This window comes from Ornithorhynchus anatinus, chromosome 5 (assembly GCF_004115215.2).
Source record: "Ornithorhynchus anatinus isolate Pmale09 chromosome 5, mOrnAna1.pri.v4, whole genome shotgun sequence".
Taxonomy (NCBI): Eukaryota; Metazoa; Chordata; class Mammalia; order Monotremata; family Ornithorhynchidae; genus Ornithorhynchus; species Ornithorhynchus anatinus.
This window is the reverse complement of record NC_041732.1, coordinates 31,268,237-31,393,521: the sequence shown is the minus strand read 5'-3', so window position 1 is coordinate 31,393,521 and position 125,285 is coordinate 31,268,237. Positions and strand designations below refer to the sequence as shown.

The following is a 125,285-nucleotide window of genomic DNA, read 5'->3' as shown; positions in this document are numbered from 1 at the left end:
GTAAGTGCTTAGAACAATGCTTCACCTACTGTAAGTGTTCAATAAATAACATTGATTGATGGATCCTGCCATAATCTAGCTATCAACATTTGTAGCTTTGGTCTTTCACCTATCTCCATTATTTGTAAATCATTTATCTCCCCCATATTAGACTGTAAACATCTGAAGAGAAGGGTCCTTTGTTTGCTTTCTTTGTACTTTTCCAAATACTTTAGTATAGCATCCTGGGCACATTAGACACTAAGTAAATACCACTGATTAGTAATAATAATGATAATGATAATAGTGGTATTTGTTAAGCACTTACTGTTTGCCAGGCCCTGTACTAAGCACTCAGGTGGATACAAGCAAATCAGGGTGGACACAGTGGCTGTCCCACACGGGGTTCACAATCTCAATCCTCATTTTTACAGATGGAGTAACTGAGGGACAGAGAAGTGATGTGATTTACCCAAGGCCAGACAGCAGACAAGTGGCAGATCTGGGACTAGAATTCAAGATCTTCTGACTCGCAGGCCCGTGCTCTATCTACGAGGCCATGCTGCTTCTCAGCCATGATTAAAAAGAAATCCATAAAAGAAACCACTCAAAACAAAGCGATGCAGTACATTACTTTGCAATGAAGTTTTCAGGCTTCTTAACCCTAAGACAGGGTGGAGAAGCAGCATGGCCTAGTGGATAGAGCATGGGTGTGGGAGTCAGAAGAAACTGGTTTCTAATCCTGGCTCCTCCACTTGTCTGCTGTGTGAACTTGGGCAAGTTACTTCACTTCTCTGTGCCTCAGTTCTCTCAACTATAAAATGGGATTAAGACTGTGAGCCCCATATGGGAAAGGGACTGTGTCCAACCTGATTAGCTTGCATCTACCCTGGCCCTTAGAATAGTGCTTGAACCATAGTAAGCATTTAACAAATACCACCATCATCATCATCCTCACCCTAGTCCAGGTGTCACAGCCTCTGCAATGTTTCAGCAGCTGGGACACCTAACTGCAGCTGCATCTCCTGATTTCACCCGCCCAATGGCACAGAGCCTCACTTCAACCTGGTGATGGAGGGCAGGAGAGAGCAGGGAAGGGTGTCTGCTTGGGCCTGCTCTTTCAGTGTACCCAACTGATTTTCTCAATACCTTTTCAAAGAGACCAGTAGCAGGACACTAGTAAGGAGAATAACTTGTATCAGCTCATAAATGATAAGTGGAACCCTTAAAACCCTTCAAGGCCAGGTAACTTGCAACAGAAATCAAAGGTCAGAAGCATTTTTAAATTGCCTCTGTGGGCTAGGCCCAGTAAACCGTGTGGATGTCTCCACTATTTAACAGGTAAGGTTAGGGATTGTGGGCTTCTTTTCCCACTGGATTGTTAGGTCCTCCACTGTATTGTAAACTCCTATAGGTGATCTTGTCTGTGGATTGTAATATACTCTTCCAAGTCTTGCATTGTCTTATCCTGTCGAGTTGTCTCCGACCCTTAGCGCTATCATGAACACAACTATACCAGAACGCCCCTCCTCCACCTGCACTTGTGCTGGTAGTGTATCCATAAAGTTTTCTTGGTGAAAATACAGAAATGGTTTACCATTGCCTTCTTCGGCACAGTAAACCTGAGTCTCCGCCCTAGGCTCTCTCCCATGCCACTGCTGCCCAGACACAGGTGAGTTTTGACTTGTAGTAGATTGCCTTCCCCTCGCTAGCCACTGCCTAAGCTAGGCATGCAGTGGATATGCCTCGTCTTGACTGTCCCTCCCATAGTCGAGATTGGTAGAGTACTGGAAACTCTCTAGGTGCAGCCCTGAAAGGGAGAGAGCTTAGTACAGTACAGTAAGTGCTCAGTACAAGCCACTGATGGATTGCAGGTTTTTTAATCATCACTTAATTGAAAACCAAAAGCATGCATAAGGGATTCAAGTTACCGGGGGAGGTAAGATGACATGTGTGGTCTGATGAGTTGATGCTAAATTCAGAAAAATGTTGTGCAGAGCTATACTGACTAATTTTTTTCTTTAATGGTCTTTGTTAAGTGCTTAAGTGCTTAAAGCATTCCACTAAGAGCTGAGGTAGACACAAGCTAATCAGGTTGGCCCCACTCCATGTCACACATGGGGCTCACTGTCTTAATTTTAAGATGGGGAAACTGAGACACAGAGAAGTGACTTGCCTGAGGTCACCCAGAAGACAAGTGGCAGAGATGGGATTAGACCCCAGGTCCTCGTTATTCATTAGGCCATGTTGCTTCTCGGAAAGACTAATGAATCTGCATCTACAAAGAATTCTACTTAATGTCGTCAGATAAACTGAACTAGGTGGGAGGAGGTGTTGGTAGGGTGACAAATATAAATAAGTAGTTAGAATGGTCAGGAGGAGGAAGATACTGCTACAAATCAATCCATCTATACCTGTGTGACTGTGAACCAGACACTGGACATGGACTGTATCCAACCTGATTATCTTGTATCTATCCCAATGCTTAGGATAGTAACGATTACATAGTAAATGCTTAATAGATACCATTAAAAACAAACAAGACTGGGTAAATCATGGATAGAGATTAAATATGAGACAATGAAGACTGTTGCTCATGGGAATGTAAATACCAGGCCATAATTGAGTTCATTCAATAGTATTTCAATAGTATTTATTGAGCGCTTACTATGTGCAGAGCACTGTACTAAGCGCTTGGAATGAACAAGTCGGCAACAGAGACAGTCCCTGCCGTTTGACGGGCTTACAGTCTAATCGACGGGCTTACAGTCTATTGAGGGACACTCTCCTTGGACACTGATTACATCTGATTTTACATACTGTTCTCTCAAGTATTCATATTAATGAGAAGATTGAAAAGACCAATACATGAGATCTGAAGACAATTCCCAAATCTAATTTTAACTTACCCTTTTTACCATGGTCAGAGCAAGCCACCACATAGCAATGTTGGACTGTTTTGTGTTTCACTCCCTTTTCCTCTGGCTTCTCCTATCTGTTGGGTGTGTAAAAAAGGAGAAATGAGGACTGAATGATAATCATAACAGTGGTGATAATAATTCTGGCACTTGCTAATTGCTATGTGTCAAGCACTGTATTAAGCACTGGGGTACATATAAAATAATTAGTTTCCACAAGGGACACACAGTCTAAGTAGGAGGGAGAACAGATATTGAATCCCCATTTTGCCGATGAGGGAACTGAGGCACAGAGAAGTAAATAGCATGCCCACTGTCACACATTCTGTGGCGCTGTGATTAGAAACCAGGTCCTCTGTCACCTAGCTCTTTCCATTAGGCCATGCTGCTTCTCTAACAATCAACAAAAGGAATGATCAGAACCTGAATAATACAGTTTAACAAGCATTACTCTGCATTCAAGACTGTTGCACTATGCCTCTTGACTGTAAGCTCAATTTGGGCAGGGAATGTGTCATTATAATATTGTGTTATACTCTCTCAAGTATTTAGTACAGTGCTCTGCCCACAGTAAGTGCTTAATAAATATGATTGTGCCCTATTATTTCAGATCTACTTTTAAAATGCTAACAGATCAGATAGCCTCCACACTGCATTCCTTTCAGAATATCTCTGGTTGCATCTTTATAAAGAATGAGAACACATTCATCTATCTCATTAGGAAAAAATGATGATGACTCCAATTAATGTCTGTGATAACTTGGGCAAGTTCTTAACTCCTCAGTGCCTCAGTTTCCTCAGATTCTCCTACCTGTAATGTATTTAAATGTCTGCCTTTGCTGCTAGATAGTAAGCTGCTTGAAGTCTATTGTACTCTCCCAAACACTTAGTAGAGTGCTATGCTGGATGGATAAGCTTTGTCTAACCTGTTGGAAAAAACAATAGCAAAATAAGATGGGATATTGTCTACGTCAAGCATTGAAGTCGTGGTTGTCTGTCTAAACACAGAGATATTAGAGTAAACATAAGCCAGAATATGCTTAGGATCATTCAGCAGAGGGATAAACATACATGCTAATTTGTAGGTAAGGAAGAAAAGCAATTAAATGATAAGTCTGAACAAGTTCCTTGTTAAGTTTGATATAACCTCAAATGAAGGAAGGAGCTGCATAAAAGAACTAAGATAATAAATCTGTGATTGCCTTGTCCATTTATTTTGGGCAGATTGACTGCCTCTTCTAAGAACTCTGAAAGTCGTCACTGATGAAAGATCATGGACAGAATGAAGGGCCAGATTGGAATTCCCAGCTGTAGGTATCATGTAATGTGGAAATACATCCGGACTCTTATAAAACTGATTCCTTCTTTTTATTTCTAAAGCACTCACATAAAAATACCCTCTTGGGATTTTTTTTTCATTAATGATATTTGTTAAGCACTTACTATGTGCCAGGCACTGTGTTAACCTCTGGGGAACATATAAGATAATCAGGTTGGACACTGTCCATGTCTCACAGTCCTAACCCCCATTTTACAGATGAGGTAACTGAGGCACAGAGAAGTTAAATGACTTGTCCAAGGTCACACAGCAGACAAATGGGAGAGCCTGACTTAGAACTGAGGTCCTTCTGACACCCAGGAACCATGCTTTTTCCACTAGACCATGCTACTTCTTAAAAGACTTGTGAGTCTTTAGTGTTAAAATGCAGATCATTCAGATGTGAACCCAGAGATGCACAGGCTGGTGCTGGACAAGGACTAGGATAAATATTTAAAGCCTTGTAGAACACCACTGGCAAAGCAATTTATTTCTTTCTAGATTAGGTGAAAGAGTTTCCTTTGGCCCTTGGAATGTCCATCTACTTATTTCCTCAGGCTTTCAACTAATGCTCTTCTTAAAAGACCAACTTGGAAAACTAAAAGCTGAGCTCTCTAGGGGAAGAATCTTCTGGAAGCTTGAAATAAAAATCTCTGCAAGGCAATGGTTCCTACTCTGTAAGATACTCTCCACAAAATAAGATAGTGAATGGTTGCCTTCATTTATGTTATAAATTGATTCCCATACTAATAGAGTTTCTGGTCAAGGAGAATGAGCCACAGAATGTTTTCTAGGCCATAAAAACCAAATGAGGCGGTCCAGACATTCCTTTTGCAGTTTAATCTGCTCAGCACCATTTTGCATCTCTACAGACCAAACATTTTCCATGAGAAAAATGGGGAGAATGTATGCTGTGATAGAAACTAGCCATGATCAACCACCAAGGAGAAAACTAAATTGGATACATGAATCTAGTCAGGATCTAGGGGTTCTGGGTGAGCTGGGCAGATAACTTCGCAACATCATCACACTACTCTAACTGAAGATGAGTTTTGGTGCCCTATCCAAAAAGGAAAGGAGGAAAAATGCTGAACAAGCTGAAAGAGAAGGTGAAAGGGGAGATGTTGGGAAGAGGCACCCATAGACAAATAGCAAAGCCAATAGCAACCATAAATAAATCAGTAAAATATAAAATGGTGTGCCCTTTAAACTGTTTGGATGTTCAATACATTGAATGGATTAACTCTAGAGAGATCATTGTTAAGAAAAGGAAGGGCGCTCTGAAATATGTCTGCAGACATAACATACCTAGAATTGTTTATGCTTCACTTCCTTAACTCCTCTGTCCTTGATCTTGCAAGTTTATGATTAACTGCTCACTACCCTGGTTAGATCATGGAGAGAGAGATGGGGACACGTCCTCTTCTTCTACTCTCCCTGACTCCCAATCCCTGTTTCCCTCTCCCTCTTTCCCTGCCCCCTCAAGCCCTCCTCCCCTCTCAATCAATCAACCAATGGTATTTATAGAGCACTTACTATGTGCACAGCACTGTACTAAGCACTTGGGAGAGTATGATTCAATAGAATTAGTAGACAAGTTCCCTGCCCAAAACTAGCTCACATTCTAGAGGGTGAAACAGGCATTAAAATAATTAAATAAGTAATTTATAATATATAATTAAAGATATATACTTGAGTGCCGTGGGGATTGGAGTGGGGTAATTATCAAATCTCCACATCATCCAACACCTCCTCTTCAGTTCCTTGCCTCTCCATCAATCTTTCTTCCCCACCCCCAACCCCATACAGGGTTTGGACACAGTCCCTGCCCGACACGGGGCTCACAATCTATGTAGAAGACCCCAAGGCAGATGTCTCCCAAATCTACCTCTCTAGCCTTTTCTTCGCATCTGGCCTACCATTCCACAACACCTCTAGCTTCTAGGATATCTCCATTTGGATGTTCTGTCCGTACCTCAAATTCGACATCCTAAAGTAGAACTCCTCATCTTTCCCCTAACCAATTCCTCCTCCTACCTTTCCCTCCTCACTCGACAACGCCACTATTCACCCTATCCCAGAAGCTCTTAAACTCAGTGTTGTCCTTGACTTTTCACTATCATTCCTTTTTTCACTTTCAGTCTACTTCCAACTCCTGCATTCTCTTCCTCCATGTCATCTTCTGGATTCATTCCTTCCTATTCACACAAACTGCTTCTTCCAGGGTGCAAGTTCAATCCATACTCACGCTACAGCACAGATCATGTTCCTGAAGCTTCAGTTGGCCCACATTTCTCCTCTCCTAAAAATGTCCCTCTGGTTTCCTTCGCATCTGCATCAAGCTCTTCATAATTGCCTTCAAAGCTGTCCGTCATCTGCCCCCACCTAAACTTTCTGCATTCTTCCCCCACTATTCCTCAATTCACTGTCTTTGCTCCTCCCAAGCCAACCTTGGAGCTGTATCTTGCTTTCAACTCTCCCATCTTCATCCCTCACCCTTTTCCCCAGCTTGTAACCCCATTTACTATGATCAGATTTACCATAGATTGCCCCATGCACAAAGGCATCCTAAAATCCCCACTCCTCCAACAAGCTTTTCTCCAAGTGATTTCTCATCACCCTGAGCCATATCATCACTTCATCCAACTGTAAGACTCACGAACTAATTTACACCCTCTTTAGCACTTGTGTATATATGGAAATTCAATTATTTATTTTGATCATCCTAGTTGTAAATATTTTTATGTTGGTTTCTCCCATTAGAGTATGAGCCCAAAGCTCTCCATCACCTTGCCCCCTCCTACCTCACCTCCCTTCTCTCCTCCTACAGCTCAGCCTGCACACTCCGCTCCTCTGCCACTAACCTCCTCACTGTGCCTCGTTCTCACCTGTTCCTCCATCAACCCTTGGCCCACGTCCTACCTCTGACCTGGAATGCCCTCCCTCCTCACATCCACCAAACTAACTCTCTTCTCCTCTTCAAAACCCTACTGCGAGCTCACCTCCTCCAGGAGGCCTTCCCAGATTGAACCTCCCTTTTCCTCTGCGCCTCCTCCCCTTCCCCTTGCCCCTATTCCCTCCCTCTGCTCTACCCTCTTCCCCTCCCCAGTACTTGTATATATTTGTACACATTTGGAGAAGCAGCGTGGCTCAGTGGAAAGAGCACGGGCTTTGGAGTCAGGGCTCATGAGTTCAAATCCCAGCTCTGCCACTTGTCAGCTGTGTGACTGTGGGCAAGTCACTTAACTTCTCTGTGCCTCAGTTCCCTCATCTGTAAAATGGGGATTAAGACTGTGAGCCCCACGTGGGACAACCTGATTCCCCTTTGTCTACCCCAGCGCTTAGAACAGTGCTCGGCACATAGTAAGCGCTTAACAAATACCAACATTATTATTATTATTATTTGCTCTATTTATTTTATTAATGATGTGCATTTATCTATGGTTCTATTTATCTATTTTGATGGTAGTGATGCCTACTTGTTTTGTTGTCTGTCTCCCCCTTGGAGACTGTGCGCCCACTGTTGGGTAGAGAATGTCTCTATCTGTTGCCAAATTGTACTTCCCAAGTGCTTAGTATAGTGCTCTGCACACAGTAAGCACTCAATAAATACGATTGAATGAATAAATGAATGGAAAATGTAATTTTTTGTGTGAGCTTTTTACATGGCTAGTCTAGTGCTCTGAATCAAGTAGGATCTCAATAATTGCTGTTACTACTACTTCCTGAATCTTTGTGTGGTCTACATCTACATAGTGCTAAATTATAGCATTTATGTACATGTCCGTAATTTATTTAAAAGTCTGTATCTCCCTGTAGACTGCAAGCTGTCTTTGGGCACCAAACATTTATACCAACTTTGTTATATTTTTGCCTCGCAAATGCTTACTAGAGCATAACACACACAATAAGCTTGTTTGCAGTGGGACCTTGGGCAAGTATCTTAACTTCTCTGGGCTTCAATTACCTCATCTGTAAAAAGGGGGATTAAGACTGTAAGCCCCATGTGGGGCTTGGGCTGTCCAATATGGTAAGCTTCTATATACCACAGTGCTTAGTACAATGCCTGGCACATTGTAGGCACTTAATAAATACAAAAAAACTCAATAAATACCATGATTGATCAATTTTTTAAATTCAAATTTGCTACTGCATTCATCATTAACTTTGTCCTTTATGAATATAGTAAAGAGGAAGGAACATTATGCTCAGGACATTGGTCCTCCCTCAGACTCACTGGAATAGGGAGTTCTCAGAGAGCACTTTAATCTATCCAGCTACCTAGAAATGAGCAGGATAGAGCACATCTTGTCAATCAGCTGATTTTTTAATTATCAAACTTTAATCTCATAGTTCATCTCTGCAAGTGTATATTGAAATCTACTTCATAGTCCTTCTTGTAAAAGTGATCTCATTGTTGTTCATTCAAATATAGAGCTGCAGCTAATGTCATCCATTTATACAGGTAAAGGATTTAAAATTATAAATCTTTACTGGCACTGAATTTGAAACATGTATTATGAGTTACCAATTTTAAGACACCTGAAAACTGGGCTTCTTGAAATTACAAAGGTTTACGGAAGGGTGAATTTGCACCCAGGTTCTTGAAACAGTCAACTAATCTTTTAGTTCCCCCTTAGGATTAATTCACATTAACTTCCATCATCCATTCCTAAAGGATACGCTTCACTAATAGTCATCACAATTGGTTTGTAATTTTTATAGCTTTGTTTTTAATATGTATTGTCTTGTCTTATGCTGTTGAGACGTCTCTGACCCATAGCAATGCCATGGACACATCTCTCCCAGACCACACCACCTCCATCTGCATTTGTTCTAGTAGTGTATCCATAGAGTTTTTTTGGTAAAAATACCAAGGTGGTTAACCATTGCCTTCTTCCATGCAGTAAACTACAGTCTCCACCCTCGACCCTCTTCCATGCTGCTGCTGCCCAGCACAGGTGAGTTTGTAGCACATTGCATTCCACTCGCTAGCTACTGCCCAAGCTAGGAATGGAATGAATATGTCTCTGCTTGACTGTCCCTCCTGTAGTCGAGACTGGTAGAGCACTGGAAACTCTCCAGGTGTGACCCTGAGAGGGGTTAAATATGTATAGCTCACTTAAAAGATAAGTGTTTTAAGTACTTTTAATTTACTATTGATCCTATTCAGAGAGTTAAGCAATTGAATCTTTGGTCAATGATCTTTAATGAGGGCAAACATAATGAAATTTAAATGAAGAGTTAAATTTTATGTTAATCTGAATGCTTAAAGCTTTGTATTTGAGCTAATGTCTAGATAGGTTAATATTTCTAGATAGACTAATATTTCCAGTAACTACATTCCTAACATTGAAACTGAGAGTTTTATAAATTCACAGTTACTTCTACTGATTTTAAGCTTAGTTACAGGTTGAAGGGAAAATTGAATTTGGTGGGTTGAGAAAGGGAACCATATAATTACTCAGGATTAATCTGATATGCAAAGATGAAATTAGCAGTTTCTTTCCTAGATATTATCACAGAGACAAATGAGATGCAAGTTTTTCTTGCCTGGGATACTTGAAATCCTGGTTCTTAATAAATATTAATTATTATGGAAAATAGTTTTTTAGTTCTCATAAGAATTTTGGACTATTTCAACCTATTAACCCATAAACAATAGTCAATCCGCTAGCATACCAATATCCCAATTGTTGCCTCAAACCAACCAGTCGTATTTACTGAGCACTTACTATGTGCAGAACACTCTACTAAGCCCTTGAGAGAGTAGAGTATAACAGAGTTGATAAACATGTTCCCTGCCCACAACAAGCTTTCAATCTAGAGGGAGAGACAGACATTAATATAAATTAAATTACAGATATGTACACAAATGTTATGAGGCTTAGGGAGGGGTGAATAAAGGGGGTATAAATCCTAGTGCAGGGGTGATGAAGAAGGGAGTGGGAGAAGAGGAAAGGAGGGCTTAGTCAGGGAAGACCTCTTGGAGGAGATGTGCTTTTAATAAGGCATTCAAGTTGGGGAAAATGAATGTCTGTCAGATATGCAGAGGGAAGGGGTTCCAGGCCAGAGGCAGGATGTGGGCAAGGGGTCGGTGGCGAGATAGATGAAATCGAGGTACAAGTAAGTAGATTGTCATTAGATGAGCGAAGTGTGCACTTTGGGTTAAGTTGAAAATCAGAGAGGTAAGGTAGGAGAGAGCCAGTTGATTGAATCAATCAATCATATTTATTAAGGGTGTGTAGGTTGTGTAGGGTGCTTTACTAAGCACTTGGGTAACAGTATAACAGACACATCCTCTGCCTATATCAAGCTTACCGTTTAGAGTGAATTCTTTAAAAGCTACGGTAAGGAATTTCTCTTTCTAATTATAATGCATTTTTTTATTTTTTGAACAAATGCTTTTCACTTCTTCCCTTCATTACTGCTACATGAGCATAACAGAAATGTCTGTTTCCTAAGACTACCCAAGCTGTTTTCTCTCCTAATTCAATGTATCATGTTCGTGGGGGCAAAAAGACAAGTGATTAAGGGAGGATGAAGGAGATTTTAAAAAGAGAAGCCTCACTCCTAAAGTTCTTCCAACATCTTTATGGGTACCCTTAAGTTGAAGGGCCAAACGTAGTGATTGATTTCTGACCTTCTGTCTGGCTTCCAATAATATGTAATCGTGTGGCTGTTCATGTTTCTAACTAAACAGCTACCACCCTGGTCCCAGGTCTTGACACAGTACAACTAAACGACTCAATCAGCTTCCTTGTTGGTTTCCCTACCTCCAGCCTCTCCTTCCCCTATACTGCCACCTGAAAGATGCTCAGCATGGGTTTCTCCACTGCTCAGAAACCTCCAATACCTTCAAATTTACCTCCACACCAAGAAAAAACTCCTCACAATCATCTTCTGTGCTTTCCACTACCTTACATACTTGCTGTCTTCATCTCAGACTCCTTAGTTCACTCGCTCCATTTCTCCAACTGTACTATGCTATCCACTTGCCAACCTCCAGGCTCGTGCTCGATCCACCAGGCAATGCTCTTCTCTAATAATAATAATAATTGTGGTATTTGTTAAGCACTTACTATGTGCCAGGAACTATACTAGGTGCTGGGGTGGATACAAGCAAATAAGGTTGGACACAATCCTTGTCCCACGTGGGGCTCACTATCTTAATCTCTATTTTACAGATGAGATAACTGAGGCACAGAAGTGCTTACTATATGCCAGGCACTTTAATAATAATAATGTTGGTATTTGTTAAGCGCTTACTATGTGCCGAGCACTGTTCTAAGCGCTGGGTAGACATAGGGGAAGCAGGTTGTCCCACGTGGGGCTCACAGTCTTAATCCCCATTTTACAGATGAGGGAACTGAGGCACAGAGAAGTTAAGTGACTTGCCCACAGTCACACAGCCGACAAGTGGCAGAGCTGGGATTCGAACTCATGAGCCCTGACTCCAAAGCCCATGCTCTTTCCACTGCGCCACACTGCTTCTCTGTACTAAGTGCTAGGGTAGATACAAGATAAGATAGACACAGTCCATGTCCCACATGGAGCACAGTATTGCATCAACCTCCTTGCTGGTCTCCCTACTTCCAGATTTTCCCTGCTTCCAATGTATACTACGTGCTGCTTCAAAGATCTTTTTCCTGAAGTGTCACTACAGAAGTGTCATACCTCTCCTTTCTATAAAATCCTCCACTGGCTCCCCATGTCCTCCTTCCCCATCAGGTAAAATCTCCTTTCAGCCGGCTTCAAGGCTTTCCACCCATTTATCCCTCTTCCCCACCTCACTGTTCCCTAACCTGCTCTCTGTGTTGCCCCGAAGATAGCCTTCTAACTCTTCTAACCTCACTCTTGACTTTGCCACCTCCAACCCCTTACTCATGCTGCTCTCTAGCATGGTAATCCCTCTCCCATCAAATTCGTCAGATCTCAGCCCTCCCTATACTCAAAGCCTTTCTGAAAGCCAACCTCCTCCAACATGTTTGTTTGGAAGGTGGAGCGGTGTTGCTGATTTTATGGTATTTATTAAGTGTTTACTATGTGTCAAGCACTGTTCTAAGTGCTGAGGTAGATACAATCCATCAGATTGAACTGAATCCCTGTCCCAAATGGGACTCATAGTCTAAGTAGGAAAGAGAATAAGTACTAAATCCCCATTTTACAGTTGATGAAACTGAGGCAAAGGTCACACAGCAAGCAAGTGGAAGACCTGAGATTAGAACCCAGGTCCTCTGACTTCCGAGCTAGATAGGCCATGCTACTTCCTCAATTAATTCAATCAATTGTATTTAGTAGTGCTTATTTTGTGCAGACAACTATACTAAGCACTTGGGGGAGTACAGTAAAGTTAGATTCCTGCCCTTAAGGAGCTTACAATCTAACAGAAGGTAGAGACACTAAATAAATTGCATTCCAACTCATGTGAACCTCTTAGCCAAGTCCAACAATAATATACCTGATTTAGCTCTGCCACCTGTCAGCTGTGTGACTGTGGGCAAGTCACTTAACTTCTCTGTGCCTCAGTTACCTCATCTGTAAAATGAGGATGAAGACTGTGAGCCCCACGTGGGACAACCTGATTCCCCTGTGTCTACCCCAGCGCTTAGAACAGTGCTCTGCACATAGTAAGTGCTTAACAAATACCAACATTATTATTATTATTAGTTATCTTTAGCCCTTAAGTATATATGTAAATTCAATTGTACATTCAATTATTTCATTTACTCTCTAAATACTTTTATGCCTGCTTATCCCTTTAGAGCACAAGCTCTTTTTTAAATCTAGTTGTTAAATGCTTACTCTATGCCAGGCATAGTACTCAGCGCTGGGGTAAATACAAGCTACTCAGATTGAATATAGTCCATGTCCCCTATGGCGTTCACAGACATTTTACAGATGAGATAACTGAGCTACAGAGAAGTAAAGTGGCAGACCCAAGGTCCAACAGCAGACAAATGTCAGATCCAGGACTGGAACCCACATCCTTCCGATTCCCAGGGCTATGCTCTATCCACTAGACCACACAGCTCCTTGTGGGCTGGGAATGTGCCACCTGTTTATTTTGTACTTCCTAAGTACTGCATTGCATCCAGTGAGCTTTCAGTGTATGTTACTATCACTATTACTTTGAGACTTTTCCTGAACTAGCTAAATTCTCATATAATCTTTGAGAAGCAGCAACTGAAGGGTAAGAAAATACCTAGTTCAGTATATGGCAGTTCAAGGATCACTAAATCCCAATCAAGAATTCATATTTTCTGGCTCTCTCTTGTCACTAGAACACTGTGTAATTTCTCAGAAAGTACTTCCTGGTGCAGAAGCAAGAAAAAAGGTTTTTTTGTATCATTCTTTCTGGCTCACAGCAGAGCCAGGAGCTGACTAAGGCTGAGACAAACTAACCATTAGATATAAAGAACATGGACCTCACTCTTCTGCTGAAATCATCCAGCATGTTTCTGAAGTTCCTTCTGTCTACACTCATGCTCACTTCTCAGGCTAAAGGTAGGACTGAAACTCCTCAAGAGGGAGATGCTGAAATTACTGGAAAATATTTACTGCTGGTTTTGAAGCTTTTAAGTGTTTACTAGAAAGATGTCTAAGGAATAGGATGGTTTTCAGGTTATTCTATGCTGCAAATGGGCCATGTCTGAAATCCTTGGAAGCTGCTGTTTACCCCTTGTTCCTGGTGGTCAGGGCTACAGTCACTGTTAGCTTAAAAACTGTGAAAATGAGAGTCACAAAAATACCGAAAACTATCACATGTAATCATGCATAAATTAAATCTATCTTGAATTTATTGCCAGGGCTGGAATAAATCCTGCTAAAATGCATGATGGAGATTATATTTTCATAAGAAAGTTTAGTATTATGGAGGAAAAAGAGTTGAATATAGCATTCATAGTAAGTGCAGAGATATATTGGGGAAAGAAATTGTCTGGCACAAAGGACTTTATCTGGTTGCCTCTTCACCCATGAAACCTCCCACTCAAAATTGTTCTGAACGTTTTGAAGTGATTAGACAAAGCTGAGGGGAGAGCAAAGCAGTCATCTGGATGGAACACATTTCTGCCATGCATTAAAGTCCTGTTTAGTGGTATCATCTCTGTTTCACCTCTGTTGACTGTGGGGTTTCACAATGTGTAGTTGTTCAGCCTAGTTATTTCTTCATTGGTTCAAAAAAACTATTTTGGCAAGGTAAAGAGGGGAGGGAAAAGTGTCCTTCTGGACATTTGGGCAAAGAAAACTTCTACACATCTCCAAAAAGGGCTTCTAGTTGACTAAAAGGTGACTCCCATACACCAGCACCATCCAACAGAGGGTTTGTCTACCCCCAAAATATAATGCTATTTGTCCTAGAGGCAGCTACATTCCATTTAGAAGCAGAGTAGATGAGTCATGCTGTCTATAATCTGGATAATTCAATCAATAGTATTAATTGATTAGCATGTGCAGAGTATTGTACTAAGTGCTTGGGATATAGGAGGCATAGGAGCATTGAACCAAACTAGTGGCTATTTTTGTCCTTTCCAAAAATCACTCATAGATTCATTCAATTGTATTTATTAAGCAATTACTGTGTTCAGAGCACTGTAAAATTAGCAGATATGTTCCTTGCCCATTTACGAGAGCTACTCTTCACGCATGGAGCAGTTATATTAATGCCAGACCTTTTATCCTTTCTTCTTAGAAAAGACTTTAAAGGAAATGCTTGGAGAATGGGATTATGAAGTGGTTTATCCTCAAAAACTTCATGTCCTTCATAAAAGACATGCAAAGGAAGATCAGGATCCTGGAAAACGGGTATTTGCTTCTTACATTCCCACAAATTACTCCTAGAGGAAGCATTGTTAGGTGTACAGCAGTCCTTGATTCAAATCAATCAAATCAATCAATGGTATTTATTGAGCACTTACTGTGTGCAGAGTAAGCAGCTCTTTGCTGAACTGGCATTTGAGAGAGTACATTACAACCGAGTTGGTGGATATGTTCCCAGCCACAAAGAGCTTACAGTCTAGAAGGTTCAAAGGTAAACACTGGCCCTGTTGTGGATGTCAAAAAGCCTCAACCCAAATCTTTAAGAAATTGTATAATCCTCCCTCTCCCTTAATCAGTTCAGCCCTTTAGACCAGCAGAAATGGTCATTTTTGCTACATAAGGCAGCCCATGGACAAACAAGAGTTAAGGGACTGGAAGATTAGTTGGTGTACAAACCTAGTTCTCTCACCAATTACCATCAACAATATCAATAGTATTTGTTTGAGCACCTACTAAGTGCAAAGCACTGTACCAATCACTGTTGTTTTCTCCTAAGATTTTAATTCAGTACTCTGCTCAAAGTACACATGCAATTAATTCCATTGATTCACTGTCTAGAAGAACAGTGAGATACATATTTCCAGCCCTCAAAGAGAAGGCAATCTAAATCACATCAAGGATCCCCCCACCTTTAGATTGTGAGCTCGTTGTGGGCAGGGAATGTCACTGTTTATTGTTATATTGTACTTTCCCAAGCGCTTAGTACAGTGCTCTGAACACAGTAAGTGCTTAAAAAATGTGATTGAATGAATGAATCAGTGATTTCTGAAAAGGACAAAAATAGCCAGTAGTTTGGTTCAATGGTCCTATGCCTCTTACATCCCACCAGTGTTAAAAACTGAGTTCTTGGTTACAGGGGCATGTTGACTAAATGGAAACTATAGAATCAAACTGTTGAACAGTTGATATATCTCTCTAGTCTCTGTAGATCCAACGGTGAATGTTTTAGGGCCGGGAGAGTCATGCTGTCTGGCCTATTCTTTGGGATTATCAACATTAACAGTTTCCCTCAGCACCTTATTTTTAGCTAAACTTATCCACAAAGCACCTTCACTTTGATTTGCTCTGCTTCAGTTTCACTTTATATTGAGGACATGAGAATGATTTGCTGCAGCATCTAAAATGGGGTTTGCTTAGCTGTACATGTAAATGCATATGTCCATCATTTCCAAAAATGGCTCTACTCATGGAGAGAGCGACCCACACAGGCTACCATGACAACTAAGATTGATGCTTAAATGGGGCTACCTCCCCCATTGTTCTCACGTAGATCTTTTCTTCCACTAGAGATTGGGCCCCATACAGGACCTGTCTCTGTTTTCTAGCCTGCCTCTTGGCAGCCCAACGAATACGCTAACCACGATTCCAGAAAAGGTGCCACATAAAACTTTAAAGGATGATGAGAAATCTGGTACAAGAAAATCTTCTGTGCTCTTCTTTGATGTCACAAATAACCTGGGGTCAATGCTGCAAAGCTAAAGTGTTGCCTTAATTAAGCCTGAAGCTAGGACCAGGTTTTCCAGTCTGAACAAGAGGGAAGCTTCCTCTCATCATCTCTAACCATCTGTCCTGACTTCAGAACTAGATTGCTACTCTTTTTACCCACTCCTCTTCTCTGAAGAAATACAAGAACAATGTCATTTTCTTAGACATTGTGAACCCACACATCCATAAAGGAATCCTGGTTTAAAGGACAGGGCACTAAACCCAACACTTCAGCTAAACATGTCCAGAACAGACTTCCTCATATTCCCACCCAAACCACGTTCTCTCATTGACTTTCCTGTCACTGTAGGCAGCACAACCATCCTCCCTATCTCACGGGCCCATAATCTTGGAATTTTCCTTGACTCATCTCTCTCATTCCACTCACATATTCAATCTGCCACCAAATCCTTTCAGTTCAATCTTAGCAACATCACTAAAACCCACCCATTCCTCTCCATCCAAGCTGCTATCATTTCAATTCAAATACTTATCTTATCCCTCCTTGCTGACCTCCCTGCCTCTCCCCATTTGAGTCCATACTTTACTCTGTTGCCCAGATCATTTTTTTTTTTTACAAAACTACCCAGTTCTTGCTTTCCCAATCCTCTAGAGCCTCCAGTGGTTGCCCATCCACCTCCACCTCAAACAGAAACTCTTTACCATTAGTTTTAAAGCACTCAATAACCTTGCCTACTCCTATCATACCTTGCTCCTTTCCTGCTAAAACTCAGCCCACACACTTCACTCTTCTGATACCAATGTACTCATTGTATCTTGATCTTGTCCATCTGGCTTCTGACCTCTCGCCCACATCCCGCCTCTGGCCTGGAATGCCTTCTCTCTTCATATTCCGACAATCACTCTCCTCTTCAAAGCCTTATTAAAAGCACACCTCCTCCCAAAAGCCTTCCCAGATTAAGTCCTCATTTCCTCTTCTCCCACAACCTTCTGCATCACCCTTGTACTTGGATTTACACCCTTTATTCATCCCTCCTTCAGTCCCACAGCAGTTATGTGAAGCAGCGTGGCTCAGTGGAAAGAGCCCGGGCTTGGGAGTCAGAGGTCATGGGTTCGAATCCCGGATCTGCCACTTGTCAGCTGTGTGACTGTGGGCAAGTCACTTAACGCCTCTGTGCCTCAGTTACCTCATCTGTAAAATAGGAATTAAGAGTGTGAGCCCCACGTGGGACAAGCTGATGACCCTGTATTTACCCCAGTGCTTAGAACAGTGCTCTGCACATAGTAAGCGCTTAACAAATATTAACATTATTATTATTATTATGTACAAATCTATAATTCATTTATTTATATTGATGTCAGTTTCCTCTTTAAGACTGTAATTTGTTGTGGGCAGGGAATTTGTTTAGCAACTCTGTAATACTATGCTCTCTCAAGTGCTTTGAACACTGCTCTGAATAAACACTCAATAAATCAATGGCACTGATAATCCATGGAGCCCATTCTACCCATCTCCAGGAAAGACTGAGCCTAATCGATCCCACAATGCTTGTTGTATGCTTAAAGATCTCCAGAGGTTCCCTAGATTCATAGGTCAGGGCTGAATTTGGTTTTGTTTAAATAGGTTTCTGTTTCAGCAGCTCAACCCAGGACAGGGTATAAAAAAATGAAGAGTTATTCCTAGCCCAATTCAGAGGGTTCTGGGTAAATTAGTTACCTGATGTGATTTGGCACAATGTCACCCTTGATGCTCATATAATAATAATATTAATAATAACAAATGTACTTGTTCAGCATTCACTATGTGCCAAGGACTGTACTACATGCTGGGATGAATACCAGATAATCAGGTTGGACCCAGTCCCTAAGCCACATTGGGCTCACAGGCTAAGTAGGAATGAGCAGGATTTAATCCCCATTTCACAGATGAAGCAACTGAGGCACAGAGAAGTTAAGTGTCTTGCTCAAGGTGTAGGAACAGGGATTAGAACCCCCAGGTCCTCCGACTCTTGTTCTTTCCACTAGGCCTCACTACTTCCCAAAACAGGTAGTCATTATTAAGTCTATTTTAATATAATTATCATTAATTGAATATACGGTATGCTGAACATTTTCTGCCTTTCCCATCCATCACTCACTTCCCATCCATCACTCACACTGGCTAAGAATATCTTCTAATTTAGGATTCTTCTTCTTGGAGACCTTAAATACAAGTTCATTTTAAAACCTAATTCTCCCTCTTCAGCAGCTTCTGCCTTCTAAGTTGAAAAGTTCAATCATTCCATTTTTTAATGGTATTTGTTAAGCATTTACTATGTGCCAAACACTATACTAAGGACTGGGTGAGATATAAATTAATAAGGTTGAACACAGTCCATGTCCCACATGGAGTTTACAGTCTTAATCCCCATTTTATAAATGAGAAAACTGAGGCACGCAGAAGTGAAGTTACTTGCCCAAGGAGACACAGCAGACAACTGCTGGAGCCATTCCATTTGGTATGGTGAAGGCTTCGGGGGAAAATAATTTCGTGATTGGGGGAGTCAAAATCATCTTTCATTTTCCCCATGATGATGCTAATGAATGTTTGCAGGAAAAATATGAAGCAGAATTGCAGTATCAAATTATGCTACATGGAGAAGAAGTGGTGCTTCATCTGGAGAAAACAAAGTAAGTTCCATTATAATTTGAAACTCTTGGTCTTAGGCTTCTTGCCTTCAAGAGAGCTGCAGAGATTACCCCTTGGCAATTAATGGGGCAGAATTGGGAATCCCATGTAAGGCAAGAATAGATCTAGTTGCCCTGGGAATATTACTGCATCTCAATTACTAAACGGGCTTCCCGCTATAATCAGTCATATTTAATGAGCGCTTACTTTGTGCAGAGCACTGTACTAATGCTTGGGAAAGGATTTTATAAGAGAGTTGGTAGGCACATTTTCTGAACACCAAGGATTTTTCAGTCCGGAGGGGAAGACAGACATTGAAATAAATTACACATATGTAAATAATATATGTGTTACAAAGTGCTGTAGGCCTCAGGGAGGGATGAATAAAGCATGCAGATAATGATGGTATTTGTCAAGCACCTACTATGCGCCAAACACTAAGCAGTGGGTTACATGCAAAACAATCAGATGAACCCAATCCCTGTCCCTCACAGGGCTCAAAGCCTAAGTGGAATAGAGAACAGGTATGTTACAGAAAAGGATATTTAGGCACAGAGAAGGTAAGTGACTTACCCAAGGTCAGTCAGTATGCTGAATCGCAGTCCATGGTCTATCTACTAGATCACACTGCCTCCCATTAGCGGTGGTGGGTTAATCTTTAGGCAGATTTCAAGTGTTAAATCTCACTGGTGTAGCCTAGTGCATAATCATACAGAATCATAACCACCTCCTGGTATCTGATCTATTGTGAAAGACACAAAATTTCAAAGTTGTAGCACTAGATGGACAAGTCTTTTTCATCCCCAACTACTGGAACTATAAGTAATCCAGAGAAGAAAAGAAGTTCTTATACACAGTTCTCCCTTTGATTGGTGCCAGATCACTGAATATCTGTACCTTTCCTACTCGCCATCCTTTCACCCACCCTCTCACAGCTTGAGTGGAAGGAGGGAATGGAAGTTTGAGCAGGAACATCCACACTTTCAGGACCTTGTGGTGAGTCCCTGACTTCACAATGATCCCTCTCATCTCCTGTAAAAACTGGTCATCTGATGGTTAGGAAGAGGTCAGATTAGGATTACACTGTTTCCTTTATAATGTTAATTTATACCAGGATCTGGCTGAAGATACCAGAACTCTGCTTCTGCAAGCCTCAGACAAAATTAGGTTCTGGTTTTAGGACCCACTTCCTAATAAGGATTTTATTTTCTCTCAGTATTAGAATCTGTGCCGAGAGTATTCCTGACTGTTAAAAATGGGAAAAAAAACCCTATTAATGCATTTAGAAACCAAAGCTCCTTTTTTTTTAATGCTATTGGTATAGCATTTACTATGTGCCAGCATCCGAACCAACCATGATAATGGTAGGTACATGATAATCAGGTTGGACACAGTCCATATCCCACATGAGGCTCACACTTTGCTCTTTTTAAGACAATCTACTCAGTATACATCATTCTAGTCTCTCCCATCACCAAGTTTTAACTCATGCCTTCACTTCTGCCTGAAGATCTGTCCCTCTTTACATCTGGCCAAGAAAGCTGCTCTTCTCATCTTCAGAGCCCTGATGAAAACCCCTCTTTTCCAGAAGACCTTTCCTGATTAATATCTCATTTCTCTACCTATTCTTTCTCACCCTCAACACTACCATTTTGCAGTTTCACCTACCTAAGCTCTTAGTACTCATTCCTGTGTCCCTCCAGAAGCACTCCTATACATATCTTTAAACGCTTTTTCTTACCCCTTCTCAAAATTTATTTCAGTGTCTGACTCTCCTACTAGATTTTAAACTGCTTGAGAGCAAGGATCATATCGACTAACACTATTTTACTCTCCTAAGCACTTATTAAAATGCTCTGAACAGAGTAAAGCCCTCAATAAATGCTATTAATAGATCTGACCTTTACCTGTTGAGATCTATCTGATGCTTCAATCTCTACCTTTACTGATAGAAAAACAGATTGAGTTTGGAAATAATCACGCACACACTTCATGTTCAGTGGCCTTTAGACTTGATAACCTAGGTATCATTATTTGGTATGAGTAACCTTCCCCTTGTTCTTTTCTCAGGGATCTCTTGGCCCCAGACTACACTGAAACGCATTACTCAATCAGAGGAGAGGAGGTCACCACCAGCCCTCAGGTCTCGGTAGGGAATGGAAAGATCCACTGGGAGCTGCCCTTCATCCCTGTCACCTCCACAGGTGCCTAAGCAGCACCGCAAACAAGGAGCATCTTCAGAGTTTAATCAGAAACCCTTAGTAGACACTCCTGTCTTAACTGAGGGCTCAATAGATGGAACTGTAAGTGTCAATTTCCATTTGAACTGCAAAATCAAGGAGCTGGTGGAGGACCTTAAGAGCCAGGGGATATATCCACTGCCTTATTCCAAGGGTCTAACAAGTTTCTTCTTTTTTTGAAAGATTCATTTCTCTAATTTAACACAGTCATTTCAGCCTTCATTCTTAATAATACTATGTGTCCGGCACTGAAGTAAGCATTGGAATAGATACAAGATAATCGGGTTGGACACGGTCCCTGTCCCAAATAGAGGTCAAAGTCTGAATCCTCATTTTGACAGATGAGATAAATGAGATAACAGAGCAGTTAAGTGACTTTCCCAAGGTCATATAGCAGACAAGTGGCGGAGCTGGGATTAGAATACAGGTCCTTCTGACTCCCAGGCCCATGATCTAACCAGTAGGCAACACTGCTTCACATCTTCTGAGATGTGAGCAATCTCAGCCAATTGAATGTTTCTGAAATCCCTAAAATGAATGGGGTTAGTTCTTCTTGGAAAGTTACAGGGCTATAAGTGAAGAATGACACTTTCCAAGTTTCTAATTCCCAGAAGAAGGAATCTTTGAAGTTCTCCCACACCCACTGAACGGGGAATCTTCATAGATCACCTTAAATTAGTTCCCTTAGTTTACCACCCTGAAAAAAGCCTAAACTGCTTTTTACAGCAGAAGGCTACAGCAGGAGGCCAGCAGAAAGGATTAAGGTAAAAAAAATCTGGGGATCCCTGCTACAACAGTTGCTAAGGGTTTTCTTTTCAAACTCTTTAATCTTAGCAGTTAAAGAGGATACCAGCACGTCACCAGGAAAGAGAAACTGCAAAAAGAATTGAGTACAATGTTAGTTGTTTGTACAACACCTCTTGGACTCTCCACCGGTCAAGTTTCTGCTGGGACAGTGGGTGCTACAAGCAATTAGATGGTCAGGAATGCAGAGCTTTTTAAATTGCTCTCAAGAACTTTACATACTAATACAATTTCTAGCAACAAATTACCACATACTTTTTTTAATGGTATTTGTTAAGCGCTCATTATGCATCAAGCACAGTTCTAAGCATAAGTAAATCAGGCTGAATGCAGTTCTTGTCCTACCTGGGGCTCACAGTCTAACTAGGAGGGACAACAGGTTTGAATCCCCATTTTGCAGTTGAGGAAACTGAGGCACAGAGGAGTTCAGAGCCCAAGGTCACAGAGCAGGCAAGTAAAGATTCATTCATTCATTCAATCGTATTTACTGAGCACTTATTATGTGTGATGCGATTAGAACCCAGGTCCTCTGGCCTCCAAGCCCGTGCTCTTTCCACAAGGCCACGCTGCTCACCCACTGATGCTCTGCCAAAGCCCCATAGACTGCAAAGACAGACACAGGTAGACAGAGGTCAAGAAAAGTTCAGTGAGCAGACTGTGATACTTCTCCTGCAATAGCAGCTTCCTAAGACAAAATGCTAATATTTTGAAACAAAACTTTCCAGCAACATAACTTGTTGCCTCTCTCCCACCTCAGGATCACTGCTATTACCAAGGACACATCCTAAATGAACAGGTTTCTATGGCTAGTGTCAGTACATGTGAAGGTCTGAGGTGAGTAGATCCCTTTCATAAGCCACAAAATCTTTTTTGATTTCCCTCATCTCCATATATTTTTTGGTATTTTCTAAGGGCTTACTATGTTCCAGGCAGTGTACTGAGCACTGGGGTAGATATAAGCCAATCAGGTTGGACACAGTCCTAGGTAATAGAGGCACAGAGAAGTTAAGTAACTTGCCCAAGGTTACACAACAGAGAAGTGGCAGAGTCAAGATTAGAATCCAGGTCCTTCTTACTGCTAGGTCCATGCTGTATCCAACTAGGCCATGCTGCTTCTCTCTAGGCTCTGTTGCTTCTCTTCAGTGTAATCCTAAAAAGCTTATTATAAAGTAAGAAAGCCCTTTGGGAACTTGTTAGCCACCACCTGGAAGCAGTTTCACATTTCCTTCCAGATGGTTCCATAAAATATACAAGTTCCAGGGGAGTGTCCTAGAATTTGAGCTAGTGATCAAAGGAACCATTCTTGTAGGGGATGGTTCTGAGAATTACATTTGCATCAATTCATTGGCTAAGTGCCAGAATTTGAGGGAAAGATGGCCAGGCTTGAAAAAGTTGGAAGATGGATTCCTCAGTGCTCTAAGACTTTTTCCACTGGGAACTGCTCCTTTGCTAATCAGCCTCCTATGCCAGATTGGCAAGATGAAGAGAGGTGGGAAGGAAAATGGGTTTTGGGAAAGACCACCTTTAGGCTCTGACTTCCAGAGGGACCAAGAAATGGTAAAGAAAGCTGTGGTAAAGGAGGTGACTGTGTCATATTAGACCACCGACTTCTCTCCCCTCCTCACAGTCAGTCGATAGTGTTTATGGAGCGCTTACTATGTGCAGAGCACTGTACTAAACACTTGGGGGAGTACATTATAACAATATAACAGATACATTCCCTGCCTATAACAGCCTTGCCAGTCTAGAGGGAGAGACAGACATTCCTATAAACAAATTGCAGATATGTACATAAGTGCTGGGGGGCTGGGAGGAGGGATGAATAAAGGTAGAAAGTCAGGACTTTACTGAATAAAGGGAACTGAAGAAAAGCAAAAGAGGGCTTAGTCAGGAGGAAAGGCCTCTTCGAGGAAATGTGCCATCAGTGAGGCTTTGAAAGGGGGGAGAATAATTGTCTACCAGATATGAGGAGGGAGTGTGTTCCAGGCCAGAACTGGCAGTGATCACAAGGTATAGGCTCCAAACTTCTTCCCCAGGTAAGGGGGGAAATAGGAGAGAGGGGGCTGATCTTTTTCCCCAAAAGCATATCAGCAACCTGTCAACAATTATTCACAGAGAAAAGCAGTGTTTTCTGCTTTCTTCCCCCCTCATCGAATGTACCTGGTGGCGTATTTGCAAGTTATGATCTCATTCCATCACTCATTATTCTCCCTGGGGTGATATGTCCAAACTCACTGAAACAGAACTGGTTTAGACCTAAGTAATAACTGTTGGAGTGTCTGGAAGATGTTTGTATTTCTCTCGACCCATAGGGGATACTTCAAGCGACGGGATCAAAGGTACCTCATTGAACCTCTAAAGTTCACGGATCAGAAAGAACATGCTGTCCTCAAGTATGGAGACAAGACCCAGAGTGCAGTTAATGACACCTGTGGAGTGCACCACCTATCCAAGAGGCAGGCTGGTGTCCAAACCTCCAAGTCAGATCTCAAGCCAGAAGTGAGTGCAATTTTTCTTACCAGTTTTATCCTGAGGAAAATCACATGCATGGGCTGACCTTATCTGGATATGGAAAGGCAACTCAACATAGGAAGTTTTGAAGGGGGAATGCACCTTTCCCTTTGGACTGCGAGTTGCCTAAAAGAAACAGACAAATGAGAAGCATAGAAAAAAGGGCCATTAGAGAGGGAACAGTTGATGATGGTTGTTAGTGGAGAGAAGAAGGGGGCAAATGCTTTGATAAGGTACGAAGGGATGGGGTGAGATGTGCAGGTGGAGGGGGTGGATTTTGAGAGAAGGCAGGAGATCTCCTCTTGAGATATGCTGGGAAACATGGGAGAGTCGAAGAAGGGGGAGGGACTGGAGAGTAGCAGGGGAGATTTTAAGGACATAATCATGGAATTTATTAAGTGCTTACTATGTGCCAAGCAGTGTTAGTTTCCATTTTCTCAATAAATTATGTGATCAGGTCATTGGGAGCAAGGGATTGAGAAGCACTGTGACCTAGTGGAAAGAACATGGGCCTGGAAGTCAAAGAACCTGGTTTCTAATTCCTGTTCTGCCAAATTCTTGCTATAGGACCTTGGGCAAGTCACTTTATTTCTCTTTGCCTCAGTTTTCCTGTCCTCCCTCCTACTTAGACTGTGATCCCCATGCAGGACAGGGGCTGGGTCCAACCTTATTAACTTGTATCTACCCTAGTGCTTAGAACAGTGTTTGACACATAGTAAGTGATTCATGAATACCATTAAAAACAGATGGGGTAGGAGGGAGGGCATGGGGTTAGAGTTAGGGTATTGAGGGCATTAATTTGGTCATCAAGGAAAAGTAATTTGAATATGGAGGCTAAATGGGACATGATGACTGGGAAAATTGGATGGGGTCAAAAGATTGGAGGAAACAGGATAGATTTACAAGGAGAAGGAATGTGGAAGGGAAGGCAGGTGAGGCAGTTGTGGTCAGTTAGAGGGATTTCAGAGTGGGTGAGGGTAGAGATTGTTCAGTAACTAGAAATGATGAGGTAGAGTGTGTACCCAAGTTGGTGAGTGGGCGAGCTGTGGTGGAACGGGAGGTCAGTGGAGTTGAGGAGTGATAGAAAACAGGTAGTGTAAGAGTCATCATTCATTCATTCAATAGTATTTATTGAGCATTTACTACGTGCAGAGCACTGTACTAAGTGCTTGGAATGTACAATTCAGCAACAGATAAAGACAACCCCTGCCCAATAACAGGCTCACAGTCTAAATGGGGGAAACATGGTCAGAAACATCTATGTAGATTCATTCATTCATTCATTCATTCAATAATATTTATTGAGTGCTTACTATGTGCAGAGCACTGTACTAAGCGCTTGGAATGAACAAGTCAGCAACAGATACAGTCCCTGCCATTTGACGGGCTTACAGTCTAATTGGGGGAGACAGACAGACAAGAACAATGGCAATAAATAGAGTCAAGGGGAAGAATATCTCGTAAAAACAATGGCAACTAAATAGAATCAAGGCGATGTACATTTCATTAACAAAATTAACAAAATAAATAGGGTAACAAAAATATATACAGTTGAGCAGACGAGTACAGTGCTGAGGGGATGGCAAGGGAGAGGGGGAGGAGCAGAGGGAAATGGGGGGAAAAGAGGGTTAAGGTGCGGAGAGGTGAAGGGGGGGGTGGTAGAGGGAGTAGAGGGAGAAGGGGAGCTCAGTCTGGGAAGGCCTCTTGGAGGAGGTGAGTTTTAAGTAGGGTTTTGAAGAGGGGAAGAAAATCAGTTTGGCGGAGGTGAGGAGGGAGGGCGTTCCGGGACCGCGGGAGGACGTGGCCCAGGGGTCGACAGTGGGATAGGCGAGACCGAGGGACGGTGAGGAGGTGGGTGGCAGAGGAGCGGAGCGTGCGGGGTGGGCGGTAGAAAGAGAGAAGGGAGGAGAGGTAGGAAGGGGCAAGGTGATGGAGAGCCTTGAAGCCTAGAGTGAGGAGTTTTTGTTTGGAGCAGAGGTCGATAGGCAACCACTGGAGGTGTTTAACAAGGGGAGTGACATGCCCAGATCGTTTCTGCAGGAAGATGAGCCGGGCAGCGTAGTGAAGAATAGACTGGAGCGGGGCGAGAGAGGAGGAAGGGAGATCAGAGAGAAGGCTCACACAGTAGTCTAGCCAGGATATAACGAGAGCCCGTAGCAGTAAGGTAGCCGTTTGGGTGGAGAGGAAAGGGTAGATCTTGGCGATATTGTTGATGTATATGTAGATATACGTATGTGTAGATATATGTAGATATGAGAAGCCACATGGCATAATAGAGAAGCAGCATGGCATAGTGATTATAGAACTGGCCTGGGAGTCGGAAGGTAATGGGTCCTAATCCCCACTCTGCCACTTGTCTACTATGTGATCATTGGGTAAGTCACTTCACTTCTCTGTGCCTCAGTTACCTCATCTGTTAAATGGGGATTGAGACTGTGAGCCCCATGTGGTACAGTCACTGCATCCAATCCTATTTGCTTGTATGCACTCCAGTGCTTAGGACAGTGACGGGCACATAGTAAGCACTCAACAAAAACCATAATTATTGTTATTTTTATTATTATTATTATAATGAAGTCCCCAAGGATCAATGTAGGCATAGAGAAAGAGAAGGAATAGGAGAAAGGGATCAAAACAGTTCAAAGAGTTGGAGGGTGGGCCTGGGGGGCGGTCTGGAGTGAGTCATAGAGGTGGATGATATGGGAGTCAAAGGAATGGAAAGTGAGGGATAGGGGAAGTGGAGTGGTGCAAAAGCGGCACTGGGTAGTGAAAAGGAAGCCAACTTCTCCCCCTTTTCCAGTGAGTCTAGGGGAGTGGGTAAAGATGAGGCCCCCTCTAGAGAGAGCAGCAGGGAGACAGTGTTATTTGGTGAGAGCCAGGCTTCACTGACGAAAAAGAGGAAGAGTGACTGGGTCACAAACAGGTCAAGGATGAAGGGAAGCTTTCCATATTAGAGTGGGGGTTCCACAGGCCTGGGTCTGATGTCCTGCAATCACTGACATTTTCAAAAGGTTGAGGTACCATGTTAGTTTTATCGGGGTGTTACCACTGAATTTTCTTTGACCGATGTGATGAACTTGCTGACTATATTTCAGAAAGTGTTCTGGGCTTCTTTCCATGGGAGATGAGTTAATACCCTTGATACTTTCTGCTTTCCATATTCTCCCTACATCTCCTTCCTCCATTCCTTAGCCTTCTGGTCTATTCCATATTTGGCAAGCAGACTGACTAATTTTAGCTCATCTGTATCAAATAACGAGACTCCAGCCTGGAGCTAGACTACAACATCAGAATTCTATTTTTCCTCTCAGGTTGAAAGTCAACTACCTTACTCAATGGAATTCACTTTCAGATGGTTTGACAAATAAATTCCTGCAGACTGGGAAGTAAAGAAAAACAAAATATCTTGACAAATGTAACCTGGCTTGGGTTTAAGAACGTTGTTCACGGAACCACATTTTTAGATTTGATAAACACATATCACTGAACTAAATATTTCTAATCTTTCCCACTGGTTTCCCTGATACTTAAGAAGTGTCTTTTTATTGTTATATTATACTCTCCCAAGCACTTAGCTCTATAAATATGTTTGAATGAATGAATAAGACCCATCACCCTTTATCTTAAGTGTAAGATATGTTCATTTTCAGTGGTTATATGAAAGGTGACCTGAGATCCTTCAAATGATTTATCTGCTTAGACTGAGCCCCCACGTGGATTAAGGACTGTCTGACCCGTTTAACTAGTATCTACCCTAGTGCTTAGACTAGTAATTACTTTACAAATACCATTAAAAAAAGATATGGTGGAGATGAGAAAGACTAACTGTCTTCTTTTGTTTTCCTGTAAAGTTACAGACATATCTTCAACAGAAGAAACATATTGAATTGTTCATTGTTGCAGATAATGCAATGGTAAGTTTTCAGATAAAGCATTTCAAGGTCATTCATCCACCGGCAAACATATGCAAATTTTATAAGGAAAAGTATTAAACAGATCAAGCAACATTGAAGCCAGAGGGCCAATCTTAGCTCTGAAAAGAAACCTCTTTGATGCCATCTTTATTGACCACTTCGTCTTTATCAGTTTGCTATCAGTCAATGGTATTTATTGAGTACTTACTATGTGCAGAGCCCTGTACTAAGATCTTGGGGAGCACAAAGCAACAGAGTTGGTAGACAGGTTCCCTGCCCACAGTGAGCTTACAGTTTAGAGAAAATTGTGACAATGATGATTATTTTTCCCAGTGCTGAGAGTGAAGGGGAAAGGAAAAGAAGACAGTGCCATTTCAGGTCCCTCTGGTGCTACCAATTTACAAACCCCCTAATAGCCTATTTTGGGCAAAGTCTATCACTTTCATCACTAGTCACTACCACATGAATGCTTTCTTCTAACCCCATCTGTGAATGGCCACTATGTAAAACAAAACAAGGAAACATCAGCAGGGGCAAAAAAAATCAACCTCATATAGGTAGAGCACGGGTTGAACATGGAAACACGTTTTTTAGAAGGTTTGGGTTTGCTCAGTTTGTTCGTGCGGGCTGTGACCAACCAGCACTCACCCACCTTGATGGTAAAAAATCATCATAGTGGCCAGAGAAGCTGGGGCAGGGACTCCAGCTCCAGGTTTTGGACGAGCTTGGGAGCGAGTAGGTGAAGGGCTGGAGAAGAGCAGACCAGCTGGCCAGGAGTTCTGCTTTGAGAAGTTACCACTTCTCCCTGCCTAACATGAACAGGACTTGGGAATCAGGGTCCCTTTTCTGGATCATCTCCCAGTAGCATGAATGATGTTCCATGTTCCTCTAGACCGTAAGCTTGTTGTGGGCAAGGAGCGTGTCTACCGATTCTGTAGTACTGTACTCTCCCAAGCACTTAGTACAGTGCTCTGTCCACAGTAAGTGCTCAATAAATACGATTGATTGTTTGGATCCCTGGGAGGTGAGGCAGGCACTTTGTTGCTGTCAGTCTTTTTTTTATGGCATTTGTTAGGCTCTTACAATATGTCAAACACTGTTCTAAGTCCTGGGGAAGGTACAAGTTAATTAAGAGTCAAAAACAATCCCTATCCTGCATGGGGTTCATAGTCTAAGTAGGAGGGAGAACAGGTATTTAATCCCTATTTTACAGCTGAAGAAACTGAGGCACAGAGAAGTTAAGTGACTTGCCCAAGGTCACACAGCAAGCACGGGTCAGAGTGGGGATTAGAACCCAGGTCTTCTGACTCCCAAACCTGTGCTCTTTCCACTAGGCTGTGCTTCTGGTTCTGACAAGGAGCTCCCAAATTAGCTTTCCCAAAATACCAGAGTTCTGAGGTTTATGAAACAGGATTTCTCCATACATTTATTTTATTGCATTGGACCAAGAGACTTCCTAATGGGCCAAAATATGAAAGATCCAACCCTGACTGAGCCTGATTGTGCTGGGAAAGGATTCTATAAGGATGACATCTCCCTCCCATTGTTTCATATTTTTGGCCCATTTCCAAACATTGCTTTTCGTGGCCAGGAGGAGGACACATGAGCATCCGGAGATGTGATAAGTGGTTTGGTGTTCACTTTGGAGATGATTTTTGAAAATTTCGATGGATGTCACTAATTTTGAAATCAAACTGATAGATTATCTAATTTTTTATGAAACAAAAGCATTCAATCATGTGATATTTGTACCCAAACCCAGCAATTGCAAATAGAGTGAACTCTCAATCAATCAATGGTATTTGAGGGTTTATTGTATGTTGAGCACCATACTAAGGATCTGGGAGAGTCAATATGGTAAGACAAATCCCTGCCCATAAGGAGGTTAGATTCTAACTCCATCTCAACCTCCATTCCTCTGGGATATGTGATCATTCAACACAGGAAACCTATTTCGGAATTTCCGCCGCCACACCCCCAGCACACACACATCCATATTTGTTCACTCTGCTACATCCAAAGGAAGGTTTTGATCTAGTGTAAGTAACTTTTCTTGCATTCTGTTTAACCAAGACTCAGTTAACAAGTAGCAGTTTAATATCCAGAAAGAACAAGAGGCAGGGCAGAGACATGAGGTCCATCCCTAACAAGTTCCACTTCCCAGAATGCAGTTATCGTTAAAAAAGGTACAAGGACAAAACTTTGACCTAAAAAGATAACCATCTGTAAAAGTCAAGAAGATTTGAAGTAACTGTCAATTATCAACTTCAGGTTATTTTTAGAATTAGCTGTGTTTAACCAAGAATAAGGAGCGTGCCCCATTGGAAAGAGTGCAGGCCTGGGAATCAGAGGGCCTGGGTTCTAATTCTGGCTCCACCATGTATCTGCTGTGTGACTTTGGCAAATCACTTAACTTCTCTATGCCTCAGCTATCTCATCTGTAAAATGAGGTAACTGAGATAGCTAGAGGTAGCTGAAATAAACTAGACAGTAGGCTTGTTGGCGGCAGGGAATGTGTCTGTTTTATTGCTGTGTTGTACTCTCCCAAGCACCTAGTACAGTGCCTTGCACACAGTAAGCACTCAATAAATGACTGACTAAATTGGGGATTAAATTCGTGAGCCTCATGTTGGACATGGACTCTGTCCGACCTGACTGTCTGTATCTACCCCAGAGCTCAGATATAGTGCCTGGCACATAGTAATTGTTTAACAAATACCTTAAAAATAAATAAAATAAGGACACAGTAGAAATTATCTTAGCTCCATGGTTTGGGTGACTAACGAATAGAACTCCTTTTGCTGCAATGAATAAAAGCAGCTGAATGCAGACCTTTTCTTCCCTTGAGCAACGTTATTTTTATTGAACTAGATTTCACTGCTTTCAACTGAATAATTTTTCCTTGGCTTTTTCTGTTTTTAGCACCAGTGTAATTCTTTGGTATTTGTTTTTTAGTACCACCGGTCTAAACGTAAGCAAAGGTCACTAAGGAATAGGATCTTTGGAATGGTGAATTTTGTCAATATGGTAAGATAAATTGCATTTTAAGATTTTGCTTTAGGAGGGCTTTTTTAGCGTAGGAATTTAATATCTTTCTTAATGAAGGGGAAAACTTGCCTGAGGGAGCTTTGAGGAGGAAGAAAAGGAGGGTGGGGAGAAACTTTTCGAGAAAGAGCTGGGGAAGGGAGGCAGCCCCTCTCTGCCTTGGTCTCTCCCCACATCTGAACAGGAGAGGTGAGAGCAGGGGAAGGCCGCTAGAGCTGCGAAATCCATGACCACATCTCTTCTCAGCCTCTGCTCTCCTAGTTCACCTGGGCCAGGTCCACCTGGTCATTCATTCATTTATTCATTCAATCATATTTATTGAGTGCTCACTGTGTGCAGAGCACTGTACTAAACTCTTTGAAGACTACAATACAACTTCTTCCACCTCACTTCTCCCACACAAATTACTGGTTTACTGCCATCCCTACCACAGTCATCAGTACCGTGCCCTAACCCCGCCTTGCCATTCTCCTAACCTTACCTGCCCTCAGTCCTTGGGCAAGTCCCTTTGATGAATAGCATCAAAAAGCTGGAAGGGATCTCCAGAGGTCACTTTGTCCAGTCCCCTGCCTCCAGACAGGTGAACATTTAAGCCAGAGTCAGAAGAAAGCTGGGTCAGGCTGGAACTCGACTCTGGAAAGAGTCCCGCAACATTCGTTGTGCCGTGGGAGTTGTTTAGCGGTGGTAGTAACAGCAGCTGACCTCATACCTGCCTCCCACCTTTTTATCACTTTTCAACCCTGCTTTTAAACTCCAGGATGGATGCTAATTGAATTGTATTTTCTTAAAAAAAACAACAAACCCCCAAAAATGACCTTCTTGCTTGGCAATTTATGGCAAAAGAACCGGTAACCCATTTTGATTTTAGAGTGGAGAAGAAAAGTTTGAAGCTAGTGTTTCACTCTCGAAGTTCTTCACATAGAAAAAGATGTATTCTTCTGGCAGATATATAAAACCTTGGACATTCAAGTGGTTTTAGTTGGTCTCGAAATCTGGACAAATGGTGATGAAGTGGAAGTGAACTCAGACCTGGGGACCACCTTACTTCATTTTGGAAGTTGGCAAGAAACCGTCTTGAAAAAGAGGAAGAATTTTGACCATGCTCAGCTACTGAGGTAGATGACCGCTCCTGCTGTTGTTGTTGCTTAGAAGGTGGACTTAAATGGGTTTCAGAAACATGTCAAAGCATGAACTACAGGACAATTCTGAAATAGGGTTGAAGGGGCTCTCCAGACAGACTGTCCTAATTATCTTCTGACCTGAAATCCCTATCAACTCTTACCTCCAGACCACTTTCACTTGTATATCCTGCTAGTTCCTCAAACTCAGCATGTCAGAAACAGAACTCATCGACTTTCCTCCTAAACCTACCCCTCCTCTTAATTTTCCCAACATGCTCAATAACCCCATCATCTTCCCTGTCCCCAAAGCCCACATTAGTATTGTCCTCATCTTTTTGCTATCTTTCACTCTTATATTCAGTCTACTGCCAAATCCTGCCATTTCTTTCTATACTTTTCCCAGATCCGCTCTTTCCTCTTCACCCAAACTGCTTCTACTCTGATGCAAACTCTGGTTATATTGCAGCTAGACTATTGCTTCAACTTCTTCAGTGATTTCCCTGCCTCCAGCCTCTCCCACTGCCATGATCTACTTAAAGCAATGCCCATTCCACAACTCTCCTACCCTCAAAACCTTCCACAGGCTTCCTGTATCTGTCCACATTTTTAAAAAAAGTAAAGTACTCCTCACAATTGGCTTCAGTGTTCTCCATCATCTCGCTCCCATCTATCCTCCTGGTTGTACCATCACTCACTCTCCCTTTTCACTAATCTCCTAAATGAACTTCACACTTTTAACCCTCCAGTGTTCTGTCCCTTCATTCGTACTATTTCTCATCTTGGAAAACTCACTCCCTTCCCAATTCCAACAGACCACAGTTCTTCCCACATCAAAGCCCTTCTAAAATCTCCTCTCCTGCAACAGCTTCCCAGGTTAACTCCCCAAAACCCTAAGTCATATGAACTCATTAGCCAACAAAATTGTAAACTTATTTCCATTCATCTTTAGCACTCATAAAATACATGCCTATTGAATTTTACATTCAGTTATTTATTTTAAATATTCCTAAAATATTTTTATGTTTGACATCCCCATTGGAATATAATCTTCTTGAGGGCAGGGCATCACTTCTTTATTCTTTATTGTCCACAGGCCTATTAATAATAATAATAATAATAATGGCATTTGTTAAGCACTTACTATGTGCAAAGCACTGTTTGAAGCGCTGGGGAGGATACAAGGTGATCAGGTTGTCCCACATGGGGCTCACTGTCTTAATGCCCATTTTACAAATGAGGTAAATGAGGCACAGAGAAGTTAAGTGACTTGCCCAAAGTCACACAGCTGACAAGTGGCAGAGCCGGGATTTGAACCCATGATCTCTGACTCCCCAGCCCATGCTCTTTCCACTGAGCCACGCTGCTTCTATTACAGGGTCCTGCATCAAGTAGAAACTCAATAAATACTACTATTATTATTTTTCAGAGAGATTCTCTCCGCTTAGTGTTATTTTAAAGGTAGAAAAGAAAATACCAATATTTTGATCTTTCCTTTACATTGTAAGCTAACTGTGGAAAGGGAACGTGTCTACCCATTGCATTATATTGTACTCTCCCAAGTGCTTAGTACAGTATTCTGCATACAGTAAGCACTCAATAAATACAATTGATTGATTGCTTTGGGATTCTTGGGGGCACTTCAAAATGGCTCAAGACCTCAGAAGCCAGGTCTACTCCAGATTAACCCTGAGGTGTCCAGTGGGATAACGGGTTGGTTGTAGCAACTCCTGATTCAACCTTCTCTCTAAGGTTCTTTAAGTAGTACGTGATAATATTTATGGAACGCATTCTGTGTTGCAGAGCACTGTACAAAGAGCTGGAGGGGAAATGTAAAAGTGGGAATTAGACACAGATCTTCCCCTTGAGGGATTCATATTCTTTAAGAGCATGAAGTGGGCTGGGATCAGACCAGAATACCTTCCCCCAAGATGGGGGTTATTGCCATTGTTCTTGTCTGTCTGTCTCCCCCGATTAGACTGTAAGCCCGTCAAAGGGCAGGGACTGTCTCTGTTACTGATTTGTACATTCCAAGTGCTTAGTACAGTACTCTGCACATAGTAAGCGCTCAGTAAATACTATTGAATGAATAAACTTGGACTGAACTCCTGCTCTGACACAGAGTCTGAACTATGGCATGGGCTGATGCTTTATCCCAGCGCATGAGGATCCTCTCCCATTATTATTATTATTATAATAATAGTAATAGTATATAGTAATAGTATCTATTGAGCATCACTGGATGCAATGCACTGGACTGAGAATGAAGAGTAACATTCTCTGACCTCAAGGAGCTTACATCAGCATAGGAAGACATTATCCCACTACTTTCACTCTCCCCCCATACATGGGGCTGGACTGCTGAGCTCTAAGCAGCGTGGCTGAGTGGATAGAGCACAGGCCTGGAAGTCAGAAGGACCTGGGTTCTACTCCCAGCTCTGTCTGCTGTGTGACCTTGGCCAAGTCACTTCACTTCTCTATGCCTCAGTTACTACATCTGTAAATTGGGGATTGAGACTGTGAGCACGACGTGGGACAGGGACTATGTCCATCCCAATTTGTTTGCTTTCACCCCAGCACTTAGTACAGTGCCTGGCATGTAGTAAATGCTTAACAAATACCATAATTATTATTATTATTATTCTCTGTGCCTCAGTTACTTCAACTCTAAAATCTGGATTAAGGCTGTGGGTCCCATGTGGGCAGGAAATGTGTCTGTTTATTGTTGTAGTACTCTCCCAAATGCTTAGTACAGTGTTCTGCATGCCATAAATTATCAATAAATACAAGCGAATGGATGAATTAATTAGGAGAGAGATTATGTCCAACCCAATTTGCTTGTATCCACCACCCCAGTGCCTAGTACAGTGCCTGACATAATAAGCTCTTAACAAATACCACAATTATTATTACTATCATCAGTAATATTTATTGAACACTTACTGAGTGCACAGCACTGTACTAAGGGGTTGGGAAAGTACAGGGCAACAGAATTGGCAGGTAGATTTGCTGCCCACAGCGAGTTTACGTCTGGATGTCTAAAAGAGCCCACAGTTACCTTGTTCATTTAACTAAGAACAGCAAAACTGTCCTTTGCATTCCAAGAAGGAAACATTTAGATTGGTGCTTTTTATCAGTGGATCCAATGCTGTGAAAAAAAAAAGGGGAAAGTCCTTTGAGTACATTCTCATCCCACATCATGACATTGTCCCAGTTAGATTCTCTATAAATCCCATTTAGAGACCCATTTCCAGAAGCTCACACCTCAGAGTCCTAGATTATTGATAGTGTGTTTATCTCTTACTACAGTGGGAAGTGGCTCTCCCAGAAAGTCCAGGGAATCGCTTATCCATGGGGTATGTGCACACCATACCATTCCACCAGTGTTGCTAAGGTTTGTTGTGCTTCTAATTATCCAGATTGTTCCACAAAATTGTTCGGATTTTCTATCGTTTCTCCTGTCCTGTTGGAAAAGCTGAGGAGGAAAATTCATGTTTTTATGGTTCAGAAGTAGTGTGGCTTAGTGGAAAGAGCATAGGCCTCGGAGTCTGAGGACCTGGGTTATAGTCCTGCCTCTGCCTCTTCTCTGCTGTGTAAACTTGGGCAAGTCACTCAAGTTCTCTGCACCTCAACTCCCTCATCTGCAAAAGGGTGATTCAATGCCTGTTCTCCCTCCAACTTAAAACTGTGAGCCCCATGTAGGACCTATTTATCTTCTATCTACCCAAGCACTTAGTACAATGTAAGCACATTGTAAGCACTTAATAAATACCACAATTATTATTACTATTATCACTATAATTGTGCTCTCCCTGGACCTAATGCTATGTGCATAAACACAACTTTTCTTCTGACAAGAGATTAACATTATGTCCAAACAGATGCCCACTATCAGAAGCATTTCCTAAGACTCATACCGAAAGAACAATTTCAAACCATGACTTCAACTCCCAAAACTATTTCCTATTCTATCTCCTGGCATAAGATAGAGCCCAGGATTGTCAGTCAGCAGATATAGGATCTGTTACCCAGTCCATGACCTTAGATGAATCATGCCTCAGTTCAGACATGAAATGGACACAGTAATTCTCCCTCCTCCAACCTCAAAACTAATGATAAAATGAGAAATTTGATGACAGTGTTTTTTGCTCTCTTTAGAGTCTCCAGTCATCATCTTATCTCAGTAATGGAATAAAAAAATAACAATAATTAAACTTGTTAAGATTAAATATGTGTCAAACATTATGCTAAGTGCTGAGATAGACACAAGATAATCAGAGGTCCCCTGTCAAAAAGGGAGGGAGAACAGGTATTTTATCATTTTACAAATGAGGAAATTGAGGCACAGAGAAACTAAGTGACTTGCTCAAGGTCGCACAACAAGCAAGTAGCAGGGCTGGGATTAGGTAGACCTCTTGACTCAGTTATTTGCACATTCCACCGGATTAAACTGTTTCATTGATGAATTTAATGAGATCTGATGAATTCATGGCTGAATATGATCTTTACACATTAAAACCAGATAAGCTCAAGTCAAGACCACTGTCATCACCTAGCACTCAGATCAAAATCCCCTGATTATCATAGCAGGTGCCCTAGAGTACTTTTCTTTGGAACTCATGCCAGGGAACGAATCCCCAGTAATTAGTTAGTTAATTTAATTAGTATGCTTGGAACTCTCTCAATTGCTACGATAACTGGATTTATTTTCTTTTCCATTTCAATTATTAACTACTAGAATATGCAGTGTCAGAAATCATTTTATCCATCTTCATTGCTCCAGGACCACTCATATGATGCAAACATGGTTGCGGACACAATTGCCCATGAGTTGGCCCACAGTATTGGGATGCAGCACGATACTTACTCATGCCCTTGTCCCTATGGAAGGTGTGTGATGGATGGTGGAATAAGGTGAGATTATAGAATTTAGAAACAAATGTAATTGGCCTTTCAGGTCAGCTCTGTTTAGAGTTGGCGTCGATGACATTTTGTTAAGTGGTTTATACTTGAGCTGTGTCCACATCGGTCATTGTAACTCTTGAACAATATTTTACTATAGGAAGCCCAAAAATAGGTTTTCCTACCTCTTTATGGAGAAAGAGCTAGACCAGTTTGCCAGATAAACAATAATCCAAAAGAATGAGTTTCAACGAGCAAATTTTAAAAATGTATATTTAATAATACAACTCCTGTGGGAAGAAGTGACTGATGTGTGTTAGCAAGTCTTTCCAGGACTTATGATTGGATTTTTTTTAACAAAATTGAGTCAATCTCACAGTAATACTTACCCTAAGTGAGAAAAGCTAAAATGCAATAAACCCAGGACACTCTGAGGAAGAGAAGGTAGCAGAAGCTGGAAAAGGTCCATTCCCTGTCTCCAAACAGCCCTGAAACCTAACCATATCAAGATTACTTAACGCATTCCAGAAACGTAGATTCCTCAGTCTTTCTCAGGAACCGATTCCAGTGTTTATAGCAAACCTGCTAGGACAAATTGTTTCTTGCATTTGTCATTTTTTTTGTTTCAGTTTAATCAATCATATTTATTGAGTGCTTGGGGGAGTACAAACAATATAACAGAGTTGGTAGACACATTGTTGACAATTTAAAAGCCACTTCTCCCAAAGAGGATTTTCAGTGTTCTAATCACAGTGCATACTTTGGTTTTCTCTTCCTTTTACTTGAAGACTGCTACTATCCTGCAGCTTTCTCCAGAATGAATAATTAGAAATCCTTAAACTTTCCCCATATTATGACTTTCTTTCGACTCTAATTATTGCCATTATTTTTCACTAGAAATTTCAATTCTTCGCTCTTCCTTGGAGTTTCAGAAAGCCAGGAATGTGACTCCTGATGCCAGTATCTATCATTATCGCTTTGTGTTCTAATTTCTTTTATCCACAGCATCCCTTCACAAGGATTCAGTAAATGCAACCACAACCAGTTTCACCAATATCTTCTGGATTTTAGACCAAAGTGTATTCTCAACGCTCCATTATCTAGAGATATTGTAACACACCCGCGGTGTGGGAACCGAATATTGGAAGAGGGAGAAGAGTGTGACTGTGGAAGCCCTCAGGTATCATGATTTTGACTTTTTTATTCATTTTTTATCTGAACTAATGGACTGAGCCCACGGGGGAAAAGAGAATTCATCTGTATTTTCAATCTGTATTTTTCCAAGGACTGTACCAATGTCTGCTGTGAGGCTAAGACATGCACCCGGAAGCCTGGATTTACATGCGGAGAAGGGGAATGCTGTGAAGGCTGCCATGTAGGTCCCCTTGTGTTAGGGCTACTTATCTCTATCACACAATACTCCACACACAGTAAGTGTTCAATGAATACCACTGATGACAGGCAAGGCTCCAGACCACCATGACTATGTAACACTGCTCCTAAGGGCTTCACGCCGGGCTCCCCAGCAATCAGCATGGCACAGTGGACAGAGCACAGGCTTGGGACTCAGAAGGTTATGGGTTCTAATCCCGGCTCTGTCACTGGTCTGCCATGTGACTTTGGGCAAGTCACTTCACTTCTCTGGGGCTCAGTTTCCTCATCTGTAAAATGGAGATTGAATCTGTGAACCCCATGTTCAGGGACTGTGCCCAACCCAATTTGCTTGTACCCAGCCCAGTGCTTAGTACAGTGCCTGGCACATAGTAAGCGCTTAAGAAATCCTACAATTATTATTACTTATGCATATATCCACAATTTATTTATTAATATTACTGTCTGCTTCCCCCTTTAGACCGTAAGCTCACTGTAGCTGGGAACATGCATACCAACTTGGTTATACTGCACTCATCCAAATGATTAGTACACTGCTCTGGACACAGTACATGCTCAATAAATATGATTGATTGATTAACTATACTCGCTAAGTGGAGGATGTGAGAGAATTGAGTACCGGAGCCACCTACAAAAGTCCCCAGCCTACAGATGAGCAGGTGGCTACCTTTTGAGCCCTACAAGATAAGAATTAGAGCCACTGTAAAGCAATTCTATCCACACCATGGGGGCAGCTCCAATGAATACTTTATGGACAGGCATATCACAGGGCTCCCATAGCTCAAAAAGAACCAAAACAGTCTTGGATAGATATTGGTGCAGGGGCCACTGCTCTGAAATGATGTACTCCTCAAGTGAGTTGCAATTCCATTCCACCCCTCAAGACTACAATGAGAAGGACTCTGAACTAGAAAGACTTCATCAGCAACTCTAATATCACTTATTATAGTTAGAAGCACCGAATACTGGGTCTTGAGGAAAGCCAGTGGGGAGAGGAGTTGGCATCCACCCCTCTGCATGGATCTATGGACTGAGACATGCCTGCAAATAATTTCCCAAAATCCAGCTGGCCCAATCCAGTTGGCCCACAAGTTGATCCCATCGGTGCTGACACCACTGTTTTCTAGACACACACACACACCCTTTTCAATCCTAAACATCTAGGCTGTGAGCTTCTTATGGGCAGGAGTTATATCTACTGACTCCACTATATTGTGCTTTCCCAAGCATTTAGTACAGTGTTCTGTATAAGCTCCCAATAAATACCAACGATTGATCCAACTTTTCTGCGAAGTCCTTTGGTCATCCCTGTAACACAGGAGATAGTAGATGCACCTGACTAGGCCTCAGATGACTGTATAGATGGAGGAGTGAAGGGTCTTCTTTATGTAAGCAGCATGGCTCAGTGGAAAAAGCATGGGCTTTGGAGTCAGAGGTCATGGGTTCTAATCCCGGCTCAGCCGCTTGTCAGCTGTGTGACTTTGGGCAAGTCACTTAACTTCTCTGTGCCTCAGTTACCTCATCTGGAAAATGGGGATTAAGACTGTGAGCCCCGCATGGGATCTGATTACCCTGTATCTACCCCAGTGCTTAGAACAGTGCTTGGCACATAGTAAGCGCTTAAATACCAACATTATTATTATTATTATTAAGCAAGTAGATGAGAAGCAGCAAGGCCTAGTGGAAAGGGCTTGGGCCTGGGAGTCAGAGGAACTGAGCTGTAGTTCCTGCTCTGCCATTCATCTGCTCTTGATCTAGGGAAAGTCACTTCACTTCTCTGTGCCTGGGTGACCTCATCTATTAAATTGAGATTGAGACTGTGAACCCTATATGGGACAGGGACTGTGTCCAACCTGATTATCTCCTACCCATTCCAGCGCTTAGTACAATGCCTGGCACATAGTAAACACTTAAGAAATACTATAAAAAAAAGAAAAATCACCTTTTCTATGTCAAAGCTAGGCTGGCCAGTGGCCCAGATTTTATACCAGTTCCAATTTTCAGCTGATTGCCCCCTTGTCTGATCCCAGTATAATACAGGATGCTTTTATGTCCAGTTTTAAAAATTAGTATTTTATTAATGCAATCGTATTTATTGAGCGCTTATTGTGTGCAAAGCACTGTACTAAGTGCTTGGGAGAGTACAATACAACAACAGACACATTCCCTGTCCATATCAAGCTGTTTTTGCTAAGCCTCCTTCCACAGTGGCAATTGCCTCCAAATTTCACAGCTTGGACACTTTGCCAGAGTTCACACTGATCTGGGAGAGGAATGCAAAAGCTCTGGAGCAATCAGGGAAGTTCAGGAGTCTTCTGAACTCAGTAAGCACTTATTACAGCAATCTGCACACAGTGAGCACTCTCCCTCTCTCTCATTCATTCATTCAATCTTATTTATTGAGCACTTACTATGTGCAGAGCAATGTACTAACCACTTGGAATGAAAAATTCGGCAACAAATAGAGACAATCCCTGCCCAATAACAGACTCACAGTCAAAACCAGGGAGACAGACAACAAAACAAAACAAGTAGTCAGGTGTCAATACCATCAAGATAAATAGAATCATAGATATATACACATCATTAGTAAAATCTCTCTCTTTACATATATATATATTTGCATATATTTAATTATATCGTTTAAGTGTTTACTATGGTGCCAGGCACTGTTCTAAGCACTGGAGTAGATACAAGGTAGTCATGTTGAACACAGTCCATGTCCTCACATGGGACTCACAGTTTTAAATCCCATTTTACAGATAAAGAAACTGAGACACAGAAGAGTTGAGTGAATTACCCTAGATCACACAGCAAACATGTGGTAGAGCTAGGATTAGAACCCAGATCCTTCGGTTACCCAGGCCCCTGCTCTATCCACTAGGTCACACTGTTTTTTAACCGATGGCATCTTGCTGGGAAACTCTCTAGGATTACAGGAGCTGTGCACTCTTCCTCAAAATGGTACTCTGGCATCATCACATTCTCCAATCAATCCATCAGTGATATTTATTGAGCACTTACTGGGTGCAGAGCACTGTACTAAGCACTTGCGAGAGTACAATACAATAGAGTTCTTTTTATTAAGCATCTATAAACTAAGGTGGTTAAGGAGTAATGGAAGGTAACATCCCTGGTCACTACAAATTACTCATTTTTATAAAAGTTGTTTCTCATTTTTCCTGGGGAAAAGAAAAAAGTGCTCTCTGCAGAGGAATGTTGCGGAGGTGGAAAGGAACTGATGTGTTGCTTCTCTTGTAGCTTAAAAAGGCAGGGACCATGTGCAGGCCAGCCAAAGACGAGTGTGATATTCCAGAGATGTGTGATGGCCTCTCCTTTCGATGTCCTCAAGACCGATTCCAAGTGAACGGCTTCCCATGCAAAACCACAGAAGGCTACTGCTTTAATGGGAAGTGCCCCACCCGGGACAGCCAGTGCCTTGAAATATTCAAGGGGGGTAAGAAACAATTGTTAACCTCTGGAAAAAAAAAGAATATCCTCTGTTTCTCTCTCTGCTCCCCCAGGGTTCTGATGTTTCTCTCTTGTCTCATCACAACATTGCTCTTTCCTCTCCATCCAAAATGCTACCTTGCTGATCCAAGCACCTATCCTATTCATTCGATCAATCGTATTTATTGAGCGCTTACTGTGTGCAGAGCACTGTACTAAGCACATGGAAAGTACAGTTCGGCAACAGATAGAGACAATCCCTAACCAACAACAGGCTTACAGTCTAGAAGGGGGGAGACAGACAACAAAACAAAACAAGTAGACAGGCATCAATAGCATCAAAATAAATAAATAGAATTATAGATATATATGCATCATTAATAAAGTTCATAGAATAATAAATATGTATATATATGCACCAGTGCTGTGGGGCGGGGCAGGGGTAGAGCAGTAAGAAGAACAATGGGGAGGGGAGGAGGAGCAGAGGAAAAGGGGGGCTCCATCTGGAAAGGCCTCCTGGAAGAGGTGAGCTTTCAGTAGGGCTTTGAAGGGAGGAAGTGAGCTAGTATGGCGGATGTGAGGAGGGAGGACATTCCAGGCCAGTGGCAGGACGTGGGCCAGGAGTCAACGGCGTAACAGGCGAGAACGAGGCACAGTGAGGAGGTTAGCGACAGAGGAACGGAGTGTGCGGGATGGGTTGTAGAAGGAGAGAAGGGAGGTGAGGTAGGAGGGGGCAAGGTGATGGAGAGCTCTGAAACCAATACTAGTGCATCTGCCTCCTGGTTGACCTCCTGGCCTCCTGTATTTCCCCATCCCAGTCCATACTTCACTCTGCTGCATGGATCATTTATCAACAGAAATGTTTAGTCCATTCCTTCTCCTCTAGCTCCTCCAAAGGCTGCCCATCTACCTCCATAAAAAACAGAAACTCCTTACCGTAGGCTTTAAAGGACTCAATCAGCTCTCCCCAACATACCTCACAACGTATCTCCCACTGCAGCCCAGCCCGTACACTCTGCTCCTCTAGCGTCAGCTCATTCACGGTACTCCGATCACATCTATCTCACTGCCAACCCCTTTCCCACATCCTCCCCCTAGCCAGGAACTCTCTCCTGCTTCATATACACCAGACCACCACTCTCTCCACCCTCAAAGAATTATTAAGGTCACATCTCCTCCAAGAGGCCTTCCCTGATTAAACCCTCTTTTCCCTGGCTCACTCTCCCTTTGGCACTACCTATGTACTTGGACCTGTGCCCTTTGGACATTTGTTATTTGCCCCAGCCCCACAGCACTTACGTACAGTTCTTTAAATTATATACTAGAAATCACTTATTCATTCATATTAATGTCTCTCTCCCCCGTGGGCAGGGAACATGTCAACTAACTCTGTTATATTGTACTCTCTCAAGTGCTTAGTACAATGCTCTGCACATAGTAAGTGCTCAATAAATACCACTGATTGATTGATTGATCACCTCAAATACCAGATTCTTCAGGCTCTTACTCTTGGGAAATGGGTATTTCCTCAAGGCATAACTTGAGACCTGAAAGTGTTACAGTCTTTCACTTACTGAGCCCATTCCTAAAGGACTTGGGCACTGAGGAGAATTGGGTCCAGGAAACCCCAATAAAGGAGGACAAATCTCAACCAGGTCATTCCCCCACTCAGTCCATCTCTGAATGGGATAAACTTGGCCAAGGTCATAGAAATGACATTTCATCAAGGCTGGATTTAAAAATCATTCCAAAATCCCACATTCCTTCAAATCCTCCCTATACTCAGGACAAAGCTAATCAATTTTACATTCTAGACCACATCCCATATCTCCTTACTGTAGCTCAGATGTGCTGAAGTCTACCAGCCATGCCCAGTAGCTTCAATTTTCTCAACAAAGTAGTTGGTGAAGTCATTAGGGATAAGAAAAGGGAGATTCAAGGGTACTGGGGGCTTCTGGAGGGAGTTTAATGTCTGGAATAATTAGAGACTACAACAGGCATGGGAGCTGATCAGAGATAGCTAATGTGACTGAGCAAAAGAAAGAGCAGGGATGTAGCAGGAGAGAGTGAATTGGAAGTGGCAGAAGTTGGCCTGGTATTTGGATTTCCACCAACAGATGCACCATCCCAACACACCCACTTCCCTCCTCCACCACCAACCTACTTATTTTACCTCCACTGTATCTCTCTTACTGTCAACTGCTAACTCATATTCTCCCTGTAGCCTGGAGCTCCCTCTCCATTCATAGCTGACAACCACGACTCTCCCCACATTCAAAATCATATGTTCACCAAGCATCCTTCCCTAGTAGAACTCTCATCTCCCTTTCCTAGTCTCCCTATCTTCTGTGTCACTTTGGTCTGTACCCCCAAGCACTTTGGAACTTAGCCCAACCCCACAGCACCTATGTACATATACTCTCCCATTTCCTCTCCCTATAAACTCCTTGAGGGCAGGAACAGTATCTACCAACTCTACTGCATTGCACTCTCCCAAGCGCTCAGTATAGTGCTTGGCACACTGCAAGTGCTCAATAAATATCATTGATTAATTGACACTTCATCTCTTTCTCTTCCATGGTGCCAGAGTCTGAGGGAGGTCATGATATCTGCTATAGAAGAAATTCAGGAGGGGATAAATTTGGATACTGCAAAAAGGTGAACAACAGATTCATTCCCTGTGCAGAAAAGTAAGTGGCCTAAGGAAATAAATGTCCTATATTAGCTTCTTCTCAAGGTGGAGTTTGCTGATTCATTCCTGCATTTTCAGTTTTAAGCTGGGCCATGAGGTCTACTTTCCATGTTCTTTAGAGCCTGTAGTAGAATTCTGCACACCGTGGATATCCAACTAACACCACTGATTGATCGAGGGGGTCAAACCTGCCGATACTAGCTACGAACAATGGGGCATATCATTTCACCAAAGGCTAAAGAGTAAGAAAATGAATGGGATAAGAGCCGGAAGCAGGATAGAGAAATGACAATATTTACAGTGTTCTGCACACAGTAAGCACTCAATAAATACGATTGAATGAATGAATGAGAAAAGGACAGAGTTTATAAGTGGACTAAAAATATAGTTTGTCATTATCTGGCTGTGTGTCCTTTGGTGTAGTATGGAACTCTCTGTACCCATATTACCTCATCTTTCAACCTGATAGTACATAAATTACATAATAGCCCTAGAAGAAAAACAATCATATTTACTTGCAAAAGTGTCCTGCTTTTTTTCAACCCCCAAAAAGAGAAGGTGCTGTTACACATAGAATTAAATCTAGTAAGAAGGGGAAGGAGAAAAAAGAGAAGTTAGAAAGGGAGGCGGAAAAGAGGGGAGAAGGGTCAGAGGTTAGTTTTGTAAAATAGACCCTAAATAAATTAGAGAAACCCGCTCTCCCTTCTTCTTCCTCACCCCAGCACCACACATGTCAAAAACAAAACCTTTGTGGCTCAAGCCTGTAACCCAGGTAGCCTGATGCTTCCTCTCTTCCTACATGTGCATCTGTCACTGCTTTAAAAGAAAACCTACTTCCTTCTCAAAAATTAGACAGTGGTTGGGTGGGGTGGGGGTGAGGACAGAAATTAACGGCAAGAGGCCATGGTGTTAGTAAATATTGGTTAGTTTCCACATCAGGCCCCATCTGTACAGACATCTTCCTAATTTGAAATAAACAAGGTCTGTCACTGAAAACTGTGTATTATAAATGTTTTCCTACTGTGTCAAAGTCTGCTCTAATCCTAAAGTGCTAAGTAATTCAAATGATGAAACTCAGAATCCTTTGGTTTCCTTCAGAGATCTCAAGTGTGGAAAGATATACTGCAGTGGAGGAATGTATCTCCCTTCCTATGGAGAAGACAGGATTTATTACATCAAGATTAAAGAGGAGAATATTATAGTTGAATGCAAAGCTTTTTTCTTGTTAGGACACAGCGAAGATATTGGTTTGGTTGCTCCAGGAACAAAATGTGGAGATGGAAAGGTAATGATAATAATAATAATAATAATAGTAATAATAATAATGAGTGCTACTACATGGGGTTTGTGGAAAGATATACTGCAGTGGAAGAATATATCTCCCTATGGAGAAGACAGGATTTATTACATCAAGATTAATGAGGAGAATATTACAGCTGAATGCAAAGCTTTTTTCTTGTTAGGACACAGCAAAGATATTGGTTTGGTTGTTTCAGGAACAAAATGTGGAGATGGAAAGGTAATGATAATAATAATAACAATAGTAATAATAATAATGAGTGCTACTACATAAACTACAAGGGGTAGATATACTATAGGTAGATCTGACACAGTCCCTGTCCTACAAGGGGTTCACTGTCTAAGGGGGAGTAAGAACAGGTCCACTAAGGGTAAAAAGTCAATTCAAAAGTCTTATCATTTAGGTAGTCCTTTACCCAGACCCTCCTTTTCCCAGGAGACTGCACAGTGTATAGAATTTGGAAGAGTGCAGAATGTTTAATATCATGGTGCATTGCCATAACAGAGAAGCTGAGTGGCTTAGTGGAAAGATCACAGGCTTGGGAGTCAGAGGACGTGGGTTCTAATTCTGGCTCCGCCACTTATCTATTGTGTGACCTTGGGCAAGCCGCTTAACTTCTCTGTGCCTCGTTGAGAAGCAGCATGGCTCAGTGGAAAGAGCCCGGGCTTGGGAGTCAGAGGTCATGGGTTCTTATCCCGGCTCCTCCACTTATCAGCTATGTGACTTTGGGCAAGTCACTTAACTTCTCTGGGCCTCATTTATCTCATCTGTAGAATGGGGATTGACTGTGAGCCCCACGTGGGACAACCCGATTACCTTGTTTTGAGAAGCAGCGTGGCTCAGTGGAAAGAACCTGGGCTTGGGAGTCCGAGGTCATGGGTTCGAATCCCAGCTCTCCCACTTGTCAGTTGTGTGACTGTGGGCAAGTCGCTTCACTTTTCTGTGCCTCAGTTACCTCATCTGTAAAATGGGGATTAAGACTGTGAGCCTCATGTGGGACAACCTGATTACCCTGTATCTCCCCCAGCACTTAGAACAGTGCTCTGCACATAGTAAGTGCTTAACAAATACCAACATTATTATTTACCTCATCTGTAAAATGGGGATTGACTGTGAGCCCCACGTGGGACAACCTGATTACCTTGTATCTACCCCAGTGCTTAGAAAAGTGCTTGGCACATAGTAAGCGGTTAACAAATACCATAATAATAATAATTATTATTATAACAGCAAACCTAAAAGGATTTCCTCTACTAGAATTCAGTCACACCAAAAGTGACCAATTGTCCCAATCACAGCTAGATAGTCGTACCTTTTGGGGTACGATCCTGCCACCCCAGGCCTAAGGGACATGGCTTTTGTCTGGGGAGGTGGGAGAAAACCCCCCTGGTGCAGTAGTAGTTGAGACAGGATTACCCTCCCCCATCATTAATAGTATTTCTGGAGTGCCTCCTTTATTCCATAGAAACATTCCTCTTGAAGGGCATCAGTGATCTTCTTCTTGCCAAATTCAATGGCCTCTGCTACTTACTAATCCTCCTCAACCTCAGCTGACTTCAACACTGTCAACCACCCCCAGGAAATGTTATCTAATAATAATAATGATAATAATGTTGGTATTTGTTAAGCGCTTACTATGTGCCGAGCACTGTTCTAAGTGCTGGGGTAGACACAGGAGAATCAGGTTGTCCCATGTGGGGTTCACAGTCTTAATCCCCATTTTACAGATGAGGTAACTGAGGCACAGAGAAGTTAAGTGACCTGTCCACAATCACACAGCTGACAAGTGGCAGAGCCGGAATTCAAACCCATGACCTCTGACTCCAAAGCCCGGCCTCTTTCCACTGAGCCACGCTGCTTCTCTATTATCTGACCTTGGCTTCACTGACACTGTCCTCTCCTGGTTCTCCTCCTATTTCTCTGGACACTCATTCTCAATCTCTTTCATGGGGTCCTCCTCTTCTTCCCACCCCTTAACCGTGGAAGTCCCTCAGGGTTCAGTTCTGGGTCCCCTTTTATTCTCCATCTATACCCCCTCTCGTGGAGAACTCATTTGCTCCCTTGGCTTCAACTATGATCTCTATGCAGATGATTCCCAAATCTACATCCCTAACCCTGATCTCTCTCCTTCTCTGCAGTTTGGCATTTCCTCCTGCCTTCAGGACATCTTTATTTGGAAGTCCCCCTCACACCTCAAGCTTAACATGTCCAAAACAGAATTTATCTTCCCACCAAACCCTGTCCTTCCCATGACTTTCCCATCACTGTAAACGGCACCACCCTCCTGCCTCACAAGCCCATAACCTTGGTGTTTTCCTCGACTCATCTTTATCATTCAACCCACATATTCTGTGGGTTGAAAATCCTGTGAGTTCATCCTTCACAACATCGCTAAAATCCACCCTTTCCTCTCCATCCAAAATGCACCTTAATACAAGCACTTAGGTTAACCTGACTTGATTACTTCATCAGTATCCTTGCTGACCTCCCTACCTCCTGTCTCTCTCCATTCCAGTCCATAGTTCACTCTGCTGCCAGATCATTTCTCTACAAAGCCATTCAGTCCATGTTTTCCCACTCCTCAAGAACCTCCAGCGGTTGCCCATCCACTTCCACATCAAACAGAAGCTCCAAACCACAGGCTTTAAAGCACTCAGTCACCTTGTTTTTGTTTGATGGTACTTGTTAAGCATTTACTATGTGTCAAACACTCTTCTAAGTCTGGAGTAGGTACAAGTCAATTATGTCAGACATAGTCCCTGTCCTACATGGGGCTCATAGTCTCAAGTGGAGGGAGAACAGGGGAGAAACATTCATTTATTCAATCACATTTATTGAGTGCTTACTATGTGCAGAGCACTGTACTAACCGCTCGGTAAAGTACAATACCATAGTAAACAGTGACATTCCCTGCCCACAACGAGCTCACCGTCTAGAGCAGGGGAGACAGACATCAATACAAATAAATAAAATTACAGATAAATACATAAGTGCTTTGGAGCTAGGAGCAGGGAAGAGCAAAGGAAGCAAGTCAGGACAATGCGGATGGGACTGGGAGATGAGGGAGATGGGGATTAGTCTGGGAAGGCCTCTTGGAGGAGATGTGCCTTTAATAAGGCTTTGAAGCAAGGGAGAGTGGTTGTCTGTAGGATTAGAAGAGGGAAGGCGCTCCAGGCCAAAGGCAGGACGTGAAATCAAGGCACAGTGAGGAGGTTATTTGAGGAAACTGAGACACAGAGAAGTTAAGTGACTTGCCTAGGTCACACAGCAAGGAATTGGCAGAGCTGGAATTAGAGCCCAGGTCCTCTGACTCCCAGGCCCATGCCCTTTCCACTGGGCCACACTGCTTCCTTTGCTCATTCCTACTTTACCTCCCTGATTCCCTACTACAACTCTGCCTACATGCTTCACTTCTCTAATGCCAACCCTATTCACTGTACCTTGATTTTATCTAATTCACTGGCAATATCTCACCTACTTCCCCTCCTCTGACCTGTAACACCCTCCCTCTTCATATCTGACAGACACTCCTCCCAACTTCAAAGACTTATTATAAGCTCATGATCTCCAAAAGGTCTTACCTGATAAAGCCCTCATTTCCTCTTCTCCCTCTACCTTTTGTGTCACTCTTGCACTTGGATTTGCACCCTTTATTCATCCCTATCAGCTCCACAGCACTTATGTACATATCTGTAATTTATTCATATTAACATCTGTATCCCACTTTAGACTGTACGTTTATTGTGGGACAGGAACTTGTGTACCAAACTGTACATACTGGCGTACTGTATTCTCCTAAGGACTTAGTACAGTGCTCTCCACACAGTAAACACTCAATACATATGATTGATTGAATGCAGAGTACTAAACTAATTTCTTGGGAGAGTACGAAAATTAGAAGACACGATTCCTGCTCTTGAGAAACTTATGATATAGCAGGGGAAACAGACACTTAAATAAGTTACCGATGGAGGGGGTAACATTGTACATAGGTGCTACAGGAGCTGTGGTAGTTTAGGTTGTTAGGACGTGGTGAAGTGGTAGGTATGGGGATATAGGGTGGGGAGATTATAGATTCATTCATTCATTCAATCCTATTTATTGAGTGCTTACTGTATGCAGAGCACTGAACTAAGCTCTTGGAAAGTACAATTCGGCAACAAATAGAGGCAATCCCTACCCAACAACGTGCTCATAGTCTAGAAGGGGGGAGACAGACAACAAAACGGAACAAAACAAGTAGACAGGCAACAACAGCATCAATATAAATAAATAGAATTATAGATATATACACATCATTAATAAAATAAATAGAATAAGAAATATGTACATATATATACAAGTGCTGTGGGGTGGGGTGTAGAGCAGAGGGAAGGAGGCAGGGTGATGGGGAGGGAAGGAGGAGGAGAGAAAAAGAGGCTCGGTCTGGGAAGGGCTCCTGGAGGAGGTGAGCTTTCAGTAGGGCTTTGAAGGGGGGAAATGTGCTAGTTTCGTGGATGTCAGGAGAGAGGGCATTCCAGGCCAGAGGTAGGACATGGGCCAGGAAGACTGTAATTCCTGGAGGTATAATTTTAATGGGACTTTGAAGATGGGGAGAGCAGTGGTCTGTCAGATAAGAAGGGGGAGGGAGTCCCAGACAGCAGGGAGGGCTTCAGTCATAGGAGAGATGAGAACAAGGAACATGGAGTAAATTAGCTTCTCCTCTTCTTCAGTGTTAACAGTAACTGCCACTGCCATGACTAATGGGGCTGGTGATAAAAATCTTCCTGTAATACAAGTCAGTCAGTCAATCATATTTATTGAACACTTACTGTGGGCAGAGCACTGTACTAAGCACTTGGGAGAGTACAATATAACTGTGTAACAGGCACATTCCCTGCCCACAATGAGCTTACAGTATAGAGGGGGAGAAAAGCATCACCAGGATACACAGAAACTTCTACCCCTGGTGGGAGGTGTGGTCACCTGACTGTGACCATTGACACTGGCCTCAGACTAATAATAATATAATAATAATTGTGGTATTTGATAAATCCTAGTAAGTGAAAGTGTTTAAAATAAAAATTAAGTGGTTACTATGTGCCAAGCACTGTACTGAGTACTGGGATAGATTCAAGCTAATCAGATTGGACACACTCCATGTCCCACATAAGGCTTGTCTTAATCCTCATATTACAGATAAGGTAATTAAGCCATAGAGAAGTTAAGAGAGTTGCCCAGGGTCATCCAGAAGACAAGTAGCAAGCTGGGATTAGGACCCAGGTCCTTCTGACTCCCAGACCTGTGCTCTTTGCTGATTAAGTGTTTCTCTTCAATTAACATTGAATTTTCATATACTCTACAGAACAGATGTGATTTTCTAAAGAAAATTAAAAGGCTAAGGCACCACGTTAGATGACTTCTTGGTTTTGCAGTTTTAGAATTCAACTCTGAAAAAGTTTCTAAATTGAAAGTAGATGGCCCCCTCCCTTTCATATCTAGTATTTCACTTTCAGGTTCACATCTGGTATTTCACTTTCAGGTATGCAGCAATGGGGAATGTGTGGATATTGAGAGAGCCTACAAATTGACAAATTGTTCCAGCCATTGTAAAGGACATGTGGTAAGTTTGCCAGAAAATTTTAAGTTAAAGAGCCGTCAGATGTCAACTCTGCGCACTCACCTCACATCCTGTAAGATTTTAAGCTGCTTGTCAAGAGGTTATCGAAGTATTTTGAAGGGCCATTACATGACTGGCTACACGATCAGATGTCATTTACTTGATTCAGTAAGATGTTTTCTCTGATGGACACAGGATTCCACCCTAGATTTTGACTAGCACTTACTTTTCCAAAGCACTATTAACATTATTCACTCATTTTGTCCTCAGAACATCCCTGAGAGATAAGGAAGAGGAAATAATATTCCTATTTAATAATGGTGGTATTTATTAAGCGCTTACTATGTGCAAAGCACTGTTCTAAGCGCTGGGGGGATACAAGTTGAACAGGTTGTCCCACGTGAGGCTCACAGTTTTTAATCCCTATTTTACAGATGAGGTCAGAAGCAGAGGCTCGGGGGGTATAAGACACGAGTGTGATGTAGATAAGAGAGGTTTAGTTGGATTATGAATATGTCTGGGTGTCTTATCAAATTTACCAATCCCTAGTAGAAGGGATTGAACTAACTCAACATTAAAGCAGTGTGGTTTAGTAGATAGAGAATGGGCCTGGGAGTAAGAAGGACCTGACTTCTAATCCTGGCTCCACCATGTGTCTGCTGTGTGACCTTGGGCCAGTCATTTCACTTCTCTGTGACTCAGTTACCTCATCTGTAAAATGGAGACTAGGACTTCTGCCCCTTGTGGGATACTGAGTGGGTCCAATGTGATCAGCTTGTATCTACCCCAGTGCTGACACACAGTAAACACTTTACAAATACCATTAAAAAAAATGTGCCTCTAACTTGGAAGGAGGACTGGGTCCCTCCCTCTGGAGCTTCAAAGAAAGTCCTTTCTTCCTCTTCATCAGCACTACCTCTGGTCTCAAGATCAATCAGGAACTGATATAAACCTCTCCTTTATGGGATCATCTTGAAAGAATTCATCTGATTAAAACATCAAAGTGCAAAGTGTGCTGATCCATCATGGATCTGCCCAGAGTAAATAAGCAATTTGCCTAAAATCACACAGCAGGCTAACAGCCAAGATAAAGATGCACTCGGGAATATTTTTCATGCATCCCAAATGAAGAGTAAGAGAGGCTCATTTTTAGAAGGAATTTTCTCTTAGTTCACAAGCAACCAAGTCTTTCTGGGATAGACCAAGAGAATCACTGCTCTTTGTTCTCCTAGGTGTGTGACCATGAACTCCATTGTCAGTGTGAAGAAAGATGGGCTCCTTCCAAATGTGAAGACCACATGGTTACTGCCAGTAAGTACCATTTGAAATGTCTTTTGCAGAGATGACAACTTTCATACATTTGAGCATCCTAACAGTTTCACATTTTCCTGCTCAGAACTGTTTCTTCCATATGTTCAGGCATGTGCCAGAAAAGAACTTAAACATTCCAAAGTGATATAATTGTAAAATATTCTCAGAGACCATGAGTTCAATAATCACTCATTAAGCAAAACTTTTAATAGCTGAAAGGTTGATGGAATAATAATCAATAATAATAACAATCAATAAAATTTATTGAGCTCTTATTGAGCTCAGCAGGCATTTGGAAGAGGGTCCAATAGAGGAAATAATCAAGTAGGGAAAGCAAGCAGGCAAATTGTTTGAAAACAAAGCAAGATAGAAAATGCATACAATGGGCAAAAGCCAGAAGTTGGAACAAGAATAAATAGGTGAAAAAATAAAGGGAATATAGTTAGTTTTCTTCTAATATGTGTTTTCATTCCACAGTTTTGCTAGAACTTTATCATATTTAATGAGGCCTACTGTGTGCAGAGCACTGTGCTATGTCCTTGACAGAGCTGAATAAAACAAATTTGGTAGACATGCTCCCTGCTCATAGGGAGCTTACAGTCTAGAGGGGGAAATGGGCATGAAAATAAATTACAGGTATGTACATAATCCATCAGGAGTATTGAGAGCTTACTGTGTTCAAGGCACTTTGCTAAACTCTTGGGAGAGTACAACAGAGTTAATAGACATGATCACTACCCTCAGAAGGTCTAGGACATCACCATATTCCCTCAGCAGAGTATGTGAAATTTAATGTCAACTGAAGAGAAACACCTAGTCAGTGAATTCAGTTTGTCAGTCAATTGCATTTATTAAGCGCTTACTTATTGAGCACCATACTAAGTGATTGTGAGAGTACAGTACAACAATATAACTGACACATTCCCTGTTCACAACGAACTGACAGTCTAGAGGGGGAAACAGACATTAATATAAATAAATAAAATTATCAATATGCACATGAGTGCTTTGGGACTGGGAGAGGGGATGAATAAAGGGAGCGAGTCAAGGTGACGCAGAAGGGTGTGGGAGAAGAGGAAAGAAGGGCTTAGTCAGGGAAGGCCTTTTGGAAGAGATGAACCTTCACTAAGGCTTTGAGGCGGGGGAGAATAATTGTCTGCCAGATATGAAAAGGGAGGGCATTCCAGGTCAGCAGCAGGATGTGGATGAGTGTTCTGCAGTGAGATAGATGAGACTGAGATACAGTGAGTAGGTTGGCATTAGAGGAGCAAAGTCTGTGGGCTGGGTTGTAATAGGAGAGCAGTGAGGTGGGGTTGAAGAGATCAACGTGATTGAGTGCTTTAAAGCCAATGGTGAGGAGTTTCTATTTGATGCAGAGGCTATTGGTCAACCACTGGAGGTTTTTGAGGAGTGGGGAAACTTGGTCTGAATGATTTTGTAGAAAAATGATCCAGGCAACAGAGTGATGTATGGACTGGAGTGGGAAGAGACAGGATGCAAGGAGGCTGATGCAGTAATCAAGATGGCATAGATAAGTGCTTGGAATAACATGGTAGCAATTTGGATGGAGAGGAAAGGGCAGATTTTAGCAATGTTGTGAAGGTGGAACTGACAGTATTTTAATAATGGACTGAATATGTGGTTTGAATGAGAGAGAGGAGTCAAGTATTACTCCAAGGTTAGGGGCTTATGAGACAGGAAGGTTTTGGTGCTATCTACCATGAAGGGAACATCCGGGGAAGGACAAGGCTTGGGTGGGAAGATACAGAGTTCTATTTTAGGCATGTTAAATTTGAGCTAACAGAGGGACATCCAAGTAGAAATGTCTTGAAGGCTGGAGAAGATGCAAGACTGCAGAGAGGGTATTAGGAATGGAGTTAGGAATGGAGAAACAGGAACATAGATTAGGTGGTTGCTAATGCTTTGTTTCAGGAGGAGGAGTTCAACAAGAGGTGTCTACCTGAATAAAATAAAATGTGATGTCTAAAGATGCATTCTGTGTATAGCGTTTGCCAAAAAAAAAGCATATTGAGCTTTGCCTTAACAGAAGCAGCATGGCTCAGTGGAAAGAGCATGGGTTTAGGAGTCAGAGGTCATGGGTTCTAATCCCTGCTCTGCTACCTGTCAGCTGTGTGACTTTGGGCAAGTCACTTAACTTCTCGGTGCCTCGGTTACCTCATCTGTAAAATGGGGATTAAGACTGTGAGCCCCACGTGGGACAATCTGATTACCCTGTCTCTACCCCAGCGCTTAGAACAGTGCTAGGCACATAGTAAGCACTTAACAAATACCAACATTATTATTATTATTATTATTATTATTAAGAATCTAACTCCTACTTATAGAAGAACTGAAGCTACATAAATTGATATATATATAAAAGCTTTAAGGATGGTTGCATATTCACAGCAACGAACAAGAACACCATGAAAGAGTAGGAAAAATTGTGTTATAGTGAGAGGAAACAAGCTGCTGGCTACAAAGCAAAGATAGAAAACTCTTCCCTCAGTTTTTCCTCATATTCAACATAATGGATTTTCAGGCCAAGTCTTGTTTGTCTCACACAGCATGGTTCAGTTTTCACAGTTTTTCTGCCTCGGAGGAAAACGGTAGCCACACACAAATGTAATTAAAACGTCACCATTCCAGGCACACTATAATATCGGCTGGGCCTCTCAGTTAATTTAGGCCAAGGAATGAGATGGTCATTCCTTTTCTGGATGCTTGGAAAGAACTTTATTCCAAAGATAGGATGCCTATTAGCCATAATCAACATCCTCAATAACTGAAATTGAGGTTATATATGCAATATATATATATGAGGTATATCTATGCAATCCTGGTGATGCTTTTTGGTCAGGGAATTGCTCATTGCGTTCTTGGACTCAACAGCTTATTTTCGGTTTCCATGGTCTGCTTTGTGCCACAACACTAAGATAGCAGAAACAGCAACATACTCATCTTTTTAGAACGTAAGAGACAGGGACTGTAACTAATACCCAACCTGTGTATCCTTTCCCAGTGCTTAATACAGTGCTCTGCACACAGTAAGCACTTAGTAAATACTATTTCTACTTTATTTTTAGAATTAGCATCCCCTGAAGTTTCATTTCCTAGCCCCCGAGTCTACTGAACTATTGGCCTCATAACAAAATAAGACCTTATTGTTCCTGATTTGATGCCTAAAAATTTCTTCCTCTAATTTTTCTTTGAAAAAATATATTGCATTTTCAGGCAGTGGCTGCTTCAGCCAGTTGGTCATTTTGTTCATTGCTTAAAGGAGAAGTTTGCTGGGGAAATGAAAGTCCTGGGGAAGATAGGTTGTAGTAGAAATGCTATTTGTCTATTAAGTGTTTACTGTGTGCAGAACAGTGAGCTGGAGAAGAGTATTCAAGTGGAAATTAAGCATGGACCCTATCAACTGAGGGGCTATGGATTAGGAGCTGGCATCAAGATTGGTCTGGTAAACTTCGAGACAGCATGACCTAGTAGTCGGACCATGGGCCTGGGAGTCAGAAGACTTGGGTTCTAATCCCAGCTCCACCAATTGCCTGCTATGTGCCCTGGGCGGGTCACTTAACGTCTCTGTGCTTCAGTTCCCTCATCTGCAAAATGGGGATTCAGTCAGTCATTCTGTAAGCCAGTCGATCGTAAGTACTGAGGGTTTATTGTTTACAGACCCCTGTACTGAGAGCTTGGGAGAGTACAACAATAAACAGACACATTCCCTGCCCACAACGAGTTTACAGTCTAGAGGGAGAGACAGACATTACTATAAATAAATTACAGATATGTATAAAAGTACTGTGGGGCTGGAAGGGAGGATGAGTAAAGGGAGCAAGTCAGAGCGATATAGAAGGGAGTGGGAGAAGAGGAAAGGAGGTCTTAGTCAGGGAAGGCCTCTTGGAGATGTGCCTTTGAATGTGGGGAGAGTAACTGTCTGTCAGATATGAGGAGGGAGGGCATTCCAGGTCAGAGGCAGGACATAGGTGAGTAGTCAGCGGTGAGGTAGACAAGATCGAGGCACAGTGAGCAGGTTAGCATTAGAGGAGCGAGGTGTATGGGCTGGGTTGTAGTAGGAGAGAAGCAAGGTGAGGTAGGAGGGGGGAAGAGGATTGAATGCTTTAAAGCCAATGGTGAGGAGTTTCTGTTTGGAATCAATACCTGTTCTCCTACATAGAATGTGCGTCCCATGTGGAACCTGATGATCTCAAATTTACCCCAACACTTAGTACAGTGGTTGACACTGTAAGCGCTCAACAAATACCATCATGGTTATTATTATTATTATTTGAGCTTCCAAGCTCTTGTGCAATGGACTGAGGCTGCTTTGTCAATATTGCAGGTTTCTCCATTGTGGCTGGGGTGCTCGTGACGGCTGCAGTCCTAACAGTGGTCATCGCACTATTAGTCTGGCATAAAATCTCAGCTAAGCAGAAGCAAGTTCAAAGGTAAATCTGCACCTTATGTAATTGAAGAGGGAAAGCATGGAACAGAACCCCCAAAAATCAATCAGTCAATCAATCAGAGGTGCTTATTGAGTGCTTAACTGGGTGCAGAACACTGGACCAGCAGAACTGGTAGGCACTTCTGAAGCACAGAGAAGCTAAGTGGCTTGTCCAAGGTCACCCAGCATGCAAATGGTGGGGCCGAGATAAGAATTCAGTTCCCAATGACTCCAGGTCTGAGTTCTTTTCAGCAGGCCACCTTGATTCCTTCTGTGTTGCTCTATAACTGTCTTTATTATTTCAGATTTCACTGCCATGGTGGCAGGCACTAATGTTCCACTGCTTCAGCCCTTTGGTTGGCAGCAGCTGCTCCTCAACCCATGTGAATCCAGGCTGGGTAGCGACACAGTACCTGGCCTGGCCCTCGGCCTCAGCCAGGTCTTGCCCTTTGCTTCTCCCCACTGCCCATCCCCACCTCCTGGAGGAAGTGCTTCTCTCTGTCACTCACCCCCAACCTCCCATACTCTGGGGAACAACAGCTCTCTGCCAACTGGCCTCAGCTTTCTCTATTCCCCATTGGAGAAACATCTACTCTCTGCTATTTACCCCCACCCCATTCTGGGGGAACTCCTTCCTGCTCTCCGCTACTCTCCCCCAACCTTCTCTCCTCCCTGCCTGAGAACCTTAGCTCTCTGCCATTCATCCCCCCACCCACCAAGGGAACACCTGCTTGCTCTCTGCTACCTACCCCCAACATTCTCCCCTCCCAACTAGGAAACTTCATCAACTCTCTACCACTCACACCCAAACCATCCACCCCTTCAGCCCCACAGAACTCTTGCTTGCTTTTTCCAGGCAAAGGAATTGTTTTTGACCTGCAGCTCTCAGCCACATTGTGTGGTGAGTGTGGGTGACCTTTCATGTGGTAGACACCAGTCAGGTTCAAGACACCTACTATTGGCCTCTGGACTTACACCAAGAGAAGCCAAGCCCCATGTCTTGAAGGGCCACAAACCCAAAATACAATACGGCCACAATCCACAGAACAAAAAAAAATTCCTTTAGCCGGAACTCTTGCTCACTTTCACCCAATCTAAGGATGACCGGGCTAAGGGAACATTAACAACTCAAGATGTTCTTGCTCCAGACAGCCCAGTGCCATATCTGGAATTGACAATGAGGGATACGCTTGGCCTGAACCCCAGATGAATGGACCACAAGATCTGCCACATGGCCTTCCCACAGAAGTAAGAAATGGGTAACAGCCGAGGGAGAACCCTTTACTCCTTTTTGAACAAAATAATACTCCTTAGCCCTCCCCTCCATCCTGCCTAAGTTCCTTCTGGTATGCCAGGTCCAGCTTCAGACAGGAGGCTGCCCAGAACTAAGAAAATTCCTCCCTCCCTCTCCTTATGATGTCATCATATGACACAACAGTGAGTTGAGTTGGAGGCTCAGGGTGATGTAAAAGATGTCCCCCCTCACTTCAGAGACACTGCAATCCCTCTCAGGTTCCTGAGAACCTAGCCGATGCTTCTGACTTGGGGGGAAGGAAACTGAAACTTTCAAATCATAACAATAATAATTGTGGTATTTGTTAAGCCCTTACTATATGCCACGCGCTGTACTAAGCCCTTGGGGTAAATACAAGGTCCCACATGGGGCTCACAGGCTAAACAGGAGGGAGAACAGGTATCGAATACTCATTTTGCAGATGAGGGAACTGAGGCACAGAGAAGTTAAGTGATTCGCCCATAGTCACACAACAGGTAAGTGGCAGAGCTGGGATTAGAACCCAGGGCCTCTGACTAAAACTCCCAAGCGGGTACTCTTTCCACTAGACATCGCTGTTTCCTCACTGAACATGTGCCCTGGGTCAGCTATCTCACTTGCTGGCTGGTTTGACGAGGCCTTGGCTATGCCTTTTCTGACCAACCCGGCTTTGTGGTGCCTGTCTGTTTTGCTCTCCCTCTCTAAAGTCCAAGCCCAGTGCAGGGAGACCAAGCCGATGGTAAATGGTAAGAAGACAGCTCACGCAATTCCCTCTCCACCTCAGTTCCTGGGCTGGACACCACGTAGGGGGTTATTGTGTTGAGAGTTCCAGCTGAAGGTTTCCCAGGAACACAACCGTGCTGGCCACAGGATCCAGACCAGGCAAACTGGACACTCCCTAGGACCTTCTAGGGACCTAGAAGATATGACTATGACTTAGGGTGGCAGCACCCCCTCAAGCCCACCACTGAGCTCATCTAGAAATGCTGGTGACACCCTCTTTTTCATGGTATTTGTTAAGCGCTTACTATGTGTCGAACACTGTTCTAGGTGCTGGGAAAGATTCAAGGGAATTAGGTTGGATACAATCCCTGTCCCACGTGGGGCTCACAGTCTAGGTAGGAGGGAGAACAGGACAATTGAGGTGCAGATAAATTAACTGACTTGCCCAAGATCACACAGCAAGCATTTGGCAGAGCCAGGATTAGACTCCCAGGCTCATGCTCCTTCCACAAGGCTATGCTGCTTCTTGTGGGGAAGAACATTTAAGACTTAATGTCCAGCTCCATCCCTGTAAACAGGCAGGAGCTGGGAGGAGGGCAGGGTACTGTCTGCTTGCTGTTGGGACTTGAGACAATCACGAGGGGACGAGCAGGAGGTCAGGGGTGAGGATGACTGAGAAAAAGTGAGCATCTGGGTGGTTATGAGGAAAGTCCAGTTGAGGATGGGGCAGAACAGGGAATGGGTCCACTATTTCTGTTGTGCTGTTCTCACCCAAGTGCTTAGTACAGTGCTCTACACATAGTAAGCACTCAAAAAACACCAGTGACTGACTGACTAGCTTTAGAGAAGCAGCATGGCTCAGTGGAAAGAGCATGGGCTTTGGAGTCAGAGGTCATGAGTTCGAATCCCCGCTCTGCCACTTGTCAGCTGTGTGACTGTGGGCAAGTCAATTAACTTCTCTGTGCCTCAGTTACCTCATCTGTAAAATGGGGATTAAAACTGTGAGCCCCATGTGGGACAACCCGATTTCCCTGTGTCTACACCAGCGCTTAGAACAGTGCTCTGTACATAGTAAGCGCTTAACAAATACCAACATTATTATTAGCTTGAAGAGAAAACTTCTGAGGGTATTAGAGGAGCAAAATTAGCTCCCTTGCTGGGTAACTTTAGAAGAGCTCAGTATGCTGCCTTTCTCATTACCTACTCAATTAAACAGAAGTTTAGACTGTTTAAATTCCAGCTCTGTGCTTGCCTGCATTAGGCATTTCACAAAGCACTTTACAATCTATGTCACACAACAGTGGAAAAGTAACTGTTTTTCTTAGAATGCAAACTAGGATTCCTAGATTCAGTGGAGAAGCCAATTTGATTATGACAGTCTCAAATATGGAGTAATACGGTACAGTTGCAAAATACTGCATGAAGTGGGGTATTTGGCATCAAGGATTAAGTCCAAAAAAACCCAAAAAACATTTCCCTATTTGAAATCTCCTCCAAACCTCCTTGTTGATTTCCATTAGTAGACAATATGCTCACCTCCAGCTTTTCTTGATAACAAAAGAAACGATAGGCAGGCTAAGCAGCAAGGACAATAATAATGTTGGTATTTGTTAAGCGCTTACTATGTGCCGAGCACTGTTCTAAGCGCTGGGGTAGACATAGGGGAATCAGGTTGTCCTACATGGGGCTCACAGTCTTAATCCCCATTTTACAGATGAGGGAACTGAGGCACAGAGAAGTTAAGTGACTTGCCCACAGTCACACAGCCGACAAGTGGCAGAGCTGGGATTCCAACTCATGAGCCCTGACTCCAAAGCCCGTGCTCTTTCCACTGAGCCACGCTGCTTCTCCGACCAGGACCAGTGGAAAGAGCACAGGCTTGGGAGTCAGAGGACCTGGGTTCTAATTCCAGCTCTGCCACCTGTCTGCTGTGTGACCTTGGGAAAGTCACTTAACTTCTCCAAGTCTCAGTTACCTCACCTGTAAAATGGAGATTAAGACTGTCAATCCCATGGGTGGCAGGGACTGTGTCCAATCTGATTATTTTGTATCTATCTCAGCGCTTAGTACATTATCTGACACATAGTAAGCATTTAACAAATATCATTAAAAAAGGAAATTATTATTATGACAAGTAGCAGAACTACAGAACATCAAGTAGCTTTACTTTTCTGCCAGCACTATTATGACTTTAATTAGACTATGTTTTAAACTGGTTCTTGTCCCTTTTTGGCGCTGATTTTCCTCAGCATCCACTTGGGTTTTGAATTTTCTTACACATGACCACACAATTTTCAGATAATAATTTCAGAATTTGGTAGTTGAGAACCGTGTTTCCAATAGAGATGTCAAACTTAAAAATTGCATGGACAAAATTGTATTGATTCCAATGCACCTTTTAGCTAAATAGATGATCCTTGGCCTGTCTAAAAATAATCCAGTCTTGAAAATACCAGTTCTTCCCAATAGATTAAATGGAAAGGGATACAGGAGAGTTGGGTGATGAAGGTGATGAAGGAAGAAAAACTATTTTTTGAGGTAGGAAGGTTTTTGTTCACAGGCCAGTGATAACCACAAATCAATTTTGCCAACAGGGAAACCCTCCAAGTGCCCTCGAAGATTCTTCAACTGAATATTCCAGTCCACATTATATTACAATGGTATGCTTCTTCTTGATCAATCAATGATATTTATTGAGCATTTAACTGTATCAGAGTACTGTATTAAGCACTTGGGAAGGCACAATACGATAGAGTTGGTAGACATGTTCCTTGCCTTCAACAAGTTCTAGCCTATTTGCTATGAAACTTTTTTTCCTACCTAAGCAACATCACTGATCTCAATGCCCATACTAAGACAGGTGTTTTCTGCTTCCCAGATCATCCATCTGAGTGAGAGGTGAAGACCACTAGCAGACCAATCTATTAATTCATCAAAGTTAAATATGAATGGATCTCCAGTGACCAGTGGGGTTATGTCCACACTGAAGGTCTTAATCAGTTATTCAGTGCTTACTGTGTGCAGAACACCGAACTGAGTGATTAGAAGAATACAGCACAACAGAGTTGGTAGACAGTTTCCCTGCTTACAAAGAACTTAGCAGGGGAGACAGTCTAGAAGGGGAGACAAACATTAATATAAATTATGGATATTACATAAGTGCTGTAGGGCTTAGGATGGGGTGAAAAAGGGGTTCGAATCCGAGGGTAGTAAAAATCTCAGAAGAATATAAATTTATTGAGGGAAACAATTATGTCTTTTATCTCAGTTGCACTCTCCCAAGTGCTTAATTACAGCTCTGTCCACAGAAGGTGCTCTAAAATACTATTGATTAATTGCACTGAAAAGCTCATTATGGTCAAGGAATCTGTCCGTTATATTGTTGTGCTGTACTCTCCCAAGCACTTAGTACAGTATTCCGCACACAGTAAGCACTCAATAAATACGATTGATCACAGTGACATTGCTACAGTAGTAGGCATGAATAATAAAATAGCACATTTTGATCACATGACCACCAATGCAGAGTAATTAATCAGTGGTATTTATTGAATGACTAGTGATTGAAACACTATATTAAACACTTGGGAAAGATCAACAAAAGCAAAACCCAAGTTTCCTCATTCAAGGGACTTAAAGTATAATAAAGGGAGGCATTTTAAGTTTACAAATATACAAGTTACAAATATAGTAGAACTATCTGCCCAAATTGGACAGTTTGGAGTCAGTGAAAGTCACACACCAACAGTGAGAAGCAGCATGGCTTAGTAGATAGTGCATGGGCCTGGGAGGCAGAGGATCTGGTTTTCAATTCTGCTCTGCCAGGTGTCTGCTGTGTGACCTGGGGCAAGTCACCTAACTTCTCTGACTCAGTTACATTGACTGTAAAATGGGGATTAAGAACGTGAGTTCCATGTGAAACAAGGATTGTGTCCAAGGTGATTAGCTTGTATCTACCCCAGCACTTAGTACAATGTCTGGCACATAGTTGGGTTTTGAATTTTCTTACACATGACCACACAATTTTGATGTGGTACAATTTTGATGATGGTACAACAAATACCATCAAAAAAAAAAATCCATGACAGTGAAGTGGCCCTGGGCATCTCTGGGAAAACTTTTTTGGTATCTAGTAGAACTTCCTGGGGTTACTGGGACAGGGTGCGAGGAGGGGAGGTGGAGAAAGAGTCCAAAGGTGGTTCATCTGGATGCCCCTCCTGAAGGTGGGGGACATCCATTCATGGAACTCAAACCCAGGAGCCAGTCCAGTCTATTCCAGAAGCCCCCCAGTGAGACCACCTGAAATAGATGTGTATGTCTCCAGCTGAGCACCCAAGGCCTTTACTGGATGAGTTCTGAGGAGCTCCACCCCTTCCTGTGAGAATCCCACCCCTTTTAATAGACATGTTTATCCTATCAAAGGTGAGTCATTAGTGCCCACCAATGCAACCATCTGTTGTAAAGCAATTCCATGATTCAGATGGCTCTGGCAGGGGAAGGAGGAGGATGTGATGGCATTCTAGTTCAACTAAATTTGCTCTTCACTGTAGCAATCAGCCAAATCAAGATGCATTTTAGTCCTAGCATTCTGTCCCGAGAGGCTAACCAACTTTCACCAATTCAAGTGTGAGGTTTGAGCCGTTTCCAAACCAGCTAAGGAGAGGACATATTTACCAGAGCCTGTGGTCCAGCAAGGTGGTGGGGAGGAAGAGGAAGAGAGGAAGGAGAGGGGGAGGAGCAGCAATCCTACTCAAAGGATTTACCCTAAAAGACTGAAGTGGCTGGTGATGTTTTCAAATGATTTTGTTTTCCAGAGCATTCCACTCACCCTAGCCCTCTGTTAATTATCTTGGTTTTTGCTCTTTGTGTCTTTTTAGCCACTGCCACTACCTCTGCTTCCGACACTGATTGCACCGTTCTCTCCCCGAGTAAGTACTGTATAGGTTATCAGCCAGTTATTTTGAAGCTCTCACCAGGAGCCATAAATTTGATCTTTCAGGGTATCATTTTAGTAAACCTTCAAAGTAAATAAAAAGTTGGTTGGTGCGCATTAGACTAATAAATTGCTTATTCCCAGAGGGCAGTTTAGTGGGTCAAGACAGTACATCATGTTACCTCCATCTTTGACTCCTACTTTTTTTACACTTGTCCTGGGCTCCAGAGTGTCCAGTTGAGAGCAAATAATAATGGTACTTGTTAAGCACTTATTACGTGCCAAGCATTGTACTAAGCACGAATAGGGTCGGACAGAGTCTCTGCCCCACATCGGAACAGTCTATGATGTAGGGAAAAATGGTATTTAATCCTCCATTTTACAGATACGGAAATTAGGGTACAAAGAAGTTAAGTGATTTGCCCAAGGTCACTCAGCAGGCAAGTGGCAGAGCTGGGATAAAAATTTACATCTTCTGACTTCCAGGCCCATGCCCTTTCCACGAGGACAGCCATTCAATCCATCAGTAATCTGTGTGCTAGGATTCCTGTTTAATGGGAGGCACCTCTGCATAGAGGATCTTGACCTGCCTCTCTCTCCCTACCACAACCTCCTAATTCCTTTCAGAACAGAGGTAGGAGGAGAAAGACACTGACAAGCCTCTGCTCAGAGCTTGAAGAAGCACTCTGGGGGTGAGTGGGAGACAAAAATAAGAGCAGTAAGGGGATTTGGGCTAATTTTAAGGATGAGAGAATGTAAAAGCCTGTGAAATGACAGGTTTGCCATCCACCCACACACATCCCTGGGAGTCTTCCAGGACTCTATCTATCACAGGTGGGAGCTGGTGAGCCACAGACTCTCTCAGAGCTTCTCAAGCTGTACTGGAAGCTCCATCAGCATTGCACCAGAATTTCCTCACTGCTTCTGTTCCGGAAACTGGGACCTTAGCAGCTGACTGGTCAGGGTTCCGGTCATGTGAGGTGACCTGGGTCCTCAGATCGATGGACCAAGATCCACATGATCTCAGGGAACTCCCTCATTTCATCACTAACTCAGGCACATTGTCAGAAACAGTGAGTTATACTGAAAGAAAAGTTGAGTGTGTGTGTGCGTGTGTGAGAGAGAGAGTGTCACAGGAGGTACCAGGGGAGGTGTAACAGGAAACTGGGTGTTTGGTAGAAAATTAGTACTTCAAATTTATTATAGTAAAGCCATCTATCATATTTATTGAGCTCTTCCTGTGTGCAGAGCACTGTACTAGCTCTTGGGAGAGTACAATATAACCTAGTTGTTAAACATGATTCCTGCCCACAAGGAGTTTACAGTCTAATCTAATGATTTTTTTCCAGATTTCCCTCCCTGAACTAGACCAAGGTCCTCATGGCTCTTATTCTCGCTCCAGTACAGGTAAGAAGGAAATCTTAGCAGAAAGAAAGTGTTTATCTTTACCAAGGAGTGACAGTATACGTTCTCTTGCCTTAGCTTTCTAAATTAGTATCAGTATTCCAGAGATAGTTTAAAAATGAGATGAAAATCCCAAAAGAGAAGCCTGCATTTAGGTTTCTCCTAATGGAGTTAGGAAGCTTTGCCTTGAGGAAAGAAAGAAGAAGGAGGAGGGGAGGTGTTTACTCTTGCCCCAAGAAAATAGTTTAAAGGTCGAAGGCTATGAACAATGAATACTGTTGCTGTTATTATGATGATGATGATGACGATGACAACTGCACCCTGGGATATGTCTGATCTGTGGACAGGGACTGTGTCTACCAACCTGTGTCTACTCCCCAAGCTCAGTACAGTGCTCTCACACAGTAAGCACTAAATAAATGATTGATTAAGGGTGAATTATTTTCACCTTGCTAAAAAAACAAATGAACTATTAGTATTTCAACTTTCATGCTCCTCAAATGAGTAGCAGTAATACTATTTATTAAGTGGAGTACTTACTGCATGCAGAGTACTGTACTAAATGTTGGAAAAGAATATACAGGTGGGAACTAGAGAAGGTTCCTGTCCCTCGACGGGCTCACAATCTAAAAATGAGAAAGGGGAGAGGGAACTAGCAACAGACACCGAAGGAGAGATGAAACAAAACACTAAGACAACATGAAGACAAAAAGAAATAATATTAATCCTATCAAGAATAGTTCACTAGCATGAAGTTAGCCATGGAAAACATAACAATTGCTCATGTCCTTGCAGTAGGTTCAGAGAGAAAGAGAAGCATAAGACAAACATTACACAAAGGAACACATTAAATAGATATGGTATTGAAATGTCTAATTCTTCACTTCCAAATGTAAGATTCAAGCATCTGTTTCAATATCTAAGCCTTCAAATGTATCTTCCAATTTAGCCAGAAAACTACTTAACTATTTCCTTTATATTTAAGCATTGAAAACAGAAAGCTAAATGGAAAAATTTATAATTCTTCAAGACATTCCCAATCTTCTACATTTTAAGGTTTTAGTGATTCTTTATTGCTCTTGAGGAAAACAAAGGAGTTTCTCCTATGGAAAAAGAACAAAATCATATTTCCATATCTCATCCCTGTATGAGGGAGAGCCATATTTCAGAAAGTTCCCGAATGTAGTTGTCTTTCTTATCAAACACCAAAGAATACTGTTTATTATTCAGTTTTAGAATCACATAGAGGCTTCACAAATGACATCATCTTTGTTGCACATGAGAAAAAAGGAAAGAGCCCAGAACAGTACATCTCTAAATTGATGTTCTTAATTCTTACAATAATAGTAATAGTAATTGAGGGCCCTCTTGGTGAGGTGAAATGTAATGGACACTTGGGAAATACAGAATAAAGAGTGACAAGCTCATAAAGGGCATATACTCTAGCGGGGAGGACAGACAAAATATGTACAACTCAAAATAAATAACTGAGGACACTTAGAGACTTGAATGCTAAGGAGGCTGGAAATAAGGGTCAACTCCATTAGTAAGTTCAGGCTCTAGATTCTACTAAAAAGGTTCTGCTGCCTTAATGAACAACTATGATGGTATTTGTTAAGAACTTACTATGTGCTAAGCACTATACTATGCACTGGGGTAGATATAAGGTAATTAGGTTAGTCTCTATCCCACATGGGGCTCACAGTCTAAGTAGGAGGAAGTAGGATTTAATTTCCCATTTTACACCTGAAGAAACTGAGGCACAGAATATTACACAACTTGCCCATGTCACACAGTAGGCAACCGGCAGGGCCTGAATTAGAACCCAGATCTTCTGACTCCCAAGCCCGTGCTTTTTCCGTTAGGACACGCTGGTTCTCGAGTAGATTGACAAGAGAGAGGCACCAGTGTAACATCAGGATTCACATCAAAATAAAAGGTCAGTAGATAATTGTAACAGCCAATCTTCTTCATGGCTGTGACCAGAACCTATCACCGACACCACCTTCAACTTCCTAAGCAGGGACAATAAAATCACCTATGATCAGGATCCCAAGTAAGGTGGTACTGGAATGCAGATAGCCACTATCATTAAAATAACACCTGGCTCATCAAACCTCCACTGGATGAGACATGTGAGGAGAATGGAAAATAGCAGGTGTCCAAATAGTAACTCTTTAGTGAGCTGAAAGGGGTTAATCATGGAAAAGGTAGACAGAAGAAATGCTTTGAAAACACAATGAAGACAGATTAGCCTCATATACAGTAATTAAAAATGGGGTGACCATCTTAGGAAAAAGACTTCAGGAAATGATACCAAGAGGAGAAAAATGAAAATTGCTAGGCATGAATGTGCAGCAAGAGAATCTTTTCACACACATTCACACACTTCATGGAAGCATTCATCTCAGACATATTCACATACATTAATTAAATTCTCATCATAAATGAGAAGGGGAGGGAGAGAGACAACAAGAGGGAGAGATGGGGGAGGGAAAGAGAGAGAGAGATTCAAGGTCTATTAAACTAGACTGCTAGTGAACGAAAAGGCAATATTAATGAGATGCTGCTGCTTGTAACTAATGCATTAACTTAATCTTAAAATTATTTCTTTACCTAATCAATACCAGCTTAACTGGAATTTTATCCTAAATAAACACTTAATTACAGGCAGGGTTCAATTTCTTTACTTCCTTAATTAAAAAATGATTAGCCCAGTATCTGCCTAACGATTCTTGGTTCTTAATCCAGACAGACAATGAATGACTACAGAACAATTGCCAGAAATGAACGGTGACCTGTGAAATCATGCTACACGGAGGTGGAGGCTATTCAGTGCACACCACAGGCTCCCCTACATTTGACAAAAGTGAGACTTTCTGGAGTTACCTGGCCCCAAATGCTGGACAGAAATTGCTCATCTTCCACCCTCTCATAGGCTCTAGGAATCTAAAAATTATAGCCATTTAGATAGAGGATAAAAAACACATCTGTTTTTAGAAGACTGCAAAGATTTAAAAATGTGAATTAATTCCTTTAACATATTTAATCAATAACATTTATTCACATTTTAGATGTTTGAACCAACTATTTTCCGCAACCATCCTCTCTTACCCTTTCTAATTGTTTCATTTGGTTTCTTGGAAAGTATTTGTATGGGGGTTTTTGACGTGGTTTGTGAAAGTTCTTCTGCACCAACTCTTTTTATAGGAGCTTTCATAAGATATTAGTTTTTTTAATTCATCAGAATGAAAAAATCCTGTTCAAAGGAGAACATTTTCCACTGAATAGTAGAAGGTGGATGTCTTCAGTGATTTTTCTGTATTACTTATCAGTTTATGTATTACAGAAGAAATATATAGCGGCCTTTGTACAGAAAAAAACATATAAATCAAAAACATTTTTAGGCCATGTTTCCTGCATTTGATGCCTGAAGAAAATCTATAGCCTTTCTCTTATTCAGATTTAATTTGGCAGAAAATCATGCAGATAGAATTTTAATGTCAACTTCATCTTTTACTGTTAGATTACAAGGATTTCTATATTAAAGTATAAATGTTAAAGCACAGTGTGATTCTTAAACTTAATCTCAACTAGAAAAATTGATATTCATGAAGGTTTTGCAATAGCCAAACACAAAACTAAAATAAATCAAATTCCTTTGACTCTGAGTCATTTAATTGGAACCTAGAGACTGCTCCTCATTCAACTGCATTTGGATTTGTACTCTTTATTCACTTCACTCTCAGCCCCTCAACACTTAGATACAAATACATAATTTATTAAGATTAATGTCTCTCTCATCCGCTAGACTGTAAGCTCCTTGTTGGTAGGGAATGCATCCACCAACTCTATAATATTGTACTCTCCCTAATGCTTAGTAAGTGCTCTGCACACAATAAGCACTCAATAAATGTCACTGATTAAAAGATATGAGCACATGAGAGAAAGAGAGAGACATACAGACAGCCAATAGAGTAATGCTTCTTGTCTCTTTATGTTCTGAGGAGAAGGAGTGATTCATTTAGGCTTATTTTCTAGATAATCCAAAGGCATTTCTTTCTTAACATTCTGGTTCCTAGCTAGACTGTTGAGATGAGGAAACAGCTAACAAGATGGCCTTCCAAAAGCCTTGAGAGGAGAGGCCACATTGCCAGCTCTTCTTGAGAAGCAGCATGGCTCAGTGGAAAGAGCATGGGCTTTGGAGTCAGAGGTCATGGGTTCGAATCCCAGCTCTGCCACTTGTCAGCTGTGTGACTTTGGGCAAGTGACTTCACTTCTATGTGCCTCAGTTACCTCATCTGTAAAATGGGGATTAAGACTGTGAGCCCCATGTGGAACAACCTGATTCCCCTGTGTCTACCCCAGCACTTAGAACAGTGCTCTGCACATAGTAAGCGCTTAACAAATACCAACATTATTATTATTATTATTATTCTGTTATCTAGACTTAAAGATGTAAATGAGAAGTATGGCTAAAGTAATTGTGTGAGTGGTAAAATCCAAACAACTTTCCAAGTTGGAAGAACCAGACAGTAGCCCACAAAATAACTAGAAAAGCAGCGTGACCTAGTGGAAAGAGGATGGGTCTGGGTTCTAATCCTGGCTTTGCCACTTGCCTATTAAATGATCTTAGGCAAGTCAACTAACTTCTCTGTGCCTCGGTTTCCTCATCTATAAAATGGAGATAAAATCTTATACCCTCCTACTTATATGTCCCATATGGGACAAGGACTGTGTCTAACCTGATTATCTTATATCTACACCAGCACTTCATTCAGTGTCTGACACAAAGTAAGTACTTAATATCTTGTCTTATGCTGTTGAGTTGTTTCCGACCCATAGCGAGTCCATGAACACGTCTCCCAGAAAGTCCACTTCTATCGGCAACTATTATGGTAGTATATCCATACTAAGCACTTAATAGCACTTAAAGCACTAAATAAATACCATAAAAAACTATCACTAACATTTATTGAGCACCTGTTGAGTTAGTATTTAACAGAGTACAATAGAGTTAATAGACATGTTCTTTGTCCTTTTTTTAAAAAAATGATATTGGTTAAATGCTTACTATGTGCCAGGCACTGAACTAAGCACTGGGGTAGATACAAGATAATTAAGTTGCACACACTCCATGTCCCACATGAGGCTCCCTCTTAATCCCCATTTTTCAGATGAGATACCTGAGGCAGAGTCGGGATTAGAACCCAGATCCTCTGACTCCCAGGACCATACTCTTTCCACTCGGCCATGCTTTTAGTCATATTCCCTTATGGACCTTACAATCTATCAGGGAGATGGGCATCAAATAGGAGGAACTAGTAGTATATGCTTTTTATTGGCTCTGCCACTTGTTTGCTGTGTGACCTTGAGGACTGAGTGAGTTTGGTGAAAGGTTGGTATGGATTTATGCATTGAGAGGAGTAGTTGAATAGTATCCACATGAGGAATGGTGGTCTGGGACAAATGGAGGAAGGTCAAGAGATTAAAGGTCTCTGTGGAGAGAAAGAAAAGTTTTTCAAGGGGCGGACTTCTAGGGGAGAAAGATGATTAGGAGGTCTGGATGGGTGAGTGGGATTTCAGAGTTCGGGAAGTTAGAAATAATTTAATGAATAGTGATAGCGAGACCCAGCCTCAGTCCAAGTTGGTGTCGGGGAAAGGTCTGTTTAGGAGAGGAATGGAAGGAAGGAGGTGACCAAGGAGGCATCTATGTAGATATTGAAGAACTTGTGCATCAGAATGGGGAAGAGAGAAGGAAGGTGAGAAGCATATTCAAAATAAAATCAACCAGAAAAGCAGAGTTGGGATTAGAGGGCAGTAAATGAGTGCAACTAGTAATTGTAGTGGGTGGGAGGGATTCATGAAGTAGCCTAACAGAAGAAATGGTGATGGAGGAAGGGGGCAGGATGCTATAAAAGCAGCTTGTGGAAGTGGGGTAAAAAGGACCAGGCCAACATGCTCCCTTTTCCCAGTGAGTCAGGGGGAGTGGGAGAAGGGGAGGGTCCCTGGGCAAGGAATGGCAGGAAAAAATGTAATATGGAGTGACCCAGGTCTCACTGACAATGAAGAGGAGCAGTAACTAGGTCAGGAACAAGTCTAGGATCAAAAAGGGTTTGCCCATATTTAGACAAAGATGTAGCTTGGGGTGAGGATGAAAAAGAGAACAGGGATGTGATGAGCAAAGTGAAATGTCCTAAAGTTTGTGAAGGTACAGGCTGACCTGAGAAGCTGAGGAATCAGCGAGATATGAGCTGACCTCTCAGAACTCCAAATCAACATGCACCACCTAACCACAGTAGCCGTCAATGAGATCAGATTGCGCTTCCTCGGACAATCCTCCCATTTCAGTGTGTTATGTTTGGCTATATAAAAAAATGAAAGCATGGAATTCAGCAACTAAGAAATCAACGGCAAATTGGGGGACAGTTTCCAAAGTGCCATGAGTTTTTAGTTGTCCCAAACACGCTCTGCGGTGTTTCCTCATTTGTTCAAAAGGTAGAGGAAGATCACCATTCCCCATAGAACTGTGGCAAGAAGGAACAACCATTTCATAGGACAGAATATATTTAATGTAACAGTACTAGAATGACAATATCGAGAAGCAATGTGGCCTAGTGGGAAAAGCACCAGCCTGGTTTTCAGAGGACCTGGATTCTAATCCTGACTCTTCCACTTGTGTGCTGAGTGACCTAGGGCAAGTCACTTATCTCCTCTATGTTTCAATTACCTCATCTGTAAAAAGGAGATTAAGACTGTGAGCCCTATGTGGGACATGAGCTGTATCCAACCAGATTAGCTTGTATTTTCCCCAGCACTTAGTATGGTGCCTGGAGCATATTAAGTGCTTAACAAATACCATTAAAAAAACCCAAGCTATCCAAGAGTCTTATTTGTACCTAACATCATAACAGTGCTATGACCTCTCTTTGTGTGACCAGCTCGAAAAATTTCAAGTGTTCCATCATCTCCTTGTATTTGGCAAGTGTGACATCTACTGTTAGAAAATCTCAGCTGCCAATGGACCCTTCACTTGAAAAAAATCAATCACCCCAATCATATTTATTGAGTGATTACTGAGTATAGAGCATTGTTCTAAGCGTTTGGGAGAATACAATATAACCGAGTTGGTAGACATGTTCCCTGCCCACAATTGGCTTACAGTCTAGAGGGGGAGAACGGAGGGAAAAAGCTCACCATCCTGAAATATGGTAACAATTTAATTCAGTCAGTTTTCTCAAGCCTTGAAATCAACTTCCAGCAGGTAGTAATGTTCATGTCAAATGGTACATGGGCATCGTCACTGATGGGCAATATAAAACTGCAGAAAAAGCAGCCTAGCCTAGTGGAAAGATCACAGGCCTGGGAGTTAGAGGACCAGGGTCCTAATCCCAGCTCTGCCACTTGCCTGCTGTGTGACGTTGGGCAACTCACTTAAGTTCTCCGTGCCTTGGTTTCTCTATAAAATGGGGATACAATAGCTGTTGTTCCTCCTACTTAGACTGTGAGTCCATATGGGGCAGGGACTGTGTCTAGTTTGATTAACTTGTACCTACCCCAGTCTTAGAACATTTCTTGACACATATTAAGCACTTAAATACCATCATTATTTATTATCATTATTTTTAAATCACATCTGATTTTGGCTAGATTTTTTTTTATGTTCTGCACTCTAAGTCAATACAACAATAGGTGGCAGTACAACCAACCCTCCTCTATCCTGGGAATGTGATTTAATCAATTTAGTGAGTTGGCTTTCCAAGTGCAGCACCTTCTCTGTTGTGATGGATTTAAACAATTTAGGAACTTTGAAATAATGACTTTCTCTATCCTTGAGGTAGAGATTTGCATACATTTACCACAATAATAATTTCAGGCCTCTGGGACTACTCAAGGTAGCAGTGTCTTCCCACGTACAAACTTTGGCTATTAAGGCAATATGCTGTGGTGCATAAATGGGAAATTGTATATTGAAATAGATTTATGGTAGGGAAACTCTCTTCTTCAGCTCTTGGATACCATTCTCTCCAAACTGACATGCAACACCCCCTATCAATTAATGGTATTTATTGAGCCCAATATTGAACACTTACTATGTGCAGAGCACTGTTCTAAGCTCTTGAGAGAGTATAATGCAACGGACTTAGCAGAACATGTACCCCGCCCATAATAAGTACATAGTCTAGAGGGAAAGATAGACATTTATATGAATAAAATTCTACATTTTGCAAAGGATACTCATCCTTCCTGTAGCCAGTCAATTATATTGGAGCAGTTACCATGTGCAGGACACTGTATTAAGCACTTGGGAGAGTACAATATAACAAAAAAAGGCTTATTCCCTGCCCACAAGGAGCTTACAGTCTAGAGGTTGCAGTCTAGCTTACAACTTACCGTCTAGCCAAGCTTACTCCCAACTCAGTCAATGCCACATGTGGCCAATCAGATTGCAAAATCTTTCACCTCTTTCTGAAAACCAAGAAGTAAACCAAATGTTTCTGTAGAAAAATGATGCAGGCAGCAGATTGAAGTATGGACTAGAGTGGGGAGAGACAGGAGGCAGGGAGGTCAGCAAGGAGGCTGATACAGTGGTCCAAGCAGGATAAGAAAAATGCTTGGATTTATGTGGTAACAGTTTGAAAGGAAAGGGAAGCATGGACTTTACCAATGTTGTGAAAGTTGAACTGGCAGTATTTGGCGACAGATTGAATATGTGGATTGAATGAGAGGAATGAGTCAAGGATAATGTCAAGGTTATGGGCTTGTGAGACAGGAGTATGGTGGTGCTATCTACAAAGGTGGGGTAGTCAGGGAGGAGTACAGGGATTGGATGGGAAGATGGGGGTTTGTGTTTTGGATACATTACATTTCATTCATTCAGTCATATTTATTGAGCACCTACGTGTGCGGAGTACTGTACTACGCACTTGGGAGTGTACAATATAACAATAAACAGATACATTCCCTGCCCACAACAGGCTTTCAGTCTTGAGGTGTTTGTGGGACATCCAAGTAGAGGGGTTCTGAAGGCAGGAGAAAATATGAGACTGCAGAGAAGGAGAGTCTCCCAGCTAACCTCAAAACAACTATGCTGGGAGGGATGTGTGAGGAAAATAAACATCAGCAGGGCACTGAAGCAACTCTTGTATAGACAGCTTAAAATTTGGAAAATCAAAAGCAAAAAAAGCAAGGGAAACACTTTGACATGGTAAAACCAATCCTCACACAATGCTGCTGTCTAGTTGAAAACTAGGAGTTATTTGCTGAGGATAGATCAGCATTGACAAACCCCTACCAAGAAAGGAGTGACTCTTTTCAAGGCAAAGCTTCATAAGGAATGAGAGGCAAGGAGGCAAGAGAGAAAACAGCATCAGTGGCTTTCAACTAATTCCTAGAAATGTCTCCAGAAACCATAACCTGCAAATTTCCCTAACATCTGATTGAAATGGATACTGTTAAAAATCTTGCCATTGAAAAACGCGTGCGCTCTCTGGGGTTCTTTTTCCTCCAAACAGGGTTTGGAAGGACTGTATGTAAACCCAGTCAATGTGTTTAGTACAGAGCAAAAGTACACCCTCTCTTGACACTACTAGTTTCAAGTTTCCCTGCATCCTCATCAGTGAAGTTGACTTTTCATACTATCATCATTCAAATAGCATTTTCAACCACTTGATCTTACATTAACTCTTGGTTTTCTTAAAAGTGTTTGGAATCTTTCAGGGTGACAGATAAATAAAAATTGAGAGGAAGCCACAAGCTGAATGCACCAATTCACTCTATCCTGGATTTAGGAACCACTAATCCCTGATCGTACACTGATGAAGATTGGAGCTATGCCATATAGGGTTACCCATAATGGAAAGGTCTAAGCTGAAGCATCAAAGTCGATTCACCTATGCTGGGCAGTAGTGGCATGGGAAAGAGTCGAAGGCGGATGATCAGGTGATCAAAACATTGATCAAAGACAACCGCAGAGACTCAAGTTTTTACTGCCTGGAAGAAGGCAATAGTAAACCTCTTCCGTATCTTTACCAAGAAAACTCTATGGATACATATACCAGAATGACTTTATGACAGAAGATGGGACGTTCGAAAGAGGGCGTGTCCATAGAGTCACTGTGGGTCAGAAACACCTCGACGGCATTTGAAGAATCACGGATGAGAGCGGGACCCAGGCCAAACCCCTTTAAGTAAGCAAGGAAGATAGGTGGCCAAGTCACTTTCAACTAATGCATTTTTAAGACCTGTTTTAGGATTTTCATGTCAGTCCCCCTCTTGGATCATAGAGAGAAGAGCATTTGGAAATGGCAAGGAATACTGAACTGGAGAAGAATTGTAGATGTAGTCCAACTGAAAAAATAAGATCTGGTCCATTGAAATCATATTCTGAACACATGCAATTAAGGACAAAACTTGAATATTAAAATACACACTTAACCCTGGCATTCCTTAAAACAATGAAGTATTAATTTTGGTAGCCCTTCTTCCATATTAGATCTCAGTGTACCACATTTAGTAATTTCAGTTTTCATAAGACACTTTGCTTTGCCTTTTATAGTAATAATAATATCAATATTGATATTTGTTAAGCACTTACTACGTGCCAGGCACAGTACTAAGCACTGGGGTAGATACAAGGTAATTGGGTAGGACAGAGTCCCTGTCCCACACTGGGTTCACAGTCTTAATGCCCATTTTGCAGGTGAGGTAACTGAGGCACAGAGAAGTGAAATGACTTGCCCAAGGTCAAACAGCAGTCAAGTGGCAGAGCCAGGATTAGAACACAGGTCCTTCTGACTCCCAGGCCCATGCTCTGATCCACTAGGCCACGCTCTGTCTCGTCTTATGCTGTCGAGTTGTCTCCGACCCATAGCGATGTCATGTTCACATCTCTTCCAGAACATCCCATCTCCAACTGCGATCGTTCGGGTAGTGTATCCATAGAGTTTTCTTGGTAAAAATATGGAAGTGGTTGACTATTGCCTCCTTCCGCTCAGTAAACTGGAGTCTCTGCCCTCAACTCTCTCCCTTGCTGCTGTTGTCCAGCACAAGTGAGTTTTGACTTGTACAAGATTGTTTTCCACTCTCTAGCCACCGCCCAAGCTAGCAGTGGAATGGGTAGGCCTCTGCTTTACTCTCTCTCCCTCAGTCAAGACTGGTAATGTACTGGAAACTCTCCAGGTGCGACTCTGAGAGGGGAAGCCAAGCTTACCCATTCACCATTAGCACACCTCTTACTGGTCCAGTAGAAAAGAATTAAGAAAAAAGAACTGCATTTAGTGTCTTTAAAAAACATTTTAAATTTGAAATGTAAAATCAATAGGAAATAAATACCTTACTAATATTTTCTACAATCTTATAGTTAGAAACCCAGTTATTCTACTGAATCCTTGGGTATGACTATGTCCTAGTGGAGAACAAATCACATATTGCCTTGACTGAGCAGGGCATCAAATGTCAAAGTTTTTATCTTCACTAGCCATGATGGTTTATAACATGACTTCTTCCACTTTTCAGATAGACAGTACACAATGAAGCTAGCAAGCTGAAATGTGAAATTTTTGGAGGAAGAGGAGTTCAGATATCAGGGACAATGTCAAATTTCTGACATTGAGAAGTAGCATGGTTTAGTGGAAAGAGCATGGGTCTGGGAATCAGAGGACCTGGGTTCTAATTCCATCTTCATCACTTGTCTGCTGTGTGACCTTGGGCAAGTCACTTTACTTCTCTATGCCTCAGTTCCCTTACCTGCAAAATGGAGACTCAGTACCCGTTCATCTTCCTACTTAGATTGTGGGCACCATGTGGGACCTGATTATTGTCTAACTACCCCAGTGCTTAGTACAAGGTTTGGCACATAGGAAGCACTTAAATACTATTATTCACACATACCACAATTATTGTTCCCCTGCTGATGAAGGAATCCTAATGCCAGTCTTACTTTAAAAATAGGGATGGGTGTGAGCTAGCATCAGGGAATCATAAGCTATTATCATGAAGCACTGTGGCTTAGTGAAAAGAACACAGGCTTGGGAGTCAGAGGTCATGGGTTCTAATTCTGGCTCTGCCACTGATCAGCGGTGTGACTTTGGGCAAGTCACTTAGCTTCTCTGTACCTCAGTTACTTCATCTGTAAAAACGAGGATTAAGACTGTGAGCCCCAAGTAGGACAACCTGATTACCTTGTATCTACCCCAGCATTTAGAATAGTGCTCAGCACATAGTAAGTGCTTAACAAATGCCATTATTATTATTATTATTATTATGTCATGGTGTTAACACAACGGAGAACTTACTTTCACTAAGCTTTGCATCCATATTCCTTATTCCGGGAGGAAAACAACCACCTTTCCCCTAAATACAACTTTCCGCTCTTGTGGAGATATCGTCTCATTGAGTCTGTATAATCACATTTTTTAAAAGGCATTCATCAGATCTCTGACAAACCTTCATTCATCAAGCTTGTAAACTCCTCATTGGCAAGGATAATATTCTTTGACTTCTAGCACAATGCTCAACACAAAATAGATGCTCAAGAAATCTTGTTGAAATAACTAATGAAGAATGTTGAATGTTTCTCTGGATCGTGCAAAGAGGTAAGCAAGTAAGATCTTCCCTGAAGAATATAACGTTTGTGTGACCAGAGATCCAACTGGGAGATTCAGGTCCAGCCTTAAATAATAATTGTATTAAGCATTAATAGACACAAACTACTGTACTAAGCCCTGGGGTAGTTGCAAGATAATCAGGTAGGATACAGTCATTTCATTCAATCGTATTCATTGAGCACTTCATCATTCATTCATTCATTCAATAGTATTTACTGAGCGCTTACTAAGTGCAGAGAATTCTACTAAGCACTTGGAATGTACAAATCAGTAACAGATAGAGACAGTCCCTCCCTCTGATGGGCTTACAGTCTAATCGGGGGAGACAGACAAAAACAATAGCAATAAATACACTAAGCACTTAGTACTGTACTAAGCGCTTAGCACTCCAGTTCCACATGGGGCTCATGGTATAAGCAAGGGAGAGAACAGTTTTAATCCCCATTTTCCAGATGAGGAAATTAAGGACTCAGATAAGTGGCTTGACCCAGGTCACACAGCAGCTAAGTAGCATAGCGGGGATTAGAACCCAGGTCATCTGACTCCCAGGCCCATGATCTTTCCACTAGACATCTTCCCTGGAGAGTGTAACATTTGCATGACCAGGGATTCACCTGAAAGATTCAGGTCCAGCCTTTAACAATTTTTTTTTGTTAAGCATGTAGTAGGCAACAAGCACTGTACCAAACCCTGGAGTAGATGCAAGATAATCAGGTCGAACTCAGTCCCCGTCCCTCATGGAACTCATAGTCTAAGTAGGAGAGAGAACAGTTTGTAATCCCCATTTTACAAATGAGGAAACTGAGGCCCAGATAAATTTAGTGGCTTGCCCCAGGTCATAAAACAGGCAAATAACACAGTGTGGCTCAGTGGAAAGAGCCCAGACTTGGGAGTCAGAGGTCATGGGTTCAAATCCCAGCTCTGCCACTTGTCAGCTGTGTGACTGTGGGCAAGTCACTTAACTTCTCTGTGCCTCAGTTACCTCATCTGGAAAATGAGGATTAAGACTGTGAGCCTCACGTGGGACAACCTGATGACCCTGTCTCTCCCCCAGTGCTTAGAACAGTGCTCTGCACATAGTAAGCACTTAACAAATACCAACATTATTAAATAACACATCTGGGATTAAAACCCAGATCCTCTGATTCCCAAACAACCATGCTCTTTCTACTAGACCACTCTGTTTCATTTATTCAATCGTATTTATTGAGTGCTTACTGTGTGCAAACCACTGTACTAAGTGCTTGGAAGAGTGCAATAGGACAATAGACATATTCCCTGCCCACAACAAGCTCTCCATTGTACCTTCTTAAAGCTAAACTTCAAAAACCGACTGGCCTGTAATAGTTTCAGTAGGCCCAAAAAGCATGAATTTATTCTCTCTTTGTCTCTTCCCACTGCTCCCATGTCGCTAGGTCAATTGTTCCCCCCAGCCCTATGTTCTCAGCGATGAGGACACTTCCAAGTCTCCCAAGCATGTAATCCAGTACTCTGAACAGAGTAGGCACTCAATAAATATCACTGATTGACTGATTGCCAGTGTTACCATTATAGTCATAGCCTCCACTCATAGCACCTGCTGTATCGCTCCACTAATGGCCATCTCCTTGCCACAACTAACTCTGTTCTGAACTTTTTTTAATAGTTTTTTTATGGAAGTCACCTTCTGCCAAATCAACCCATTTCCATAAACACTTCCCCATCTGACTTCTTTGGATTCCAACCAAACTCATTTTGGAGATAGTGACATGAATGTGCATTAGGCATCCAAACTAGGTTCTGAACCTGAATTTTGACTTACTAATTACCAAAAATCAGCCAAGATGGAAACCTCATCACCCTCTAGATAGCAACAAAAGTTTACATGACTGAGCATTAAAGCAACTTCCAACTTAATAATGTGTGGTCTGTTCAGTACTACGTGCCAATCACTGACTAAGCTTTGGAGTAGATACAAAATAATCAGGTTGTACATAGCCCTGTCCCATATTGGATTCAGAGTTTAGGCAGGGTGGAGAATAGCTATTGAATCCCCATTTTGCAGATGAGGAAACTGAGGCACAGAGAAGTTAAGCAACATGGCAAGATCCTATTTGTTTTAAAAATGCCCATTAGAAATGTTTGAGTAATTGACAGTTTAAGGAGAAAATAAATTCCCAGATTTTCCCTGAAATGTATTTCTTTTCCCCTCAGGAGATTGGAGTATTTCAAACTAATGCTGACCAAACTTAACTAAATGCCTTCATTTATTGAAGGGGAGCCCACTTTTTTACTTCCAGGCAGCAACCCCACTCACGATTTCACCCAGCTTTTGATGCCTTCATGACAAAGGATTGTATTGCTCTAGCAGTTTTTCAAACTGTGAAAACTTCCACCCTTCCTCGATAGTACTTCTGTGTTACTGAAATAAGGTATAACTGACAAGACATGTTTTTCATATTTCTCTAACTCCCAACATCCTTTTATCTTTTTTGGATACTCTATGACCTATGTAATTCCGAGAAGGCTAGTGGAAGTCTTGTCTTGTCTTTTGCTGTCAAGTCATCTCCGACCCATAGAGACGCCATGGACATATCTCTCCCAGACTGCCCCAACTCCATCTGCAATCATTCTGGGAGTATATCCGTAGAGTTTTCTTGGCTAAAATATGGAAATGGTTTACCATTACCTCCTTCCGTGCAGTAAACCTGAGTATCCACCTTTGACTCTCTCTCATGCTGCTGCCGCCCAGAACAGGTGGGTTTTACCTTGTAGTAGATTGCCTTCCACTCACTATTTGTAAAATCCTGTTCAAAACACATTTTTTCGGGGAAGGCCCCAATAACAAAGTTAGGACTCACGAGATAGATTTGGATGTCATCCACATAGAGTTGGTAGCTAAAGTTATGGGATCAAGAAGCAACCCAAGAGAGTGAGTGTAGATTGAGAAGAGAAAGATATATGGTTCAATATCTAGTGCAACTACTAGACGTATAACTACTAGTTAGAACAGTGAATCTGTAGCAATCATAACATTTTGTTTTTTAATATCCAAGCTTCACTTTTTAATGGATTCATTTAGGGAAGCAGCATGGCCTAGTAGAAAGAGCATGGACCTGGGAGTCCTAGGATCTGCGTTTTAATCCTGGCCCTGCCACATGCCTTCTTTGTGACCTCGGGCAAGTCACTTAACTTCTCTTTGTCCCAGTTTCCTCATCCGTTAAATGGAGTTTAAATTTCTGTTCTCCCTCTTAGACTGCGAGCCCTGTATGTTCAATCGATCAATCCTATTTATTGAGTGTTTACTCTGTGCAGAGCACTGTACTAAACGCTTGGGAGAGTACAGAATAACAGAGTTGGCAGACATGTTCCCTGCCCACAAAGAGCTTTCAGTCTAAAGGACTGTTACGTCTGACCGGTTATCTTGTTTCTACCCCAGCACTTGTACAATTCTCGGTCCAAAGTTAGCATTTAGCAAATGCCACTTTTTTTTAAATTTCCTTAGATAATTCGCTCCTCTAAAACCAACATACTCACTGTACCTCAAACTCGTCTATCTCTCCACCAACCCATTGCTCAAGTCCTCCCTCCGGCCTTGAGCTCCTTCCCCCTACAAATACAACAGTCCACCACTCTCCCCATCTTCAAAGCTTTATTAAAATCATATCTCTTCCCAAAGACCTCCCTGATTAAGCCCGTTTTTCCTTCCTCCCTCCTCCTCTGTGTCACCCATGCACTTGGATTTGTACCTTTAAGCACTCGATATTCACCTCACCGTCAGCACCACAGCACTTAAGTACATATCCACAGTTAATTTATATTAATGTTTGACATCCCCCCTAGACTATAAGTTCTTTGTGGTGTGGACAGGGAACATGCTTACCAACTCTGTTGTACTTTCCCAAGTGCTTAGTCTAGTGTTCCGCACACAGTAAGTGCTCAATAAATACCAATGATTGATTGATAGTGTTCTAAGGTGATACAACTTAATTTAAAATGGAAGAGAACCTATTCCCACTTTAGAAGGAAGCCAATGATCCTCCATGTCTCTCAGTCACACTTGCTCCAATTATGGCAACAAATTAAACCTTAAGACCTACCTCTTACGTCTGTGAGCCTTGTGGGCCAGGGACTCTGCAATGCTTTGGCATATAATATATGCTTATCAAATGCCATAATCATTATTATAGTATTTTAAAATTATCTCAAAGTAGGCACTAAAGGTTTATTTGGGTTTTGGGGTGGGGTTTTGTGTGTGTGTGTGTGTTTTTACTTTTTTTATAGCATTCTATATAATGAGAGTAGGCAAAGGTGCTTGCTATTTGCTGCTCCTGCTTTAAATGGCTAATCAGTCTGCTGTGGAAATAGGGGAGGAGAGGAGAAGAAGGTTGAGCCTGTCTCCAGAGTCTGTTGCTTGATTTGAATTTTTGGTGTTGGCAGGGTCTGACTTTGACAATGTTTAGGTTTCCATTGGTGGGAGCTGAGGTCAAAGACTTGATGAAGGAAAATAGGAAGCTTGCCTAGAAACTACAGTTCCCAGAAGGCAGAAGGCCAACATTTCTCAGGATCATCTGGGAAATCAATCAAGCTCGGTGGAGCCTGAAGCCCTTCAAATTCAAGGGAGGAGTTGCTCTTTGATGTTGAAACTGTATTGGTGAGTTTGTGAAAGCTTCTGCCATGTGCTGTTAGTGAGTATGCCTTCTTAAACTTTGTTTATTTGAATAGATTGGAAGAGCTATGAATTTGTGTATATAGAAGTTTGTGGTTATATAAATAGTAACAATAACTGTGGAGTTTGTTAAGCTCTTAAAATGTGCCACGCACTGGACTAAGAGCTGGGGTAGATTCAAGCAAATCAGGTTGGACACAGTTCCTGTGCCTAGTGGGGCTCACAGACTCAATCCCCATTTTACATATGTGATAAGTGAGACACAGAAAATTAAAATGACTTGCCCAAGATCGCACAGCAGACAAGTGTGACCTTGGGCAAGTCACTTTACTTGTCACAAGACAAGTTAATACAATCACTCATCCTATCCCTACTAGAGTACTTCATCAGACCTCCCAACCTTCTGCCTCTCCCCACTCCAGTCCATACTTCACTCTACTGCCTGAATCATCTTTCTCCAGAAACATGCACAACACGTCACCGCTCCTCCTCAAAAATCTCCACCGGTTGCCTATCCATTACTGTATCAAAAAAATACTCCACACCATTAGCTTTAAAGCACTCCATCACCTTGCCCTCTCCTACCTCACCTCGCTTTTCTCCTATCACCCATCCCACACACTTCCCTCCTCTGGTACTAATCTTCTCACTGTGCCTCCATCTCACCTGTCTTGTCGCCAGCCCACATCCTACCTCTGGCCTGGAGCGTCCTCCCTCATCAAATCATCCAGACAATTACTCTCCCCCACTTCAAAGTCTTCCTGAAGGCATATCTCCTCCAAGAGGCCTTCCTAGACTCAGCCCCACTTTTCCTCATCTCCCACTCCATTGTACGTCTCCCTGACTTGCTCCCTTTTCTCCTCCTCCCTTTCCCTGCCCCATGGCACTTACATATATATCTGTAATTTATTTATTCATACTGATGTCTGTTTTTTTGTATTGATGTATCTCTCCCCACCCTCTAGACTGTGAGCTCATTGTGGGCAGGGATTGCCACTCTTTATTGCTTTATTGTACTTTCCCAAGCACTCAGTACAATGCTTTGCACATGGTAAGCAGTTAATAAATACGATGAAATGAATGAATGTATGAAGTGGTGGAGTGAGCTGAGATTAGAACCCATTATTTCTAACTCCCAAGCCTGTGCTCTATCCATATGCATACTGCTTCTCATATGGTACTAGAGTTCACGGAGAGAGAGAGAGAGAAAAGGGGAAAACAAATTCAGACTGCGGGTGGGCAAAAAACTGCTCAGAACAGGGGAGTATAGGACAGGAACAGGAGTGGGGTGAGAGAGTGAACTGACCTCCCCCTGTGCTGATTGCACAAACCCTAAGAAGGGGCTTATGGATTCTGGGCGATGTCATCAATTAGCATTTGACGTACCTCCAGATTTTGTATTCTTTTCCAGAACTTTGTTCAGAGCTAAGTATGAAGCTGACAATCAATAGCACTGATGACCCAGACATAATATTTATGCTGGCATTAAGCATTTAAACCTCAAAAGGCAGACTACAATCTGTGACCCAAAAGAATGAAAATTTGCAAAACTCCACACATTGTAATGCCCAAGAATTGTGAACTGTTGCTTGACTACATCTGTGTACTTATTCACTTTCCTCTTGCAGCATTAAAAAATATATGAGGCAAACCATCCCAAAGGGAACCAGATGCATTTTAAATATTTAAAAATATTAATAGATGTGCTGTAGGTTTAGCTTCCGCCTTTTCTCAAAGCCTCCCCATTACTCCCTTATCTACCTGCTTCCAAAATGTTTCTCAAGGGGTGGCCTCCCATCTGCTCCCTAAATCCATTTCCTCTACCTACGTAACTGGCCCAATCACCTCTTCCCTCCAAAAATCATTTTCTCTCACTCTCCTCCCCTGCCACACTGCAAGTTTTTATTTTCTCATTCACCGACTCTTTCCTTTCTGCCCTTAAACATGTTCAAGTTTGCTACATTCTGAAAAAGTCCTCTTTCTCTTGTGCTTACAGCCCCTTCCAGCTATTGGCCCATCTCCCTGCTCCCGTTCCTGTGCGAACTTTAGAAATAGGTTGTATAAACCAACCGCAGAGTATAATAGAACAACAGACTCATTCCCTGCCCACAATGAGCCCACTAGAGGGGCAGGTTGACAGTTTTGTTTTTGCTAACAGGGTTTCGTTCTCATCCTAACACTGTTTTCTGCTCCTCAGTTTTATTTGCTAGTTGTCTTTAGCCTCTCGTCGTCTTACTAAAGACATTCCACAAGTCTCTCTCCTGAGTCTTTTGCTCTTCTCTCTATCCTTACTCTCTTGGGGACCCCATAATAATAATAATGTTGGTATTTGTTAAGCGCTTATTATGTGCGGAGCACTGTTCTAAGCGCTGGGGTAGATACAAGGTCATCACGTTGTCCCACGTGAGGCTCACAGTTCATCCCCATTTTACAGATGAGGTAACTGAGGCACAGAGAAGTTGAGTGACTTGCCCACAGTCACACAGCTGACAAATGGCAGAGCCGGGATTCAAACCCATAACCTCTGACTCCCAAGCCCGGGCTCTTTCCACTGAGCCACACTGCTTCTCATCTCCTCAGCAGTTACCATCAGTAGTTACCATCTTGATGAGAACGCCACCCAAATCCATTTCTTGGCCCTCACCTCTCATCTAACCCACATCTCCTCATGATTGACTTCTTGGCTCTTCACTAACATACTAACTCGGAGAAGCAGCATAGCCCAGTGGAAAGAGCATGAGTGTGGGAGTCAGAGGACCTGGCTTCTAATTCCAGCCTCTCCACTTTCCTGCTGTGTGACCTTGAACAAGTCACTTAACTTCTCTGTGCCTCATTTCCCTCATCTGCAAAAATGGGAATTAAATACTAGTTCTCCCTCCTACTTATACTGTGATCTATATGTGGGGTCTGATAACCTCATATCCTACCCTAGCGCTTGATCCATAGTAAGTTCTTAAAACATACCATTAACTCTCTCCATTTTATATCCCTGATCACTTTCACTGCTTACCAGATCACTCACATTTTACATCCCAAGCTAATCTTTTGACTACATTTTTTACATTCCCCCATTCCTTTAAATTGCGAACCCCGCTCAAGGGACACGAATTGGATCCAATTCTCATCTGTGTATTTTCCCATTGCTTAGTTCAGTGCTCTGCACACAGTAAGCACTTAATAAATACTATTACAACTACTACTCAACATTCTCAACCACCTCCACAGTGCACTCCTGCAGGGCCCCATGTGCTAAAAGTGAAGAAATTTTCCTGGAGCCGAATTTGGCTCCTTCCAGCAGTGGGATGGTGCAGGCTGAAGGCCAGAACCTACCAAGAGTTTGCCTGAGCCAACTCAGGTCTCCGTCTCAGCGGCTGATGATGCTGGCCGAGATGAATGCGGCAGCAGGACCAAGGGAGACTGAACACATAAATAAACGCTGCGAACTCTCTCCTCCAGCCTTGATATCCCTAAATCAAGCTACTCCCCCAGTGGCCACACAGTGGCACCATAAGTCTTTGCTACTGAATTTAAACTTCCCCCAAACTGGCTGGAGGATATGAGAATTAATTTTTCCATTTCCATTCAAACATGCAAGCTAGTCTCTCTAAACATGGCTCCAGAATAAGCAGAAACTTTACTTGGCTTCCTACCCCGAGTTATTCATCAGATTACTTTTGTGCTGTCAGAAATCTTGCCTGTGCAGGAGAAGATGAAAGGGTGATTTGTTTCTTTCGAGGATTCATAGATTGGAGGGCAGCCTGAAGTCCTTACTGCTTCAAAGTGCCCCTTTATTTCCTAAGTGGTTCTTTGTGCCTGGAAACCTGGAGTTGGAGACCTGTATAAAGACTGAGGGTGTTAGAAGTATTAATACTTTGAGCACTGTGGGATAGGGACTGTGTCCAATTTGATTTGCTTGTGTCTATGCCAGCGCTTAGTACAGTGCCTGGCACATAGTAAGTACTTAACAAATATCACAATTATTATTCTTAGAAGGACCTGGATTCTAATCCTGACCCCACCGTTTGTCTGCTGTGTGACCTTGGGCAAGTCACTTCACTTCTCTGGGCCTCAGTTACCTTTGCTAAAAATAGGGATTAAGACTATAAGCCCCACCTGTGTTCAACTTGAGTAGCTTTTGTCTACCCCGGCACTTTATACAGTACCTGGAACATAATAAGTGCTGAACAAATACCATAATTTTTTTTTAAAAAAAAAGAATGGGTTTGCTCAGTGCTGAATGAAGAAGTTCAAAAAAAGGAAGGGTGAGCCTTAAGCGATGAATGGATGAACAGCTCTTATCTGTCTCAGGTTTCAGCCCCTCTTGTGTTTGGTGATGCCATTTGATTCTTTTTGATTCTGCTGGGTGACTTCTGCAAGTCATTTAACTTCTCTGTGCTTCAATTCTCTCATCTGTAAAATGGGATTGAAAAACTGTTTTCCCCCTACTTAGACTGTGAACCCCAAGTGGGACAGGGATTATATCTGATCTAATTAAATTGTATCAACCCCAGCACTTAAAAGAGTGTTTGACACATAGTGAGTGCTTAAAAAATGCCATTTAAAAAAAAAAGCTCAGGGAGAGATCCTGAATTTCCCCACTCTCTCCCAAAAATCATAGGCTACACAATTGTGATCTCCCATCACGGGCCTGGGAGTCAGAAGGTCATAGGTTCTATTCCTGGCTCTGCCATGTGTCCTCTGTGTGACTTTGGGCAAGTCACTTCACTTCTCTGTGCCTCATTTACCTCATCTGTAAAATAGGGATTAAGACTATGAGCCCTACTTGAGACAGGATTGTGTACAACCAGCTTTGCTTGAATCCACCACAGTGCTTATTACAGTGCCTGGAACAGAATAAGCACTTAATAAATACCATAATTACTATTCTTCCTTCGGCCTCTCTCTCCCAGCTTTCCAGGCTATTGATTGGAGAACATTTAACTCTTGCATAATTTTTTCCATATGGTCAGCCTCCAACAAAATTAAGCAAGCCCAGAACTTTGTAGATTTCACCCATTGTTAGGCTAAGGACTCTCATTTTCCTCTCAAGGGTTCCTTTCCTGCAATCATCTGCAGTGCCATAATGCGGCTCAAAATATTCCATAATCTTTCAGCAGTAGATTTCCACAGCGAGGCTAGCAGAAATGTTATGAATAAACTCAGTGAAAACTGCCTAAATTGGGTTAGGAGAATCTAATAGTCTGGGCTCAATCAATCAATCAGTGGTATTTACTGAATGCTTACTTTGTGCAGAGCACTGTACTAAGCACTTGGGAGAGTACAAAACAGGTGGTAGACATGATCCCTGCTCTAAAGGAACTTACAGTGTAGCAATGGGAGTCAGACAGTAAAATAAATGACGAAACAAGGAAGCAATTGAGTATGAGGAGGTTCCACAGTGGATTGGCATATTTTTATGCTACGACATGTTAATCAGGTGAAATCCTTTAAGATGATCTGAGAAACTAGCGGTTTATATCCGCTTCTGATCGATTGTCTTCCTAGTTTAAATTACAAAGTCTCCCCATCTTGCAACCTAGGTGCCAAAGAAGAGAGAGGTAGGACTTTCCTTAATGATAATAATAATAATGATAATTGTGGTATTTAAGTGCTTATAATGTGGCAAGCATTGTACTGAGCACTGGGGTATATACAAGCAAATTAAGTTGGACACCGTCCCTGTCCCATATAGGGCTCACACTTTCAATCCCCATTTTACAAATGAGGAAACCGAAGCACAGAGAAGTGAAGTGATTTGCCCAAGGTCACGAAGCAGAAAAGTGGCAGAGCGGGAATTAAAATCCATGACCTTCTGTCTCCCAGGCCTGTGCTCTATCCAGCATGCCATGCTGCTTCCCACCACACCATGCCTTGAAGCTCCAGAGGAGGCTTTAGAGGAAGAGACCCAGGCCAACTGCATCAGTGGGGTAAATTGGCATGGCACTTGAGGACTTCCTAACTGGGAGGGGCCCTAAGGGCAGAAAGTGGACTCTCCCCTGGGGACAAGCATGCGGCTTCCTCCACCAGCCTGAGGGGCATGTGTGAACTAAAGCAGCTCAGTCCCAGCCCCTCGGGAGGGTTCATGCCCTCCCCATCCCCAGGGATTGCCATCCCTCCAAGGGGCAGAGAGACCACTCCCACAGAGGCAGAGGGATGGACTCTCTGGAGCAGCTGAGAACCAGATCGTCCGCTGGGGATGTGTAGGGGAGGAGCACCAGGCCGGCCTCAAATTGTCATATGACTGGCAGATGTCAATCATAGAAGATGAGGCATCATGTGGCCTAGTGGATAGAGCATGGGCCTGGGAGTCAGAAGAATCTGGGTTTTAATCCAGGCTCTGCCACTTGTCTGCTGTGTGACCTTAGGGGGGTAACTTCTCTGTGCCTCAGTTACCTCATCTGTAAAAAGAAGACTGAGACTGTGAGCCCCATGTGAGACAGGGAATGTGTCCAATCTCATCAGTTTATCTCCCCACTCGTGAAAAATCTCTGTTTATTCCAATCTATAATAAACAGAAACTAACTATTGGCTTTATGGCTCTGAATTAGGTCTCTCCCTCCTTCTTATCCACCCTCTTTCCCACTAAACCCCAACTTGCTCTTCATTTCTCTCAAACCAATATATAGCCACGCCTTTTTTCTACCTCTCCTGCCACTGACCTCTTAATCATGCCCTTCTCTCTACCTATACCTCCATCCCCCTTCTAATCCAATAGTCAACAGCTCTTTGCCATCTTCAAGACCCTCCTGAAATTACATCACCTCCATGATCCTTCCCTGGTTAATTTTTAATCTGCAGTGGATATTCTCCTTCTGCCATTTGGGCACTTCTACACCACCTGAACACGTGTATTGACAACTTCCTGAAGCCTGATGTACACATCTTACAATGCCCATTATTTAAGCATGAGCTCTTGTACATATCCCCTTTTCCTTCTCTTTTCTCTCTGTAAATTATTTTAGGGTATGCCCCAATCGTCCTCCCTGCCATCCCCAAACTAGATTGTAAAGTCCTCAAGGGCAGGGATCATATCTACTAACTCTATTGAACTCTCCCAAGCAGTACTTTGCATACAGTAGGTGCCCACTAAATGCTGTTAACTGATGTTTTGCAAGTTGCGTAGAAGAGTGGATCTGGGAGGGAGGGTGAGTTTAGTTTTAAACATATTGAGTTTAAAGTGCCTGCGAGGTCATTATATGGAGATGTCCTGATAACAAGAGCAAAATTGCAGAGGAAGGTTTGGGTTTGTAAATTGGGGAGTCATCTGCCTTGAGGTGTAGTTGAAGCCAAGGAAGTAAATGAGTGCCCCAGGGGAGTTAGTGTCAAGTGAGAGACTAGGACACTCAGAACAGAGCCTTTTGGGACATAACATTCATCAGGTTGAGAACTGGAAAAAGAGTCAGTGGAAGTCATTGAAACAGCAGCCATAGAGGTATGAGGGAAACCAGAAGGGACCAGTAAATGGTAAAATTACAACTGGATAAATGTTTCCAGAAGGCAGTTTGGATAATGTTTCCAGAAGAAGGCAGTCATCAACAGTATCAGAGGCAACCAAAAAATTGAAGAGTAAGGTACTCAATTAGCTCTCTCCCTTACCTCATTGATCTCCCACTACAAGCCCATCATTGGGCAGGGATTGTCTCTATCTGTTGCCGAATTGTTCATTCCAAGCACTTAGTACAGTGCTCTGCCCATAGTAAGTGCTCAATAAATACTACTGAATGAATAAATGAACCTAGTACATACGCTTTGCTCCTCTAATGCCAACCTACTAACAGTTCCTTGATATTCACCATCTCTCTTCCTACCCTTTGCCCATGCTCTCCCTCTGCCCTGGAATTCCCTTCCCTGACATATCTGACAGACCACCACCTCCCTACCTTCAAACCATCTTAAAATCACATCCTCTCCTCCAACTGTCCTTCCCAGACTAGACCCTCATTTAATAATGTTGGTATTTGTTAAGTGCTTACTATGTGCAGAGCACCATTCTAAGTGCTGGGGTAGATACAGGGTAATCAGATTGTCCCACGTGAGGCTCACAGTTAATCCCCATTTTACAGAAGAGGTAACTGAGGCACAGAGAAGTTAAGTGACTTGCCCACAGTCCCCTATTCGTACTCCTCTCTGCTTCGCTTATGCACTTGATTGGGTACCCCTTAAGCATTTTGATATTTCCCACCTCCAGCCCCACAGCACTTAGGTACATATCCTCAGACTCTACTATTTCCCATATTTATCATTTATTTTAATGTCTGTCTCCCCCGTAGAATGTGAACTCACTGTGGGCAAGGACTGTGTTTACCAACTCTACATTGTACTGCACTTTGCCAAGCTTTTAGTACAGTGCTCTGCTTCCAGTAAGTGCAAAATAAGTACCACTGATTTACCTTTTTCATTGCGATAGTCTAGATTCCCATTGAGTTTGTCAGGGAAATCACTGATGACCTTGGAGAATGAGATTTCGATGGGAAAAAAAAAGGGGGAGGAAGCAAGATTACTGTGGGTAAATAAAGGAGTTGGAGAAAAGGGAGTTTTGTTAGAAATGAAGATAGCTGAAGGGTGCATGGGATCCAGAGAACCGTTACCCACATCTTGACCGACACCATGAGCAAAACCCACACTGAAGAAATTCTGACACCACATTGCATTATTTTTTATGGGATTTGATAAGCGCTTGCTACGTGCCAGGGACTGTACTAAGCACTGGGGTAGATATGAGCTAATCTGGTTGGACACAGTCCATGTTCCAGATGGGTGTCACAGTCTGAATCCCCATTTTACAGATGAGATAACTGAGGCCCAGAGAAGTTAAGTGACTTGGCCAAAAGTCACACAGCAGATGAGTGGTGGAGCTGGGATTAGAACCCAGGTCCTTCTGACTCCCAGGCCCATGCTCTATCCACTAGGCCACGCTGCTCCTCTCTGCATTGTCTCCAGGCAGATAGGCACTGTGGAAAGAAGGATCCTGAATACCTCAGCATCATTCTGTCCAAAATGGGCAGGGAAAACCTGCATTAGAGAAGAACTGACCGTACTTGCATAATTAAGTAGGAATCTCAGTCTGGGTCACAACCAAGTTAGTTCATGTGGTTGAGAAACTAAAATTTGGAAAGGAAAGGAGGAGGGGGAAGCTGGGGAGGCCTGAGAGAAAGTGTGGGTATCAAGACCACAGGGGGGAGAAGAGGCCAAGAGCAAGCTCCTGAGGAGTGATTTTTATGTAGGAGAGCCATTAATGCATTTGGATCTGTACTTTTGGATGCACTTGGTATTCACCCCACCCTCAGCCCCACAGCACTTATGAACATATCTGTAAATTATTTATTTATGTTAATGTCTGTCTCCCCTTCTAGACTGTAAGCTCATTGTGGGCAGGGATTGGGTGTACCAACTCCATTATACTGTACTCTCCCAAGTATGTGAGAAGCAGCATGTCCTAATGTATGGAACATAGGCCTGGAAGTCAGCAGGTTTTGAGTTCAAAGTCCGGCTCCACCATTTATCTGCTGTGTGACCGTGGCAAATCTTATAACTTCTCTGTGCTTCAGTTACCTCCTCTGTAAAATGGAGATTAATACTCTGACCTCCAAGTAGGACATGGTCTGTGTCCAATTTGATTAATTTGTCTCTACCTCTGCCCTTAGTACAGTTCCTGGCACATAGTAAATGCCTAATAATTGCAGAAAAAAGGGTTTAGTACAGCGTTCTGCACACAGTAAGTAGTACCCATTGATTGATTGATCAGGGGTGAGTTGAAAGTACTGCAGAATGAGAATACTCATGTGTCTATGTTTTCAGGTATTCGACGCGGGTTCACAGTACCACTCCCACAAAATAGGTAACAATGCCACCTGAAAAGAAGAGGCTCCCAGGCCTCAGACTGGTTTTCCCTTGCAGCATACCCATAGGAAATATGAATGCCAGACTGAGAGAGTAAAATACTGTTTTTCAGTGAATCCCTAAATATATTTTTCCCCTTGGCCTTTGTTATTTAACACTGTGTCTCCACTGAAGGAAGCTTTGTTTCCCAGAATGCCCGATTTGGAAACACCCTTTTGCTCGGTACACTGGCCAAATTTGCAAACCAGAACTGCAAAAAAGCTCTAAAATGAGCTTTCCTCTCTTTGACCCAAGCACATGGTGATTTTTTGTATAAAGAAGAGGGAGTTTCTTTGTTTTGTCTTCTGGGATTCCAAGCACCAGCCGCTAAAATTGCAAGCTTAGTCACATCGACTCCTGGGAAAAGGTGGAGGAGTCACACATAGCTCTGTTCTCTGGTATTTGATACCAGGCTCCCAATGCCACATCAGAAAAATAGGCTGGCTCTGTGTACTCAGGGTGGTTTTTTATGTCCAGGAAGGGACAGTTGCTTTCAATCTTTCTGGTTTTGTATTATAATGGCTCTTTGTGCCATAGGGAAATCAAGAGGGAAAGGTCATGAACATCCTTCATTCTTCTGCTTTATAACTGTGGCTAATCAGAGTCTTTGGTGGCTGAGGAGATGGAAGCCCCTTGTCCAGGGTTTCTTCTGTCACGCACACAAAAATTGTGCTAGTCGACACCAAAGCCGTCCACGTGAGGAGAGAGGTAGGTGCAACAGATGGGCTATGGACTGTAAACAGGATCTTTCTAAAGCAGCCATATCTATTTCAAGGAGGAGGGATAGCATTGCAGTCCTCCTCAGCCTACAAGGTACCTGTGGGAGCCCAAGCCAGGCCCCAGATCCTAGTTCCTGATCCTTTTGGGGATGAGCCGCCCCACCGGAAGCATAAGAAATTCTCATTCCACCTCTTATCCTGAAGCTGTGCTATAGGGGCAAGAACTAGTGGTCATTCAGAACTAGTGGTCATTCATTCATTCAATTGTATTTATCGGGTGCTTACTGTGTGCAAAACACTGTACTAAGTGCTTGGGAGAGTACAATATAACAATAAACACACACATTCCCTGCCCATAGTGAGCTTACATTCTAGAGGAGGAGATCCCAGGCAGGGGTTGCTGGCAGGTCATCAGTCAATCAATAGGATTTATTAAGTGTTTACTGGATGCAGAGTACTCTGTTAAGCACATAGAGGACTATAGGTATGATCCCTGCCCCTAGAGAGCTTTGAGATCTTATCAATCATATTTACTTGAAAGACTTCTGTTTGCAGAGAGAGCACTTTACTAAGCTCTTGGGAGAGTGTTAAGTCAAAGGGTATTAGGATGAAGTAGATGCTATTGGATTTGAGAAGGAGAGGTCATTGGTGACTTTAGAGAGCCAAGTTGTAATGGAAAGGAGGGAATGGAAGCCAGATTGCCGGGGGCATGCAGGAGAGAATTGGAGGGTGGAAATGGAGGCAGTGAGTGTAAACTTGCTTGAGGCATTCGGGAAATAATTGTAGGAAATGGGGAAATGACTGGAGGGTGCTGTGGGTTCAAGGATTTGGGGTTTTTTCTGAATAGGAGATACCTGGGTGTATTTAAAAGCAGTGGTGAAGGAACCTTTGAAGAGTGAACAGTTGAAGATGTCAAAGGAGGGCATTACTGTTTTAATAAGGTGTAAAAGGATGGGGTCAGAGACCCCGGTGGAGGGGGTAGATTTTAAGAGGTGGAAAATCTCTCGCAGTACTGCTGGTAAGGATGGAAGAGTCGAGATTGGTGGGACTGGAGAGGAGCCGGGGATATTTTAGAGGGATCACGTCCGTTGGTTTCAATTTTATCGATGAAATATATCATGGCAGGTTCTTTAAGGTGATGGTGCAAAAGGAAGAAGTAAGCCAACTCCTCCTCCTTTCCCAGTGAGTCTTGGGGAATGGGAGAAGATGGGGTTGGAGGTGATGGAGTTGGGAATGAGATACAGTGATGCAGGTTAGTTTGGAAAGAATGAAGTGAATACTGGAGTAAAAAGGGAGGGTAGAGTTGATAAGTGAAAGGGAGAGATGATCAATTGGCTTAAATCTAATAGAGGTTTGTACTTGATCTGGAGAGGAAAGGCCAACCACTGGAGATTTTTGAGGAGTAGGGAGATCTATATAAAATATTTTAGAAAAATGATCCAGGCAACACAGTAAAATAAAGTCAGTCGCATTTATTGAGTGTTTACTGTGTGCAGAACACAGTACTAAGCAGTAGGAAAAGCACAATATAGCAATAAGCAGATATATTTCCTACTCACAATAAGCTTACTGGCTAGAGGAGATACAGACGTTAATATAAATAAATTATAAATAGGTACATTAGTGTTGTGGGACTTGGGGGGAGGGGTAGGATAAAAGGGGCAAGTCAGGGTGATGCTGAAGGGAGTGGGAGAAGAGGAAAGGAGGGTTTAGTCAGGAAAAGGCCTGCATCTCCTTGGCCCAGGAGGAAGAGATAGGGATCTTCCTCCCCACAGAAGCCAGAGGCTGGAGGACAATAACCCTGTAACCAACACCACTGGCAGCACCCGTGCCATTTAGACAAGTTGCATCCAATTTTCATCACTTAGTCCTTGTTAAGTTTGCAAATAATTTAACAAGATGACATTTGGGCAAAGTTTCATTTTAAGATTTGGGAAATATTCATGGTCCATCTAAAATATCTTCTGCTTCTCTATCATCATTATTTTTGCTTCATAAGTTATATGGACTCCAGAAAAGATGGGGTATTAGATTTGATATACGCTGCCAGACAACTCGCTGAACTTAAGGTGGTTTATCTTCTTTCTCACACTTGTTCCGAAGCATGTTCTGAAGCAGATCCTGCTGATTTACAAAGGGAAAAAAATTATAAGTTTGCAAACATAAAATGGGTTGTTAATAAAACAGGAGAATAATTGTAGTTGCAATACGACTAAAATAACTTTGCTAAATGATGAAAACTGCCGTTCACAGCAGGATGACTTTCGGGTTCATTTTTCCTTGTGATCTATCTACAGTATTGGAAAAAAAATAGATGTGCTCCTAATCCTAGATTCATCCCTTTCCCTGAACTGCATTATGTAAACTGTTTTGAGACTAACATTCATGCTCTGTACTCTCCCATTTGACTATATCTGCATATTTTAAAAATTCTTATTAAACCCCTTAAATTTAGAAATGCTCAAACACCCAAATTTATATACTGTAATTGTGTGGGTATAAAAAGAAAGGCATACAGTGTATTTCAGGTTAGTTTATTGTTTTTAACTGTCCTTTAACTAAACAGTCACAGGATACCAGGCCAGGAAAATACAGTATAACTTTATTGGTAACAAATTCTTAAGACACCCGGCAATAACAGCTGCTATAATAAAAGGCTAAAATACCATTGAGAGGAAGATTAAAAAGTTAAGTTTTGCCCAGGGCTCTAAAGACAAGCCAGGGCTGTAACTAACAGGGTGTGGTGCCTAGACCAGAATGTAAGTGAGGAATGGAAGGACTTTTACGCTCAATCAATCAGTTATTGAGTGTTACTGTGTAGCCAGCACAGTACTAAGCAGTCGATCAATCAGTGGGATTTATTGAGCACTTATCATGTGCAGAGCACTCTACTAAGCACTTGGGAGAGTACAATGCAACAGAATTAGCAGACACCTTATCTGCCCATAACAAACTCTTGGGAGAATACAGTATAACAGAGTTGATCTACAGGTTCCCTGCCCACAAGGAGTTTACAATCTAGAGTCAGTCAAGTCATTCAGTTGTATTTATTATGTGTTTACCATGTGCAGAGCATTGTACTAAGCACTTGGGAGAGGACACTACATAGCCTAGTGAGAAGCGGCATGACTAGTGGCTAGAGCACGGGTCTGTGTGTCAGAAGGACCTGGGTTCTAATCCTGGCTCTGCCACTTGCCTCCTATGTGACCTTGGGCAAGTCACTTCACTGTTCTGTGCCTTAGTTACCCAGTCAGTCAAAAGGGGATTAAGATTGTGAGCCCCATGTGGGACAGGGACTGTATCCACTTATATCTACCCCAATGCTTAACAAATACCATTAAAAAAATCCAATATATCAAGCACATTCTCTGCCCACAACAAGTTTACAGTCTAGATGAGGGAGACAGACATTAAAATAAATAAATAAATAAATTGCAGATAATAATGTTGGTATTTGTTAAGCGCTTACTATGTGCCGAGCACTGTTCTAAGCACTGGGGTAGACATAGGGGAATCAGGTTGTCCCACATGGGGCTCACAGTCTTAATCCCCATTTTACAGATGAGGGAACTGAGGCACAGAGAAGTTAAGTGACTTGCCCACAGTCACACAGCCGACAAGTGGCAGAGCTGGGATTCGAACTCATGAGTCCTGACTCCAAAGCCCGTGCTCTTTCCACTGAGCCACGCTGCTTCTCCAAAGAAAGGGAGAAAGAAAGGGAGAAAGGGAGAAAGAGAGTCTCGTTGTCTCAAAGAGAGAAAGAGACAACGAGAGAAAGAAAGAAAGAAAGAAAGAAAGAAAGAAAGAAAGAAAGAAAGAAAGAAAGAAAGAAAGAAAGAAAGAAAGAAAGAAAGAAAGAAAGAAAGAAAGAAAGAAAGAAAGAAAGAAAGAAAGAAAGAAAGAGAAAAGGAAGGGAGAAAGAGAAAAAAGGAAGGGAGAAAGAGAGAAAGGAAGAAAGGAAGGAAGAGTTAAAAAAGAATGAGAAAGGGAAAGAAAAAGAGAATGTGAGAAAGAGAAAGAGAGAGATAAAGAACAACAAAACAAAATCAGGTTGGAGGGTGTGGGGAGGGGGAAGGAAATAAGATTGTAATGGAAGAGGGATTATTCCAAGGAATCAGAAAAAGAAAACCCAGGCAGAGCCTTGGTGTCTGTGTAAGCTGTATTACCTGGGGTTTAAGGATCCACATCTTAAGATTCCAGCAAAAACCAACCAAATAAATTCTTCTGATGAACTGAGCCATCTGCTACTTGCTCTTAGTTCTCTAGCTACAGAATAATCTGCTCACTAGCTGCTCTAAATGAAAGGTGGACCATCAAGATAGGTACTCTGGGATTTACCTATATGGCATTTCCCATTAAACAGGTGCATCCGGAAACTTAGATTTGCAATGTGTCACAAGATAAACGAATATTCTGACCTTTTGGAAGATCCTGCACACAGTAAGTGTTCAATAAATATGACTGACTGACTGAATGAATGAATTCTGGAGCACAAGGAAAATCCAAGTCCAAATTCAGCTGCTAGGATGAATGGGAGTTCTGGGTCAATAGCTTATCCCTGGGGCAAATTGCTTTCCCTGTCTTTTGCCTGCTTTCTGCCAAGTGAACTCCTAGTCTGAGTGGGATGGGGAGAATAAGATCATTGGTGTGAAAAGTTAGCTAGTTTAGGTATTAGCAGTACTCACATCTGTACAATGGCAGGGGCAGGGAAGCTCCAGGATTGTTTACAGGAACTGCAACGTCCAAAAGGATTCAGTCATTTATGCCATGACTTTCCTGGAAGCAGAGCACTGTACTGTACTGTACTGTATAGATATGTATATAAGTGCTGTGGGACTGGGAGGGGGGATGAATAAAGGGAGCAAATCATGGTGACACAGAAGGGAATGAAAGGAAAGGAAAAAAGGTCTTAGGAAAGGCATGCCTTCAATAAGGCTTTGAGGGAGGAAGAAAGTAATTGTTGGATATGAAGAGGGAAGATATTCCAGGCCAAGGCAGGACGTGGGCAGTGAGATAGATGAGATCTAGGTACAGTAAGACAGTTAACGTTAAAGGAAAGTAGTGTGTGGCTGAGATGTAGTAGGAGAGTAGCAAATGTGAGGTATGGAGGGGGTAAGATGATTGAGTGCTTTAAAGCTGATGGTAGGAAGTTTCTGTTTGATGTGGAGATGTGAAGATGGATGGGCAACCACTGGAGGTTCTTGAGGCGTGGGGAAACATGGTCTAAATGTTTTTGTAGAAAAATGATTCAGGCAGCAGAGTGAAATATGGATTGCGGTGGGGAGAGACAGGAGATAGGGAGGTCAGCAAGGAGGCTGTTACAGTAACCAAAGTGGGATAGGATAAGTAATTGGATTATCGAGATAGCAGTTTGGATGGAGAAGAACGGGTGGTTGTAGAGGGCAAGGATTTCTGGGATATGCTGTGATGGTAAACCTGTGTTTCCCAGAAACACATAGGAGGAATGACTGGTAGCAGCATTATGGGGTCCAGTGTCGCACCTTCCACACACACCTCCCAACCCACAAAACTCTGTCTCTGTCACTGTCTCTCTCTCTCTCTCTCTCTCTCTCACACACACACACACACACACACATACACACACACTTCTCTATGAATCTTCCCTCCTTCTTTCATGACCAAAACTATTCTGGTCCAAGATGAAATCAGACTTAATGTCACCACTCATGAGTTTCTCCCTGAAAGGAGCCAAGAAACTCATGGCAGTCCAAGTAAGAGGTCTGGGTGGCCACTTGGAAAACCAAATATTGAGATGCAGGTGACAATTCGTGTGCTGTATCGGACATTGTGTCAAAAGCACCATTTTGTGGAAGTACACTGACCTCTCTTGAACCTTTCAACTGGGTGGGGGACTACTGCTGACCACCACCACCACCATCACCCCCCTGTTCCAGAGTCATGACCTTCACTTCCCAGGTCTATGTGAACCCAGGGACCGAATCTGAGCTGCTGAGCTGAATTTGGTGGCAAAAGCTGAGGTGGAGGGACTCTATGTGCTTAAACTACAAATAGGAAAGGCCTCTGGTGCTGAATCTACACTTATCAGGGGTCAGACCAGCTGAAAACTGGTCTTGTCGATATCAAACTGGATGGAAGTCCACTCTAAAGATAGCTCCTTCCAACCGGATGGCCGTTGTTGTGGCGACCCCAAACCCAGTCCACAGCTCTGCTGGACAAATCTGGATTGAGAAATCCCACCTCAGACCTGCCTACAGCTCCTGGGGCACTAGCCTAGGAGCCATTAATCAAGACTGTCCCGGTCTTGACCTCCATTATAGGAAGTGAGTCAGTAAGGAGACAGCCACCGAGGCCCAAGCTGTGTATGTGTCTTTGAGTAGAAAGTCCTTCCTCTTGGTGACATTCTAACCTAACCATCTTTAAGAATTTTTGTGCCTGTGCTGAGCTTAGGTACTGTTTCACCACAGTAATTCAGCTTTTTCCTTTGAAAATAACCTAAAACAGCTGTTGATGCAAATCGATGACCAAGCTGGAGTCTGTAAAGGAGGTAGGACATGCATATCAGCAATTCTCACCATAAGGAAATGAGTAAGTGCTGCCCTATACACCAGGCAGTGCTTTCAGGGAATGTTCTTACAGTCTCATGTAGAATGGTTAGCAGTGACTCAATCAGCTCTCCCCTCTCCTACTTTACCTCGCTCATCTCATCTCAGGGAAGCGGCGTGGCCCAGTGGAAAAGAGCCCGGGCTTGGGAGTCAGAGGTCATGAGTTCGAATCCCAGATCTGCCACTTGTCAGCTGTGTGACTGTGGGCAAGTCACTTCACTTCTCTGGGCCTCAGTTCCCTCATCTGTAAAATGGGGATGAAGATTGTGAGCCTCACATGGGACAACCTGATTACCCTGTATCTACCCCAGTGCTTAGAACAGTGCTCTGCACATAGTAAGCACTTAACAAATACCAACATTATTATTATCTCCTACTATAACCCAACCCACATACTTCACTTCTCTCATGCCAACTCACTGTATCTTGACTTCTTGCCCAAATCCTCCCTCTGACCTGGAACCTCGAGACTGTGAGCCTGTTGTGGGTAGGGAGTGTCTCTCTTTATTGCTGTGTTGCACTTTCCAAGCGCTTAGTACAGTGCTCTGCACACAATAAGTGCTCAATAAATATGATTGAATGAATGAACTCCCACCCCCTTCATATATGCCAGATCACCACTCTCTCCGTCTTCAGAGCCTTTTTAAAGTCACATCACCTCCAAGAAACCTCTCTTGGCTAAGACCTCATCTCCCCTATTCACCCTTTCTTATGTGCCCAATAATAATAATAATAATAATAATAATAATAATAGTACTTGCTAAGCACTTACTAAGTGTTCCTGGGGTAGATACAAGTTAATCAGGTTGGATGCAGTCCCTGTCCCACATGGGGCTCACCCTCTAATCCCCATTTTACAAATGAGATAACTGAGGCCCAGAGAAGTTAAGTGACATACCCAAGGTCACACAAGAGACAAGTGGCAGAGCAGAGGTTAAAACCTATGTCCTTCTGACTCCCAAGCCCATGCTCTATCCACTATGCCATGCTGCTTCTCTGTGCACTGTGTATCATCCTTGTTGGTATTTAATGGACACTTACTATATGCAGAGCACCTTACTAAGCATTTGGGTTAGTACAATACAACAGACACATTTCCTTTCAACCCTTTATGCATCTTGATACTTCTTCCCAGCCCCGCAGCACTTATGTCCATATCCTTAACACTCTGCAGCTTCCCCTCTCTGTAATTTATTTCAGTGACTGTCTCCTTCTCTAGACTGTAAAGTCCTAGAGGGCAGGGGTTGTGTTTACCAACTCTATTGTATAGCACTCTCCCAAGTGCTTAATATAGTTATCTGCAAACAGTAAGCACTCAATAAATACCACTGATTGATTAACTGAAGCAAGATGCCCCTGAGGCCTGGACACTTGGAGCTGAGTCTACCATTTGAAAAATCAGGATGCACTCAGTGGAGGGATTCTTACCCCCATCAGAGCCCAGATCTCACTGAGAAATATAAGGAGGGCAAAGCAAAGGGCAAAGGGCAAAACAGACCACTCCTGTGGCAGAGCTGGCCGCCATTCTGTCCCCTCTGGTTATCACCAGCCTGACTGAGGCAGAGGAAAGAGAGGCTCTCCTTTGACGCCATCTGACCCAGTGTGGCTTAGTGAATAGAGCCCGGGTCTGGGAGTCAGAAGGACCTGGGTTCTAATCCTGGCTCTGCCATATATCTGCTGTATGACATTGGGCAAGTCACATAACTTCTCTAGGCTGTGAGCTCGCTGTGGGCAGGGAATGTGGGTCTGTTTGTTGTTGTACTGTACTCTCCCAAGCACTTAGTACAGTGCTTGGCACACGGTAAGTGCTCAATAAATATGATTGAATGAATGGGCCTCAGTTACCTCTTCTGTAAAATGGGGGTAAGAGTGTGAGCCCCACGTGGGACAGGGACTTGTATCTACACCAGTGCTTAGAAAAGTGCCTGGTACATAGTAAGCACTTAAGTACCATAATAATAATAGCAACCATTTTTATTGTTATTATGAGAACACTGGGTAATAGAATGGTGTTGCTCTAGAAAGATCTTTCTCTTGTGTCATGGTCCCATTAGTCAGCTGCTGAAAAGGCTGCTCATGTTTGCAAAACAAATACTAACATGTTTTTCACGTGCCTCTTCACTATGCTACATGACAGGGCATATCCATTTATTTTGTCCCCGGAATTTCCATTCCTTTCTCTATGTGCTGTGTAATTCCCATGCCTTTCTCTCCGCCTGTTAAAGCACTTGAGGCAGAGTTCCACACCTGGATCCAGGATACTCAAGCTAGCTGCTATTCTTCTTTATGCCAGTATGGCTAACTCTTTCTTCCTCCTGGGATTACACTTTTATTAATGGTATTTGTTAAGTGGTTACTATGTGCCAGGCACTGTTCTAAGTGCTGGGGTAAATTCAACATAATTAGGGTGGACACAGTCCTTGTCCCATATAAGGCTCATAGTCTTATTCCCCATTTTACAGATGAGGTAACTCGGGCACAGAAAAGTGAAGTAACTTTCCCAAGGTCATGAAGCAGACAGGTGGTGGAGGCAGGATTAGAACCCAGGTCCTCTGATTCCCCTGCCCATGCTTTAACCACTAGGCCTCACTGCTTCCCCAGTTGTTAAATAGGTCACTTTAGAACAATTGAGAATCCATTACCAAAAAAATGCAACAATTCAAAGATAACCCTTTTAAATGTAAGCTCCCTGTGGGCAGGAAATGTCTGCTATATAGTTTTATTGGACTCTCCCAAGTGCTTGATACAGTGCTTTGCACACAGCAAGCACTCAATAAATATGATTGATAAAAAATATTTCTGTTTTCTTCTGCACAGTCAGATTTTGGGGTGGTCTGTCTTCCAATATATAGATGTTACAGTAAAAGCTAAAGCCTATTACTACCAACTTGGCACATAGTAAGCGCTTAATAATCATTAATTATCTAGAAATCACAGCAATTTTTGGTAAAAAAAAGAACATGAATTTATTGTGACACCTAGTATTTACTGTTGCTTTTAGTAGCAACTTGATTTTACCTCATATCCCTTAGGGAAAACTAGTTGCTGCAAAATACCTGTTAATTAAAATTGACTCTTGCCATTTCTAACTCGTAAAAACCAGTTCTACCTAGTTCTATCCACTTGATGAAGTCTAGTGAGCAGGTGCAGGTGATATTTTAACTGCTTTAAAATATCAGTTCATTGTTCTGTGGGTTTCTGTATTTTGCAGTGAATAATAGTCAACTTTTTAATGTGCTTTTTTATTCTTACTTTTTTTTTACTGTAGAGTGTTAAAATGACAGAGATTCCCTGGTTGCTATCAGAAACAACGTGGCTCAGTGGAAAGAGCACGGGCTTTGGAGTCAGAGGTCATGGGTTTGAATTCCGACTCTGACACTTGTCAGCTGGGTGACTGTGGGCAAGTCACTTAACTTCTCTGTGCCTCAGTTACCTCATCTATAAAATGGGAATTAAGACTGTGAGCCCCACGTGGGACAACCTGATTCCCCTGTGTCTACCCCAGCGCTTAGAACAGTGCTCTGCACATAGTAAGCGCTTAACAAATACCAACATTATTATTATTATTAAACAAAGTTCAGTCAAAGAACAACTTTTATAAAAATTGCTGGAGTTTGTATTTATTAATATAATTCTTTACATTCGGTTATTCGTTCAGCTGTTTCAGGATGATAATGTCCTTCTTTTCCGTTATTATAGGGTTATATGATGACAGAACTGACAGAGCTGAAAAAGGAAGAAATATACATATCAGGCCATAAATTCATGTTTTTACCAAAAGTTGCTGTGATTTCTAGTTCTTCCTAGAGAGTACTAGTTTTGTCAGATACATTTAGGTACTTCTCGTTTTTATTCATTCAATAGTATTTATTGAGCGCTTACTATGTGCAGAGCACTGTACTAAGCGCTTGGAATGAACAAGTCAGCAACAGATAGAGACAGTCCCTGCCGTTTGACGGGCTTACAGTCTAATCGATGAGTAGTAGGTTTTAGGTTTTTACTGCACCGTCCATACTATTGAGAAGCAGCGTGGCTCAGTGGAAAGAGCCCGGGCTTGGGAGTCAGAGGTCATGGGTTCGAATTCCAGCTCTGCTAGGTAGCTGTGTGACTGTGGGCAAGTCACTTAACTTCTCTGTGCCTCCGTTACCTCATCTGTAAAATGGGGATTAAGACTGTGAGCCTCACGTGGGACAACCCGATGACCCTGTATCTCCCCCAGCGCTTAGAACAGTGCTCTGCACATAGTAAGCACTTAACAAATACCAACGTTATTATTATTGCGTGTAGAAAATGGGGAATGTGGCCATACTGCACAGTGATAATTCTGAGATCGACCAGTAGGGAGTGCTGAGTGAACTGTCGTTGCTGTTACGGATATTAATAATATGCTTCCTTCCACTGCAAATTCACCTCATTTGACTCTCTAGCACATCCAATGTTTAACATTTTTTGAAGCTGTGTGTCCCATACTAGGATTCTGTTACACCCAGCCCCTTGTAATACTAGTAGTAGCTTAGAATAGTCAATATTAATGTGAACTGAGCAGCCGGTGAGGAGGCTTTAGGCGTTCACAGGGACTAGGAATTGGGTTTTATTGATCAAATCCCTTCCAGGCGACAGGCAATCAGTCTTTCTCTGATAGTGTGACCACAGTCGGTTCACAGTTATATCATGTCGGGCTTCATGCTCTTTATAAAGTTTTCGGTTCTCTCAAGCATTAAAGCATTTCTTCACATAGCAACCAGCCAGTTAGTCAATCCATGGTATTAATCGAACACTTACTGTGTGCAGAGCACTGTACTAGGTGCTTGGGAGAGCACAATACAACAGGGCTAGCAGACCCATTCCCTGCCCACCATGAGGTTACAGTGGTTGCCTATCCACCTTCGTATCAAACAAAAACTCCACACCACTGGCTTTAAAGCACTCCGTCACCTTGCCTCCTCCTACCTTAACTCGCTTTTCTCCTTCTACAGCCCAGCCCAAAACTCCTCTAGTGCTAACCTCACTGTGCTTCCATCTTGTCTCTCTCACCACCAACCCCTGGCCCACATCCTGCCACTGGCCTGGAACACCCTCCCTTCTCAAATTTGACAGACAATTACTCTTTCCCCCTTCAAAGCCTTATTGAAGGCACAACTCCTCCAAGACTAAGCCCGGCTTTTCCTCATCTCCCACTCCCTTCTGCATCACCCTGACTTTTCCTTTGCTCTCTCCACCCTCTCACCCCCCCACCCCGAGTTCCACAGCACTTACATATATATCTGTAACTTTATTTGTATTGATGTCTCTCTCCCCCCTTCTAGACCGTGAGCTCATTGTGGACAGGGATTGTCACTGTATGGTGGTACTGTACTTTCCCAAGCGCTAAATATAGTGCTTTGTACACAGTAAGTGCTTAATAAATACAATTGAATGAATGAATGGAGGGGGAGAAAGACATTAATGAAAATAAATTAAATAATGAGATACCTATTTAATGTGGAATTATGGTGGGAATATAACTCTACAGTTACGTAACTTGGGGGTCTGGGTCACTGGCAATCAATTGGACCAGCTGGTGAGAGGCCCCCTCTCCAACCCACAAAGTGAATGCCAACAATGAGGGGAAGATGAACCTGATAACGGCCCTGAGCAAGCTGCTGCCTGATCAGGATTTGTATCTTAAAAAGGTGGAGGCAACAGGTGAAATGTGTGGGGCCCCTTCCTCTTTCTCGGTATTTTTAGATCCTCCTGGTCTGGACCCGTCATTTCTTTTCTGTTGTTATTCCCAGATCCTCTCTGGCCACGTGGCCTGCAGAGTTTATAGAGGCCCTGCCTTGACTAATTTCCATTGTCTTGTAATTTCATGGAATAATAACTTTAGCATGTTATAGATTGAAATTCTATTGGTTAAACTTTCCACTCATTTGTTCTGCAGCATTTGCAGACGGACAGTCTCTATTACCCCCAGGGCTAGGGAGAGGTATCTCTGTGGGCAGGGAATGTGTCTGTTTATTGGTGTATTGTACTCTCCTAGGTGCTTAATGCAGTGTTTCTGCACACAATAAGCACTTGATCAATACTATAGAATGAATAACTTCCATAATGAGTAAAGCCTTGACTTAGGTTTGGGCCAGAAGGATTTTCCATCTTGCATTGTTGGAATCAGTCAATCAATCAGTTGTATTTATTGAGCTCTTACTGTGTGCAGATCATTGTACTAATCACTTGAGAGTACAATATAACAGCAAGAAGACACATTTCCTGCCCACAGTGAGCTTTGAATCTGTGTAAGAGAGGAGTGTGGATTCACAGTTAGCTTCCTGACACCTGTTACCTAAACTAGATAAAGAAATTCCCAGAGCCAAATATCAGATCCCTGGTCACATAGTAAGTAATGATAATAATAATAATTACGGTACTTGTTAAGCACTTACTATGTGCCAAGCACTGTTCTAAGCACTAGGGTAATTAAAGGGTAATCAGGTTGTGCCACATGGGGCTCACTTTTAACCCCATTTTACAGATGAGGTAACTGAGACCCCAAAAATTTAAGTGACTCACCCAAGGTCACACAGCAGACAAGTGATGGAGCCAGGATTAGAACCCTCGTCCTCTGACTCCCAAATCTGTTTTCTCTTCAGTAAGCCATGCTGCTTCTCTATCAGAGAACTGGTTAATTCAAGGTAAAAATAGGTTCTTGTTCAACATCAAATTCAGGCCAACACAGGGGGCTTCACACTGCCCCTGGAAATCAAAATGAATATCTTCCTAATCTGCCTCAGAACTGCAATGTGTGAAAGCTTTTGTTCCTTTACCGCTAATAAGGGACTGGAATCTGCACCTGATGTCCAGCCACTATTGTCTCCCCCTTCCAGTAACCTGTGGGCTCCTGAGCTGGTAGAACAGCCTGGTTCCAGCCCCGTGATCTTCCTACTTTATTCATTCATTCAATCAATCATATTTATTGAGCACTTACCCTGTGCAGAGCACTGTACTGAATCCTCGGGAAAGTCCAAGACAACAATAAATAGTGACATTCCCTGCCCACAATGAGCTTACAGGCCAGAGGAGGGTGGAGACAGACATCGATACAAATACATAAAATTACAGAAATGTACATAAGTGCTGTGGGGCTGGGAAAGAGCAGAGGTAGCAATTCAGGATGTGCAGAAGGAAGTGGAAGATGAGGAAAAGCGGGGCTTAGTCTGGGAAGGCCTCTTGGAGAAGATGCGCCTTCAATAAGGCTTTGAAGTGGAGGAGTGTAATTGTCCCACTTCTTTCTAATAATTCATTTACAATTACCTGTTCATCTGCACTCCATCCACTACCATTGTAATTTCTGTTTTTTCTTGACTTTACCTACCTTTGGCATAAGTCTGAGTTCATCCCAGATTTTCTAAAAATATACAGTACCTTGGCTCTGCACTACATCTATCTACCAAGAACCTCAGGGAATTCGCTCATCTAAATCTCATTTTTCCTTCCCACATCCCTGACACAGTTTATAGGTGAAAAAGCTTAGCCCAAGAGATTGAATATTTTGCCTAGGTTATACTGCAGAAATTAAATTTCGGCTCTCCTAACTCCCTGCCCAGAACCTTTATGAGGTTTTACTCCTCAGATGGGACAGGGAAAGAACCGAAAAGCAAAGGCCAGGCCAGAGTAAAGGGGAAAGGTGAGAAATACAAGAGAAGCAGTATAGCCTTTGGAAAGAGCTTGAGTTTGGGAGTCAGAAGAACTGGGTTCTAATCCCTGCTCCATCACGTCTGCTGTGTGACCTTGGGCAAATCACTTAACTTCCCTGAACGTCAGTTGTACGGTCATATGTACAGTGGGGTGGAAGACTGTGAGCCCTAGGTGGGACATGGACTGAGTCCAACCTGACACATAGTAAGCACTTAGGAATACCATTAAAAGAGAGAGGGAGAGAGAGAGAGGTGGGGAGGCGGGCAGAGAAAGGGAGAAAGGGCAGAAATGTGTACCATGAAGCTAATCTAAATAAATGGACAGAGAACCCCTCCTGACAAATTCCTCGAGACTTTAGAGACAGATTTACAGAGCAACTCTTCCCTTTCTTAAGTCTACAAAGAATCAGTTTCAGCACGGGTAATGAAGAGTGGGTAGAGGGAGGAGGTGGAATAGGAATACTTCAGCCTTGGGGTTGACTCCCCAGAGGCCACCCATTTACCCCAATTTTCAAGGGAATAGGGTCCATCGATTTACCCTCAGTTTTCCAGGAGCTGGAAGCCTGGGTCATGACTGCCCTGCCTTGCCCCCAGCGCGTAAAAAAAAAAAACCTGCCATTTTTGCAGGGATTCATGGGAAAACAGGAAGAAAGCTGCCAGTTCCAATTCTTGGGCAGGGTCTGCAGAATATTTTCTACTTTCCCTCCCACCCCTCCCACTTTTTTGCAGTTTATTAGTCTTCAAAAGGTATTGAAACTCAGCTAGAATATCTCCCTTCCACCCTCATTTCAGCTCAGACTGCCCACTCACTGCCCCCATCCTCCCCACTCCCCTCCCCACCACAAACGTTCTCTAGCTTCTGTACGTTCTGCAGTTTCTGATATTCACAGCATGGCATAGTGGATAGAGCACGGGCCTGGAAGTAAGAAGATCATGGGTTCTAATCCCAGATCCACCACGTGTCTGCTGCATGACCTTGGGCTCATCACTTCATTTCTTTGAGTCTCGGTTACCTCATCTGTAAAATGGGGATTGAGACTGTGAGTCCCACATGAGTCAGGCACTGTGTCCAACCCAATCTGCTTGTATCCACCCCAGGACATAGTAAGCGCATACCCAATGCCACATTATTATTATTATATTCCTTTTCCCATAGTTCTTGCCTTTGCTATGGAAAGAGCATGGGATTTGTAGTCAGGAGCTCTGGGGAAAAGGATGCTTACTGCCATGAGAAGCAAGATACAGTGGATGCTGAGTGTCTACTGAACCCATCCTCCCATGTGAAAAACAAGAGGGGATCGGGTCACTAGTATAGAGGACTCAGCAGGCATATTTCTCCACCTATCAGATCCAGGGTAAGTGTGGTTATAACTCACCAGGTCGATTTGCCTACCAAACAGATCCTGCCTGGAAGAACCAATCCAAGAAGAGGGTAGGAAAGGCAGGTCATAAAACAGGGTTTGAATGGGAAGAATCTGAACAGCGAAGGCTTCTGGGAAGCCTTTGATTCGTCATGGGAGTCATAGGTAAGTAAGCATCAAACCTATCATTTATCTCAGGAAAGAGTTCCAAACGCCCCAGAGCAGCAGCCATCAGTGAAGTAGACTCTGGCCGCCAAGCTCACAGGAGAGTGCCATCATGTGCTGAATCCAGGGCTACTAAGCCCATCTCAAAATATCCCAACAAACTGTTCAGCAGTCTGCTGTGGGATTGAATTAAACACTGGGATTCGGGGAAGCAGCAAGGCCTTGTGGAAAGAGCCTGGGGCTTGGGAGTCGGAAGACCTGGGTTCTAATCCTGGCTCTGCCAGAGAAGCAGCGTGGCTCAGTGGAAACAGCTCAGGCTTGGGAGTCAGAGGTCAAGGATTTGAATCCCGATCTGCCACTTGCCAACTGTGTGGCTGTGGGCAAGTCACTTTTAACTTCTCTGTGCCTCAGTTACCTCATCTGTAAAATGGGGATGAAGACTGTGAGCCTCACGTGGGGCTACCTGATTACCCTGTATCTTCCCCAGCACTTAGAACAGTGCTCTGCACATATTAAGTGCTTAACAAATGTCAACATTATTATCATTATTATTATTATTATTGCTTGTTGTGTGACCTTGAGCATTTAACTTCTCTGTGCCTCAGTTTTTTCAACTGCAAAATGGGAATTCACTACCTGTTTTCCCTCCTGTTTAGACTGTGAGCTCATCGTGGGACAGGAACTGTGTCCAACCTGATTATCTTGTATCTACCCCAGCAATTGCACATAGTTAGTGCTTAACAAATACTATAAAAAAATTCAGAATTCTTTTGGGGAAATAATGTTGTTAGGTCTTGGCATGGCAGACACATCAGTCATTTTGACAACTCAGCACCACCATCTCCATTAAGTGAGTTCCTGTGGAAACTCATAATAATTATTAACTTTTTTCCCTTGGAGCTAGCCATACTAACACTTGAAAATCAGTCAATTAATTAAGAGCATTTATTGAGTATCTCCATGTGTAGAGCATCATATTAAGTAAGCACTTGGGAGAGTACACTAGAAGTAGTAGTCAAGAGCCCTTAAGGAACTTGCCGTCTGACATAGCAGACAAAAATAATTTACAAATAGAAAAAGAAAAAAGGAAAAATGAATATGTAGATGACTAATGCTTAAATAGTAGTGTAGCTAAGTGCTTTGGGTTAGTGTGCCTCAGTAACCTCAGTAACAGATTCAATACCTGTTCTCCCTCCTTCTTAGATCATGAGCCCTGTGTAGGTCAGGGACTGTGTCTGACATGATTATCTGCTATCTTCTCCAGCTCAGAACAGTTCTTGACACATAGTACGCGCATAACAAATACCCCAACTATTAGTGTGAAGGCCTAAGTGCATAAATGATGCAGGAGTGCTGAGGTAGGGTAGAAGAAAAAATAATTAGGAGATTATAGGGATTATAGGAGGGCTTTGAAGGTGGTGAGAGGGGTGGATTTGAAGGGGGAGGGAGTTTCAAACAGAAGGAAAGGTGGGAACAATAGTTCAAGGCAGGAAAGATTAGAACAAAGTGTGGTGAGCAGGTAAGCCTCAGGGGAATGAAGAGTGTGAGCTGGGATGTAGTAGGAGTAAAGAGGAGCTCAGTAAGAGAGAAAGAGCAGATGGAGGACTCAAGGCCAGTGATCAGAATTTTCTGTTTGATTAAGAAAGGAATGGGTAACCACTGAAGGTTTTTGAGGAATGCAGAGATGTGAGCAGAGTGACATTTCAGAGAAGTGATCTGTGCAGCAAAATGAAGTCTAGGGAGAGATTGGTGACCAAGAAATGAGCTAGGAAGCTAGACTAGTGAGTAATGAGATTTCAGCTCTCCAAATTTTCTGCCCAAGGCTCTTTGGGTTTTTCTTTTTATAATGGTATTTGTTAAATGCTTACTATGTGCCAGGCACTGAACTAAGCACTTGGGTACACACAAGCTAATCAGGTTGGACACAGTCCAGGTCCCACATGAGGCTCACAGTCCTAATCCCCATTTTACAGATGAGGTAACTGAGACACAGAGAAGTCGAGTGACTTGCCCAGGGTCACACAGCAAATAATAATAATAATGTTGGTATTTGTTAAGCGCTTACTATGTGCCGAGCACTGTTTTAAGCACTGGGGTAGACACAGGGGAATCAGGTTGTCCCACGTGGGGCTCACAGTCTTAATCCCCATTTTACAGATGAGAGAACTGAGGCACAGAGAAGTTAAGTGACTTGCCCAAAGTCACACAGCTGACAAGTGGCAGAGCTGGGATTCGAACTCATGAGCCCTGACTCCAAAGCCCATGCTCCTTCCACTGAGCCACGCTGCTTCTCCAGGAATTAGAACCCAGACTTTTCTTACTCCCAGGACTGTGCTTTACCCACGGGGCCATACTGCTTTTCTGGGAGACTTTGTGCCTCAGCTGCAATGGTGTGTGTGTTGTGTGTGGTTGGGGGCCGGTGGGGGCAAGGGAGAGGAAGGCACACAGTGGCCTAAAAGAAGGTGTGTAAAATTGGCACTGTGTTTGCTCAGATTTTTGCAACATTTCAAATTTATCCTTTCGTGCCTTAACTCTGCCCTCTCCTCTGCCAGGCAAAACTACTTTTCTTCCCACATTGATGCCCATGCCCGTCACCCCCGCCAATTGTTCTGGACTTTTAACTCTCTCTTCAGGCCCCCTGTTCCTCCTCCTCCCCCATCCCTCACCGCCAACAATCTGGCCACCTACTTCATCATGAAATTTAACATAATCAGGTCTGAGCTCCCTAAAGTCACTCATCCCCCTTCTGCCTCCCCCCACCCCGGAACAACCCTCTCCCGTACTTTCCCATCCTTCCCTGCTGTATCCTCAGAAAAGATCTCCTCCCTCCTCACAAGTGCCACCCCCTCCACCTGTGCCTCGGACCCCATTCCCGCTCACCTTATAAAAACTATCGCCCCTTCCCTCCTCCCCTCCTTAACTTCTCTCTTTAACCACTCACTTTCCACAGGCTTCTTCCCCTCTGCCTTCAAACATGCCCATATCTCCCCCATCCTAAAAAAACCCTCTCTCCACCCAACTTCCCCTTCCAGTTATCGCCCTATCTCCCTACTACCCTTCCTTTCCAAACTCTTAGAATGAGTTGTCTACATTTGCTGCTTTGAATTCCCCAACTCCAACTCTCTCCTGGACCCCCTCCAATCTGGCTTCCGTCCCCTCCACTCTACCGAGACTGCTCTCTCAAAGGTCACCCGTGACCTCCTTCTTGCCAAATCCAATGGCTCCTACTCTATCCTAATCCTCCTCGACCTCCCAGCTGCCTTTGAGCTGCCTTTGACACTGTCGACCATCCCCTTCTCCCCCACACCTTATCTCATCTTGGCTTCACGGACTCTGTCCTCTCCTGGTTCTCCTCTTAGTCCTCTCCTGGTTTTCCTCTTATCTCTCTGGCCGTTCATTCTCGATCTCCTTCGCAGGCTCCTCCTCTCCCTCCCATCCTCTAACTGTAGGAGTTCCTCAAGGGTCAGTTCTTGGCCCTCTTCTGTTCTCCATCTACACTCACTCCCTTGGTGAACTCATTCGCTCCCACGGCTTCAACTATCATTTCTATGCAGATGACACCCAAATCTACATCTCCTCCCCTGTTCTCTCCTCCTCCCTTCAGGCTCGTATCTCCTCCTGCCTCCAGGACATCTCCACCTGGATGTCTGCCCGCCACCTAAAACTCAACATGTCCAAAACTGAGCTCCTTATTTTCTTTCCCAAACCCTGTCCTCTCCCTGACTTCCCAGTCACTGTGGATGGCATGACCATCCTTCCCATCTCACAGGCCCCCAAACTTGGTGTCATCCTTGACTCAGCTCTCTCATTCACCCCACCCATCCAATCTGTCACCAACGCCTGCCAGTTTCACCTTTACAATATCGCCAGTATCCGCCCTTTCCTCTCCATCCAAACGGCTGTCGTGCTGGTACAAGTTCTCATAGTATCCCGGCTGGATTATTGTCAGCCTTCCCTGATCTCCCTTCCTCCTGACTCTCCCCACTCCAGTCTATTCTTCATTCCGCTGCCCAGATTATCTTCCTACAGAAACGCTCTGGGCATGTCACTGTCCTCCTTAAAAGCCTCCAATGGTTGCCTATCAACCTCCACACGAAACAAAAACTCCTCGCTCTTTCCTTCAAAGCTGTCCATCACCTTGTCCCCTCCTACCTCACCTCCCTTCTTTCTTTCTGCTGCCCACTCCATACACTCCGCTCCTCTGCCGCTCACCTTCTCACTGTCCCCCATTCACGCCTATCCCGCCGTTGACCTCTGGCCCACGTCCTACTGCTGTCCTGGAATGCCCTCCCTCCTCACCCCCGCCAAACACTCTCTTCCCCTCTTCAAAGCCCTACTGAGAGGTCACCTCCTCCAAAAGACCTTCCCAGACTGAGCTACCCCTTTTCCCTCTGCTCCCCCTCCAACCTCTGCTCCTCCCCCTTCCCCCTTCACCTCCCCTCAGCTGAGGCCCCTTTCGCTTTGCTCCCCCCCCATCCCTTCCCCTCCCCTCAGCACTGTGCTCATTTGTAGATATTATTTATTACCCTATTCATTTTGTTAATGAGGTGTACATCCCCTTGATTCTATTTATCGTGATAATGTTGTCTTGCTTTTGTTCCGTTCTGTTTTGCTCTACCGTCTGTCTCCCCCAATTACACTGTAAACCCGTCATTGTCTCTATCTGTTGCCGAACTGTACATTCCAAGCGCTTAGTACAGTGCTCTGCACATAGTAAACGCTCAATAAATACTATTGAATGAATGAATGAACTATCGCCTTCATTTTCCTTCATTTTTCTAGGGAAAGTCATGGCATAAATGACTGAATCCCTTTGGACGTTGCAGTTCCTGTAAACAATCCTGGAGCTTCCCTGCCCCTGCCATTGTACAGATGTGAGTACTGCTAATACCTAAACTAGCCAACTTTTCACACCAATGATCTTATTATCCCCATCCCGCTCAGACTAGGAGTTCACTTGGCAGAAAGCAGGCAAAAGACAGGGAAAGCAATTCGCCCCAGGGATAAGCTATTGACCCAGAACTCCCATTCATCCTAGCAGCTGAATTTGGACTTGGATTTTCCTTGTGCTCCAGGATTCATTCATTCAGTCAGTCAGTCATATTTATTTAACACTTACTGTGTGCAGGATCTTCCAAAAGGTCAGAATATTCTTTTATCTTGTGACACATTGCAAATCTAAGTTTCCGGATGCACCTGTTTAATGGGAAATGCCATATAGGTAAATCCCAGAGTACCTATCTTGATGGTCCACCTTTCATTTAGAGCAGCTAGTGAGCAGATTATTCTGTAGCTAGAGAACTAAGAGCAAGTAGCAGATGGCTCAGTTCATCAGAAGAATTTATTTTGTTGGTTTTTGCTGGAATCTTAAGATGTGGATCCTTAAACCCCAGGTAATACAGCTTACACGGACACCAAGGCTCTGCCTGGGTTTTCTTTTTCTGATTCCTTGGAATAATCCCTCTTCCATTACAATCTTATTTCCTTCCCCCTCCCCACACCCTCCAACCTGATTTTGTTTTGTTGTTCTTTATCTCTCTCTTTCTCTTTTGCTTTCCCTTTCTCATTCTTTTTTAACTCTTCCTTCCTTTCTTCCTTTCTCCCTTTCTCCCTTCCTTTCTCCCTTTCTCCCTTCCTTTCTCCCTTCCTTTCTCACTTTCTCCCTTCCTTTCTCTCTTTCTCTCTTCCTTTTTCTCTTTCTTTCTTTCTTTCTTTCTTTCTTCTTTCTTTCTTTCTTTCTCTCTTTCTCTCTTTCTCTCTTTCTCTCTTTCTCTCTTTCTCTCTTTCTCTCTTTCTCTTTCTCTCTTTCTCTCTTTCTCTCTTCTCTTTCTCCCTTTCTCCCTTTCTTTCTCCCTTTCTCGCCCCCTTTCTCTCTTTCATTCTTTCTCTCTCTCTCTTTCTCTCTCTCTTTCTCTCTCTCTTTCTCTCTCTCTTTCTCTCTTTCTCTCTCTCTTTCTCTCTCTCTCTCTCTCTTTGTCTGTGTCTCTGTCTCTCTCTCTTTCTCCCTTTCTTTCTCTCTTTCTTCCTTTCTCCTCTCCCTCCCCAGGTGGAAAGCAGTGGAGACAGGGATAGGAAAAGGGCTGCTCAGCAAAAATGAATTCTGTGCCCTTCTCTTTGAAGCATTTATTCTGCCTTCTCTCCCAATCCATTCTTCCGGCCACTATCACAGTTTCCAACCCAGAAGGGGTAGTCCTCAGGTAGGAATTGGAGGAGGAATGCTGATTCAAGCTCCTTAAGGAAAGAGATCCTAGCTACTAATTAGAGTGTTCTCTCCCAAGCATTAGTAGAGTGTTTTGTACCAAGGAGGGACTTAATAAGTTGTATGGATTGATGGTAAGACCTGCTCTCAGGGTGCTCTCTTCATGTCCTCCTCCTCTTCTACCCTCAGTGAGTGTCCCTTTTTCCTCTGAAATTCTCCCAAATAGATGGCCACTTTGTCAAACTTTGATCTTATCTTTGATCTTATTTGCTAGTCTCTCTCTATGTTTTAATTTGTACCCATCTTGTTAGTGGCTGAATGTAAGTTTTTGGAACACCCAACAGACTGTGCAAGGTGCAGGAGGAAAGAGACCAAGTTTTTGCTGTGATATGTGAAGGGCTTAACGAATCAGTCCCATCTTGTGGAAATGTGTAGAGTAAAATGAGAATGATGGATGTGATTTACACTCCACTATGCAGTTTTTGGAGTTTCTTATCACTTTGCCATCGACTTTTGAGTCAGTGACTTTGGAGTCGTGTGATCCAGAACTGGCTTTCATGGAACCAGAACTGAGAGAATGCTACAGGGTAATTGTTTTATTTTGTTCTGTTCTGCTTTGCTGTATGTCTCCCCCATTTAGACTGTGAGCCTGTTATTGGGCAGGGATTGTCTCTGTTGCCATTTGTCCATTCCAACCGCTTAGTACAGTGCTCTGCACATAGTAAGCACTCAATAAATAAGATTGAATGAATGAATAATGGCAGAGTGAGAGCAAGAAAGTAGGTCTTCTTTTCCATGATCTCTGTCCAGTTGACTGCCATTTCTGTGCTTGAAGAGTGTGTGTGTGTGTGTGTGTGTGTGTGTGTGTGTGTGTGTGTGTGTGTGGTGATGGGGGGAGCGGTGTATGGCCCTGGAATGAGAAAGCTGCAGTCACCTTTAAAGGGCCCATACAGGGAATAGACATTCCTTACTCTGGAAATTTCTCCCTGATTGGGGTCCAAGCAGGGCAGATACAATCTGGGGGTCTTTTCAGAGATCACATGGTAGCCATGTCCATTAAGCATATCATCACACCTTAGTTTGGGGATGCACAGCACTGATGTCTAGCCAAAAAAGGCAGTGAAGAGCATGAATAATGGATTCCTCTGCCCTAAACTGAAAACCAATGGGGAAAGTGATCCCCACTGCCCACTTGGGGATTTTACCTAAATCCCTGGCTAGGATGCTTCTAGTTCGTAGCCATCCGCCAACTGTCTTCTATATCTACATTCTGCTGAACAAAATGTAACTCCTGGCCTCAGACAGCAGCAACCTCTAACTTCTATAAACAGAAAAAAACAGTAAAAAACGATCTAACCTTTAAGCCTTTCTTCGTAGCTATCATCTGGAGTGACATGAACCCATCTGAGAGCAGACCTGGTTATATGACGATTTTGAAAACAGTAGCTCCCAGTTTCTGCTCTATGGCTGTGGACAAGGACAAATGAGTTGTGAGGTTTTTATTACTGGGTGAGATCTATTGGTCCTCAAACTTCCAATTCTGAGGCCTCCCTAAAAGGCTGTTGAATGCCGTTTTTCACCAACATGAGGCAGGTATCTTCCATCTCCTGGACTCTGACACTGTGATTGTTCTCTGGTCAGAGGAGAATGAAGAAAAATCACCAGAAACTGCTGCTATTTCCCCACTGATTCATGCCCCATTTGGTCGACTCCATAAAACGCTATCTATCTCCAGCAAGCATATTTGATGAGAAGTAGCTATCCTTATTTTTTAGCTCTTTACTCATGACACATAGATTGTTTCTTGTTCTCCTAGCTAATGAAGGATTTGCCTCTTTGAAATATGAATTTTCAGGCAGTGTTTTGCCATTGGAGGCCACAACTTCACCCAAGCCGTGTCAGTGAGAGAGACCTGGCTCATTCTTCTTAACTATAGAGTGACTAATATTTTGATAAATCCCTGATTTCCAAAGGCCTGCAGTCTAAGCCAGGAACTCCAGGCTGCCTATTCATTTCAGTAGTTCTTGAATCTGTGACTTTTGCTTTAGAAATGTTAAAAAGACAAGCGATTTCTCAAATAGTTTCATTTAGGGTTTTGAGGATATTGACCTAACTTTCAAATGAAAACCTTCTGTGTTTTTTTTTTCTTGCCAGAAAAAGTTGTAGGAAAAAAACGTTCTGCTTTTGAAAGAGGCAAAACTTATTTTGTCTACAAGCTGTAGTGGAGACCAGACTTAATCATATTCAGTCAGGACCTCATAACAATTTTCCATCATAGAGTAAAAACTTACATATGAGAGAATGGAGTTGTTTTTCTAATTCTAGAAATGTTAGACCGAACTAGACATGTAGGAGTGTATTTAGCTTCTGTTTGTGATCTTTAATAACATAAAATGGGTGGAAAAAGAACGGTGAAGATCTTATCAAATTTAGAAATCACGGCATAGTGCTTTAAAGGTAAGACACATTTTTACTTCAAAATACATTAAAAAGTCAAGCCGTTTTCTTCCTTTTATTCTGGCAACTGCAACTTTATGTGTATTTAGGGTGGTCAGCAATTAGGAGTTTATTCTCGGAGACCCTGTGAGGCTAAATGATTTATTTGCTTACCTGGAAGGTGGATTGAAAGCAAAACATGTTGTATCATGAAATGACCCACTGCTAAATCCTGAGAAGTTTACTCAGTAGATGAGACTAGTCTTTGTAGACCTTTGGAACCACAACTTTAGTGAAAAAAAAGCATGTGTGAAAGAGAGCGCAAGCTTGAGGCAGAGGGAGAGTCCTTCATATATACACCCTCTTCCCTACTTAATAAAGTAACAGAATCAAGGGAAGTTGTCAGAAGAAATGAGCCACGATTCCCAAATCTAAGTCTCTAGTCTCTATCTCTCTCCTTCTCTTCAGTCTTGTATTTCCTCCTGCCTTCAGGACATCTCCACTTGGATGTCCCACCAATACCTGAAATGTAACATATCTGAAACAGAACTCCTTTCCTTCCCACCCAAACCCTGTCCTTCCGTAACTTTTCCATCACTGTAGATGGCACCATTGCCCTTCCAGTCTCATAAGCCCCTGACCTTGATGTTATCCTCAACTCATCTTTCTCATTGAACCCACATATTTTCTAAATCCTGTCATTTCAACCTTCATAGCATTGCTAAAATCTGCCATTTCCTCTCCAACCAAACCGCTATCACGGTGAACAAAGCACTTATTCTATCCCGCCTTGATTATTGTAGGAGCCTCCTTGTTGATTTCTCTATCTCCTGACTGTCCCCACTCCAGTTCATACTTCACTCTGCCCCCCGATCGTTTTTCTACAAAAAGATTCAGTCCATCTTTCTTGATTCCTCAAGAACCTCCAGTGGTTTCTAGTAGTAGAAACATTATTACTGCTTCTTAGTAATGAAACAGAAGCTCATTACTATTGGCTTTAAAGCACTCAATCACCTTACTCCCTCCTACCTTACCTCGCTGCTTTCCTACTACAACCTGGCCTGCGTATTTAGCTCCTATAATGCTAACCCATTTACCGAATCTGGGTCTCACTGGTCTCACTGATGACCTCTCTCCCACATCCTGCCTCTGGCCTGGAACACCCTCCCTCTTCATATCTGACAGATGATCAGTCTCCCATCTTCAAAGCCTCCTTGAAGACACATCTTCTCCAAGAGTCCTTTCCTCCTCTCTCAATCGCTTCTGTGTCGCCCTTGCATTTGGACTTGCATCCTTTATTCACCCCTCCTGCAGCCCCGTTGACTTATGTACTTATCCATAAATTATTGATTTATACTAATGTCTGACTTACCCTCTAGATTGTAAACTCATTGTAGGCAGGGAATGAGTCTACCAATTCTTGTATTATACTCTCTCAAGTGCAAGAGCATTATGGGATGGAAGGTTTTTAGAAGTGCTGATTTAGAGGGCATGACCTCGCTAGAGAGAAGCAATGTGGCGTAGTAGACACTGCACAGGCCTGGGAGTCAGAAGGACCTGAATTCTAATCCTGGTTCCTGCACTTGTCAGCTGACTGTGGACAAGTCACTTAACTTCTCTGTACCTCAGTTACCTCATCTGTAAAATGGGGATGAAGACTGTGAGCCTCACGTGGAACAACCCGATGGCCCTGTATCTACCCCAGCGCTTAGAACAGTGCGGCACACCTAGTAAGTGCTTAACAAATACCAACATTATTATTTGTCCATTAAATGGACTTGGGCAAATCACTTAACTTCTCTGTGCCTCGGTTACCTTGTCTGTAAAATGGGGATGAAGACTCTCAGCCTCATGTGGGATGTGGACTTTGACCAACCTGATTAGTTTGTTTCTATCTACTCCAGTGCTTAATACAATGCCTGGTACAAAGTAAGTCAAAAACCATAAAAAAAAAAAATAGGACTGGACAGTGTAGACACTGAAATACTAGTTGACTGGATAGTGAGATAATGTCATTGGTTTTCATTCTATTGGAATTAATTTGATTCCAGTTCTTCTGATTTCTTACTTTGATTATTGAACTATAATACTAATAAATAATGCAGGTATTTGTTAAGCACTTACTATGTGCAGAGCATTGTTCTAAGCTCTGGAGAAGATGCAGGGTAATCAGGTTGTCCCACGTGGGGCTCACAGTCTTAATCCCCATTTTACAGATGAGGTAACTGAGGCACAGAGAAGTTAAATGGTTTGCCCACGGTCACACAGCTGACAAGTGGCAGAGCCAGGATTCGAGTCCATGACATCTGACTCCCAAGCCCGGGCTCTTTCCAATGAGTCATGCTGCTTCTCTTATGATCTGTTACTATAGCGATGTATTCCTTGCTGATTTCCAGCTGGGTACAAACCCAGGTTTTTCATCATTGGGAGCTGGAAGACATTTTCCTTTCAAGTCACATTAGCTCTGCCACTCCATCAAGAAGCCATCGGGTGCCTCTTGACTCTCTGCCTTTACCCACCTACAGGGGTAGATTGTCCTTGTGTGTGTGTTCCTTCAAACCTTCATTCAGTTGCTGCATTTCAGTGGTATTGATGGTGTGTATTGAGCATTCATTGGATGCAATACGCTGTACTAAGCTCCTGGGGAAGGAACAACAGAAAAAACAAGACACATTCATTAGGGCCCTGAGCTGGAAATAGCTGATCTTTCCCTGTCCAGCTGAAGAAGGACATGTGGGGAAGGAATCAATCAATCAAGGGTATTTATTGAGAGCTTTATTGAGTCCCCTCAACTGTAAGATCATTGCGGGCAGAGTATGAATGTAAATTTTATTGCTGTATTGTACTCTTCCAAGAGCTTAGTACAGTGTTCTGCTCACAGAATGTGCTCATTAAATACGATTGTGTGAATGAGCGTACTTACCTTTTGCAGAGCATTGATTTAAGTTCTTGGGCGCATACAACACAATAGAATTAGCAGACATGTTCCCTGCCCATAATGAGAAGAAGGCACTTTGGCAAAGGGCTATGTAGTAAGCCACCAGTGGCCACCCTATTTAAAACCTTGCCCACAGGCGCTGTGGAGGGTAATGTGACTTGTGCTAAATTCTTTGTCATCCCATTGTTCCTGTCACCCCATGCTGCATCTCTGTTTCTTACAAGTGAAAAGCTTGATTTGAGCTGGAAATAATATTCCATGGATACAATTGCTCTGAGGTTTCTAAGTAAATACTATTAGAGAGGCTGACTTTTCATGCCATTGTATGATTTGGGAAAGATGGATAATTTAAAGCTGAAGCCATTTGACCTTCTGACCTTAAATGAAAGTTAAATGAAACTTTCAACAGAAAATGAGCCCAGAGAAACTATCAAAAGATGAGTCAGACATTTAAAATCCGACAAGAAGCAGAACCATTTTGGAAGGACTAATGCTTTTTCTCTATTGCAATTGGGGGGATCTGACTTATGAATCAGATCCAAAAGATCTATAGAAATGCCAGGATGGTACTGAAAGCAGGTAAGTCATGTGAGTGGATGATTGACTTGAAGCAGAAAAATAAGAATGGAGTATTGGGTGCATTGCACTTCTGCATTAGGAGAAAGGTTTTGTTCCTCATAATATATAGGCTACATTAGCCATCTGCTTCAAAGACCAGAGCAACATAAAGCAAAACAGGCACGTGTTGAAATATTGTCTAAATTTCTTTCAATCTTCTATCTGTTGCATCAGCCAAGGTGGCCATGTCCTCACATCCTTCAGTGCAGAGGCCATATGCTTCCCATAACAGAACTTGGATTGGAAGTTAATGCTATCTTGATTTGATCATTCCATCACCTGTCTCTTCAGACCTTATGCTTTGCTGGATTAAATAAGCCATTCCAATGAACTTTTAATACTTAATGGAGAGTTAATGTGTTTTGAAGAAAGCATAAACATTTCAACTTGTAATGGAATTATACTAATGATCCAAAAACCAATTCTGCTTTCTCATGTGTATGTGTGTGTGTATGTGTGTGTGTGTATGTGTATTTTCTGCCATTGATGTTTAGTAACTTTTTCCTGCCATTGGTATCATTTTCATACTATCCTGACCTTAAATCCACTCTACACTGAACATCAGATCTTACTTCAAACCATGTTTCTCAAAGCAGAGCTCACATGATTCGTGATATGCTGCACAAGGAATTACAAATAAACTTCAAGTCTAGTAAATGAGTTTAGTTGGTCAAGGGTATCTATAATAAGGGAATGTTGATTGCAATTGGAGTTTGAAATATGGGTCTTCAGAATTTAATACATTCATGTCTGCTTATTTTGCTTGGCTTGACGTGTAGCAATATTCCCCGTATCTTTTCATTCTGGAGTAAATGATATTCTTGTGGATTTTCACAGAGCAGACTGTGATTGGTTGCATTTTTCTGGTCATGATGGTAGTATGCCAACAAACCAACAAAATTATAACATCTCTGCTCCAATTTAAGAGTGTGTAGCATGGTCTGGTGGGGACACCAGGAAACTGGCAACTGGGAGACCCAGGTTCTAGTCTCAGCTCTGCCACTGAGCTGCTGGGTGACCTTGGGCAAGTGATTTAACCTTTGCCCTCCAACCCCTTCCCCTGCCCCAGATTAGCCTGGTCTAATCTGTAAAATGGATAAGCGGCCTTCTATCCCTCCCGCTTAGTTGTGAGCCCTGGGGGATTAATCAGTCAGTCAATCAGTGGTATTCATTAAGTACCTACTGTATGCAGAGCACTATGCTAAGTGTTTGGGGGAGTACAATATAACGTGTTCCCTACCCACAAGGAGCTTACAGTCTCAATCTACAGTGTTATAGACTCTGTCTGATCTATTTTAGATCTACCCCAGGACTTAGCACAGTGCTTTGGCACACAGTGAGCACTTGATGAGTACCGTAATAATTGTAATTATTATCAGCAATAATGAGACATTTAAAATAGCAAAAACAGTCTGAACTGTTCACATTGGCTAACACCAAGTTCACACTGGCTAATAGTTCCAGGAGAAGGCAAGTGTTCTGTGCCTGCATGCAGGTAGTTACGGTCGACCTAGGCAGGAAGATGGAAGGATTTTGGTTTTCTGGATGCTCCCCAGCATCGTTAGCTAGCTCACGTGAACTGCATGTTGCTTCGGGAATTAGTGGTTAGTTTCCACACTGGTGCTGATCGAAATGTGCTTTATCTTTAGAGAAAATAGGTGAAGCTAGTGGAGACGTGGTCAGACTATTCTGGTCTTTCCTAACCTGAGGTGAGGGGCCAAGGGTTTGGCTCCTAGAATGGGAACCTTCCATGCTCTAGATTGTTAGCTCGTTTTGGGCAGGGAAAATGTTTGTTACATTGTACTCTCCCAAGTGCTTAATACAGCGCTCTGTACATGGTAAGCGCTCAATAAATACAATTGAGCCTGACTGAGTGCTGGAGTGCCAGGAAGGAGGAGGGGAAGAAGGGCGAGCATGGTTGTGGCTTGGGCCTTCACAACCATACTTAGGGGCAGAGATTCACCATTTTTATGTGTACACCAAAGTTGTCTTTTTTACATCATTTGTTCATTCATTCAATCGTATTTATTGAGCACTTACTGTGTGCCGAGGACTGTACTAAGCACTTGGAAAGTACAATTCAGCAATAAACAGATTGATGCCCAAAACACTTGAGGAATAAGACACTCGTCTTTGGCTTATAGAATGAGGTAAATTGGCTGCTGCTAGTTAGCTTCCAAGTTCATAAAACAAAAGCTAATGAGAAACTTTTCCTAAAGCTGAATAATAGAGACTGTCTTGCTTAATCAAACTGGTAAGTAATACAGGCAAGTAATAAAAGGGTACAGTAACATACCCTTTTATTTAAAAGCTTTTTTTAAAAAAAAACCTCATGTGGAAACCTAATAGCTCTCATGAGGACAATTTTGGTTCTGTAAATAATGCAGAGGGACTCCTTGTTCCACCAAGAAATGCTGGGTCAAAGCCAATAAAGTAAGTTGTTTGGTGGAAAACACATTCAATAATTACGCTAATATTTAGCACAGCTAAAGTGCTTTCCATTTGAGGATTTTATCGCACTTTTGAAGTAGCATGACATGAAACAGCAATCATTACTGGCCCAGTAATTATCAGCCTCAAACATTCCAGGAAAATAAAGGGGAAAAACCAAATTCTACAAGGAGACTAAGTGCTTACTATAAACAGCAGTATAAAATAAAGTAGTTTTGGTGGTGGTTAGTGAAATGCTAACAGGAATGATCCAGACAGAGAGTTCATGGAAACTTTTTTAATAAATCAATTGGTATTTCCTGAGCACTTACTTTTTGGAGAGCGCTGAACTAAACACTTGGGAGAGTACAATACAACGGAGTTTGGTAGACACAGTCTCTGCCCATGATGAGTTTACAGTCTAGGAGGACGAATGTTTAATGACAAAAGATTTGTCAGGGTTAATCCCAGTCACTATTAGGGCAAGGGTCAGGAGTCCTTGGCCCTCAGGCCAGAGGGTAGCACAATCACACGGTGCTAAGTGATGAGTAGAGGGCTCTTCACACAGTAAATACCTCAAAAAATACCCTTGATTGATTTGGCTGGCACACCAGCTTTCAGTGAGGTTTGCTTCAGACATCCTGTTATTCCCAGTCAGGGTCACATTGACCACCCCGCCCACATTCTGCATGTCATCATCATGCCATTTTACTCATGCACCAAAATGACCCAATGACATCATATACATCACTTTGCCAAGGTGTATTCACAGCACAGGGCTGGGAGTCAGAAGGACCTGGGTTCTAATGCCGGCTCTGCTGT

The 125,285-nt window shown here is 42.7% G+C and overlaps 1 protein-coding gene, 1 long non-coding RNA gene and 1 other non-coding gene across 3 annotated transcripts; 2 read left to right on the top strand and 1 right to left on the bottom strand.

The window, feature by feature from the left end:
- Nucleotides 1-9,180: 9,180 nt before the first annotated feature.
- LOC114812506 lies at nucleotides 9,181-9,318 on the bottom strand. The gene has a single exon (XR_003760158.1). It is a non-coding gene; the product is annotated as a small nucleolar RNA SNORA7 (small nucleolar RNA).
- Nucleotides 9,319-13,637: 4,319 nt separating this feature from the next.
- Nucleotides 13,638-53,578, top strand: ADAM7 (ADAM metallopeptidase domain 7). Its single transcript, XM_039912203.1, has 19 exons — nucleotides 13,638-13,722; nucleotides 14,909-15,021; nucleotides 19,076-19,152; nucleotides 21,221-21,299; nucleotides 22,952-23,028; nucleotides 24,507-24,693; nucleotides 28,557-28,619; nucleotides 31,575-31,646; nucleotides 32,610-32,779; nucleotides 36,941-36,965; nucleotides 37,566-37,696; nucleotides 38,690-38,864; nucleotides 38,970-39,059; nucleotides 42,338-42,533; nucleotides 45,114-45,216; nucleotides 46,317-46,503; nucleotides 52,040-52,285; nucleotides 53,350-53,428; nucleotides 53,514-53,578. The coding sequence occupies exons 1-19, from the start codon at nucleotides 13,638-13,640 to the stop codon at nucleotides 53,576-53,578; spliced, it is 2,220 nt and encodes a 739-aa protein (XP_039768137.1).
- An 8,881-nt stretch (nucleotides 53,579-62,459) lies between these two features.
- LOC120638419 lies at nucleotides 62,460-69,771 on the top strand. The gene is made up of 4 exons (XR_005660072.1): nucleotides 62,460-62,531; nucleotides 64,749-64,799; nucleotides 66,154-66,211; nucleotides 68,960-69,771. It is a non-coding gene; the product is annotated as an uncharacterized LOC120638419 (long non-coding RNA).
- Nucleotides 69,772-125,285: the final 55,514 nt, after the last annotated feature.

Excerpts from the sequence above, each read along its gene's own strand:
- ADAM7 (XM_039912203.1), top strand. The coding sequence starts at position 13,638 with ATGGACCTCACTCTTCTGCTGAAATCATCCAGCATGTTTCTGAAGTTC. Across the intron at positions 32,780-36,940 it reads GACCATGCTCAGCTACTGAG|AGTCTCCAGTCATCATCTTA; the intron begins GTAGATGACCGC and ends TGCTCTCTTTAG. Across the intron at positions 53,429-53,513 it reads AGACCACATGGTTACTGCCA|AACTGTTTCTTCCATATGTT; the intron begins GTAAGTACCATT and ends TTTCCTGCTCAG.